The following is a 121,896-nucleotide window of genomic DNA, read 5'->3' as shown; positions in this document are numbered from 1 at the left end:
TCGCTGGCTGCCGTGTAGGCCTGATTTCAGATTTAGTACTGTTCGTGCGATTGCTATTTACGATACCAGAGCCGTCATATTCGAATGAAAGAAGTTATTCGGTGCTTGGGCAACTGAAAACGTATATGAGGGCAACAGTGTTACAAAATCGCTTAAATCACATAAAATGTTTATGTTTATACAGATAAATGGACAAAAATAGATTTAAATACTTTACTAAACCAAATTATGCAAAAATGTTCCGAAAAGAGTGCAGTTTTAATTTTAAAGAAATAATTATCGTTATCATTTTGGGATGAACTACCCACATGAAAAGAACGGCGACTGCCGGGAGTTATCTTGTTAGAACCAAATCGCTTCTCAGGTAGGGAAGGAGTGTGCTAAGAGCTCTGATAGGACGGGACACAATCCATGAGGGCAACGTATGATCACCGTACACTGGGTACATCTCATTTGTTGTACATCTCCTGATGAGAGTAGTTCAGTGCATTTTCTCTGCCGCTTTGCTGCTTTGACAAAAACATAGATGGTACTTTTTTGAAGGGATGTATTGAAAATTAACGAGCTACTTTTTCTTTCCTTAGACAAACTGCAAAGATTCTAAAAACAAATTTAAAAGTTTGCAGAGGATCAATGAATTCCCACCCCATCTGTATCTCCTTATCCATTAAGTGCAATGGGTAATATTGCCGGATTCTAGATGAGTTACCACTTCAGCCAAACATGGAAAACTTCCTGCTATCATAGTTCCATTTTATAACATCTACTGATCGTGATGTGCATCTTAATGTTTCCCTAAAAGTTGATACTTCTGGAAAATGATATTTATGAGAAACTTTACGTAGGAGAAATGTACTTAGAAGTTTGTCATTACCTGAGGAGGGGCAAACCTTATTAGAAAAAACATGTCCTATAATTTAATGTTTCAATTCCAACGTTCGCATTCTACTCGGTTATAGTGCTTAAATTTGAATTTTGTACACAAAAGACCTTCACTGACCTCTCTATTCATAACTTTCCTTCCCTCAATCAGCAAGATTGAAACCTGTGATGTTAGCAAAATTTTACTGCATCATCAATATTCTTTTTTTTTGTGTATTTTAGTGGTAGTAACTGTATGTCTGTAAGTTTAAAATGTGTATACAGCTTTACAAGCTCTCTCTCACGAAGCTCTATTACATCACTTACTCACACTCATGGCACATGCGCAGTGGGCGGAGTGTCAGAGCGCTCCAATGTTGTCCTTGCAAAAATCCTGCGGGAAAAAAGGGATCTCTTTTCAGTGACATACTTCTTCAGAGTTTTAGATAAAAAATATCCAGTTTTATATTTTCAAAATTTCCAACAACAAATTTATCACATAAAATACTTTTCAGGGTATAATAAATAAGAGCCACACAACATGAGGTGAGGAAATTTAAATCGAACATGAAACTTATGTACAAATTTAGATGTGAAATTGCTTATTATTTCATTCATTCTGTAATTCTCAACAAGCTTATGAAATAATTAAATTCCAAAAAAATTCTACAAAGTAGAAAAAAATCTAAGTTATTTTTGACAGGGCTACTTGAAAGTTGACCCATTCTATGAAGCAAGAATTAAAGGTGAAGTAGCTTCGGCCGCCGTAGCCGAATGGGTTGGTGCGTGATTACCATTCGGAATTCACAGAGTGAACGTCGGTTCGAATCTCGGTGAGACACCAAAATTAAGAAAATCATTTTTCTAATAGCGGTCGCCCCTCGGCAGGCAATGGCAAACCTCCGAGTGTATTTCTGCCATGAAAAAGCTCCTCATAAAAATATCTGCCGTTCGGAGTCGGCTTGAAACTGTAGGTCCCTCCATTTGTGAACAACATCAAGACGCACACTACAAATAGGAGGAGGAGCTCAGCCAAATACCCAAAAAGGGTGTACGCGCCAATTATATATATAGTATATATAAGATGTTTAATTTTCTCCTTCTGTCAGCCATCTTGAGCTACTTAATAAATCCGTGATGGGAAAGCTATTTTTTTTTTTTCAAATCAAATTCTAGGGAAAAAGTACTTAAAGGCATAGAAATGTTTGCTAAAACAGTTAGCAGGTGATACACTTTTGTTGCGCCACAAAATGTAGTCAAAAGATGGCGTTAAATTTGTTCATATCCCAAAAGACAAAATGAAAAGAAAAAATTGGATAAAACGTGCGACACTTTATTGAAACGAAAGCGAAAAGAAAAAGTTTGCGTATACCACTTTTCAGCAACAGATTTCGAAATCGGGCCAGATCGGAAGAGGGCGAAGATGTCTGTGATCCACTTCCAGTGTCCATCGAAATTTTGTATTGAGCTCGAGACGGAACGGTTGACGCTTCTACATACGTAAACAGAGTAAATCTTTTTTTTTATTTAAAAAAATGTAGTTTGATTTAAACGAATTTTGATTTAGATCATATACTGATTGTCACCAATATTCACAATTCGAGAAATCTTGGAAAAATCCCGATAGAAAAAAAAAACGACACATGCCACCTCCCTGTCGATTTTAAAAATCCTTTTGACAACTCGAAAGGACTCACCTATTGCCGCCTTGTTTAAATTTTGTATTTCCGCAGAGCTTTGAAGTGTAAAATGCACTAAAATTAAGAAGAACATCTCTGAGCCATTTGAAAGAAACCTTCTTCACCCCAGTAAGGTTTCCTAATTTAAGTGGAGAAGTACTTACTAGGCTTTTCTAACAGCAGTAAGGCTTCCGCATTTAAGATAGGCGTACATTTTTCAGGTCGGCTAAAACCGCTTAGTCGTTTAAAGCAAAGAATATGCTTGGGAATTCAAGACCTTTGAAACAATATTTGTAATATAAAAATTGCCTTTAGTTTTCCTGTAAGATTTTAGCTGGAGCTTTTCTTTCGATTCCTGTTATGTGTATTAAACCTCTTTGAAATGTAAGCCAGTTTTATTTCGCTTCCCAAAGGCTGGAGCTTTCATGAGAAACGTTTTCCCAACAGATGCTCTCCATTTCAATTCAACCGGGCTATTCGGGTCATGTTCTTCGATTTCGATGTAACTTAAATATGTTGCTCTCTGGTCAAAATAATGACACGTATTTTTTTGTTCGCCCGAAAAAATTTTTTTTCAAGCTTTATCGGCAATTTTGTTTTTCGGCTTAAAATCGATTTTTTTTTTAATAATATAAGAAATTTTTTTTTAAATGCTCAGAACTTAGTCAAAAATGAACCGATTTTAATAATTTTGGGTTCAAAATGATCGTCATTACTTACACGAGCGATTTCATGTAGAAACAGTTGCAAAAAAGTAGTTGAAAATTTTTTATTTTGCAAAAACCAAAAAGTGCGAAACAGGTTTTTTACTCAAAAATTCATTACTCAAAATCAACTTATTTTAGCTAGTAGGCATTCAGCTTAATTGAAGTTATAAAAAAAAATACACTTTTTGATATATTGAATTTCGAAAAAATTTCAATTTTTTTTCGTTTTTGCTAAATAAAAAATTTTGAACTACTTTTTTGCAATTGTTTCTACATTAAGTCGCTTCTGTAAGTAATTACGATCATTTTGAACCCAGAATTATTAAAATCGGTTCATTTTTGACTAAGTTATGGACATTTAAAAAAAAATTTTCTTATATAATTAAAAAAAATCGAGTTTGAGCCGAAAAACAAAATTGCCGATAACTCTCGAAAAAATTTTTTTTCGGGGAACAAAAAAATACGTGTCTCATTATTTTGACCAGAGAGCAACATATTTAAGTTACATCGAAATCGAAGAACATGACCCGAATAGCCCGGTTGAATTGAAATGGAAAGCATCAACAGTAAATGCACTCTAATTAGCTTAGCAAAAAGTGAGAGGCAAGATATTTAAATCTTAGTTACGCGAAATCGGGACATGTGAGGAGGAGGTGTTTTAATTAGAGGTTTGTCCTTATCCCACATAAATATTTCAGTTTCTCAGTGAGTCACCATTACACCCATGTCGCGTTTGACTGTTTGATACCGTTCACACGCTGGCTGCATCACCGGTCCGTTTTCTTTCGAAAAGAAGTAAAAGCAGCTGTTACGGTGAAGGGCGAGCACTTTGGTTCCAGCAAGGGACGCAATTTACCATACAATGCGCTTAACAATCGATTTATTCCAAAATCAATTTGGTGGCACCTTGGTCCTCGCTCCCTCGTTCGAGCAAGTTAACGCCTATGGATTACTTTTTATGGGGCTATGTTAAGTCATTGGTTTATGCCGACAAACCAGCAACTCTCAAAGCATTGGAAGCCAATATTCAAACCACCATCAACACCATATGGCCAGATTTGTTGGAAAAAGTAGTCGAAAATTGGACTGATCGAATAGACTAAATAATTCGTAGCTGCGGCGGTCAGAGCCGGTTTTCATATTCCAAAAAAAGGAATGTCATGAAATTATCTACCAGATTATAATAAAAAATGTATTCAAAAAATATTTCTGTTTCATTTTCTGTTATCATTTTAAGTTCTCAAGCTCTTAAAATAAAAACTCGTTATAATATGGTGAAAATACGACCATTGTCCAACGATTATTTTTACCTTTGCAATTGTAGTAACTCAGCATTTTGTCAACCGAATTCATGCCTTCCTTCGCTGAGTTATGAATAGATGTTATTTTGGATAACTTTTTCGAGGCATTGGCAATAGTAGATGCTCATACATTTGTTTTTGTGACTTATATACGAAAAGAGAGTGGGATCAAAAATAAAGGTAGAAGTTTATTCATATCGTGGAATTGCTTTGGAGAAATAGGCCTTTTTTACGTATCTGTAGCTGTATTTATATTCACTTGCAATAGTTTTTGTTCAAGGCAATGTGATGAGAAAAAATTGCCTTTGATGCTCAACGACCAATTCTCCTTGATTCCTCTTAGGAGTACCAGTCACATCTTTTCAGAAATAGGGCTGTATTTTCGATACGTAAGTCACTAAGTAGCCAAAATTTCAAGCCATGCATAGCTCTCCGGTTCCGATGGAATATACTGGCGGAATTTACAGCGACCGTGAAATCCCAATAATAGAACATTAGGGAGTATTTCAAAAAACACTTTTAAATCCAACCGGATGGCAAATAATATTCTCTACGCTTACTTCCATAGTAAAAAATGCCCAATCACTGTAGACGAAACAGTTAAAATGCTTAATAAAACGAAAGCAAATAAGGCGCCTGAGAGGATTTCATATGAATTTTTAAAAATTCAACCAGTCAGTTTTTGGGCCAGTTTGTGGAAATTTACAGTAAGTTATACACAACTGGTAAAGTGGGAGACATTTTTCAAACAAATTTGCATTTTCCGAATTTCGAAAAAGGTGATAGAGGGGAAGTCACAAATTACAGTGACTGCAATTGTCTGAATTGCAGTGCAAAAGTTCTAATGGGTGTTTTAACATAAATTCTCGACTGGCTCAATAGGCTGAAGAAAATATAACCTGCTGAAACAATTTCAAGCAGATTTCCGGCAAAAATATTCAACAATTGACAATGTCTATAGCGTTGCGTCAATAGACGCGCCTAAAATTTCACGAGAAGAAAAAGGTTTATGCATTTTTTGTTGATTTTAAAGCCTTTGCTCAAGAAGGGGATATCTTCCAAATTTCTAACTTCATTGAACAAGTACAGGGTTCGGCACTCGAAGTGTAACCAACTTTACTCTGTTTGCACAGCTGATTCCCCGGCATCAGCGCCCGGGCATCAGCTTGTGCATTTTTCAGTTGGCTAAATGATAGTCCACAGTATTGTTTACAAGCGCGCGCAAGCATTTTGCCGAGAGTAAACGCGAAAAAAGAAAATCAGTAATGGATTTCAAACGTAAAAGAGTGATTGCATTATATTTGATTGTTCGTGAGCTCGAGCACCTTAAAGTAAATAAAGTCTTTGTTTACCGCACCATTACTCGTTACAATGATACGGATAGCAACGCAAAACCTCATGGAGGTGGTCATCAAAAGACTGCAACGTCACGTGAAATGGTGCAAAAAGTGAAGAAGCAACTTGAGCGAAATCCCCGACGAAGTGCCAAGCAAATGGCGAAAGAACTGAAAATATCTCACCGTAGCATCCACCGCATACTGAAAAATGATCTCAAAGTTAAGCCTTACAAGATCCAAAAGGCGCATGATCTCACACCAAAGCAGCAACACTTCAGTCTTGCTTCGCTTGGCCGAAAGCGGTCAATTTCCGAACATTATGTTTTCTGCAGAGAAAATTTTTCAAAGTGAGCAATTCATAAACTCCCAAAGCGATAAGATTTATTTGGCCGACAGTTCATACGAGAATTTGAGTCGTCTATTGGCCACCACGAAGCAGCATCCGCCATAGGTAATGGTTTGGGCCGCTGCAACCGCAGATGGGCGCTCTCTAATCGTTTTCATCGAGCCTGCCGTCAAGGTAAATGCGAAATAATATTGGGAAAGTATCCTGGAGGTTGCTTTAAAGTCGTGGGCAGACAAACATTTCGGTGGCAGTCCATGGACGTTTCAACAGGACTCGGCACCATGGCACTTGGAGTGAACCAAGACTGGGTAAAAAACAACGTTCCGAACTTCATAACGTCAGAATGGCTCTCAAATTCACCAGACGCGAATCCGATGGATTATTCTCTTGGAGCCATTTTGGAGAGCGAGAGCGAGGTCCGAACTAAAAGATGCACCAGTCTCGAGGCGCTGAAAAAATCCATTGTCCGCGAGTGGGCCAAAATACCTGCAAATCACATTCGAGCAGCTTGCGATTCGTTGCTGGACCGTATCAATGCCATAGTCAAGGCAAAAGGTTGTCATATCGAGCAAAAGTAAATTGATTCTTAATTTTGTATTATTTTCACATATTTTTTACTTTGAATTGAATAAAAATAATTTTCCAAACTAAATTTATGGCCTTTTTAATTGGTTACACTTCGAGTGCCGAACTCTGCATATCTAGAGACAAGATCTATAATATGGACAGGTGAAGATTATTCGCATGATTTTGAAACGTTCTCTGCAGCAACGCAAGGGTGTCTGATGCCTGATTTACTTTTTGCGCTACATTTAAATGACTTGCATGAAGATTTGGCTGGTGATCTGAAAGTTGACGATCTAAATATAAGGCTGCTTCTCTATATCGATGATATAGTCATTTTGGTGGATGAAATAAATACACTTCAAAAAGTTGATGAAAATAATCTAGAGGCTTACTGTGCCAAAGGGAACCTGGAGGTTAACTTAGCCAAATTGGCATTAATGGTTTTTCGTCGTGATGGCAAACTATCGAAAAAAGAAAAATGGCAACATAAACGAGAAAATATTACTATAACTTGCACGTACCTGGAGGTGGCTCTTACAACCAAAATGGTTTTCCAGAAACATGTCGAGTTTAAACTTCACATGAAATCATTTTTTTGTTTTGAATAGAAGGGAATAAAATTAGGTGTGAAATGAAAAATATATCAATCGGCGAAACGAAAAACGGTAAAACGAAATTTATCATTTCTGCTACAGTGCTCGCTTAACGGTACCACCTGTACATGCACAAAAGCACCACAATGTGGTTTCCAATAGCAACGATATCACCGAACAGCTGCCCAAAGTGCATAACAAAGTCGAGTACGAGTTTTCGTTTTCACTTTGCAGGCCGCAGTAAATGATACTTAATTTTTTCCAATTCGACTCCTTAGTAATATAAATCTATGAAATGTTTGAAAAACGTGACAACGCACAAGCAGGTGATAAACGTGAAACTATACAAGAAATCGCCATTAAATTGGCCGAGGAGCAATTACGCACTTTACAATCGGAGAGCGGCCCCAAGGAGCGCACGATTTTCGTACTGGGCAGTAAAAGTGTCGTAAGTACAGCTACAGTCAATCCTCACCTTCACTTCTATTTACTTTCCATATCCTCACTGCTGTATAGGGCAAATCCACTGTGCTGCATAAGTTCTTCGATCGCGACGACAATCCACGACCCACACTCGCCTTGGAATATTCGTACGGGCGACGCACGAGTGGTACACAAAAACAAGTGCTAAACGTTTGGGAGCTTGGCGCATTGGACAATGCCGAGCAACTGATTTCAGTGCCACTACAAACACACGGGCTGGAACATTTCTCGGCCATTATAATGTTGGATCTATCGCAGCCGAATCTTGTGTGGCCGGACTTGGAGCGTATCTATCGTGCGCTACATGCCACGAGCAATAAACTATTGAAAGCGGAAGAGGAGCAGGCGTATCGTGAACGTATGGCGGAACGCATCAAGCGGGATCACAATGAATTGGAGAGCTTTGATTTGATGCCATTCCCGCTGATCATCGTCGGTGGCAAATATGATTTATTTAAAGATTTCGGTATGTATCCGACACGCTTCTTGAAATTTAAATAGCGTCCAGGTACGCCTAAAGCTCTCTTTCTTTTCTAGATCACGAACTGAAGCAAAGCATTTGCCATTGTTTGCGTGCAATGGCTCATCTCATTGGCGGCAGTGTGCTTTTCTATTCCAGCAAGATGCCCAAATTGGCCAAAACGCTACGTGACACTATAAGCCATTTGGGTTTTGGCAGTCCAACGAATCCGTTTCGTGCACATGTCACCGACTGCAGTGACGCGCTCTCCATTTGGTTTGGCACCGATAGCTGGGAGTCCATTGGCAATGCTGATGTGATGAGCGTAGAACGAATCGGTGCACTCTTGGCCGTCGAGATGCCGCAGTTAAACGAAGTTGGAAAAAAGCGAAAAACAAAAGCACGTCTAAACGATCCAGCCAAGGATCCCGGTTTCAGTGAGAGTATCATCGATGAGATGCGCGCGCAGAAGGATAAAGAATTGCAGGCAATTATTAAGGAGTCACAGTTGCGGGGACAATTCGAGACGATTATTTGAATTGGCTAAAGCGCAGAAATCCACTACAAGCAAGCAACGAGAAGGTGTAGGAGGAACTCGGGGAAGCAGAGAAAATGTGAAGCAAGGCGAAAGGCTGAAAATGTAAATAGCGCCAGTGAAAAATTAAGGCAGAAAAAGTGGCTCAAATGGTATATGTATATGTATATGTATACGTCTTTGTATTACTAAGGCGATAACTAATAACTAAATAATACATTTTTTAAGGCGATGTCCGGAGACCCAAGCAAATTTTTTTTACTTTGTGAAGGACTAAAATCATTGGTCAGCCCTTTAATCTTGCAAAAGGCTTCTTCGTTCTAAGTGGTTCTCTGTTGTTGTTATTGTTGTTGTAGCAGCTTAAACCTCCCCATCCATATACGGGGAATGCTGTTGAAGTGACAGTCGTTGGCAGGATATAAATCCGGGTCATTCCCGTTACGCAGAACCGAATGTAGTGGTTCTATCGTATTTTTAGGTACGAACGAGCTCAAGCAGATATTCCTTGTAGATCATCCTCCATCACTCCCAAATTTATGGGTCATTAGATCATTGATGTTGGAGACTCGTCCACGTCAAAAAGCAATGACTAAGAAAAATGTCAATGTTATCACGTCGGGAGAAATATTATAAGTAAAAGTTGGGTCCATTGGACGTCCTATAGTCTCTGTAAGCACCTAAGCGCGATAACACGTGACGAGATCATTTAAGTTCCGTCACACAAGTCCTTCTTGCAGTAAAACTGAATACGACAGTCGGCTCTACGTTATCGGAACGACCCAGATCTACATATATCCGGCCAAGGACTGTCACTCCAGCAGCATTACTCGTACATGCATGGGGCATGTTTATGTTGCTATAACAACAACAACATGATTAGTATGGCTCATACAATGGAAATGGCTTTGAGGCTGATCCTGAACGGAGTGCTAGTTTAGATGAGATGGACAACCTTCACAGGGATTTCAAAGGTTCATTAAAACATCCAGAAGGATTCTGTATTTCTCTACTGCACACCACTCCCTTCCTTGCCTGCAGTTTTTAATAATACCTGATAAATCACTGAACGTGGGAGAACAAATAGGCACTGAGACCTTTAAAGCCTTTGTATCCTTATCCCTGATTGTCCAATAGATTCAATGAATGATCACAGTCTCTAGCAGGCAAAGTCCCTACGCTTAGAGGTTCGACTATAAACAAAATGGGATATTGTAATCTCTGCATGACCAAATCCGGACATCTTCCGCAAGACAAAGTATACGGTCTGTCTTAATAGTCCGACAAGTGAAAACACAGCCTATTGTGTAGGATTAGTTAGCCAGTGAGCAACCTATTGCCACTTGTTGTTGTTGTAGAAGTTTACAATACTCCGTCTAGCGGAGCGAAGGATTCGGTTATCGTCATCGGTCAACTCGTAAAACGGGAGGTCCGGGAAACAGTTGCGACAAGATGAACTCAGAGGGAAACGGTCTTATAACCGAGTGAATCTAAGCGGGCGTGTGAAGAGGTTAGTCTTACCATATCTATCGCACATTCCGAATAAACCAACTTCTTCGCAAATCTCCGACATTCGATTCTGCGTTACCAAGATGGCCCGGATTCAAATTCGGAAAAAGACTGCCATCAATTCAGCAGTATTCGCCAAACATTTCTGAAGAATATTTCACCAACTAATTGCTCCGCATGCCTGAGAGCCCTTATCGTTCTTCAGCATATGCTCCGCTCTGGGTCTACGAACTCAGTAATTACACCTCTGGAAAATGACCAGCTAAGGTCGCAAAATGAGTCCGTTTCTATGAAGATGCTTTCCAGCTCGTCGATGACCTATTTGCCTTCGTATCTGCGTCGCCAGTTACCCATAACTGTATTTTTTGCTAGAATCTAAAGGGTACCTTTCAATAACTAGGTAAATAACTTTATATACATATAACCTTTTCTGAGGTTTATGCTGGCCCAGGTCGAGTTTGTCAGCGATGAAAAGTTTCCTCAACCACCTTCGACGAGTCTATATTGGGAATACTTTTGCCCAAATTTTTCTTCCTGACGAAGCAGTTTCTCGTTGTAGAGTTAGAAATCCTACAACTTTTTAATCCAGGAGTCTTCCCTAGATAAATTTTTCGATACTTCTTATTGGGGTAGGTCCCAATCAAATATTCGTGGTTATATCCTCTTCGAGACTATTACACGATATGGAAATGAGAATGAGAAGGAAATTTTCCCCTCGACCTCACGGTCTTTTCGAGTCTCTTTTCATCACGGTACTTCATCCAAAGCCAGAATGAGGTTCCCTTCATAAACCTAAGATAGGGGCGGGTTGGGCTGAGCGCTTTTGCTTTTCTTCTGCCCGAATCCAACCGAGCTATATAATTCTTCTTCTTGCTATAGCATCACAGAGGCATTTGCATAGCGCATGTAGCTCACGGTTGAGCAAAACATACCTACAAAAGCTAGAAGCCCATCCCAAAATCATTTAGAAAATGAAGTTCACACACGATTGAGGAAAAAGACGTCTTCAAGTCTGCACTATCTCAATTATCTCATTTCGCACAATGCTCAGTCCACGGAGGCAACGGAATATCGGCCATTCGGGCTTTCAGTACGACCTCATCGTCATGAGAGATACAGTAAGTTTCAAGGGAGACTGGAAACAATGCCTTTCCGGCTCCCTCCAACCAATGCCATAACATCAAAAGAAAAAATGCACAAAATCGTCGTGAGGAACAACGGAAGCTTAAAGTGAGACTTGAAACTAGACCTTTCTGTCTCCCAGCTACGAAAAATCGGCGACTGAACTCTTCCTTTCCGGCTCTCGCCATCAACATCTATCACTCCCGAAAATATAAGATAGCGGAAGCTTTAAGGGAGACTGAGAACTAGGCTAACATGGGTCCCGCGATAAGTGTGTATCGCAAATAACTGCACCTCTAACACTTAAGCTAGTATGGGATCTGAGGCTAACTTCTTTAGCCCCGGAGACCGTTCTGCCATTCTCTTCTGCAGAAATCAAATCCACGGTTAGCGAACGGGCTAATACAACCCACAAGCGAGTTGGGCAGGCCGAGATAGGCTGTAGATGGGCGAAACTGATGTTACCTGTCCGACCGACTGTCACAGATCCTCCTGTCATTAAGTACAATGCACTGTAGGCAGCTGGTTTGACTGATGACGGACCACTTTCTATGAGTGAAGCACCTGAAAAAGCTACACATCTCAGGCAGTGCACGCTGCCCAGCATGTAGAGAGGAGGATGTGGCGCCGAGCCACTTTTTGTGCGTCTGCCCGGCCTTTGCTCGAATCAGGCTTGAGGTCTTTGGTACTGATGCGTAAAGAACGACAACCTTGGCACTTGACACCACAAATCTACTCAGCTGTCTTCGGAGATCGAGTATATTTAATGGATATTAAAAGGGAACCCGAATGCAGTACAATGGAATTAATGCCATCTGAGGACTGTACTTGCAATTCAGGATAGGTAGGAGTTTAACCTGTTCCAGTATTCAGAATGTAATTGTGCCAAGGTTACGCGGAACTTTCGGGAAAGTAGGAGCCCTTCATCTGCAATGGGTAGGGGTTGGACTCCGATGACGGCATTTGGGGGTCGGGAGCTTAAGAAAGTGGTAAAAGTCTCCCGATGAATGTCGTTAATTGTCTGTGGGTACACTGGCCGATCCAGTAATTATCGGTCTGTTTTGTCTTGGATCTCGTCCGCGTAATTGAGGAGGTGCCTCCTGAGGTGCCTGGGAGGTGGCTCAGGCTCAAGCAGATGTCTGCATAGATGGGAGCTGCGTTAACACTCTAACAGAAACTGATTGTTGAGGAGTTTATTACGCTGCTTCACAGGAAGCATATGGACCTCGTAGTGTACATGTTGAAGTGGGGACATCAAGAGACATCCCGTCGCAGTCCTAAAAGTCAGACAGACGCAGCATAGCTTAAAACCGGCTGGCCTATTGCCTTAAATGTCGATAGCAACATTTCTTTGTCTTTGCCCCAAGTGCTGCCGGCAAGCGATTTGAGGACCTTGTTGCGATTTTCAACTTTAGTGGCAATAGCGGTTGTGTGCGCTGAGAAGGAGAGCAAACTGTCGAAGGTAACTCCCAATATTCTGGGATTGCTTACAATCGGAATTGGTACGTCATCGACTTTCACCTTAAGTTACAACTTGACTTCATTTGTCCACATGGTGAAGAGGGTCGCCGTCGATTTAGTGGGGGAGAGTGGAGGTTGGTGAGGTAGTTGTTCACTTTGGAACACAGGGTATCGATGTCATTGCCCGACGCCATTATCGTACAGTCATCAGCGTATGAAACCGGGGAAACCCCCGTTGGTGGTTGGGGGAGCTTCGAGTTGTAGAAGTTGAACAGCAAGTACACCTTGCTTTATTTTCCTCTGCTTTGATGTTTGATCTCGAAAAATTACTGGCGAGTGACGACCGCTCAGGTAGTTTGCGGACCACCTCTTCCGTCCTGGCGGGAGTGTCGATTGATAAATATCATTTAGTAGCGTGGAATGGCTGACTGTGTCGAAAGCCTTCTTCAGGTCCATGTCAGCCGGTTCTACGTTACCGGAATGACTCGGGTTTTTCTCGACCAAGAGCTGCCGCCCCAGTAAACTAGCCCTGTCTAGTGAACAGCATATTATCTGAGGGCTGTACTCACTTGTTGTCGTCCCGACCAACACAAAAAACCCCAAAAAAAAAGAATTTCTCGATACACTCAAGCACCAGTGCGGATTTGATTTCAATAGCATACTGCACAACAACAACAACTTAATCTCACAGGACGATAGGGCCATGAGTGCCGCCTGACTGCCGCTCAGAGTGACAATTCGCTCATTTCGGAAGTTCCTTATCTGCTCATAGACAGATGACATACATCTCCGCTTGGAAAACTACACATCGGCATAGAGCGCTTGGTTCGGGCGCCGTAGATTCCAGCGCCTATGCCTTCTGGGGTCTTCGAGCCATCTGCGCGCTAGTGCAGCGTACATTCCTGGAGTTTCTTTTCAAATGCAAGTCTAATCCAGTTTAATTTATCGTTTACTTCAATTCTAAACTTCGTCGTCAAAGTTGCCAATCATTTTTCCGTCCAATCTACACTATTTTTACACCATTTTTTGCCATTTTCAATTTTATTTATTTATATAAATGATTGATACTTTTGTTATTCAGAATTATACTAATTTATGTTTTTTATCTTAACAAATTGAATTGCACAGATCAATAACTGCGTACATACATATTTCAAACATATTTATTAATACGCTTGCGTTCGTTTACTTTTCGAGGGTTTTGTATATTTTTTTTTATTCGGAGCCTAAGTACAAAGAGAGAACTACGAGAACTTAAGCAAGTCTTTACTATTGCATTAATTATTATTTTAATTATTGTTCTTAACCGCAGGCGTATGTATGTTTGCATATTGAATCTTAGTTTAAATAAGTGTTTCTGTTTTTCAATTTTTTTCTGTTTGCGTTTGCGTGGTTTTTGCTCCTGGGTAAGACTCCGTCAGAAAATATGAGATTTGCAAGTGGTCTTTCGATTTCTTTGAAACTTTGGGAAATATTAGTTCTAGGTAAGATACATTCAAGCCTAAAAGGATTTTGAAAAATTTTCAAAATTGAGTCATCTACGCCATGTTGAATATCGGGACCGTGTTTTTTCAAAAATCAATATTTCTTGAACCGGTGGATGGATTTCAATGCAATTTACAGACAATATAGAAACAAATAAGTAGTTTAAATTAGTATTATGTAAAAAAAAAATTTCGAAATTTTGACCAAAAAAAAGTCAAAAAATTTTTTTGAATCAATTTTTAGTTGATTTGGCCACTTTTTTAGATTTTCTGTTATACACGTAACGATTCCTTATGATTTAACCTTTATTTTGAAAAAAAAAAATTTTATGGTGTCTATAATAGTTCTCGAGATATTGCGATTTTAGTGGAAGCGAACACCGTGAATTTCGCGGTTACGCAGCGCAGGAGTAGAAAAACGCGCACAGACCTGCAGCAGTCTGCTCCAGTCACTTCATACAGGAACACATAACGCAGCGCGAACCGTGCGTGCGTACGCGAAAGTGCGTGCGCGCTTCCACTAAAATCGCAATATCTCGAGAACTATTACAGACACCATAAAATTTTTTTTTTTCAAAATAAAGGTTAAATCATAAGGAATCGTTACGTGTATAACAGAAAATCTAAAAAAGTGGCCAAATCAACTAAAAATTGATTCAAAAAAATTTTTTGACTTTTTTTTGGTCAAAATTTCGAAATTTTTTTTTTACATAATACTAATTTAAACTACTTATTTGTTTCTATATTGTCTGTAAATTGCATTGAAATCCATCCACCGGTTCAAGAAATATTGATTTTTGAAAAAACACGGTCCCGATATTCAACATGGCGTAGATGACTCAATTTTGAAAATTTTTCAAAATCCTTTTAGGCTTGAATGTATCTTACCTAGAACTAATATTTCCCAAAGTTTCAAAGAAATCGAAAGACCACTTGCAAATCTCATATTTTCTGACGGAGTCTTACCCTCCTGCAACTCCACTAAAAGCTGCCTATGCTTTGCAGTTGCGCTGCCACATGCACGTTTTGCTACAAAAATATATATGTACATACTTATGTTTGGTTGAAACAACTTGAAATGTTTATATGTTGCTGTGCTGCTGCACCCCTTAGGGGAAATAGGGGAATTGGCGAAGGTATTAAAAACAAAAAAAACAAAGACATGGGCTCGTATTGTTTGTGAACAAATACAGCAGTAAAATTAATAATAAAACAATTGCCTTAAAGCATAAAATAACAAAACGGTAATGGCCGACTATGGTGAGCCAGCCAGTTATACAATTAACGATCGCACCACAGTCGAAGCGTACGCGCCAGCATTTAAAATGTCCATATAGTCTCCAGTATGTCGTCGCTCAATTCCGTTGGCGGCAATGCTTTCAACGTACGCAATGTTTCCATATAAAAAGTCAACTCTGACGTCACCACGCCATGCTGTGGTCCGCCATTGTTATTAATATTGAGTTTTAAGAGCTGCTCTCTGAGCTTGTCCTTGAAATTTCGATGCACAATGCCATAGATGGTATGGATTTGCTGTTCGGGCAGTATTGGCGCAATAGCTTCGTGCAACTTCACCAAATGTCGTGAAATATTGCGAAATGATTGCGATGGTATGGGAGGACGGGCATCCCATTGCTCCAGCTGCAACGATACGCGTTCTGTTACAATACTGTAGATTTTGTTTTCGATCTCTTTTATGTGACTGTGAAAATCCTTCTCGATCGAATCGAAACCAGACACTGCATTCGCATCGTAACTCGCAAAATGTGCCTTGATTTTGGGTAAAAGCCAAAGCACGAGTTGTAGTGCGCGCGAAACCAGTGCCAAGTTGGTGCTGGTGATGGTTTTCAAGCCGGCTATGCGCATTGCGCCAGCGCCAATAACCAGCTGGCAGGAGCGTGAATTGAAAGTGCGCAACAGGTCGACAACGTTGCGCGACAAATAGCCTGCCAAGATGGGTAGGCGCGTGGCACAGTGGCAGTAGTCGCTTAACATTTGCACCAGCAACAGTGCGGCGCTGACCAGGCTGAATGGCTTGCCATCGATGAGCAAAACTGGATTGGCCTGCAATTTGATGGTGGTGGTGGTGCTGCTGTTAGCTGTGCTGTGCCCATTTAGTGTGGCACCTAAACCTTCAGCGAAGGATTTGCTCGCCGGTTGCTGGAAGTCTTGCATGCCCATGCGGTCGATAATTTTCTGAAATTCATTGGGTATATCGACTTGACGCCAACGCTCCGAGTCGAGTAGCAAAGCCAATTTTTGCTTACGTTCGGTGTGGAAATGATTGGCAAAGCGCGAAGCCTGCACTTTGGCAGCCACCTGTAGGCATTAAGTGAAATGGAATATTTAGAATACTTAAATAATAGCGCACAATCTTATCGCTCACCTTCAGCGGCACGCTGGCTGTGCCACATATTTCTTCACAACCTACGCTAAACTCATCCACAATCGCCGTCAGCTGCTCCACCTCGTTCGCTGTGGCGACTGAGCGTTGCAAGCTCTGCGTTGACACCAGATTTGCACAGCGCTCATGACAATAATTGCACACTGCTACCAGCAGTTCTTCTAGTCGCTCCGTTACATGCGCATGATCAGCGGAGTTTAGAAATGCTTCCGAGTCTATAAGATTTACTGCTGATTCTTGCGCTACACCGGCGGCGCTGCCACAACGCCCAGCAGCTGCGTCAGCTGTCTGCCGCATTATGCCTGTTACGGCGCGTATGCGTTGCAAAACCGTCGACAGCGCCACCGTTGCTTTCTTCAGCAATGCTATCCACTCGCTGATGGAGAGGCTTTGCGCCTCCTCGCCGGCACCTGTAAGGCAAAGCTCTGCATCGCTGGAGGCTATCACTTCGATGACAAGTTGTTTGATGATGGCGCGTATGGTCACTATTGCCTCTTCTTTGTAGACGGTTACGAAGGAAAAATTCTTTTTGCGCAAAAGTCCCATTACGATGCACACCAATTTGTCTTCTTCCGCGCACACACTTTCGGTTTCATTGAGCACATCACTCAGCGGCCTGTTGAGGTCGCTGGTGGCATACCGCTCGAATTCGGTTGTGAGCATCTTATCAATGAGCTTTTCCATTTCGGTGAGCTGCATAGGCAGGTGTTTGAAGCAGTGTATACCAATCAACTCCTGCGTTAATATTTCCTGTGTGGTGCCTGGGAATTAAAGGCGTGTAAATTGGTTTTCTACGATTAATATAGCAGTAGATAACTCACCTATCAAGTCAAGCGCAGCAACATAATCCTGCGTGCCAAGTAAAAGTTGCAGCATTGGTTGCGTCTTATGAACTGTCGCCATCAGGCTGAGCTTGTCCAGTGTCTCCTCGAAGTTCTGCCTCCTTTGCGCGAAACGCATCACCCGAAACGAGTCGACCACAGCAGATTGATGCAGCGTGCGCAATGAAGCACGCAACTCGCGCACATTGCATGCAGCTTCCTGCATCTCTGCCATGATGGCGTCTTGTGAGGTCATCGCATGGAAAAACGCTGCTGATTTTTGCGACACCTGATGCGCTATTTTCACCTCAACGATATCTAAATAATGCGACAATTGCTCTTGCAATAAGCGACCCGACTGCTTATTCTCCTCGCTGCTAGAAGCGCCAATACTGGGAAATACAAGCGCAAATGTCGCTGGATGATTCAAATTTAATTGCTCTTTGAGAAATATATCTGGAATGGCGCTAAGGCTGACAGTGTGAGTTGGTGATGTTGGCGCGTTAGCTTCGTGCTCCGCCATTGCTGCCGGGGTTTGCTGTGCACACATGCGCTCATGGCGGCGATAACGTTTGCCGATTTTCGCTATGTATTTGTCAAAATCTGTATAGGTGATTTCAGGCAAACGCGGCGTAGATGGTATGTGCGCTTTCTCGACGAAGCTGTCACCCCACTTTTTTGTGAAAAGATTACTTTGCTTGCCACGTGACGGATCATTGAGTACGGCCGGCAAGTTTTGTGCAGCCGAAAAGACCGACCACTCTGGCGGTAGCTCACGCGTCAATTGATTCACGTGATATTTGGCAACGTGCGCATCGTAATCTCGATCCGATACGCCATCCAAGGGCAGTGAGGGACAAACACCGTTGAAGCCATATCGACAAACATAGGAGCCGCCTTCACGTGTGCAATGTCGTTCTCGCAAGTGTCTGAAATGGCGGATAGTTAGTCAGTAGCATGCAAGTATTTTCCGGAAATTTAATTAAACTCACTTGACAAAATCAGTTGAAGTTTTGAAAGATTCGCAGGGGCAGTAGTAGCATGTCTCCCAACAACGCGTATGCAACGCAGAGTTCATGAATGCCGATGCACTTGACATTTGTTTCGTTTTCGTAATAGCAGCCACATCGTCCCCACTGTTCCTTCGGACAGCGCCTGTGTTCTCTGTTGTGGACATCATTTATAAACTGCAGTTTGGATATTATAGAGCACAAGTTTTTATTTATTTTTAGTTTTTTTCTCGGAAATGGCCTACTCTCGGGTGTCTTATTACTAATCAAATTCATTACTTCTGCCGCTCCTCCATCAGTCGTTTTGTGAACAAAGCCTTATGCTGACTAAGACATAATTATTTCGATTCAATATTCTGCGCTAACTTTTGAAGTTTTCAATTAATTGTTGACCGCTGAAAATTGAAAAACACTGCAAAGTAATTTTCGTCATTCGATTCAAAACAGCAGAGACGTGTAGCTGTCAGGTTAATGACAAACGTCACCAGTTTGACATTTAAGCAAATATTTACTCAACACATTAGGTCGGCCCTAAATACAGTGTTGGTAAAAATTTTATTATTTTTAAATAAAAATATAAAATTTATAAAACTAAAAGTACGTTCACATATGCACTAATTACCCTTAAATCCAGAAATTTAATCTACCCGTTCACATATGGCAGATTACCTGCAAAATTGGCAATCAGCAGTCAATACTCTTGTGAAAGGTTTTTCTTCATAGAAATTGCTTTGGTGGAATATTTCGGTGTTTTTGGTTTCTTTAATTATTACGAACGATATGAAGAAAAGACAAGGAGAAAGAATAGCTAATTTAATTGCGCAATTGGCTGCTAATAATAAACATTTGGAGGAAATCTGTAAACGACGTTTACTGAGGTTTCAAAAAATCATTTTATAATAATTAATAAGACGACACAAGTTTATAGACACACGCTTTTTTCTATTAAATGAATGCATAGTTAATATAACCTAACAAACATTTTATTAGAATTATGTCCACAAACCTGTTTTCTTTCCCGGCATCCATTTTATTTAGTTTTACTTTGACGTTTTTCTTTACACGCGTAAAAATAATGATCTCTTACACAGAAAACACAGGGTTGTATATATATCAAAAAGTATGGTTATTATCTAGGATTATTTTATAATTTCACATTTTGGGAGAGAAATTTCGTATGCGAAATCTCGCTTTTTAATTACGTATTAGAAGTTAAGTACGAAAAAGTAGATTATCAACCAGTATGTGAACGTATTATAAGAATAAGTTAGTTATATGCTGGAGTAATATGTTTCCTAATTATTTGTTCAACTGAAATATTTATGTAAATATATGATTAAATCGGATGTGATTGTGACGGAAGTGCATGTATGGAAGGAGCCAGAAAGGACGAGTTTGCAGTTTACGGTTTTTCATAGCTGGGAGGTGGCAAAGCCCAGTTTCCAGTATCGATTAAAGCTGCCGTTGTCGCTCACGACGATTGTGTGTGATTTTGTCTTTTTTTTTACTTGGTGAAATGGGATGTCATGTCGATTTTGCAAGATTTTTTTTAGGTCTAATGGATGTGGAATGAGGGAGCTGAAAAAGACGAGTTTCGGGTCTTCGACTTATCGTAGCTAGGAGCTGGAAAGGCGTAGTTTCCAGTTTCCATTAAAACTTCAGATTTTTTTTTCGGGAGTGATAGATGTGAATGGAAGGAGCTGAAAAGGATGAGTTTCCAATCTACGTTTCTTCATAGCTGGGGACCGGAAAGGCTTAGTTTCTAGCGTCGCTAAGGCTTCTGTTGTCCCTCACGACGATTGTGTGCGATTTTGTTTTTTTTCTTTTTATTTGGTTATCCTCATATTGTTTATGCAAGATTTTTTTTTTCGGGTGTGATAGATGTGAATGGAGCAAGAAAGGCCGAGTTCCCAGTCTCCCTTAAAGTTTTCGTTGTCTCTCACGACGATGTGTGCGTATGTTTTTCTTTGTTCTTATTTTTAACACACTTTTATTAGGACGGGTTGTATGTATGTATGTATGCATGTATGTATGTATGTATGTATGTATGTATGTATGTATGCATGTATGTAATTATGTATGTATGTATGTATGTACCGGAATCTTTGAGCTTAATTTTCACTGGCTTCTAAACATCTGATCGACTTGAAATTTTGCACACCTATCAAGGACCGATGACAATGCAATAATTTGATAAAAATTTTCCATTATCCTTATTGGGATTGCCAGGATTAATATTTTCTTTTTCTACCTGCGGGCAAAAAGTAAGGTGAATTTGGTTGTAAAATGAAAAATCGTCATTTATTCTTGTAAATCAATTTCATCCCCTTCAAAATAATGCCCTCTCGATGAAATACACTTATGCCAACGAGTTTTCCAATCCCCGAAACATGCCAAATAGTCCATTTCCGGTAGTGGTCTCTTGAGTTTTGGGAATAGCCAGAAGTCACACGGAGCCAAACCAGGCGAATACGGTGGTTGCGGAACGATATGCGTGGAATTTTTGGCGAAATAGTCACGAAGAACGAGTGCAGTGTGAGACGTGTGAGATAAATTTTCCATTATCCTTATTAGGATTGCCAGGATTAATATTTTATTTTTTTAACACACTTTTATTAGCTCGGGTTGTATGTATGAATGACTGTAACGGAATCTTTGAGCTTAAATTTCACTGGCTTCTAAAAATCTGATCGACTCGGAACACACAACATAGATGACTAGATGGGAAACTCTTTTTCTCATGAGAGCGCTGAAAAATGTGCATTTTTTATAACATTTGCCAATATTGCCATACCGGTAGAAACATGAATTGGGTATTTTTTTAAACAAAAATTGGGAATTTTTAGTTTCCACACCACCATTGAGGTAAGTATTTAGTGTGCGGTTGTGTAATAGTATATTACTCGTAAACACCTACATATACTAAAAATAAAAAATAGTTAAAAAAAAACTAAAAAACACGCTTTTATTGCTAATCGAACTAAAAAGTAGAAAATAAATTTTAATGACAAAGGGACCTATAATGAAGTAATAGCAAATCGAACGATCAGTCATTTTGCTTCACTTTCATAACCCTCTGTACATAGGTAGTTGCCAATAGAATGATCGTAATATTTACTATATCAAGCATCCCACGCCTTTAACTCTAATTTGAATTATTTTATTTTTATTGTATCTTAATTTTTGTTATAATTCTGTTCTGAGGTAGTTGACTATGACTGATCGTTCGATTTGCTATTACTTCATTATAGGTCCCTTTGTCATTAAAATTTATTTTCTACTTTTTAGTTCGATTAGCAATAAAAGCGTGTTTTTTAGTTTTTTTAAGCTATATTTTATTATGTGGTGGAATTGGATGGAGGCAGCGTGCAAGGGCTGGCATCCAGTTTCCTTTGATACTGCCTTTATCTCTCATGACGATGAGGCGGTACTGAAAGTCGGAATGGCCGAGATTCCGTTGCCTTTGTGGACAGACCTACGTGCGAGATAAGATAATAAGTTTGTGCAGACCTGAAAATGTCTTTTGTTCTTAATCGCTTGTGACCTTCATTTAGAAGTAGATTTCGAGATTTCGTTTATTGGGGTGGTCTTTTATTTTTTGTAGGTAATTTTTGCTCAAACATAGTAAGCATTTGAACAATTTAAACAATTTGGTTGACACTAAATACGTTCTGACATAAATAGTTTTGTCCCGAAGTTATTAAATAAGACACCTATACCAAAACTAGCAAGTGGTTTGCGCTATGAGAAAAACCTAACCTAAGAATGAACTTCGTGTTTTGAAAGAAATATTGTACTTTCTCTTTCGAGCAGAATTTTTGCAAATGGAGATTCTCTTTCCAAAACTGTTTTAGCAAAATATGTTCACAGAGCATTAAGAATTCATTCAGCGAATTGACTTCTAAATAATAAAAAAACACCTACACACTTGTCTACAAGATCGTGTGATTTATCGAATCTTGACTATTTTTTGTGGGCTCTCCATTAACAAACCATTAACTGTTTAGACCTTAGACACCAACATGCCTTAGTGGTTATATATCCGAAATAATTTCCATCGCTGAAATGCTGAAGCTGTATTTCGTGTAAAAAGTCTTTGTTTCACTAATCGTTATATTTTTTACTTGAATTTATAATTCTAAGCCTAAAACCATATTTTATTAACTATATAATTATAAATAATTTATTCAAGATTTGTAGAGTAAAACAGTGCGCCCTGAGACTAGTTTTGACTAGTTTTTAGTAATAGGTAAACGGTAAATATTGGTAGCCTAAAGTAATCAGAAGTTGCCTAAGCAGAAAAGCTGTAGATCGAAATATATTAAGGAATTATAAACAGTTAGAAGACTGAAAAAAGCGAATTTTCCAGATTTTTTCCTGAGAAAACTTTAAATTTATTGATCTAAAAATTTGTACACATATTATGTTATCTTATAACTGTATTTTAAGACTTAGTGTTAGTGAAAATATTTATTTGGAAAGGAGCTACGGCTGATCCCCGGGAGCTCCGCTCAAAAAAACATTTTGTGGTGACCACTATATCGCTCAACTGGATCCTCTGAAATTAAAAAAACCAAACAGATTTCGTTAAAGTAATATTAAATCTAGTAGATAATCGCAGGAATAAGCAAAAAAAAAAAAATCGATTTTTGGCCAAAATTTGGGCCCTAAATTGTTAAAAAAAATATTTATCGGTGAAAAAAAAAATCTTCGATTAATTACTAAAAAAAATATATTTAAGAAGCTCGTGTTAAAATTAGAGACTAATCGGTTGAGCCGTTTTCGAGTAATGTTGGCCACCATTTTGAGAAAAACGAGTAATGCCCTTAAATTTTGAAAAGCACTTTCAAGCATTCTGAAACGCCTTTTTAAATTTACGTGTAACTTCGAAAATATGCACCGGAACGATATTAAATTTTCTGTGAGAATTCTTAAATATATGTACATTAAGGGGACAGATGCCTGTAAGCGGTCATATTTTTTCTGATTTTCATTAAAATTATTTTAAATGAAAAAGTCAATATATTTTTTTGAGAATTGGCATACAGTATATTTATACATTAAAATAATTTTTTTTTTGTTTAAATCATTTAAAATGGCGGATGTACAATGAAGGTCGCAGCGGGGCGGCGTCTCCATCGGCGGGTATTGCAGCATCGGCGTCAGTGACCTGAATATAAAAAACCAACATTTTTTTTGTTTTTTAATGTCATAATTTCTATATGAATTAAACAAAAATGAAAAAAAAAATTAAAAAAATGAATTTTGGATCGAATTTTCCTACTTTGTTTGCTTCGAAAAAATTATTTTTAAAAAAATTTTCGAAAATTTTAAATCCACATAGAAAGTAATATCATAGAAAAGATGTGTGCAGAATTTCAGTGCGATCGATCAATAACTTTTCGAGTTATCGTGTACGCCTATTCGAAAAATATAGTTTTGAGAAAAACGCATCTAAAGTTTGAATACAACGTAACTATACCTCTCCCAGCGCTCGAACGCAAAGAATAGAGTCGTCACGGTTGACGATCTATAGTATAAAAAATACTTAAAATTACGCTCTAAAAATTTTTTGACATATTCTTAAAGGATTATATTAACATTTTGTGAAAAAAAAATTTTTTCGAATTTTTACAAGTATCTGCCCCCTTAAAAAAATTAAATACGAACTTCGTTTTTATTTCAGGTGTATGGCAACACCAACTTTTCGCTAAATTAGAGAACTTTAACATTAAATTACTTAAAAACTAAGCGAGATATCAAAAAATTTCACTCAATCATTTCGTTTTCTTTTATCGAGTTCTATAAGAATTGGCCATAACATTGCGGCGCCACGGAAACAGCAGAATCCCCATTCTAACTGCTCAATCAAAGCAAAGTGGTCTTGTGTTTGTTGCTTTTTTTTTACCCTTGACGACATATCCATGCAGCTGTTTGACAAGCTCAAACCAAAAAAGTTAGCGAAACATTGAAAGCGCCATTTTCTATTTTAACATTCTTATAAATTATTCTCCAGCACAGCTAGAAAATTGCACTACGGTACAACGGACTACCACGGTACAGACATTACCATCACTAGCGGGTATCAAAAGGAAAACAGCTGTTCGCAGAGAGAGAAACAAAAATGTTGTTTTTATTCCGATTTTTTCGCCAGAGCAATTATTCTAACTCATATTAAACAATTTTTGGGTTCAAAGCGCGCTAAAAAATATGTAGTGGATTTCCAAAATTAAGCAAGGAATAATCAAATAGCGTATTAAGTGACAGAGTTTTGCTGCTGGTAGTTGACCGCAAATTAGTTAAGAAAAAAAAAACAAAAAAAATTAACTCACGCCTAATTAAGTCCCGGCACTTTTGTGTTTATTGAATGTATGTTTCGTGTATGTACATGCAAATTTGCGTTATTGAATAATGAAAGCAGAGCCATTGGCACCGGATATTCTCTGGCTTAGCGCGATAAGCCTTGTAGTAAACGGGCCTTTCTCATATCCCAGTATTTATTATATATTTGACTCATAAATGGGGAATGCAGGCACAGTGGCAGTCGGGTATGACTCCAAAGAAAAATATTTTTTTGTATCTTTGCCAAAATTTGTCAAAAGTAAACAAATAAGTGTCAGTAGCTTCTAAAATGAGCTTTTGGAGACCCTTTAGAGGCCGAAATGCCCCTCTTACATTTGGGAAACGGGCGCTTCTTCTACTGGCGCTGCTGGGAGTCGTAGTAATTATTTGGCTTTTAAATGTAAGTAAAATTTGCATTCCTATCAACACAATTAAATGCATTCAATTTAAAACAGGCATCTTCACATCACATCTTGGCGCGCAAGCGATATTCACTAAACGATGACAGCTCGCCATGTTTAGTACTTTGGTGGACGGACAATGGCTTGGGACAATTTGATCCACAACCAAATTTTTGTGGCTATAATAACTGTTTTACAACTGGTGATCGAAGATTCCTATCAAAAGCGAAGGTGATGTCAAAGTATTTGCTATGTTCGCAATAATTTCCTTTCAAAATATATGTAAATAATTTTTTTTATTTAACACAGGCGATACTTTTTTATGCCAGCAGTCTGCAGTGGAATGACTTACCATTGCCACGTAAACCAGATCAGATCTGGGCGTTATTGCACGAAGAATCACCACGCAATGTGCCCGTATTTATGTATGAAGAGATTTTACATTATTTTAATTACACATCGACATTTAGTCGCTACAGCGATTTTCCGTTAACAACAAATGGCCTACCAAATATATCGGGCATTATCGACCCCATGTATGTGGTGCCGGTCGGGCGTAAAAATGTGGCGCGTGCTAATCTAGCGCCGATTGTCTTTCTACAGTCAGACTGCTTCACAATGTCGGCAAGAACAAATTATGTTGAGGAATTGATGAAGTATATTCGCATAGACTCTTACGGGAAGTGCTTGACAAATCGGAAAATACCCGAAAGGTAAGGCAACTAGACATTCTTTGACAAGAACAGTAGAGACGATAATAGGTTGGAGATAGTATACAATTATATAAGCAATTACGGATTAGTTTAGGAAGAGGAAGAAGTATTACTAACGATGCATCTATGTGCTCCCACGAAAGTCGGTTCTACGTCCCTGTCCGTTAACCCAGAATGATACTTTGTCTCTACACAGCAGTGGTTAGGCCAGTTCTTTACTATGGTATTCTAATATGGTGGAATGCCCTTGAGAAGGGTGTGAACATCAAAAGAATTGACAAGAATCAAAGTCTAGCATCTGTTCTTATAACCGGTGCAATGACAACCACACCATCGAAAGCATTATATGCGCCATTAAGCTTCTTCCCGGTAGATCTGCAGGCAAGATATAACGCATGAAGTGCGGCAATAAGGCTGAAGACTCTAAATAAGTGGTCAAACACGAATTATGGTCACGGTAAAATCCTGGCTGGCACTTTGGGGCTTCCCGGACTAGTGGACTATGCACTCCCGCCTATACTCGCCATTACATCGTTTACGACCCTCCTACCGTCAAGGGAAGTGTGGGAACGGGACGATGTAAGACGGAGCGAGTCCATCCATGTATACACAGATGGCTCAAAGCTCGAGGGCAGGGTAATATACAGTTCACTAGACAGGGCTAGTTTACTGGGGCGGCAGCCCTTGGTCGGGAAAAACCCGAGTCATTCCGGTAACGTAGAACCGGCTGCCATGGGAACGCATGTTTCCTGGGCCTACCTTTAGATGAGCCAGGTGAACACGACCGGTGATATACCCTACACTGATGGGGCTTCTATTACTGTTAAAACAACAGCAACAACAACACTCGAGGAGACACTTCCTCAACTACGTGGACGAGATCCAGGACAAAACAGACAGACCACTCCAGGATCAGACAGTGTACAGACAGGCCATTAACGACATTCATCAGGAGACCCTTACCACCTTCTTAAGCTCCCGACCTCCGAATGCCGTTATCGGAGTCCAACCACCACCTATTGCAGACGAAGAGCTCCAGCTTCCCCGAGAGTCCCGCGTAACCTTGGCACAATTACGTTCTGGATACTGTAGCAGGTTAAACTCCTACCAGAATCGACCCCGATGTACTAAACATATGTCCAGTATGTGAAGGCACCCCGCACGACACTAACCACCTTTTCACATGCCCCATCAAACCCACTCATCCAACACCTCTCTCCCTCTGGACCTAACCCGTCGAAACAGCTAGTTTCCTGGGCCTACCGTTAGATGAGCCAGACGAAGACGACCGGTGATATAGCCTACACTGACGGGGCTTAAAACAACAACAAACTCGAGGACAGGCTGGGCGGAGGTGTATACTCTGAGCATCTGGAGATATCCTTCAGTTTTCGTCTTCCCGACTACTGTAGTGTTTTTCAGACTGAACTGATAGCAATAATGAAAGCTGCGACTGCACGGGTACAGTGTAATGCAACATCTCATATCTACATTTTCACTGATAGCCAGGCGGCGATAAAATTCCTCACAAAACAGTCCACAATCTCCTAGATAGCCATGAAATGCCGCACATCTCTTAACCAGATGGCTGAGTAACTTTTCCTAAAGGTAACATGGGTCCCTAGGCGGCCGCCGTAGCCGAATGGGTTGGTGCGTGACTACCATTCGGAATTCACAGAGAGAACGTTGGTTCGAATATCGCCGAAACACCAAAATTAAGAAAAACATTTTTTTAATAGCGGTCGCCCCTCGGCAGGCGATGGCGAACCTCCGAATGTATTTCTGCCATGAAAAAGTTCCTCATAAAAAATATTTGAAGTTCGGAGTCGCCTTGATACTGTAGGTCCCTCGATTTGTGGAACAACATCAAGACGCACACCACAAATATGAGGAGGAGCTCGGCCAAACGCCCAAAAAAGGGTGTACGCGCCAATTATATATATATAACATGGGTCCCTGGCCATTCCGACATTAAGGGTAACTGCAGAGCCGATGAAGTAGCGGGACTCGGCACCAAATTCACCGCTGAGTACATAGACAATGATATAGGTATACCCTTGCGAACATGTAAGCTACTTATCCTTGAGCAAATCGTAAGAACAGCAAGCGAAAGATGGCGTAATGAAACCACCTGTAGAATCGGCCGATAATTGTGACGATTGCTAAATGCACAGAATCTCTGTAAGCCAAAATAAGCGCAGTCTTAGCACACAGATATCAGTCATAACGTCCAAGGCACTGTCCAAAGATGTGTGTGCAAACACATAACTTATGCAGAAGTTGTCTAAATGAGGAGGAGAAAGAGACAATCTCGCACCTTCTGTACAATTGTTTTGGTCTATCCAGACGCAGGTTTGCTATTCTAGGTAGAAATTTTTTTAATAATCAATTGGTAGATCTCAGTTCTGCAGAAACAGAGGATATTCTAAAATTTCTGAAAATCACACACTGGTTTTAGGATAAATAGGGACAAGGTCTCCACGCGGCGTCATAATGGGATATGAAGCCTCACTGTGTCCCACAAGGCCACCGCTTTAACCTAATCTACGGCATTGTCACGTCGGACTGCCAGTTGAGCAGCGGGGGGAGGGGGAAGTTTATGCTGCTACAACAACAACAACAACAACCATCTATTTTCTTACTTATTTCACGTCAAATGCGCTTTGGACCCAATTAAAATTTGAACTAAAGATCCTTGGGAAGCAGTCCAGGGAGCAGTCCTAATATCTATGGAGTTTATAGAACTTACAAAAAAATTAGTTAGTTGTTTTGACACCAAATTTAGGGGCCTATACATTTCTACAACAATAACTTCGTGCACAACGTATATATTTTTATTTCATATGAAATAGGACAATAACAACACATTCGTTTCCGTTAATTACAAAAGCAATATCTGCTTTCGAAACTACGTACATATTTTGCAATCGAATAGTTTCGAAATTTCCATGCGTAACTGTGCCATCTTCATACTAGGCGCACTCATTCTTTCGTTCTGCTGGTTGCGATGCTGCCTGTGTCAAATCTAATAATGCTGTGCGCTCATTCAACATGTTCCCTTCTATTGCGCTCCCAGACGCAACAGTTGCGTCAAAATTTCTCACTGACATCGCGGTATTCAACCCAAGCATGCCGTCTAATTGCACACCCGGTGCCGCTTTCACATTAAAATCGATACCCTCTTCATACGAATTGCTTTCCTCCGTATCGGTTCTGAATTTCTCGCTGCTTGCATCGGAATCTGAAATTGGAGGCGAGTTTAAGCGCTTTATCGACACAGCAGCCGAATCTTTCAAACTGCTACCCTTTTTCGCCGGTACCTCCCTCTCAATATCAGTCTTCTTCGCAGCATCTTGCTTTTCAGTCGTTTTTACGCTCCATTTGCTTTTAACTTGACCCATTTGCGACTTTCGAGCGCGCTTTTCCATTATGCCCGAACGTGTCTTGCCCTCAACATCGAAGAGGGGATTCTGATGCAAGATAACTGTACAATGTTGCGATGTAGATGTATTCGCATTAGCACATGGCTGCTGCGAACCAGCGTCATGATTGCTAGTCATTTGCTTCTCTGCCGTTGGTGACTCAAGCGTGGAGCATGGCATTTGCACCTCGGCAACTGGCATACGAGATGGACTACCAATCTTCGGTTTACTCCTATTGTTGGCGCTGTTCGTACGCTGACTGCGTCGACTATGACTGCGATCGCTTTTGCGTGTGCGCGTGGAATGACGCAGAGGCAACCAATGTAGTAGGGATACGGGTTGGACGAGTGTGTTCCAAACGCCGTTAGCGCCAAGGTCTATGACGGCGTTGCGACTCATGAGCCCGACTGCACGACTTCGACTTTTGTTGGCGCGCAGGTGCGCCTGTGTGGGACGTGAGCAGACAGGGCATAGCCGCCGCCCAATGTAGGGATTTCGTTTTTGGGCGCGGTCAATAAGACTTCCCAGGTCAACACGGGGTTTGTGTGTGCGTCGTTGACGCGGCATTCTCTTCTTATTTTGCTAAGTGTCGCTGTCAGTGACGAAATAGTGAAAGAAAGCGTGGCCGTGCTTATGGTAGCTAAGTCGTTCAATGAGCTCACTAACTTACTGTTGATGAAGTTGCTGCAATTTGTATTTGGTATTTTAGTTATGTTTTGATGCAATATAATTTTTTTGTATTACTTTTCTTAAAATTTAGGAAGTCATACCACAAACAAATTTATTTTTCTGTATGAATTTGAAATCAGTGAATATTAGATTCGAAGCAAAGAGGGAGTTTAACGAATCAAAAAGCGACTGAATAAGCTAAACGAGTGTAACGATAATTTGTTGTCAAATGGGGGTCATATATAACAACCACCTGAGGTAAAAACTAGTCTGAAGAAAAAGCAGCTTCTATAGAGTGACCGGAGTGGAACGATGCGGAAATAAACTTCAACAAAACAGCAACAATGTGAGATTTCAATTTAGACAGATAGATAGGTTTATTGAAGGTTTGAACTTCGACCTCATCGCAACACCTCATCCAGACCCAGTTCTCTTATTAAACTTAGGATAGAGCTGGGTTGGACTGCACGTATGAGCCTTTTTTCCGGCTGCAGTTGGTCGAGATGGAGGATGGTTTCATATGTAGAAGTTCACGCAAGTGGGGAAAGTTACTGATCGCCATTCACTTGGGAGTGGCCAGGACGATTCTTCTACATGTACAGAAGCAGCTTACAACTTTCGGAATTAGCTCAAGTATCCTCTGGGTAGCTCCGAACACCCGTTCGGGAGTGAACTAGTGTGAGAAGGTGAAGCATTCTAGGATAGCTGGTTGTGCGCTGGGTTTGGGACTCGCCACTTAAAAATCCCCCTAATGAAAAGATTAAAAAAGTTTCGGATGAGAAATATTCTGTTGACGACCCGTGCAAACGAACTGAGTACTACGATTTGAGGGCATGCACCTGGAATGTCCGGTCCCTTAATGGGGAAGGTGCCTCTGCCCGGCTGGTTGATGTCCTCGTGAGAGTAAAGGCTGACATCATTGCCATTCAAGAGATGCGATGTACGGGACAAGGCAAGAAAAACTTAGGACCTTGCGACGTCTGCTACTGCTGCCATGTAAGGGAGCGCAAATTCGGTGTCGGATTTGTTGTGCGAGAGAGACTTTGTCGCCAAGTACTGTGGGATACGGTACACTAGACAGGGCTAGTTTACTGGGGCGGCAGCTCTTGGTCGGGAAAACCCGAGTCATTCCGGTAACGTAGAACCGGCTGCCATGGGAATGGCGTCAAGTACTGTCGTTCACTCCGGTGAACGAGCGTCTCGCAATAATCCGCATTAAAGTGCGATTTTTTAACATCTCGCATATTTGCGCCCACACCCCGATGGAAGTGAAGGACGCTACGACCAAAGATTCCTTCTATGACCGCCTGGAACGTTGCTATGGTTCGCTTGGTTCCACAGTCGGAAAATTCAGCCTGCACAACGAAACATTCCGTAACGGACAGAGGTTGATCGACTTCGCCGGGGGCCGAAACATGATAGTCTGCAGCACTAGATTCCAGCATAAAAAGATACACCAAGTCACTTGGCTGCCGCCTGATCGAAAAACGCGAAACTAGATCGATCATGTTGTGATAGATGGAAGACACGCTTCTAGTGTATTAGATGTACGTACGATCCGAGGACCCAACATCGACTCGGATCATTACCTTGTTGCAGCCAAACTGCGCACATGCTCTCTCACTCCTGCTCTCGTAGAGTATTGCCCAACAAACTGGCATGCACGAGCAAATTAGCTCAAGCCATTTCCACGGCAGTCGGTTCTATGTTACCGAAACGACCCGGATTTATATCCGGCCAAGGGTTGCCACTCCAGCAGCATGCTCCGTATGTAAGAATGGGGAATGTTTATGCTGCTACAACAACAACAGCAATGGAGCAACCGAGGTAGGGAAACCTACGTTCTGGATACTGTAGCAGGTTAAACTCCTACATATCCAGAATCGACCCTGACATACCAAACATATGTCCGGCATGTGAAGGTACCCCGCACGACACTAACCACGTCTTCACATGCCCCCTCAAACCGACTCATCTAACACCGCTCTCCCTCTGGACCCAACCTGTCGAAACAGCATGTTTCCTGGGCCTACCCCTAGATGAGCTAGACAAAGACGACCGATGATATACCTACACTGACAGCTACCAATGCTGTTAAAACAACAACAACAGCAATGGAGCAACATTTCTCGTTTTTGTCAAAATCGCGAAAAATAAATTACCAGTTTTTTAATGGCGCAACATAGTACTTAATTCGCCTTGCTGCAACACCTGACTTGTGTTTTTTTTTTGGTTTCCATTTAGTGGGTTAAATGTCAAAATGTTTTTTTTTTTTTGTTTACATTCTGATTGAATTTAGTGGAATTTGTGCGAAGTGATCAACTGATTTTGATATACATAGAAACCACCAAATTGCTACCACTTTGTATGAATTAGCTTTTCTGATAACCAACTCGATGTTTAGGAGTTTATGAAGGACTAGCAAACCCGGCCCCCTTCGCTGGGCACACTAAAATAGAATAGATATGGTTTAGAACAGAAAATATATGGTTTTCATATTATTTATTTCTTTATTCTTTATTCAAGCGCTTTGGCATAAACAATATTTTTTGTTTTTCTATTTGTTTTTGAGTAAATATAAAATATAAATTGAAAATCAGGAAAAAAGAAGATTGTTTTTAAATTTCAAATCAACGCATATGAATAAACAATCGTCTTTTTTCCTGATCATCCATGAATTTTTCGTTTCAATTTATATGTTTTATTAAGCATTGGAGCTTTTTTAACCATTATCCATTTATATTTTTCAAAAAAAAAAAAAACGAAAAAATTGTTTTTTCCACGAACACATAACTTCATTCGGATTTCACATAAAATTCTCAAATTTCGTAAGAAATTATTCACTGTTCCAAAATCCACTCCAAAAAAATTCACAAACAATTTTTACATGTTGCACTTACGTTTTTTCCTTATGGCATTCAAATCAGAAAGAAATATTGACACATTGTAACTCACACTGTCAATTTGACAGTTCAGTTTCGCCCCAAGCGTTAAAAAAGTAAGCGACATTATGGCTGGCTCAAAAGAACGCTGTACCCGTTGCCACTGCTCCGAATTACACCCAAACTTTACGAAACCCATTTTCAATACTTACTTAACAATGTGCATAAATTTGGTTTAATTCGGTGCAAAGACACGGCGGGTCCACGTTTTGGCATATATTTCGAGACCCTAGTCATCAATAGGTATGAAAATTACCCCGTATTAAAGCACTTATCAACAGCTTTCATTTGATACCCATATTGTACATACACAACCAAAGGTTACCCGGGTCCACGTTTTGACCTATATATCGAGACCCCAGTCACGTAGCAGCATGAAAAATAATCTGTACTAAGGCATTCACCAACAGCTTCAATTTGATATCCATATTGTACAAACACATTCTAGGCTCCACGTTTTGGTCTCTATCTCGAGACCCTAGTCACGGAGCGGCATGAAAAATACTCTGAACTAAAGCATTCACCAACAGCTTCCATTTGATACCCATATTGTACATACACGTCCGAAGGTTACCCGGGTCCACGTTTTGACCTATATCTCGAGACCCTATCTACCAATAGGTATCCAAACTATACGAAAACCATCTTTAATACCTCCTTAACAATGTGTGTAAGTTTGGTTTAATTCGGTGCAAAGACACGGCGGGTCCACGTTTTGGCATATATTTCCAGACCCTAGTCATCAATAGGTATGAAAATTACCCCGTATTAAAGCACTTATCAACAGCTTTCATTTGATATCCATATTGTACATACACAACCAAAGGTTACCCGGGTCCACGTTTTGACCTATATCTCGAGACTCCAGTCACGGAGCGGCATGAAAAATACTCTGTACTAAAGCATTCACCAACAGCTTCAATTTGATACCCATATTGTACATACACATCCGAAGGTTATCCGGGTCCACGTTTTGACCTATATCTCGAGCCCTATCCACCAATAGGTATCCAAACTATACGGAAACCATCTTCAATACCTTCTTAACAATGTGTGTAAGTTTGGTTTAATTCGGTGCAGACACGGCCGGTTAGCGAACACACACAAAAAGTTGACTTTATTTTATATATAAGATTTTTTTCAGTTTGTGTCCGAAAAATCCAAATATCTTACGGAACCCTATTTTTTTCCAAAATAAAATGTAATCCATGTTACTCGTGGATAATGTAGTTTTCGAATGGTGAAAGAATTTTTAAAATCGGTCCAGTAGTTTTTGAGCCTATTCGTTACAAACAAACAAACAAACAAACAAACAAACAAACAAACAAACAAACAAACAAAGTTTTCCTCTTTATAATATTAGTATAGACAAAGACAAAAAAACCGACCAACTAACATTGATTTCTACACATTACAAGTATATTAAAATTTATTCTTCTTCTCATTTTTAGTTTACAAACGAATATTCTGAACAATTTGTATTCGGAGAATATAACTCGTTTCATCAGTCAGTATAAATTCATGATCAGTATTGAAAATGGCATCTGTGAAGACTATATAACCGAAAAGTATTGGCGACCTCTGATAGCTGGTGTTGTACCGATTTACTTTGGATCGCCAACGATACGGGTGACCTACAAGCATGCGTAGTGCTTAATAGCCTAGACAGACGGTGGCGTTAATCGAGATTAACGACTTGATTCGGCATTATCTCCGGAATTAAGTGCAACTGATGCGAATTGACAACTAGATTTAATTCTCATAATTTAAACAGGTTAGGGAAATTTTCGATGGCAACATTACCGAAAAATGACAGTTAATATCTAAAGTGAATGAAAAATAATGAAACTTTTAAAGAGAAGAACAAGAAAGACTGCATGAAATGCTACTTTTAGAAATTACGGTAATTGTTTTGGTATTTCAGAGCAGTTTGAGGAATTGCAATTTAACATTTTTTTAAATAAATTTTTTTTTTCTTAGTATCAGGGCTGCTAATATCCGTATTTGTTACCTCCGGCCCCTCTTTTACTGACTAAACTATTCAATAAACAAATCAGCTGTTCACCAGTCCGCGTAACAACCGTCTGTTACACTACAATTTTAATCAGAGTTAATTGCGCCGGTAGTCCCGATTAACGTTGCCGTCTGTTTAGACTGTATGAGACTTCCACTTACTTTCCTTGTTGCCAGTAAATGCCAGTAGTTGCATTTCTGTTTATAATTACATTTGCCGAACAGAGTCCAGTATCTGGACTATCTGCGTTCATATTACATCCATATATTGCGGTCGCCGTAGCTCTGTTCAAATCTCCGAGCACAAAGATCAAATAATAGAAAAAGTTTTTCGAAAACCGGCCGTCACTTAGCAGGCAATGGAAAACCATCGAGTGTACTTCTGCCTTGAAAAAGTTCCTCATAAAAAACATCTGCCACTCAGAGTCGGCTTAAATCTGTGCATTAAACGAAGCGTAAAATGGTGCGAATCTGATGTTGAGATTCTTATATAATGAGGGCCCCGCTTGCCTGGAAAGAAAGCTGAATCTTTGGAATGAAATATTGACTAACAACAGAATGCCCATAAATATGAAGAAACCCGAATACCTGCACCTACCGTTTGGCGCAGAGGAAACAGACGAACGAGAGGCGCCCCAGTACAAATGGGCAACCAATAACAGTAACAACAAGATTCACTTACCTCGGATCGGTCCTAAGAGAGCATGAAAACATAGACGAAGATATGACACACAGAGTTAATGCGGCGTGGTTAAAGTGTCGCAGCCTGACGGGCGTCTTATGCGACAAGAAAATGCTATTCACGATTAAGGCAAAGGTGTACAAAACCTGCGTTATACCAGTAATGTTGTACGGATCGGAATGTTGGGTGACGCAAGCTAAACACAACGAAATGATGCAATGAAAATGCTTCGCTGGACAACAGGAATAACGCGCGTGGACAAAGTGAAAAACATCAGGGTACGAGAAGATATGGAAATTTCACCAATATCGGATAAAATGAGGGAAGGTAGGTTAAGATGGTATGGGCACGTAATGCGTAGAGACGAAGACCACATCGTTAAACCCGCCATAAACATAACAGAGCCAACAAGAACTAGAGGAAGACCACAATCGATCTGGCTAAATACGATACAAAGGGACATAAGAGTGCAGCACTTTGATGATGTGACGACGCAGGACGGAAGGAAACTGGCGCGTGAGAACGAGGGGAGACGATCCCAAATAGGGACAAAGCGAAGAGAGAGGGAGCGAGAGAGAGGGAGAGAGAGAGAGGGAGAGAGAAAGGGAGAGAGAGAGAGGGAGAGAGAGGGAGCGAGAGAGGGAGAGAGAGGGAGAGAGAGCGAGCGAGAGAGAGAGAGAGAGAGATGGAAAGAGAGAGAGAGAGAGAAAGAGAGAGAGAGAGAGATCGGCAACACAATCTCAGCTTTTTTGTGAACAAACCGATGTCATAACCCCGATTACTACAGTAATCAAATAAGTCCTTCAAAATCGCTGAGAGCAGGTTAGCGGTTTGATATTAGCCACACCTCTGCATTCTATAGATCGTGAATACGTTGAATAAAAAATTACTGCAATGCGATTGCATTGTTTTAAATGAGCACTCGCGACACAGATTCGCAATGCCAGTTAGCGGTAGAGTCATCAGATTCGCAGCAATGTGCGCTTCATTTTATTTGGGATGAGTTCTTCATGTATTTATTTGAGTGGTGCCGCTAATTATTTTAATAAAGAGGAGCTCTTGGAATGAGTTGCTATTTTTGAGAAGAACCTCCCTCCTGCTGCGATAAGGAGCAGAGCTGCAGTATGAACGCTTTCACTCCATCATTCCATAAGTCCTTTGAGAGGCAGTGAGTGATCTGTTTAGCAAATGAAATCTTAAATAAAAATGCAACTTGTTGCATACTTACAGGCGGGAAAGAAATAAGGTGGAGGATGCGTGAATCCAAACGTGCTTTCATACATTTGTTTGTATGTATTTGTATATATAAAAAAATAATGAAAAATTTTATTTACAGGACTGGGAGCCACATAATCGCTCTGCAATTTATATTTATGACTACAAAAGCCCAAAAGAATTAGCCAAATATATAACAGAACTGGATCGCAATGACACTGAATATGTAAAATATTTGCATCACAAATACAATCAAATCCAACCAGTGACCAATGAACGTTTAATAGACGAAATCTATTTACGTCCTGATATGGAAAATATATTTTCAAATTTTGCTTGCCAAGTACTGCAGGCAATATGGGCACAAAGTCCAAAATCGAAAATGGCCAATCGAATGCACTATAACTGTCCGCTACCAATACCCCATCCGACGATGGAAAGCGAACCGGCTGAAATCAGCTCATGGAAGCAACTTTTATCAAAAGCCTCTTGCTTGTCGAAAGCCTTAGACGAGTTGCTGCAAATAAATCGTAATTTCACGCAAAAGGAGTTGGATGATTTGACCAATTACAAAGCGTCAAATGAGCTGTGCTGATGCGGATTTAGTAGCTTGCAGAAGGGTGAGCGACTCTCATTGCTTCGTTGTTGTAGGCACAATTTTAAAAGCCAATGCCAAATCTATGTATTTTATGTATGTAAATATTCTTCAGAAACTGTATTGATTTAATTTTTACAAATTACAGTAATATTTAGTTTCGAGTGACAAATGTATTTCGAAACTAATGTAAATATTTAAAAAGTATTTTCTGTTATATTATAGAGCATAAATTAATGTACATATATATGTATATACTTATGTAATATTTTGTTAAATTAGTTTAGAAGGCAACACTTGAAGTGTAGCTTAGTAGAAATACACAACCAAGCTGTATGTGTCCAAGCTGCATATGTTTAATTAAAAAAAGAGAAAATATTTATATCTGTATGTAATTTCACCTCACTTCTTCTTCTTCTTCTTTTTGATAGGCGCGATAATCGCTTACACGATGTTTGCCGAGCTTAACAAAGCGCGGCAGTCGTTGCTTTCTCCCGCTAACCGGCGCCAGTTGGAAACACCAAGTCAAGCCAAGTCCTTCTCCAGCTGATCTAACCAACGCAGAGGAGGCCAGTTGGAAACACCAAGTCAAGCCAAGTCCTTCTCCACCTGATCTTACCAACGCAGAGGAGGCCTTCCTCTTCCTCTGCTACCACCAGGTTTTTCCTTGCTCACTCCTCTCGGGAGCATAGGGCCTCTACAAGACTCTTCCATCGTACACGGTTTTGTGCTTTGTTTTTGCACCGTCCAATGAGATGTCGGCATCAGCTAGATCGCGCAGCACCGACCTTCTCCAAGTGTTTTTTGATCGACCACGACCTCTGCTCCTTGCGGGTTCCAGTCCAGTGCTATTCTCGTGATGCTGTCTGGTGGTTTTCTCAATGTGTGACCTATCCCATCGCCACTTTCTGCGTTTGATTTGCCAAAGGATGGGTTCCTCCTTTGTCAATCTCCACAGTGCGTCGTTGGTGTTTGGCCAGAATATTCTGCAGATGATGCGGAGGCATTTGTTGATGAAGGATTGTAACCTCTGTGTGATGGTGTTAGAGACCAGCCATGTTTCGCTTCCGTATAACAATACTGCTTGTACACATGAATCGAATATTCATTGTTTATTGCGCCTGAAGATTTGCGAACTCCCCCATACCGTATGCATTCGCCCGAATGCCGTCCTTGCTTTGTTTAGCCAGCAGTTGACATCTTCATCTGCTCCACCATCTGCCGTGATGATGCAACCGAGTTAGCAGAAGCGTTCAACGAATTCCAACGGGCATCCGTCAACCAATAGCTCCCTTGTGTTATTGTGGTTAACTCTCATGGCCTTGGTCTTGGCGATGTTGACCTCCAGTCCGACAGTGCGTGCCAGCGTTACAAGTTTGTCCGCCTTCGTTTGCATGCCAAAGAGTTTGTGAGAGAGGAGGTAGATGTCTTCGGCGACGTTCAGGTCCTCAAGATGTCTGGTGAAACTCCATACGATACCTTTTTTGTGCAGGGTTAGTTGGCTCATGACATCATTAAGGACGATGGCGAAGAGAAAGGGCGAGAGGGGACAATCTTGCCTTACGCCTGCGTTGCTAGTGAATGGATCACGAGCAGGTACCGCATTCATTCGGATGACCTGACCCAGCCAACGTAGCCGCTGGATCTTTATTCGCTGCGCTATGTCTACGGTCGTCGTAAAGCTCATACAGCTCATCGTCCCATCGCCTGCGATATTCGCCGTTGCTAACGTGCAAAGGTCCAAAAATCTTACGCAAAATCTTTCTCTCGAACACTCCAAGCAACGCTTCATTGGATATTGTCATCATCCAAGCTTGTGCGCCATACGTTTGGACGGGCATGATGAGAGCTTTGAAGAGTGTTAGTTTTGTTCGTCAAGAGAGGACTTTACTACTCAATTGCCTACTTAGTCGAAGGTAGCACTTGTTGGCAAAGTAGCACTCCGTTGGTTTGGAAGGCTGACATTGTCATCGTTGGTTGGTCGACTGGTTGCTAGATAAACGAAGTCTCCTACACATTACACCACCTCAAAGATCACTATGTAGAGTGAAAGCTGTGACAAACATTTGAAAAAGGTGGTGGCGCCAGACCAGCAAGAACGTTTTGTCCATAAAGAAATAACGAAGAAAAGAGAAGAAAAAACTAAGGGGTTGGAGAATAGGTTGGGTTAGGTTGGAATGGCTGCCCAAGTAATGAGCACATTTGGGCGAAGACAATCCGATTCGTTCTTTGTGATACCGTTAGAAGGAGGTGAGGTGATGTGATGAAAGGAGAAGGCGGGGAGAGGTGATGGTGGGATGGTTAGGAGGATGGGTTTAGAGTGTGTGGATTACGAACGATGACTGTGCTACGTATGCGTCAACCGTTTAGAGCTGCTGATGAAATTCATCAGATTTTTAATGTCAAAGCAGACTTAGCAAAGAAGTAAGAACCAAGATGCCTGGATCTTAACCCCGCCAGAGCAGGGCCGCTAAGGAGAAGGTGCTGAGATGATTCCACCTCATCCTCCATACATCAAGCGCGCAAAAAGGACTCGAGGTAATTCCAAGTCTCACAGAATGCATTCCTCGCGCATAGTGTCCTGTGAAAAAACCCACGAGATTTGAGGAAACCCAAACACTTTGCTTTAACACAAACCCAAGAGATTTAAGGGGTTACATGGGTTTCTTCGGGTAAAAAAAAGACCTAATATATTTTCAATATTCTTTTCTCTATGTAAAAAAATAATTATTTAATTCCAACTTTTTTCTGTTTTATAGATACATATTTAAAAAATAATTTCTGAAATTAAAAAAAAAAAATTAAAACTCCTCCATTGTAACGTCATTTCCCGTGACCCCTCGAAAAAAAGGTGCGTCCGCGTTGTCAGCATAACTCCTGACAGGATCATCGAAAATGAAAAAACAAAAATAAGTGTTTTAGTTAAGACCATAAACTCGTGCTTGAAAGAAGGAAAGAAAAAAAAGTAAAATTTGGAATTTTGGCAGACATTTTTCCAAAAAAATGAAAATTTCGTTCAAGCACGAGTAAATTGTATCTCGAACACCTGAGTAAAATATCATCAAGATCGGTTGAGTAGTTTTCGAGAACATTTGACAATCGACTTTGAAAACGCGTTTAAAGTTTTGAGTAACAATAAAAGTGGCTTGGAGCGCCCACCTTTCAAAGGCTGTATCTCCGAAACTATTATTCGGATCGACTTGAAAATTAAGGATAATTTTCTTGAGATGTTGTAGAAATTAATAAGCCAAAAAAATTGATTTTTTGAACCCATGAAACCCATGTAACCCCTTAATGTGATCTCCAACAGTTGTGTGATGAATGAAAAACTCCTCTGCAATTTGTGGACTTTTTAAACGTGGATTAGTTTCCAACATGGATCGCAAAACACTATTATCGAGCTTGGATGATCGTTCAGATCGAGCACTTTCTTAGAGGCTTAGATCTTCGGAACGCCATTTGCTAAACTATCTATGGCAAGTACGTACAATATCTTTTCCCAATACCGCACAGAAAATTTTTACATGCAACTGATGCGTTACTTTCTTTTTGGAATCCATACAAAATGTAGTGTCGTAATTGCACTTTATCTACTGACATGTTTTTCACTTTAAATATCACACGTAAATGTTTTTTATTTACAAGAAAAAGTACCTCCCTATTTAAATTATGACAGAACCGCCGACATGAAGGTGGAGGAGCTAGAAGCATACGACGATATTGCGAATGGAACGGGTTTCCGCCATTTCATATTAAGCTGACATCCGGATGTACACGCCGAATGAATACCGATACCCCCTTTAATAGATTCACCTTGGCTCTCAGCGAATTTGAAGCGATCAGCTGATTGGCTGACGTAACAAGTGACATGACGCGGTTTGGTCTGTGTTGGTCATATCAGAAAAAATCAACGCCAATGATGATAGATTACCTTAAACCTTCAGCTATGGTGGAAAACGAAATTGAGCGAGTAACTTCGGCTGCCACGTCACCGGGAACTCGGCAGCAGAATTCTGCCCGCTCATTTCACACGCATTCACACACTCGTCCAATCAATCGTTGTTCAGACGAAAACAATGTAATCGATCTGTTGATTTTTTTCACATGTCACCAACACAACCTCAGTTATTTTTGTGAAAACAAACCGTTGTCTTTACCCTGTTTAAGTCAGCCAATCGCCTGATTCCTTCAAATTCTCTGTGAGTCGGTTAACGGTCTGTCGTTCCAACGACAGTTGGTTCTACGTTACGGGAATAGAATGGAATTTATGTATATCTGGCCAAGTAATGTCACTGCAGCTGTTTTGGCTATCACAACAAAAACAGAATATACAGAAACTGTATAACATAAGTCTGAAGTTTTTTCTTATATTGTTGTGGCCTTCTAAGAGCTAGCGCCATTCCAGAACCTTTCCCTTCGGGATTGTTTTGATGGGTTAACTGGTTCTTAGACCGCAGAGTCTCTCTTGCTGCTTGAATTCGCTTCGAAGAGGAAGACAGAAAAATTCTTACAAAAATCCGAGTATGATAGATTACCTCACGGTTGATAGAACACCAAGTTTGGGCAATCTGCAATGGGCAAAAACTAAATTGTGCGTGCAACTTCGGCTGCCATGCCAATTGGGAAAACCCGTCGTTGGGCCAATTAGTCGTTGTTTAGATAGCAACAAAGCAGGAATGAGCGAAAACTGTATTTTTTGTATTTGTATATCACTAACAGTATCTTATCGCCAGCCGAAATTTGCACAATCATTTCGCGTACATATAAAGGGTCCGCCATATAACTTTACGGAATTAAAAATGCTATAAAAAAGAAACTACTCAATATTTTTCCAAACTGTTTTTTTTTATTTTGAAGTACAATCCTTCCGGTTAATGATGGAATACAACTTCATTCATATGGCTGCCTCGGCTAGACTTTGTACGGCGTCATACCAAGGTCGTTAGGCAAAATTCGTCTCAACGATGTCTCCGAAATGTCCAATTGTTGAGAACGACGGTGAACTGATGTTCCTGGTGATTCACGAACACTCTCGGCCACAGCAGCAATATTTTCGGGTGTACGCATGGTATTTGGTCGGTCACGCGTTGGTTTGTCAATAAGCAACCCAGTTTCTCTTACTTTTTTCGCAAAGTAACGCACATATGCTTCATTCGGTGCTTTTCTTCTTCCCATTGCCGTACGTAATTTTCGTACGCATTCTGCAACATTACCATGATTTTCAAAGTAATGTCGCAATATTTCCCAGCGTTCCTTGAGCGTATACACAACCATTTTCGTTTAGCGGAAAAATAAAACTAATTTTCTGTAAAATCAGATGACAGCTAAGTGTTACCATTCTTCAAATAATACCTAGTTCAAATCCGTAACGATAGATGGTGGGCCCTGTATTCACACACTCGTCCGATCAGTCGTTGTTCTGACGGCAACGCAGTGTCATTGGTTGATTTTTTTCGTATACCACTAACACCAAGGCGAATCTATTAAAGGTGGTGTTGGTAAATCAGCTGATTTGTTTTTGGAAGTGAAACTTCTTAGGCGTCGATGGACGAGTGAGAATGGAAAGTCAAATTTCAAGGCTATGCAACGTTTTTGGCATTTTCGTTCCGCGAGAGAGAAAAAAGATATAACGTAGAGGAAAAGGAGAGAGAAAGAGCTATATATATATAATATATCTAGATACTTTTTAGGCTATTTTTCCTGAGTTTTTCCTTGTGGTTGCTACTTTCTAGTGAGAAATAACACTGTCTACTTTTTGGCGCTTGTTTGTTGGTGCAAACTTGTTGGAAGTATATTTTTGGTGCCTACTTTTTGTGGCGTTTTTTGATCCCAATTTTTTTAGGCGTTTTTTTTTTTGTTTGGTTTTTGATACCTACTTTTTGGCACTTATTTCCGTTTCCTGGCTAGTGCTTGTGCGTACTATAAAGTGCTATCCATTCTGGCGTCGGATTTATTGGTATTGCCTTGCGGTAATTTAAGCCGTTGCTGCGGTTTTGGAATCGCTGCGTTTGTGCGGGTGATAAACGCTCGGGGTGGTGTGCGTTGTTGCCACGGTTTGTGTCCGGCGTTCACCTACATCGGTCGACCCTTCTCCGTTTTTTGTAAATTTTGTCTATTTGTATTCTCTGCAAATGTTGTGAATTTATTTAGATATTATTCTTTCTCTCTCTCTATTCTCTCTCGGGTCTCTCCCTCTTTCTTTGTCTACCTTGAAAGTTTCATTTCTGTTATGTCTACTACGCTACACACACTTTTTTCTTTCGCCGTGCCCATGTGGCTGTCAGCTTAGAATGGAACAAGGCGAATTCATTATTTGTTTTCGAATTTCCCAATACTTTACTTTGACAATCAAACGTACAGCACGTTGTTGTTGGTCTAGTGATACCACCTTTAATGAATACTCCTTGACTAACACAACCTAAAGTTTGTTAAACACATCTCAAGTGATGTCAGCTCATCAACGGATTGTGTCAAATTCACTCAGAGCCGAATAGCGGTTACTGTGGGTATTCGGCAATAGAATTCTACCAGCTCATTTCATACGTATTCTTGCGCTCAACCAACCAGGCACATAGCAACGAGGTAACTATGAGCACTAGCTGTGTTGACTTTTTTCGTATATCCCCAACGAAATCTCGGATTTTTTTGCAAACAAACCGCCGTCATAACCTCAATTACGTCAGCTAATCAGCTGATTCCTAGAAAATCGCTGAGAGCCGGTTAACGGTATTTAATACAGCTGTGGTAACTTTTATTTTAGTGCATTTTATTGAAACAAAAATTGTCGTTGTCATAAAAACCAAGTTACATATGTACATTATTTCATATTTAAATATACACAATCAGCGTGTCTTCTATTTACAATCAAACCTATTAATAAACTATTTTACTTTACTAATTAATCACAGTTATTCTTGAAAGCCTTTCTACCTTAAAAATAAATACTGTTACCAGCTTCGCACAAACTAATCGGACAAATAAATTAAATCATTTCAGTGCTCCCTTGGTAAATATTTATCACTGGTGGGATCTATTGAAGTGTTATGTACTCATAGCTTCAGTGAAAAAAAAAAAATCAATAAATATATCCGCCAGCATCCATTAAGCTCTAAAATCACTAACTCTTTTAGTAAACCATCATAAAATCAACGGATTCCCACTGCCGCACTGAAGAGTCCAAAGCACGAAGAGCCCCACATCAACAGACCAAAGAGTAGGCTGTACCACCGCGCACTCAGCGCTGCGCTACTACCGGTGTAAGGTGTTGTTGTGGTGAAGGACTCGGTTGTGTTGGTATTGGTCGCAGTGGTGTTATCATCCACGGGATCATCGGCATCACTGTTCATGAAATTGTGGCACGTGGGGAAGTTTTTGGGCGCTGACATCATTTGATCATTATCGCCGACTTTGAAGATCAGCGCCATGCCGATTTCAGCATGGAATTCGATGTGACAATGAAATAGCCAAAAGCCGGGATTGTAGGCCTCGAAGCGGAGAATAGTGTAACCACCATCCGGCACGGTAACGGTGTCCTTGACTGGCGGGTTATCAAGATTGCGTTTGATTAAATTGTAGCGATCGAGTTGTTTCACCTGTGTGGAGGAAGGGCACAAATATTAATTGTGATTTATTAAAATAAAATGTTGCACTCACCATCTCGACTGTTACATTGACGCCCAAACGCTCGAGTGCAACTACCCGAAAAGCGTTGCCATGCAAATGAAAGGGATGATTTGCATCGTAAGTGAAACCCTCATCGACCAGAATCAATTCCACAACTGAGTTGAGTGGTACCTGCAGCACATGATAACATTGGCAGAATTCTTCGCGACAATCGATGCCCTGCTGTTGGAGGCTCGTTTCGTTGCAGAAGAGTGAGTCATCCACATCGTTGCGGTCGGCCAGCAATGAAATTGGTGGGAACTCGAGCGAAATGTGATTCAGTTGCGGTGTGTATACCCTGTTGTTGGCGCCCATAGTTTTGTTGAAAGCATAGTAATCAACTGGATGGAAATTGGGATTGTCCTTGGCATAGAAATCGTAGTAGATGAAAAATTTGTAGTCCGGCACGGTCTTGAGCGCATCACGATCCACGCCTGGTGTCGAATTATAAATTGGTAACGCTGTCATTTCTGCTGCAGTCAACGAATCCGCATATCCTGAACCCCGATTCATCGCATTCAACTCAATGCCCTCTGCCTTATGCGCCCAACCTAAAACACCGTTTGGTTCATCATTGGCTGCACCCTCGTAGCGCAGTATGCCCACCTGGAAGGCGGATGTGAATTCTTCGCTGCAGTCCATGAGACCCTTGAAGCGTATCCAGTAGTTACCGATGGATTGATTTGCACTTAGTACGAAGTCAAAGCGTTCCCCCGCATAGGTGACGAGCGAGCCAACTTCGAGTGGTTCAATTTCATAACCATCAGAACTTATTACCGTGAGTGTGTGATTATCAATCGATACAGCTATAGGGCAGTTGAGAAACTCGGCATTAATAATGCGGAAACGATAGCGGAAGCCATGGCGCACATGATAGGTTTGCAGTGGCATTTTCTCTAAAGGGATCTCGCCCACTGCGCGTTTCGCGCGATGCGCGTCGGAGGAATCAGCTGATGTGTCGATGCTGGATCTAACTTCAGAGTTATTGATCAACTGCGGACGCTCTTCTGGGGCCACACGAGCTAAGCGTAAAATCTCATTAGATTCTCTTAAACGCATGATATTTAAACCGGAATTATTTGATGGTTGCAGTTGGTCAATCTGGTATTTGGGGAAATCAATGCTCGGCTGGTTTACTACATCAGTTACTACTGGTGTCGTAACAGTTGGCGTAGTCATCGGCATGGGCGTAGTTGTGGGCAATGCTGTTGACTTGAGCTTTGATCTAACGTCCTTCATACTTTGTTCAGCTGCTAAATCGGTTCTCGCTGCCTCCTTAATTTCTTTCCAAATGCCATAATAATAACGACCACGTCCGTTCACCAGCAAATTGACTGGTTTATTATCAGCGCGCGAATGATGATGCCCTACAAAGATGCTTGCGCCAGCCTCGTGCACCCAGTCTTGTAGTATCATCTTATGTTCGGACAAATCAAAATCGTAAAGTTGTCCGTGCGGATCGCTAGCGCGTGGTTGGCGTATAATTAGCCCACCGAAGACGCCATCACCCCGTTGCATGCCAGTGTGCGAGTGCCAAAAGTGGGTGCCGGTATTATCTGCGCGAAAACGATAACGGAAAGTGGAATGCGGTGAGATGGGGCATTGCGTAATGTGCGGAGTCCCATCCATATAAGGAGAGTCGCGCTGATGAATGCCATGCCAATGGATGGTGGTACTATCACCAAGTAGTTTATTTGTTACATCAACTACGATCGTGTCGCCCTCGCATACCTCTATTGCCGGTCCGGGCATCATGCGATTCACCACTATGACACTACGTTCGATACCATCGGCCAGCACACAGTGCGGACGTTCGCAGTCTGTGGTATTTTGTGGGCATTCATAGCAAGCCTTCGATAGAGTTTGATACCACTCAACAACAAAAGTGTAAGAGCATGTCATCGGCGCGGCATCCGCTTGGCATTCACGCACACACGGATGATTGCGATAGAATTCCTCGTTCCACACCTCAGCCTTCTCGGCACGCATACTATCTGAATTGGACATGCTGCGCTCCATATTCCCGTCACTGCCACGACACTGCATACAACAGTCTTTAACATAGACCTGCTCGCGTGGACAATCTAATGGTAGAGGCGGACAGGTCTTTTCAAATACATTTATCAAAGGTGTAACATCGGTAGCGCCTGATAGCGGCGCACATTCGTACATGGTGCAGCCATCGGAACTATGCCACATCTGACCCACATCGTAGACGGTGTCGTTGAAGCGACATTTGGTGCGTACACATTCTCCACAACAGCTACCCGGTTGCGGGCGCACTTCCGAATCCTGTTGAGAGAGAGCGTAATGAAATGGCCGGTGTTGCATTGACTAGGGTCACACAGTACTTACCACATCACAGTAGAACTGACCGCAATCCACCTTAGTGACGACCTCCTGGGGGGCACCGCTTGCATCGAATTCGCAAGTGTGTACAGCGCAAGAGTCATTTGAGGAAACCCAAACTGTGCCAACTTCACGCATGTCTTGGACGCCGTCTATGATTACAAAACACTTCGTATTTCGGAACACTGCAAATACAGAAAAGAAAAATGGAATTCGTTTTATTGGTTGAGGAAAATATGTATGTATGTGCGTTGGCTGTGTTGAAAATACAGATAATGATGATAAAAAAAGTAGAAGAAGATAGCGATAGTTCGGACAAGTCTAATGCTTTTTTTACGAGGTGTAAAGTCGAAAGTCTTACGATGCATACAGTGGGATCTTGACACCACTAAAAGCGCTTCAACTCCGACGGTTCATCCTACAGGGATACCGATTTGGTAATTACGTCTGGAGGCCGTCGTGAGCAATAAGCTCAATCATCACCTACATTCGGCATCAAAAAATCGAAGAAAAACAAGATAGCACAATTAAATTAATTAAGGCATTACTGTACCTTCTACTCAAATATGAACGAGACGGTATCAATAAAACGGTCCGCGGATGACATATGGCAAAAATAAATTTTTTGTTTTTTGGTAGGACTGTTATAAGCTTACATGGCAAATTTCAGTGTGATATGTCACATAGTTTGTTTTCTGTGCTACTGTAAACAAGTCAAGCTCGAGTGTGTTCTTAGAATTCTCTGTTATGACTTCAATTGTCTCAAAATGTTTTCCACGGAGCGGCAACTTGAGCTTGGGAAACAGGAAAAAGTCACATGGAGCCATATCAGGCGAATACGGTGCTTGCGGAACGATATTAACATTATTTTTGTTCAAATAATCGCGAACAAGACGTGATGTATGAGCTGGTGCATTATCGTGATGCAAGAACCATGACTTGTTGTCCCACAATTCCTTCCTTTTAAGACGAATGTTCTCGCGCAAACGCTTTAAAACGTCTAAATAATATTCAGCGTTAACCGATTTTGCGATTTGTGCGATTTTCAAGCACAATTTCCTTTACTTTTCCGATGTTTTCGTCGTTTACTGATGTTGCTGGACGACGTTCATGAGGCAAGTTTTCAACCGATGTACGGCCCTCTTTGAACGATTTGTACCACTGGAAAACACGTGCACGCGATAGAGCAGAGTCCCCATAGGTTGTCTGCAACATTTTTAAGGCGTATGAAGCCGAAATTTTGTTGGAATAACAAAATTTCAAACAAATTCTTTGTTCAACTTGAATTTCCATCGTTAAATTCGAAGAACACACTCGAGCTTGACTTGTTTACAGTAGCACAGAAAACAAAGTATGTGACATATCACGCTGAAATTTGCCATGTAAGCTTATAACAGTCCTACCAAAAAACAAAAAAATTATTTTTGCCATATGTCATCCGCGGACCGTTTTATTGATACCGTCTCGTTCATATTTGAGTAGAAGGTATTGTTAGTTTCAAAATGATCCCAGTTTGGCTGAGAAAACTCAGAAGGATTGACGCACGTTCTCGAGATAGTCTTAGGTATAAATTGAAAAAGAAAAAAAAGTTTGGTTTTCCGGCATCAAGATCTACGACGAGCTATCAAGTTTAGCTGAATGCACTTTTGAAGCGTCAGCTTCCTATATATAAAGCCATAGAGAATAACCATAGCGTTCTCCAGAAGTCCTCCCGTTACTAATTGTCCCAGATTTTTCATAGTTTGTGAATGCAGGAAACCCCAGAAGGCCTCTGAATATTTAGGTTGGCAGGATTCATCTCGTTGATTTCTTTATTCGCGTTTTTTGTTGGTTCCTCTTACAATTAAATCTACCATTTCTGGAGTTATGAGAACTTTAAAAATTTCACGTAAACTTAGCCAGCTTAAATGACGGCTTGCGCTAGTACTAGTTTCCCCAAAAATGTTGGGCGTATGTACTCGCGCAGATGTTTGGAGCTTTTTGCTTCCATCTAATACCTTCTTCTCGGCAAACGTAATAGTCAGAGCCGAGTACAACTTCACCTATAGGTGTTATGTAATGCTATGTCGCAAGTGATTGTCGCGAAGCCAATTCAGCTATACAGAAGACAGTTTGACATGGATGTTGTAGTGGATTGTTGCAAATTTTATTCCAGTAAAAGTTGAGCGCTACAGAACCATGATTTTCGACTGAGTTTTTAGACTGAGTGTACTAGCGATGTTCTTTTATATCGTTGTGAGACATGGCTAGTTAGCGACAGCCTTACAAGCTTTATAAATAGAGGACTGCGTCGCAATCTCAAAAATTTGGTGGCCCAACCCTATAAGCAACTCGTCATTATACCAAGAGAAGAGGAGGGAGGGATATTGGTAGTTGAGTCACCACACACGTAGTAGCGACGGTTACCACACCACCAAAAACAAAAAAGTATTATTTCAAGTAAATATATGAAAGCGTAGGCTTCAGAACCTACTTCTGATGCAGCGCTTCGCAAACTTTAATCGCGTTCTTCAATGAGAGGAGTGACGCAGAATCAAAGCAGCTTACGCGTATACGCGATCTGCAATACGGTGGGCAATGTCACGGAATGTGACCCAAAATAGACTTGCAAGCTATTTGCACTAGCAAGCTGTCACCAAAGAAATTTCATTGAAATATTCGCTCTTAAAAAAGATTACTAGCCAAAAAATGCTACTATTATGGTACGCGGGATTTTATCGCCCACACCTTTTTTTGCAATTTTCGCAAAATCATAAATCAAAGCCGTGGTTTTACTGCGGTTTTATTAGCGCGAGGTGTAGAAGTATCTAATGGAAGCGTAAAGACCGATGTATCGACAAGCTGACTAACAAGCGGGCGAAATGAACTAGAATAGCTGGGCAAGCGCAATTAAAAAAACTGAAATCATATTCATGAAACCAGTTTTGCGTTGTCATCAGCTGTGCGGATGTCCATTTGACACCTATACAAGCGTATGTGCAAAGTTCCGGGAGCAATCCGGGATTACATGCATCGTTTCTGCTGTTGACGTCAACACCCTCACAGCGCGGGCTACGTGCTCGCATTCACCGTTTACCATTCTACTAATTTGTTTTTGCTTTTTTACATTTTTAATTTTTTTTTTATTATTATTATTTTTTTATTTTTTTGTTTAGTTTTGCCATCCTCGCACTTTCCCCGCCAACTATTAGCTGAAGTTGCGTATAGTCGCTCAGCCGGGTAGTATGGAATGCTCGCTAAGCAAAAATATTTGTAAAAATACAACAAACGTCACGTAAAGATTATAAAGCAATAGAGGATTTATGACCCTTCGTTTATAGACATTCACAAACTCACAATCCAGCAACAATGAATTGTGAGTTCGCGTTTTATTGTGGCTATTAGTAAATTAGATTCTTTAGAAGCCGGAATGGTTTGCAGCCAAGCAGTGAATGTTGTTAATGAGATGCAAAAGTGCATAAAATGCATTTTGCTAATTTGCCGAATATTTATTCAAACTTATCGTGACTAACCTGTCACAAGTAGATTGAATTGTGTTGCTTGGCTCGGTTGTTTGTTTTGTTTTGTTTTTTGTTTTGTTTTGCTTTTCTTTTTTGCTTTTAATGGGAGGAATACATTTTATAATAAAATGTCTTGGTTGATTTTTTAAAAGATGTTTTATAGAATTTGCATTTTTGCGCCGCTTTTGTGATATTTTTCGTGTTTCGTTTGCAGCCATCGAACCTGAAAAAATCACGCCTCAATTTAGTTGCGCACGAAGTAGACTGCCGGTCATGTGGGCACACAAATTTCTTTGCCTCTTAGCTCTTATAATTTATTATATCAATCAATAAATATTTATGAAGTGAAATTTGCATGGCCTTAATCCACATAACTGAATAGGTACTCGTATTATTTTATTGCTTTTTTTACCGCTCATTCTACATAACATCACGATTTTTGTAATGTCAAAAATTAAACAAGTCACTGCAACTTTTTTGTTTACGGCGGCTGTAGGTCCGCTTCAGGGATAAGAAGTGAGCACCTAATATGAATGGGGTAATACACCCTGACAGGTGGATCAAGTATTTACTTGACCTAACCACTACCCGATGTAAAATTATAAACACTCCACAATGTTTTTATAAAAATATGGATCATACTACAACAAAAACCAGGTAAGCCAAGTCTTAAATCTTGCACATAAATTTCATCAAAACTTTCAACTTTCTACCTAGAATTTTCCGCTTTTTTCAGGTATGCTGTTTTTTAACCTGTTGAATTTTAGTATACGCTTCGCGAGAAGCGTCTGCCAAGCGATCCACCGAATCGGCTGCTGGGGGAAAATGATTGTTCTTCCACTAGAAACCGGTCCCAGTTCGCTGGCAACAGCGGTGCAGTCAACATCGCTCCGCGCGTGAAAGCTGTTTTAAAAGTGTGTTAGGATTTTGCAGTGGCGAAAATGCAGCGATCGTTGGAGCAACGTTACTCGATCAAATTTTGCGTAAAGCTAAACGAACAGAATAATACTTTAGACAATTGTATCACAGGAGATGGAACCTGGTGCTTTGAGTACGATCCTGAGGGCAAGAGAGAGAGCGCGGAGTGGCACACGAGCCAGTCGCCACGACCCAAGAAGGCGCACATGTCGAAATCCAAGGTCAAAACCATGATGATCATCTTTTTCGACTCTCGAGGCATCGTCCACAAGGAGTTTGTACCTCCAGGAAGCACTATAAACGCGGCATTTTACAAAGAAGTGCTCCTTCGGCTGAAAAACCGCGTCGTCCGGGTTCGGCCCGACCTCGTCAACAATTGGACCCTTCATCACTACAATGCGCCAGAGCACACCGCCTTCCTCTGCACCTCAGCATTGGTCAAGATGGGGTTCCGGTGCTTCCCCACCCTCCCTTCAGCCCAGACCTGTCCCCTCCGGACTTCTTTTTGTTCCCGCGCCTGAAAGGAAAGCTGAAAGGGAGGCGTTTCGACTCCATCGAGGCGATCCACTTTTATAAACTGTGACAGCCGAATTGAACGCGATTCCGGCGGATGAGTTTAAAAAATGTTTCCTGCAGTGGAAGGACCGCTACCAGCGGTGTATTGACGCTCAAGGGTCCTATTTTGAAGAATATTAGTTGTAAAGCCAAAAGATTTAATAAAACTGCTTAAAAAAAACAAATGTAAGTTTCACGCAACTTCAAATTAATTTATGACAATTTTTTTTCGCTAACGTGTCGTGCATTTTCTTCCATACAAAGTATAGTACCTTTCCACATTTCTGCAGGATATACTGCTACTTCATCATAGGCCTTCATCACAAATATCATACATGCGTATATATTATACATATATTCCGATTAATGCCCATCTTTTCACGGAACAATTTTATTTGATCTCTTGCTTCTAATTTAATAAAATTTATGTATGTATATTTAGGAGCCCATTTATGCATTTTAGTCCCAGTCCCAAGTTTTCTCTCGACACTACTGACCACAAATACGAAACGTATATCGGTGTATGCATCTATATATAATACATTGAGACCATTTTTGAGTAATTTCTGAAAGTGTAAACTATTTTTAACTCCAGCTGTACTGGTTTTGTAAACTAGAAGCACTTTACAACTTTAATTATCGTTCTTAGTGATAAGAACGATGGCGCTATTTTAGTGTTAAATAAGCAGTCTATATAACATATTGCGCATCAAGTTGGATGTAATTAAAGTTCGCTCTAAGGGAGAGAGAGAGAGAGATATAGAGAAAATAATACATTAAAAGCCTAAAAGCATTAAAAAAACCTTTATATTACAGCGCCATATTGCAAGCTTCATTTTGTTTTTTGTTATTTCGATTTTAGATTCGAATTTAGCGAACCCAACAACTTTGGAAAAATAAGCTATTTTTATCATTTTTTTACATAATATATTATTTTTAAGATTTTAGATGCCATATTGGAAAGGTTGTTTTGGTTTTTTTTGTTAGTTTGCCATCAGAATCGAGCGCAGCGACTTCACAAATCGCTGTGGGTCTGAGTTCTTGTTTTACATTAGGGGCACAAATATCACTGCGCCGAACTTGATTTAGCTAGCAAAGTCTTTTGAATATTTCTCTTTAATCAATTTGTGTCAAAAAATTTTCATCAAAATTTAAAACTTTTAATCAGAGTTCTTAGAAATTCTGGGTATGCAGTTTTCTAGCCCATTCAAGTTGGGCTTAATATTTTAAAGTGGCTCAAAATTTGCGTTGATTTTTAATTATTTGTTTTTTTTTTTTTGTTGACGGTGTTACATATAAGTATTTTCTTCCATATAACGAATGCCCGAAATTTTTTTATATGGCGGAAATGCACGGATCGCCCGCAAAAAAAAAAAAAATTGTCAAAAATCAAACCAATTTTTGAGTTACTTCAGACCTGCACTTTATTATACCAAAATGCCAAAATGGACTATAAAGCTGCAAGCTCTAAATTTTTCTAGAAATTCAGATGAAATTTCTTTTTCTTTCTTTTCTTGTACTAAGTTTGAAACTTTAAGGCACATGATTTTTGTCGTAGTAGTAAAGGAAAAACAAACAAAGAAGCAAAACTTTCCAAGGCAAATCTATTAAAGGTGGTGTTGGTAAATCAGCTGAGTTGTTTTTTTTTCTTTCGCCGTGTCCATTTGGCTGTCAGCTCAGAGTAAAACAATGCGAATTCATTATTTGTATTCTAGTTTCTCAATACTTTGCTTTGACAATCAAACGTACAGCACATTGTCGTTGGTCTAGTGCCACCACCTTTAATGAATGCGCCTTGAAACTTTCCAATATCTGTTGCTATTATTGTGAACACAGCTGTAGGCATTTAAGAAGTGCGGACGTGCAGGTAGCAGGCAAATTAACTAAGTAGTCACTTAGCGCTCGATCTTTTATTAATGCATTAGGGGCGGATCTTGGTGGCTCTGCTTTGGAAACTTTTAATGGCTTATATTCAATTTATTTAAGCTTCATTAACGCTTCGATATGCATGTTTGCCATATAATCGCAGTGAATGAATCCCATCGATATTAATACCTCCACGTGTCGCATTCGAGCATTTAATATAAAAATTAATAAAAATAACCCGTAAAAGATTCAACGTGACCTTTTTCATTGCCATTTTGATATTCAATGCCATTCAGTGATTTTTTTTTGCTTTCAATAAAAAAATATTTTATTATAAGTTGGAGGCGGATTTGCATTAAACGTAACTACTTTGACTTTGGGAGAGAGGGTGGGATTGTGTGTGGTTCTCGAAAGCAAATTTTGCTTGCTGTTAAAACAGCGCGGCGCATATATCCCTGATAGGTGTTTACCAGATATATATCTATGAAATTTTCTTTTTTTTTTTTTTGTAAATACTCCTTCCTCTATTACTTGAAAGTCATAAAATAGACTTTTTCAGGGAATGCCCTATCTCTCAAGTAATTAAAACGGTTGGGGGAAAAATCAGTCACCAAACCATTTTTTTATATTTTCATAAACTGGCGTCGAAGAAAACAAATGGGGAATCAGATGGGACTAAGCCCGTGAATAGGTGGACAAGACGAGTTTTTCTTTGATTTTATAAATAAATAATATATCCACTTCTTGTTAGCGCTAACGATTGTATGCGATAGTATCTTGCGGATTTCTCGTTCAATCCTCAGTGGTTTTACTTTACCCGTCATGAGCAGTTTCCACAAACTCTGAATTTAACTCCGGAATTGCCTTTTTTTGTGAGCGTACGGGCAGTAGAGTATTTAGATCTTGCAGAGAGCAGCATTTGAGTACAGTGAGAGAAAGTGAGGTGAGATGAGATGAATTGATATGAGATCAGATAAGATGAGATGAGATGGGATGAGATGAGATGAGATGAGATGAGATGAGATGAGATGAGATGAGATGAGATGAGATGAGATGAGATGAGATGAATTGATATGAGATCAGATAAGATGAGATGAGATGAATTGATATGAGATCAGATAAGATGAGATGAGATGAGATGAGATGAGATGAGATGAGATGAGATGACTTGAGACGTCTGGAAAGAATGAGACACGGCAGCGACAGCAAATCTTCTTCGCTCCCTCCCGATGTAATATTCGACGGTAGTCTCGCGGGGAGAGGATACAGAAATATACAAGTTTAGCCTAGTTTCGGATGTCGACTTGAGGGTGACGCTCAGATACAACGCCTATGAGATGATAACCTTTTTATATGTTATTAAAAATCTAGTTATTAGGCGCTTACTGCTTTAAAAAAATGATATCTTTCCTCTTTTTTAACCGCTTGAAAATCTTGAGATGATTTTATAAAGAGAAAAGTTGCAGCGAAGTTATCTCCTCTGCCAACTTAAAAGTGTGTGAAATATTTCTTTATTTTTCGGCACTGTGGAATTATTGTTGTTGCACGCCTGTCTCACTTAATTCGTTTGTGTTTGGTTTGCTTGCGTTTTTTGAATATTAACTATGCATTTTATTTACAACAACTTTGTTTGCAATCTCTTCAAAAATGCTAAAATTAACTCAAGCCTGAAGGTATGCGCATGTGCCAACGCGTGTGGGAAGCCATGTGATTCCCCATTACCGTACGATACGCAAACATTTAAAATGCATACGAATTTTTCACTAGTTTCTTTACTTATCCGATTACAATCGTCATGTCTTTGGCCGGTTATCCGCCAATCGATCAGCCATGTATAAATAACAAAGTGTATATTAATAAAAAAAATTGAGTTAAAATTAAAAGAGCGCCACGTCACAGACTTTGTCTTTGCGGAATCTGTATTCGCAGCGTAAAAAATTGCTGAAAATGTTGCGCGCAGTCGTAGTGTCATTTCGTGCGGCAATTACTAAATAATCACGTGAGACCGATTTGTAAGTATGACTTTGTATTTAACTACCCAGTAAGCAGTATGAGAACTGTGGTTCGACGCATTCACTGCGCCACTAACGAGTTGGCGGACTCTCAGTAGTGAATACTCAAGCGCTGGACAAACACACATTCGTCAGTAGGTATAAGGACTACCTGACCGCTGAGTGTCGCATTAGGATTCGCCTGACGATCGGTAATGCCGCAAATCGTTAGCCCATGATCGTCTTTTGCCACCAGCAAAACTACAGGGAACTGAAAAAATGCTTACCAGGCTTAAATGAATTTGTAACTACAGTCACATAAATCGCCTGTTTTTATGATTCTGACCATGGCAACCAATATTCAGTAGATTGCAATTCAAGTTTCACAAAATAATATTTTCGTTTTTAGGAATTAGGAATGCAACTTCGGTGCAATGGGTCAATATATTTTGGACTCCCATCTGATTGCAATCAAGTAAAATATATTCTCGGGTGTTGTTTATCAAATTCAATTTCACTGCATAAGAAGTGAACCTGATTCCCATACCTCTGCATCTTAAAAAACGCCAAAACAAGTGATCTTTACTTAAAAATGAAGCTCATTTCGCGTTACCAACTAACCCAACTTAATCTTACCCACCCTAGTGAATTCGATCTCGACACCTCCGCACCTTTCTAAACAACAAGAAGTGCCTTTTAAAAATAATATGAAGCTTTTTTCGCGTTAGAAACCAGCCCAACTTTATTTAACCTACCCTAGTGAATGCGGTTCATGTCACAGAGAATGTGAAGATCCCGATACCCCAATCGTTGATGACGGAATTGTCGTTCCGCTACCCGACCATGACGAGATGAGAATAGCGGTAATGCGCCTAAAGAACAACAAAGCCGCGGGCGCCAACGGACTGCCGGCTGAGCTATTCAAATATGGCGGCGAGGAGCTGATAAGGTGCATGCATCAGCTCCTATGCAAAATATGGACGGATGAAAGCATGATTGCCGATTGGAATTTAAGTGTGCTCTGCACAATCCGTAAGAAGGGTGATCCTGCATCCTGTGCCAATTACCGCGGGATTAGCCTTCTGAAGCTTTTAGCGAGCGTATTGTGTGAAAGGCTGAAGCCCACCGTCAACCAACTGATTGGACCTTATCAGTGTGTCTTTAGACCTGGAAAGTCTACCATCGACCAAATATTTACAATACGCCAAATCTTGGAAAAGACCCATGAAAGGAGAATCGACACACACCATCTTTTCGTCTACTTCAAAGCTGCATTCGACAGTACGGAAAGGAGTTACCTGTATGCCGCGATGTCTGAATTTGGTATCCGCGCAAAGCTAATACGGCTATGCAAGATGACGTTGCTCAACACCAGCAGCGCCGTCAGAATTGGGAAGGACCTCTCCGAGCTGTTTGATACCAAACGAGGTTTCAGACAGGGTGACTCGCTGTCGTCTGACTTCCTTAACGTGATGTTGGAGAGCATCGTACGAGCCGCTCAGGTACTTAATGGCTCAGGCACAATATTTTATAAGAGCGTACAATTGTTGGCGTATGCCGATGATATCGACATCATCGGCCTTAACAACCGCGCTGTTAGTTCTGCCTTTTCCAAACTGACTAAAGAGGCAAAGCGAATGGGTCTGGTGGTGAACGAGGACAAAACAAAGTACCTCCTGTCTTCAAACAAACAGTCGGCGCACTCGCGTATCGGCACCCACGTCACTGTAGACAGTTATAACTTTGAGGTTGTAAAAGACTTCGTGTATTTAGGAACCAGCATTAACACCGAAAACAATGTCAGCCTTGAAATCCTACGCAGAATCTCTCTTGCCAACAAGTGCCTCTTTGGACTAAGTAGGCAACTGAGCAGTAAAGTCCTCTCTCGACGAACAAAACTAACACTCTACAAGGCTCTCATCATGCCTGTCCTAACGTATGGCGCAAAAGCGTGGACGCTGACAACATCCGATGAAGCGACGCTTGGAGTGTTTGAGAGAAAGATTCTGCGCAAGATTTTTGGACCTTTGCACGTGGACAGCGGCGCATATCGCAGGCGATGAAACGAAGAGCTGTATGAGCTTTACGACGACATTGACATGGCACAGCGAATAAAGATCCAGAATGGATACAAACGCTCTGGCTCTGAAAGTATTTAATGTGGTACCAGCTGGTGGTAGCAGAGGAAGAGGAAGGCCTCCTCTGCGTTGGAAAGATCAGGTGGAGAAGTACTTGTCTTCACTTAGTGTCCAACTGGCGCCGGTTAGCGCGAGAAAGAAACGACTGGCGCGCTTTGTTAAACTCGGCCAAAATCGCGTCAGCGGTTATAGAGACAATTAAGAAGAAGAAGAAGTGAATACGGCTTCCACACATCCGCACCTGTTTAAACATCAAAAAGTCTCTTCTAAGTAAAAATGAAGCTCCCTTTACATAGCAATCGCTTCAACGCAACCTAATGTGACTTAAATCCAAAAATTTCGGTGCTCATTTGCTCACTTTAATCGGCATGTAGTCGGAAGACGTCTTAAACTGAAAGCTTCGTTAGATGGGTCGTGTCGTCCGCATGGATACAAATGCTCCGGCTCTGAAAGTATTCGATGCGGTACCAACGGGTGGTAGCAGAGGAAGAGGAAGGCCTCCTCTGCGTTGAAAAGATCAGGTGGAGAAGGACTTGGCTTCACTTCGGCTTTCCAACTGGCGCGCTTTGTTAAACTCGGCTAAAATCGCTTAAGGGATTATCGCGCCAATCAAGGGGAAGAAATCAGAAGCCCATTCATGTGGAGAAGTTTTGAATTAGCTGTCGACTTAATCATCATTACATCAATTATTCTATTACAGCCTCGGAACTAGAAACGATCAGGTAAGTGGTTGTAAGTTTTCATCAGAAAATAAATAATTATTACTAATTTCTAAATTGCCCCTAGGGTTAATTTTAGTAGTGACCGGACATGTAGTACAGCTCATTGATAGACAATCAAGCCAAGTCTAACAAAATTGAACAGCAATCACTTGTTAGCATCTATTCGTAGATATGGATATCTAAACACATGCACTTAAATAATAAGAATGATGCTCTGATACTCTGCAGGAAATCCACTACTGAACTGTTACTCTTCTACATAGAGAAATTAGAGCCATGACTAGCTCACCTTTTGTTTTGCAGAAAAGCAAGCGACTGTCCTACATCATAGCCGGAAATTGATACTAATCGTGATAGATGAGATCTATTTGTCAATTTTTCGATACTTTCTAAACAGTAAAAAGTAATATTTATATTCTTATATTTTATTTCTAAAATGAAGCTTCTGCCTGAGTCACTCATTATAAATTATTTAGAAAGAGCAATTATTTCCAGTCCGCTCTACGGAATGATTCTTGCCGAGTAGAGCTACTTTCGACTGAGTATTCGATTGAGTAGTAGAGTTTTCTCTCGATGATCAAAAACAACAATTTATGAGGCTCTCCATGGCCGCCCACTGTTCTGCGTAGAAGCTAGGAAGATGACCAAATCCCATAAGACGGCCTTTGGAGTATTTGAGTATTCATTATATGGAAGGTTTAAAGCTTTACAGCAGCTAAAATGTTGGGTGTACGTAGAAGCTTATAAATATTTTCATACTTTGATGTTCGCACGAGCTCAAGAGCTAGGCATACGTACTTTACGGTGACATACATAAGCGACGAAAGATCCAGCGGCTCCATTGTGTAGGTCATGTCTTACGAGAGAACAAAAAAAACGCTCCACTTCTGAAAGTATGCAGTGCAGTATCTGCTGGTGGCAGCAGACGAAGAGAAACGCCTACTTCGCGTTGGAAAGATCAAGTAGAGAAGCACTTAACTTTACTAGGTGCTTCTAACTCAGCCAAAATCGCTTGAGAGTTTATCGCGCCATTTTAGGAGGAAAACAATTACTTCCACTTATTTTGAAATATAAGTTTCACAGCAAGGCATCCTCTCAATTGAATTTTCCAGTTTGTGGCTCGATCACAACCATTTCACCTACCTCACCCGATCATGTAATCATATCAATCTCCAGGCATAAACTATTTCCAAATCGTCTGAACCGAGCCCCACCGAAAAGTCTAACGCTATTAAATCATTCCTGCCAAGTCATCAGAGTTTAGTTATTCTGCAGTCTGACGCGATGTGCCAGTTGAAAAGAAATACTCCGCTTTATCAATACCATTGTGGCTGGGATCTAATCTCGATTTGAGCTCATCAAATGTACCCTCTCTGACTAACATATCGGCGACCTCGTTTCTGGAGATCTAAAACTAAGTTTATATTAGAGCCAAAAATGCTATTCAGAAGTGTTTTGCATTACTTAATAAGCCTCGATTTGGTTGTGAAAGTCTCCAGAATCACAATAGCTGCATGATTGTTTGAACAAATGGTGACGAGCTCATCTAGTAGGTGAGGAGGAGATGCATTATGCTCCATGTGGAGGCAGCTTTCAGCGATAACAAATATGCGGTATTAAGGAAAAAACTTATAAAATCAAGTAAGTGGAATGATCTTCTTATTCCCAGTTAGCTAGAGATAATCTCAGCTCGCTTCAATACCACGATGCATCATAGAGCTATCGGTGTAGGACTGGTAAACCCAGGTTTCATCGTAAAAACCACAAACGCTCGGTTAAAGCTAATACCAGCCAGCTCCAATACCACGATGCATCATAGAGCTATCGGTGTAGGAGTGTTAAACTTAGTTTTCGACGTAAAAACAGCAAATGCTGAGCCAAAGATAGTCCCAGACCACCACAATACCACCATCCATCACAAACGTTCGGTCAAATATAATCCCAGCCCGCTCCAATACTACAAACCATCATAGAACCGTCGGTGTAGAGTGGTAAACTTAGTTTTCGACGTAAAAACAGCAAATGCTGGGCCAAAGATAGTCCCAGCCTACCCCAATGCCACCATCCATCACAAACGATCGGTTAAAGATAGTCACAGCCCCTTCCAATACCACGATCCATCATAGAGCCGTCGGTGTAGGAGTGGTAAACTCAGGTTTCAACGTAAAAACCACAAACGCTCGATCAAAGATAATCCCATTCCGCTTCAGTACTGCGATGCATCATAGAGCCATCGGTGGTTGAGTGGTAAACTTAGTAAAAACGACGTAAAAACCGCAAATGCTGGGCAAAGCTAATCCCAGCCAGCTCCAAAACCACGATCCATCACAAACGTTCGGTTAAAGATAGTCACAGCCCGTTCCAATACCACCATCCATCATAGAACCGTCGGTGGTTGAGTGTTAAACTTAGTTTTCGACGTAAAAACCGCAAATGCTGGGCCATAGATAGTACCAGCCCACACCAATACAACCATCCATCACAAACGTTCGGTTAAAGATAGTTCCAGCCCGTTCCAATACCAAGATCCATCATTGAGCCGTCGCTGTATGAGTGGTAAACTCAGGTTTCAACGTAAAAAACACAAATGCTGGGTTGAATTATATTTCAGGCAGTATGCATTCTGTATCATGTCTGATGGTGGCGGGCAAAAGAGAGAGAGATGCTCTTGAATTAGCACAGAACTAGTGACTTTTGAACTAGTTCAATTTAGGTCAAATAGTAACCAGTGGTGCGCAGGTCATTTGTTTCATCAGTTAGGATCTGTTTTTCTTACAGGGATACTCGTATAACTGTGTGCATCTTTGCAAGTGCGAATACACCTGTAATTATTCGAAGCAATGAAGTACACACACAATTGTTAATTTTTTGCTTTATGGCCATTCGTACGTCCATTACTTGTGAATAATTGCGCATAATTTCTGTGCTTCCATTACAAAGATTTTCAATGTTTCTGCCTTTTCGGTTTCGTTTACTTTTTCTCTTGCCGCAAACATAGTACGTGCCTTTGTACTCGTACAAACAATCGCATGCGTATGTCGGTGTGTGTTTGTTTATATTTTTTACACTTTTATTTTTTTCTTGTAACTACTGCAAAAATGGCAATTATTTTCATTCATTTAAGAGTCATTCTGCGTGAATAACCTACATAATTGGTTGATTGTGGTTGATAGGCGCTGGGATGGGATGGGGTGTGGTGTGGTTTAGTGCGGTAGTGACAGCATAGGGCGAAGTTGTGATTGCAGTCCACACTATATTTTCTATTGTTAGCTGCTTTCGGACGCAAACACACAAATTTTTCATCACTAAAATATTCCCGACCTTCATAGAATGCTGTCATTGCCAGCTGTCAGCTGTCAGCTCGTTTGCATAAGCGACTACATTGTAAATATTACCGATATTAATTGGCAGTATCGCGTTGCCTAGACACGAGACTGACTGACTACCTAATTGCGAAAGGTACTACTACTTGTACGAATAGCTTCTACCAAATAGACACGTTTCCCATGGTAATCGCATTTTAGCTTGCCTTCAATGGTTAGAAACTCTATGTAAATACGAGCGTTTGTATGGGTGTGTGTGTGTAAATAATTTCATTATGTGTAATAAATAAATTTGAAATTAATTTAATTGTTGCCGCCAGATGTGCTGTGACGTGCGCTTTAAGAGTTCTCACGATGTTTGTCTGCCATACCTGCCAAGGGAGTTCAAAAAGTTTGCGAAATTAAGAGGAAGGGGTGTGAAAATAAATGTGAATAGGGAATTGTTTTGCAATATATTCTACTTTGAGCTTAAAATGCATACTTCTTCGATATTGTATTGAGCCTATTCTCTTCTTCTTCTTAATTGGCGCGATAACCGCTTACGCGACTTTGGCTGAGTTTAAAAAGCGCGCCAGTCGTTTCTTTCTCGTGCTAACCGGCGTCAGTTGGACACACTAAGTGAAGCCAAGTCCTTCTGCACCTGATCTTATCAACGCTGAGGAGGCCAGTTGGACACACCAAGTCAAGCCAAGTCCTTCTCCACCTGATCTTTCCAACGCAGGGCAGGCCTTCCTCTTCTTCTACTACTACCAGCGGGTACCGCATCAAATACTTTCAGAGCCGAATCGTTTTTATCTATTCGAACGACATGACCCAGCCAACGTAGCCGCTGGATCTTTATTCGCTGCGCTATGTCTATGTCGTCGTAAAGCTCATACAGCTCATCGTTCCATCGTCTGCGATATTCGCCATTGCCAACGTGCAAAGGTCCAAAAATCGTCCACAGAATCTTTCTCTCAAACACTCCAAGCGTCACTTCTTCGGATGTTGTCATCGTCCAAGCTTCTGCGCCATACGTTTGGACGGGCATGATGAGAGTCTTGTAGAGTGTTAGTTTTGTTCGTCGAGAGAGGATTTTACTGCTCAGTTGCCTACTTAGTCCAAAGTAGCACTTGTTGGCAAGAGAGATTCTACGTTGGATTTTCAGTGAAATTGTTATACTAGGTGTTCGGCCTTCAAAATAGGCAGAAATATGCTCCACCTCAGTTAGTTAATTAGTTTTTACTGTATCATAATGCACTGCCACCTCTAATATGATATAGGGTGCTTAATTAAAAATAGTGTTTGGCAGAGCTCCTCCTCCTATTTGTGGCGTGCGTCTTGATGTCGGTCCGCAAATTGAGAGGCCTACAGTTTTAAGCCGACTCCGAACGGCAAATGGTTTATACTCGGAGGATTGCCATTGCCTATTAGAAAAATCTTATTCTACCATTTTAAGGTGCTTTATTGCGAGCTTCTAAATGGAGATTTCTAGTTCAATATTCTCTGTGTTCTGTGCGAATTGAATAGCAAATCCTTCCTATTCAACTTCATGCAATACAAGTCGCACCTGCGCCTGCTGTAAGAGTTTACGAACTGGGTTTATGGTAGGAAAGGAAGGTGGAGTACGGAAAGTTCCACTCTCTTTTGACCGCCACCATTAGACAGGACACAGATTGCGTACTGCCTGAAATATAATATAATTCATCCCAGAATTTGCGGTTTTTACGTTGAAATCTGAGTTTACCATTCATACACCGACGGCTCCTTGATGGAACGTGGTATTGGGGCGGACTGGGACTATCTTTCACCAAGCGTTTGTGGCTTTTATGTTGAAGCCTGGGCTTACTATTCATACACCGGCGCCTGTAGGATGGATCGTGGTATTGGGCAGCCTGGGGTTATCCATCGTTTGACACCTGAATTTCCTCAAACTTTTCGTTCCACATCACTAATGGAATTAGAGACACTGTACTTAGATGAGTGACTTCGTTTTTTACTGGAAGGAAGGATAACTTATTTCGCCTACCTCTACCCTGGACGTTTCATCCGTATCTTCCCTGCCAATGATAACTTCCTTTATTTAGGCTTTGGTGAGCCCGCACGTGGATTCTGGTATGTGAAAATTAGATGTAGCCTTGGGTTATCTTTGATTTGTTGTCAAGCGCTTGAATTTCGTCAAGCTTTTCATTTCATTTTGACTAATGAATTAAGAATCATTCCAACTAGATGAGTGAGCCTTTGCCTTGCAAGATCTGCACATTTGTAGAAGATGTGCTCTGATGTTTCAGCGCCCAGCCCGCAAAAACAACAGACGTTTGATTCTATGCGTATTCGTTTCCTGAAATGCTAGAAACACTACAAGGCTCCTTATAGTATCCAGTGCGAGTTCGTAAGTCCTCTTTATCCAGGCTTAGGAGCATACTTGATGTTTTTCTGAAAGGAAGGTTACATAGTTTTGACTGTATCTCTCCCAAACTTTCAACCAGTGTCGTATTTATTACGTATCTTCCCAGCCGTTGATAACTTCTTTTAGTTGGGCTTTGGCACGCCTGTCAAAAGATTCTTGCGCGTATAACTTTGATGTAGCGTCTAGTTTCGCTAGGAAGTCTTCTCATAACGAATTTTAGAGTAGTTTTGTTATATTCTGTATAATCGTTCATTAAGTTGCCTCTCGAACACCAAGAAACTGTCGCATCTACTTTGCATCTGAGAGATGAGATCTTAAACTCTGTGTTGCAGCTATTTTGTGCCTCTGCGTTGTTTTTTGCTTCGACTCAAACTCATGAAATTTTTTTTTTTTTTGTGTAAATATTTTATTTGCAATCTATCTTAATACAATGATATTCAGCAAATTAGGTCTTATAATCTAATAACAGCGGTAGATGCAATCAAGTTTTGTCTGCAGTAAGATTCCGGTTCATAAAATTATCCCTGTTCACATTAAATTAATTCAAAAACTTGTCTGAGTACTCGATGCGATCTGATGTGAGTAGTCTTGGCACTCCCCTTGCGCTGACCTTAGACATGCCAAGATGATCAGGAGCATTTTTACAATGGTTGTTAATACTACTCAAATCATTTTTCTATTTTTCAAACGTCCATCTTCCAGAAATTTCGATAGAAAAATGAATAGAGCGGCGAGAATATGAGATTATCACTTAATACAGACAAGACGAAGGCACTGGTGTTATCACCACAGGGACAATCAGTGCAGAGCATAGGCCAAAGTCGTAAAATTGGTCCCTAAATTTTCAAAATTGTTCATAAATTCCAAATTGGTGTCAAAATTGGCCATAAAAAAACATAACGACTGAAAATGATTCAAGAATACTTACCGCAAACCGATGCCCCTTTGCACATTCGACGCATTCTTGGAAGACCAGCGCAAATAATAATTTATCGTACTCTTATCGTACCAGTAATTTCATACGTTAGTGAAACTGGGACACTAAACAAGGCCGATGACTAAAAAACGATAAACGTTTTTGAGCGAAAAATGCTACAACAAATATTTGGTGCTGTTTGCGAAAACAGAATTTGGAGAATACGATTCAATCACGACCTTCAAAGACTATATAAACACCCGAATATTGTCACGACAATAAAGCTTAACTGTCCACAATGGGTTGAACAAATAATAAGGGCAGAGGAAGCATACTCTCCGAAGGAAATACTACTGGGTAGAGGCACAGGAAGATCAAAACTCCGATGGTTGCATGGTGAAGAACGGGACGCTGCGCTATTTGGTATACGAGGGGTGCCTTTTATATGTCGGGATTATAGAAAAAAATCAAATTTTAATCATCGAAAATCGCTTTATTGTTTTTCAAAATATTCTCCGTGAAGATCTATACACTTTTGCATGCGTTTGAACCAAGTGTCGAAGCACTTTTGCCACTCTGAATGAGGTACATCCAAAACATGCATTCTGAATGCCGCAACCGTTTCTTCAGGTGTCGAAAAACGTTGACCTCTCAGTTTGTTTTTTACGTACGGGAATAAAAAGAAGTCATTCGGTGCCAAGTCAGAACTATACGGCGGATGGCCCAATAATTCGATGTTTTGGGTGCTCAAAAATGCAGTTGCTTGAGCCGATGTGTGAGAGCTCGCATTGTCCTGGTGAAGAGTGATCCGTCTTTGGCGATTGGTTTTCTTAATTTCTTGGAAGACAACTGGCAAACAAATGGTTGCATACCACTCAGAATTTACTGTTCTGCGTTGTTCTAGTGGTACGGTTGCGACGTGTCCAGTTTTTCCGAAAAAACAGGCGACCATTTGCTTGGAAGTGCTTCGTGCGCGAAAAACTTTTGTTGGATTTGGTTCATCTTGAAACACCCATACAGTCGACTGCTGTTTACTTTCGGGCTCATACGCGTAAATCCATGGTTCATCACCTGTCACGATGTCATAGACGTGTTTCGAAGCCCCGCGATCGTATTTTTTGAGCATTTCCTTTGACCAATCGACACGAGCCTTTTTTTTTGAGCGATTGACAAATTGTGTGGGATCCAACGCGAACAAATTTTTTTGGCAGTCAAATGTTTATGCAATATTGAATGTATGCTGGCCCCACTAATGCCTAAGATTGTCTCAATCTCACTATAGGTCACATGACGATCTTGCAATATCAATTCGCGCACAGCATCAATGGTTTTCGGAACAACAACTGATTTTGGACGACCTTCACGAAATTCGTCTTGGAGTGAACTACGACCACGATTGAATTCACCATACCATCGATAAACACTGGTCCTTGATGGAGCTTCATTGCCAAAAAATGAATTAAGTTCATCCATGCAATGTTGCTGAGTTAATCCACGTTGAAAGTTGTAAAAAATAATCGCACGAAAATGTTCACGATTTAATTCCATTTTTGCACCGAGATGAATCTTTTAAGTTACTGTAAACAACACAAATAGCGCTGGTATTTCAAAACGTTCTGAGTACGTAAAAACCAAAAAATGTCAAACTTTGCGATACAGCTGTCAGTTGCCAGATTGCAACACCAGGGTTGCCAAATCCCGACATATAAAGGGCACCCCTCGTACGTTGGTGCAGAGCTCAAGTGAGGAATAAATCGAACTGGAGACAAATGTGAGCTAACAATGTTGATGATGATACATCTTCCAGAACAAGTTTTGTTATCTTTTGACTATCCCAGATTTTCTGTAATATCTGAGGACATGGTCTCAGGCAGCCAACCTGAGTGCTGTTCCTTTGCAATTTGCTCGCTACCTTGCTGAAGTAGGATATGCCATTTTTAATAATGATTACAGGTGGTGCGTTTCCTTGCTTAGTGAGGAGCTTAGGTGGGTAGGTAGGTAGAGTGGTTGTCATAAAGACACATTTAGACCATTCGCAGGTCCATTGTGATACCACTGGAGCTTATCCTTACCCTACGTGTTCCTTTTCAAACCATCCGGTAACTTTAATAAGCGAGCAAAGCTTCGTTAGTTTTAGATAATCTATGTCCGCTACATCAGTTAAAAATGCTGTATCAAGAGTGGGCAGTAGGGCGGGTCGATTTAAAAACCGCTCCTTGCTCTCCGAAAATCGTATTCTGGGGATCAAAATAAGAAACTTTGCCGAAGGAACCATACCTCTAAAACGAATTCTGATGTCCTCCAATTTGGGTCGAACGAAAAATCCCACTTTGACCCATTTAGAGTGCTCCACTCGAGTCCAAATGTATGACCGACCCCCACTAACTTTGGACGGCCGATCCACCGATGCCAGTGGCACACCCCCTGGAACTCCCCTAGGGGGTTCCCCATACAATCATTTCAAAATATCACCATTTTTGGCCTTTACATGAGAAAAGAAACTAAAAAGTTCGACCCAAATTGGGGGACATCAGAATTCGTTTTAGAGGTATGGTTCCTTCGGCAAAGTTTCTTATTTTGATCCCTAGAATACGATTTTTGCAGAGCAAGGAGCGATTTTTTTGCCTCCCCACAAATCGACCCGGCCTAGTGCGCAGCCTTCACATAGCTAGGCTTTCACAATCACATAAAAGGTGTCTGACTGTTTCCTCTTCTTCTGTATTAAGACAGTTTCTAGAGAAATCGAAGTATGGGAGTCCTAACCTTCTAGCGTGGCTGCCTCTTAAACAATGACCAGTTAATACACCTATAATTTTTCTTATAGCTTCTCTGTTAAATCTTAGCAAGATCTTCGATCGACCGCTGTTCCAGTTCGGCCATGTCTGTCTGCTTAGTTCGCATGTTGTGAGGTTTTGCCAGCTTGTACTTTACCTTTTTGTTGGTTTCCCTGTCTATAAGTAATTTACAAGTGGCTATAGGCATTGGTATTAGCGCCTAGTGAGGAGCTTAACCACGACATAAAACAAAATTTCCTCGACAGCCGGCAGCCGCCAGCCGGTTCCACGTTACCGGCGAATGACTCGGGGTTTTCCCGGCCAAGAGCTGCCGCCCCAGTAAAGTAGCCCTGTCTAGTGTACCATACCTCACAAAATTCCCCCCCTCGTTTGCTTATCGAGTTATTTATTTATCTTGGTATTCTATTCGAATTTATTGCTGTATATCAGTTGCCAAGTACTTCTAAGTAAAAACAACCTCCCTTCACTTCTTCAACCCCATCATTCCACAAGCTTTGATCTCCCCACGTACATACCGCCTATACAAACATTTATCTACATATTTAATAGCTTGAAAATTATAACAAACACTGAATAATTGGCAACTCAGTAAATCAGTCAATCGAAAGCAATGCGGCCACAGACGATATGTAAATGAAAGTGAACGTCGATTAATGAATTAATTTAAGGGAATGTTTGAGAATTGCACTTAATCGTACATAATTACTTATACAAACATACATATATGTATATTATAAATTGATGGCATACACATTACTTTATGCATGCAGGTAGATTGCAATTTTTTGCTATGTGTCAGAGATTTAATATTCAGAATTCTATAAATAGTCAATGAGTAGACAGAACTTAATTGGAAAATATGTGGTTTTATAATTTGGTTTGTTTCTCGTACAAGTCGTGCACTAACCTACTTCACTTTATGCATTTAAGATGCATAATCTAGTCAATATTAGAGACGAAAAACAAAAAGTGGTTTAATTTCAACTGCTTCCTTTGCTTACTGCATCCATTTATTTATGCGATTTGCGATTTTTACTTATTATTTCATTCACGTGTCGGCAATTTCCAACCGGCTTAAGAAATAATTTATTGAAGGCTTGCACTGTTTGCATCCTGTTACTTAGTACGTTTTAATAAATGGCAATTATTTTACTGAACTAATAGTTAACTTGACCATAAGGGCTCACCTACGAGCTCAACCTGGTAGTCAGAATGCTTAGCAGACTTTGTTTTATGGCTGCAAGAGCGCTCCTGAGCTGTCAAGCTCAAAAAATGCCTTGGCCATGCAAAGCTTCAGTGTTCAAGAAATAAAATCTTTTATTAAAAAAAAATAAATAAATAATTGGCGCGTACACTTCAGTTAGGTGTTTGGCCGAGCTCCTCCTCCTATTTGTGGTGTGCGTCTTGATGTTGTTCCACAAATGGTTACCATTCGGAATTCACAGAGAGAACGTTGGTTCGAATCTCGGTGAAAGCAAAATTAATAAAAACATTTTTCTAATAGCGGTCGCCCCTCGGCAGGCAATGGCAAACCTCCGAGTGTGTTTCTGCCATGAAAAAGCTCCTCATAAAAAATCTTTTATTACCTCCTCAGCTTATCAGAATTATTAATATCTTTATTTGTTTCGGTTTCAGTAATCCATAAGTTTAAGATGAGTAGGAAATTAGTCTTCTGCATCTGATTCTGGATCTGGGACTGTCGGCTTTGCAACCAGGCAAGCAAGGCGTAGGAATTTCTTCCGCGTTGATGAAAAGGTTATACCACCTTCGACAGAGACTCGGTGGGGAGAGGATCTAAAACCGAAGGATGATAGATTACCAGACTTGCGCAATCTGCTATGGTGGGGAAAAAAATTGTGCAAGCAACTTTTTCGTCCAATCAGTCGTTGTTCAAGCGGCAACGAAACAACATGAGCGGGGAGTGTGTTGATTTTTCGTATATCACCAACACAATGTCAATATTGTTAAACATGAAACGACGGGACGCTTGGAGACTAACGGCAGACATAACTGGCTTTTGGTCTGTGGGAGAACAAGCAGCCAAAATGGGCATCCCTCACAACACATACTGTCACAGTTGTATACAACCGAAGAAAAAAGAAACAATATTCCATTTCCTCTGCGAATGCCCTGCTCTATGGAAGGACAGAATGTTAACCCTGGGTAAACCGCTGTTCGAGAGTCTGGAACAGCGTCTGGCTTAGTTGTCAACAACCTGATAAGGTTCCTGAACCGCACAGACTGGATATAGTCATGCTGAAAATAACTGGTAAACAAGTTGGTAACGAGGATGTGGCAAAAAAATGGTGCGGAAGCGCTAGTTGGATTCTGGAAGAATCACCACTTAAACCAGCCAACCAATGTCAGGCTTTTTTTGTAAACAAACCGCTGTTATGACCCCGCTGACGTTAGCCAATCAGCTGATTCCTTCACATTCGCTGAGAGCCGCCCAACGGTCTGATCTTGGTCAAACGTTCTGAATTCTGTCTAGGACTGTGGGTGAAGGTTGCCATTTGGAGATGAGTGGCTGTGTTATTAGCATCACTTTCCAATTTCCACCTAGGAACCATTTACATACCTATTACCTCCACAATTGTCTCTACAGTCGATCAGCACTTCATCCTAGAAAAAGCTTTTATGTACACACACACCTACTCGTAAGTATATAACTGTGTACTGGGATCTAGTTCAAGTTCAATTGGGATCTAGATCAAGTTGATTCGGAATCAAGCCAGGAGAATTCTAGACTAGTCCTTTTGGGACTAGTTCAGGATCAATTCGATACTAGTTTGGTATCAATGCAGGATAAGTTCGGAATTAACTCGGGTGCAATTTCGGAACTAATACAGGATGAGTGCTTGCCATTTCCGAGATCCGAGTCAATTTAGTAGTACCTGTAAACTCAATTGTGAAGAGACCACATTCCTATTTTTAGGATTTTCCCAAAACATATTCAAATCTAAAACCATCGCACATATTTTCTTGAGTTCATTCCGCTTTCTTAAACTCCATTTTGCGGGAGAATAAGTCTCCATATTCTTAGCCTATGTATGCAATCCTTTAGGCCACATTTTGAAGTAAAGATGGTAAAGTATGAGCTTTAGCGTGCAGTGGAGTTGCACATAAGGCATTAGTCAGTACTTGAACTCCTTAAAAATTTGCTAGACAATCCAAGTCACGGCTTAACTACCTGCATTGGCAATCATCTCGATTGGGTTTTATGGTAGTAGCCCGGTGTGATGGGTTCAAAAAATCGATTTTTTTTTTACATTTTTCGGAAGAAAAACATCTTAAAAATATACTATAAAAATTTCAGACAGAAATTATTTTTTATTCTTAAAGTTATAGCTAAAATAAGAGAGCGTGTGTATGAAAGCGTGTGACACGCCAGCAGCAGCTGCTCTGAAACTTTAAACGCGTTTTTCTCAAAACCATGTTTTCGAAATTTCGGGAATCACTGACTCAAAACCGATTTGGCTAAAAATTTAACCCGTTATTCTAGACACACATATCTAGACCCCGACCCTTAAAACATTTAATTTTTTAATAATAAACTATTTAATTTAAACAATTTATGAAGAAAACAAATTACATTTTGAAAACTTTTTTCACAAGTCCGCCATTTTGTTTTTGTTTTTTTATTTATATGTATATTTTAGGTTCGGGACCTAAAATAGAGTCTACAGAACAATAATCTCTTTGAATTTTTATTTCAGATGACTTTGGAAGGCTGTGTGTTTCCCCGAACCAACTCATCTTTTTTTTAAGGACTCCACTTTGACGTCAAAAATTTTAAATAAATTAATATAAAATTAATATAAAAATTTTTTTTATTGTATATACTTCAAAACACCAATAAAAACATGTAAAAACTTTAAAACGATCGCATCTTATTTTCTTTTTAAAAAAGATTCATGAAAAAACGTCGAAATTTCGGTCGTTACACCGGACTACTACCTTATATGGAAATGAGACAACTGACCATTTTTTAAAAATGGCCGCTTTGGCCGAAGTATTAAAAATAAAATTATTGGAAGAAGGTGAGCGCAGGGGCACCGAATCCAAGGCGGTAAATTGCAGCGAGCAACAGGCATTCCATGCAAATACAAAGGCGTTACGGAAAAAGAGAGGGGAAAAGAAAGATGTCGAATGCTACAGGTGCGGGCAGCGCGCTCATAATAGAAATCAGTGCACAAATAAAATCAATGAAGAATCAACAAAAACGCAACAACAACAACATCGATCATTTACAGTTTTAGCAGAGGCAGATGTAAGTAAGTTAGAAGGTTCGAGTTGGTGTCAGTGATGGTAAATGTAGGGAAAATTCCCTACATGTAGGGATTTTTGTCGAAAGAGAAGGACAGATTTTTTTAAATTCTGTAAATGTAGGGAATTTCCAAAAAGGACAGAAAAAATTTTAAAATAGCGGGAAAAATTAAAAAAGTTCATTTAAAATAAAAAGCCGCAGTAAGATTTCATGCCAGTATTTTTTTCCTTATGGCAGCATACTTTTAATGACGCACACAATTCCGACCCAGTAGAAGATGACCCGACACCGCCAATCGACGATAATTTGGACGTTCCACCAGCTAGTCATGCCGAAGTCAGAGTTGCCATTCAGCGGCTCAAGAATAACAAAGCGGTTGGCGCTGACGGCTTGCCCGCTGAATTGTTCAAGACTGGCGGCGATGTGCTGATAGGGAGCATGCATCAGCTCATCTGCAAAATATGGCTAGCAGAAAGCATGCCCGACGATTGGAATCTCAGTGTCCTTTGTCCTGTACTGAAGAAGGGTGACCCGACGATCTGCACCAACTACCGGGGCATCAGTCTTCTAACCATCTCCTACAAGGTCCTGTCTAGCGTTCTATGTGGAAGACTTAAGCCGTTTGCCAACACACTGATCGGGCCTTATTAGTACAGCATCAGAAGTGGTAAGTCCACCATCGTCCAGATTTTCACATCACGCCAAATCCTGGAAAAGACCCATGAAAAGCAAGTCGACACCCATCATCTCTTTGTCGACTATAAAGCTGCGTTCGATAGCCCGATAAGGGATTGCCTGTACGCCACCATGTCTGAGTTCGGTATACCAGCGAAGCTCATACGGCTTTGCAGAATGACGTTGAGCAACACAACCAGCTCCGTCAAGGTAGGAAATAACCTCTCCGAGCCATTCAGTACCGTTCGAGGTTTCAGACAAGGCGATCAACTGTCATGCAACCTCTTCAACTTCGTGATGGAAGGGGTGCTCCGAAAAGCAGGTGTGCATCGTAATGGCACTATTTTTTACAAATGTGTCCAGCTCCTTGTGTACGCCGATGACATTGACATTATCGGCCGCTGTAAGCGAGATGTCACGGCTGCGTTTTCTGCTATCGAGAAGGAATCATCACGAGTGGGTCTGGCAGTGAACGAGGGTAAAACGAAGTATATGTTGTCTACAACGCGGAACACACGGCGTGTAGGAACGCACGTCATTGCGGACAACTATACTTTCGAAGTTGTGCCAGAGTTTGTTTATTTGGCACCGCCGTTAACAGCAACAACGATATCAGCCTGGAGATCAAACGGAGAATCACTCTTGCTAATAGGTGTTACTATGGGCTAAGTAAGCAATTGAGTAGTCGAGCCCTCTCTCGCATGACCAAACTGACACTTTACAAGAAGCTCATCATACCCGTGTTGCTTTATGGCGCAGAGGCATGGGTAGTGTCACAAAGCGATGCAGCCGCTCTTGGGGTGTTCGAGAGAAAAGTTCTTCGTAAGATCTTCGGTCCTGTGCGCGTTGGTGAAGACTACCGTTCAAGAATGAACCACGAGCTGTATGAGCTCTACGCCGACATTGACGTAGTTCAACGCATCGCCATCCAACGCCTGCGTTGGCTAGGGCATGTCGTGCGTATGGATGAAGAAGCTCCAGCAAAGAAGGTGTTCGAGGGCGAAGTCCAAGGGAGCCGACGAAGAGGAAGACCATTGCTCCGGTGGAAAGACCAAGTGGAGGAAACCCTATGCTCGCTTGGTATACAGAATTGGAGAAGGCGCGCGCGGAGCAGAGGCGCCTGGAGAGAGCTAGTGAGGTCGGCCGTAACTCGGTAACGGGTTGTTATGGCCACCTAAGTAAGTAAGTAAGTAAGCATACTTTTAAAGCTTAGCGTTAACGCTAACGCGATTTTTTCTTGGCGCGAAAATTGTTAGTTGTCCCGCGTTACCTGATGCTTTTGGCTTTTGAATTAAGTTTGCAATTATTTTATAATAGTTTTAGCTTTTTTTATTTTTATTTTTTATTTTTTTTATTTTTAGCTTTTTTTAAAATTTATATATTTTACAGAAATGAGCTCCTCCTCTTCGACTGACTCTTCGGAGGAGCACCAGGAGAAAAATTCAAGTATCGGAAACAAAAGTTCAATAACAAGTGGCTTGACGACGACAATTTTAGTGGCTGGTTGAAAGCTGTGGCTAACGATCCATTCAAATGCAAATGCGCTGAGTGCGACAAAGTTTTGAACTGCGGCAATTCTGATTTACAGAAGCACGCTGAAGCAAACCGTACCAAAAAAATATGAAGGCAATAAAAAAGACACCTAAAATAAACATTTTTTTTTTAAGAAAAAGCCGAGTAAACCAAATGGTTCCAGAAACTTCGAAATAAGATTTAGCATGTTCTTCGGCTGAGCATAATGTCGCGCTGCAAGTGGTGGACCACTTTATCACAATCTTAAAAGTAAAATAGAAACTCTGTCTTGTTTTAAACAGAACTGAATGTAATGAAAAAGTGTAATTTTTAGCCTTTTTGCTGAATTTTTCTTCATATATGTGTTTATAATATAATAAATATATGTATTTATATATATTTTTGAAATAAAATTTCTTATTAACACGTTCCCTGTCCGCTGAGCCATATATGGTTCAGTAAACGTGCGCCTGATAAGCACTGATACGTTCCTGAGCCATATGTGCGTCAGGGGGTATATGAACCACATGTGTTTCATGAACGTGCAGAAGCAAAAATGTCCCTCTACGCTCATGGACCATATGTATTTCAGGTAGAAATACTCTACATCCGTTTTTTTTTAATTATTATTATTACTAAAGCTATAGGATACTCGACTACAAAAAAACAAATTATTCAAAAAACCCTGTTGGACTTGTCGGTCAATTTTGCAGTTTTGTATTGGGACAGGGAACGTGTTAAAGTGTCTTATAAACTGTGAAAACAGCACCAAGCCCAAAACTTAAGCAAATAATTCAAGTGCCTCATTATAGTGTAAACACATGAGAAAAATATGTGGGGAATTTTTTAGGGAAAATTTTTTGAAGCGTAGGGAAAAGTAGGGAATTTTTTTGGGCTGTGTAGGGATTTTTCAAAAAATCATTTACCATCACTGGTTGGTGTCTAGACAGCGGGGCGACAGCGCACATGAGTTGCGCGCGTAGTCTTTTGACGAATTATGTTTTCCCAGAAGAGAATGTGGCGTTGGCTGATAATAATGTTATGCGTGCAGTAGGCAGAGGCGACGTTATTTTTCGAACTGAATTCTGTGAACTCAAATTACAGAATGTTTTGCATCTACCGCAAATTAAGGGGAATTTCGTGCCGGTTAGTCGAGCCGTCGAACATGGGTGTACAGTTAACTTCAACAACAAGTGCGCGGTTGTAAGTCAGCAAGGCCAGCCAATTTTGAGGGCTGTGAAGAAAAACAAACTTTTTGTAATCGAAAGTAATGGTGACGTATGCTTTAGCACAGTACAGTGCAGTGCGGCAATGTGGCATTTTCGATATGGCCATTTGAATTATGGCAGCCTCATGAAGCTCACCAAAAATATGATGGTGCTTGGCATAGATAACGTAGATTTTTCAGACAAGTCACAGTGTAGGACGTGTATGAAGTGTAAAATACACACTCAACCATTTTCGACAGCGTCAGAAAATCGAGCAACGCAACTACTTGGAATTCGTGCATACTGATGTTTGTGGTTCGTTTGAGAAGCGTTCTCTTGGTGGGTCAGCTTATTTTTTAACTTTCATCGACGATATGTCTCGTCGCATATGTATTTACATTTTTTCTCAATTCAAAGGACGAGGTCTTTGAAAAATATGGTAGACCGTCAGACTGGACGAAAAATTAAAGTGATACGTAGCGATAACGGACGAGAATACGTCAATAAGCGTTTTGACGATTTTTTGAAGCAGCATGGCATAACGCGTCAACTAACTGTGCCGTATAGCCCCCAACAGAATGGCGTAGCAGAACGAGCAAATCGCACTCTTGTTGAGATGGCGAGAAGTTTGCTAGTGCATTCTAATATGCCCGAGTTTCTGTGGGTAGAGGCAGTACAGACAGCGGGTTATATTAGAAACAGATCGCCAACTACAGCCTCAGTTGGTATGATACCGTTCAAAGCGTGGAGTGGCAGAAAGCCGAATGTGCAGAATATGCGTATATTCGGGTCAGTGGTTGTTGGTTTGGACAAGACGCATCACAGCAAATTTCAGGCGAAAGGAAAAGAGTACCGTCTGGTAGGATATTCGTTAGTATCAAAAGCGTACAGGCTCTACGATAAAGAAAAACACCAAATCGTAGAAAAACGTGATGTTTTGTTTGATGAGCCTCTACACGCAGCCCAAAATGATGACCAGATTGTATTCAATTTTCCAGCAGAAAATTCAACAGCTGATACACTAGGCCATGATAGAGTGAAGCTACTTCCATATAGTGATGACGATGATCAGCAGGCAGATTCGTTCAGTGATAGTATGGGTAGTGATGAATACGCCAGCGCCGAAGAGTCAGAACTGGTACACAAGCAAGGCGTGAAGATCGGACCGGGCAGACCGAAATTAATTCGAACTGGTATGCCAGGACGTCCAAAGAAGGATTGCAATATCATCCACGCAGTACAAGCTAAAGAGATACAGTTGCCGCAAACATTTGGTGAAGCATGTGGCAGTAAGCACGGTTCATATTGGCAGGCAGCCATGGACGCAGAATATGAGGCACTGGTTGCGAATGGTACGTGGACGCTGACAGACTTACCCAAAGGCCAGAAGGCGATTGGCTGTAAATGGGTTTACACAGTCAAGAGAAGCGAAGTTGGTGATGTTAAAAGCCATAAAGCACGTTTGGTAGCTAAAGGGTGGTCGCAAAAGTTCGGCTTGAACTATGATGAAACATTCTCACCGGTGTGTCGGTATGAAACAATACGCTTAATTCTTGCGCTTTCTGTTGAACTGAAACTGCACCTGCATCAAATGGACGTTTGTACAGCAGGACATTTGTAATAGCGAGTTAAAAGACGTATGTAGTCTATATGAATCAGCCGGAGGGGTATGCAGACAAGACCTGTCCCGGAAGAGTATTGAGGTTGAACAAGGGGATTTATGGTTTAAAACAAGCAGGAAGGGAGTGGAACTCCGAGCTGAATGCAGCGCTAGTTGAAATTGGGTTCACTCAGTGCCAAAACGAGCCATGCTTGTATAAGCAGGACATGAAAGGTAGTCTTTGTTTAATTCTAATTTATGTAGATGATTTGTAGCGTGCCAGAAGAAGACAGATTTGATACAAATCAAGTCGATGATTTCAACAAAGTTTGAATGCGTCGACAAGGGTCAATTGCAGATGTTCTAGGGGTATGCAGATACAGCGCGATGGCGATTTAGGCGACATATCGATGAACCAATCACTTTATATCAAAGATATGCTACAGCGTCACAGCATGCAGCAATGTAGGGTCGCAGCAACGCCATTAGATGCAGGGTATCAAGTAGCATGTGACAGCGAAAGATGCGAGGTAGAAGATCCAACGGCATATCAATCAGCGATCGGCGAGTTAATGTGGCTAGCTTTGACTTCCAGACCAGATATTTATCATTCAGCTGTACAGTTGGCACAGAGGAACAAGAACCCACATAGGGAACATGTCGCAGGTGTGAAGCATGTAATGTGGTACCTAGCAGCCACAATAGATCTGAAGTTGAATTATCGCGCATGTGGGCAGGCGCTTGAAGGATTCGTAGATGCGGACTGGAGCGGTGATATAAGCAATCGCAGATCATACACCGGATATGTGTTTTTTCTGGCCGGTGGACCAATTTCGTGGAAGTCCGAGAAACAGGGAGTAGCACGGAGGCTGAGTACATGGCATTGTCGTCAGCTGCGAAGAAAGCGTTGTATTTGAGACGCTTAATAATTGAGATTGGCTGTGGTAAAGCTAATACACCAATTGTTATATATGGTGACAATCTCAGCGCCCAAAGCTTAGCTAAAAATCCATCCAGTATACCATGCAAGATCAAAGCACATCAACATCAGAAAACACTTCGTCCGAGAGCTTGTTCAGAATGGCGATATAGAATTAAGATACATTTCAACTGAGAACATGATAGCTGATGTACTAACTAAGAATTTGTCGAAAACAAAGCACTCTAACTTTGTAAAATTATTAAATTTATATTAATTACTGTAAAATTTTAATCTAAACAGATTCACATTGAGGAAGGGTGTTGAAAATAAATCCGATTGCAATGCGACTCTGTAGTACATACATATTAACATGTGTGTATACAAATTCATATTGTCATGTCATTTTCTATGTTCAAAATTGAAGTCAGTTACTAAAATAAAGCGGAGTGAACAGGTTTCAACAGGACGGTGCCACTTGCCACACAGCTAACGAAACAATGGCTCTTTTGCGCGAAAAATTTGATGGCCGAATAATCTCACGACGCGGCGATGCCAATTGACCGCCAAGATAATGTGATTTGACACCGTTGGACTTCTTTATTTGGGGTTATTTGAAAGAAAAGGTGTAAATCGATAAGCCATCAACAATTCAAAAGCTAAAGGATGAGATAATTTGGCACATTAACGGCATAGAACTCAATTATGTCTCAGCGTCATCGAAAATTTGGACCATCGGATGGAGGTGTGTCGCCGAGGCCGTGGTAGCCATTTGGCCGATATTTTATTTTATACGTAATTGAGCCATACCAATATTATCATAATAAAGAGAAATGACAATAATTCCTAAAAAAATTTTATTCAAAATCAACACCGACCCTTGAAACTTAACCACCCTTTATTATAGCACTTAATCATTATTATTTTAGTGAACAAAATGTCCTGTTAACTAAGTAAAGATGTACAGGGTGGGCTATATAGCGTTTGCTTTTTACTTATACGCTTAAACAAAATTGGGAAATATTGAAAACCTATTTCCAAAGTGGTCAGTCTTCTTCTTCTTTTCTGATTTTCACATCGGTGGCTACGTCAATAAGCAAAATTGTCGGATTTGGGGCTCAGAAAATACACACGTTACTGTAGAGAAGCAAACGCATCCACAACGAGTCACTGTTTGGTGCGGTTTTTGGTCTGGCGGCATCATCGGGCCATTCTTTTCGAAAATGAGGGAGGAGCCGCGGTTACAGTAAATGGTGAGCGTTACCGTGACATGCTCAACGTGTTGTTTCCAAAAATTGAAGAGGATGACATGGACGACATTTGGTTTCAACAGGACGGTGCAACTTGTCACACTGCCAAAGTTACACTTAAACCGAATAATCAGCCGAAATTCCGATATCAATTGGCCGCCTCGGAGCTGTGATTTAAGCCCGTTGGACTAGTTTTTGTGGTGAGCCGTTAAGGACAAATGCTATGCGAACCATCCAGAGACGATTGATGCTTTAAAACACAAAATCGAAGTTGCCATTCATGAAATTGAAGTCCAAACAATCGAAAATGTGCTTAAAAATTGGGTTGATCGAATGGTCTACTGTAAAGCCAGTCGTGGCAGTCATTTGAACGATATTATTTTTCATTCATAAATGACAATGCTCAATCTTCAAAATAAAAAATAAAAAAAATAAAAAAGTTTAAAAAAATATTGATTAGTTTTTTTTTATAGCCGATTCAAAAAGCAAATTTTACATGGCCTACCCTATATCATTAACCTTCAGTTCCCTAATCCCCAAGAAATATATTACTTAGTCATAATATTTTTTAGTGATTCAGTATTAGAAACACTTTTATTATTTTGAAACACAATATAATTATTTGATGATGGATATTAGTTACAACTAATTATTACAAATATGCCATTCAATTTCGGTATTGCGAAACATTCTTTAAGTGTTATTCTAAACTTCCCTCGAGATATGACCACGGAATAATTGTCAGTATTAAAATAATAAGCGGTTTATTAAAAAGCCAATTAATGTCACACCCTTTAGATTGATTTATATTATTATATTATATAAAAAATTAGCATACATTTTTACTTCTACAAATCTTCTTCTACCCTTGAGGCTTGTTTATAAATAGATACATACATACATATACATATGCGAATATCTGCTGGTTATTTTGTCTCGCTAACTTAATTGCTTTCGGACAAATTATCTTCACAAAAAGACCCAGAGAATGGCGAAACCTTTCAAAAAATCACTCGTACCCAAAACACTTTGAAAAACCCAAACAAAACACAGAATTTACAACTTTCATTGTTCTTACATACATACATACATATGTATTTAGCAGAAATCTTTGTATGTTAATGACAAAGCACAAAATCGAGCGTTAAGCGTAGCGATAATATAGTAAGTCAAACATACATGCATATGCACATACGCATGTATATGTATAATGGCAGGGGGGAAGTTTCAAGATAGGCCCCATTGATGTGATGGTCTCGCAAAGAATGCGTATTAGTGAATTGATGAGCCAGATTCTTCAAAATGTAAACAAAACAAAAATACACTCACCACTTGTTGTTGTTATTGTTGTTGTTTCCGCAGCTGTGACATTTGCAGCTTTTTCATATACGCTGCTGTTGCTGATAGATTCGCGCGCACCTTTGTTGTTAGCACTAGCCATTGTGGCGACTGCATTAGCCGGTTTTGGAGCGCACAGCAATACAGAGGCGGCGATTAGTAGCAGCGGGAGCAGCAGCAGCGAAGTTGACCGCGACGACGATGACGGCAGCGATGAGTGGGCAGCGGAGCGTGTTGTGGCAGTGAACTCATAGCGCCGACGGTGGCAGCGCCTGCTGGCAAGCATGTGACTGTTATTGTTGCTGTTGTCCATGACGTCACAGCTGGCTGTGTTAATGACTGTTTTGTTTTTGTTGCTGCTGCTAACGCATTCGGTGTTAATTTGATTTATGACACTGGCACACATTTTTGTATGCCCTATTGTCTTTTTTGTTAGTTTGCTTGTTTGTTTGTGCTGTGTGTGTTCGTGAGTTTGTTTATAAAATATTTTAATTCTCAATAATTTGTTAAATGTGCAATAAACGGCTGCACGCTTGCTCTGTAATTAATGAAAGAATAAATACATACATATATTTAATAAGTTAAGGGATTATAGGAGTCAAATATTTTTAAATTCAATATTTACATGCATACATTATATGGGTGTGTGTAGGTATGTGCACGCATTGTTTTGATGAAACAATTGTCTAAATAATTCTGAAAATAATTGCACTCAACTGTACAAACAGCAAGAATGAGAGCTGCTGGATTTTTCAAAATTTATTTCTATATACACATACATACATACACAAATACATACATAAAACTATATGTGAATTTCTGTGTGCAATTAAAATAAGTTGCTGGCTTTTGTCATTTGACACATGTGATTTTGTTAATTTTACGCTTGTCAAAGCTATGAAATCAGTAATTAAGTAATAAACCAGCTATAAACAAATTTGCAAACAAGTTGTGCGAAAGGCAAAGTAAATAAAACTAAAAATAAAAAGCGGAAAAAATGAGCATTCAAAATTAAAAGAGAAAGGTAAATATACAGGATGGCACATTTAGTGGGTTTTTATATACATACATACATATTTAAAATTATATGCTATTTTATTTATGCGTGACCGCGCTTTGCTGACAGTTCGCAAAGCTCAAGGCCGCACTTTAGAGTTCGTTGCAGTGGTCTTTAAATCATCAACTTTTATGAATAATAATTTTACACACACATACTTACATGTATAAGGTAGATACATACATACATAAGTATGCCATATTCTGGGATAAAATATGCAGTGTGGGCACACACACACACGCACACACACACATTCATATCAACATTTATACGGCTTAATTATTTGGCTTTGCTTTTATTCTTTTACTGTTGCAAGTTGGCGAGTTTCAAGGGTTTATTAAAAAACTTCAATAACAGAATATGTAATGGGTGTCTTAATTTTCTTATTCATATACATTTTGGTAATAAAAAAGGAGCGCAACCCTTTCCTACCGTATCTTATCTGTATATATATTTTTTTCCGTGGTTCCTCGGACAAACCAAGGGCTCCTACAAAGAAGTTAAAGTTAGGTTTATTTAATGCAAGAAATTTGATTTGTCGCCATGAATGTTCTGTTGAAGCGCTTCTTTTTGATGTTTATATACATAAGTATATACATATGTATGTACACGATGGCGCAAAATTAATCATCCAATTTTGTTTTTGTATAACTTTTTTACTAAATACAATAAAAAAAATTATTTTGAATGTTGGAAATCTTTATTTTGACTTTTACGCGATCTATTGCGTGCCTGTTTGTATACTGCAGCTGTTTAATTCCGATAGGGTGATTAATTTTGTGCCACCTTATATATGTGTTAAGATGAATATTTGTTTGTTTGCATGCCTACCTATAGATATCGATACGAGTGTTTCATATTTAAAAACACTAATTATTCTGAAAGCAAAACTAATAAAAACATTTTTCTAATAGCGGTCGCCCCTCGGCAGGCAATGGCAAACCTCCGAGTGTATTTCTGCCATGAAAAAGCTCCTCATAAATAAAATATCTGCCGTTCGGAGTCGGCTTGAAACTGTAGGTCCCTCCATTTGTGGAACAACATCAAGACGCACACCACAAATAGGAGGAGGAGCTCGGCCAAACACCTAACAGAGGTGTACGCGCCAATTATTTATTTTTTTTTTTTTAATTATTCTGAAGAGAGAAATCTGTGCAGTTGTATGAGTTCTTTATTTTTTCAACAACAAAAACTTCACAATATGTCCGTGTTTTATTTTTGCTCGCCTGAGTAAATCCGCGTGTGCACGAAATGTCCCACTTTGTGTTGCTTTTGTTGATTTTCAGGCTGGTGAGAGCCTTTTTGAGAGAGTAATTGACAACGAGTTACATGATTTTAGCACCATTTTCGTAACTTGATTTAGCGCTTTTTTTTGTTATTTATTCTCAGAGTTTTAGTTCTTTCTTCATGCATTTTTCTAGCCTGTTCTAATTAAAAGTAATGCTTATAATTTTGTAAAATATAATATAAATTTTTTTAAAATAAGTTCAATAATTCACTCAGTTTTATTTAGCTTTACTTTTTTTAACATCTGGTGGCATTGCCCGCGATTGCAGGTGTTGTTGGTGTTCTTCTGCTTTTTGCAGTCAAATCTCTCTCTCGCTACTGCAGTGTTGCCTGGCTTTGGATATAAAAACGCAGTAAAATGCCCATTTAAAGAAAATAAAACACCAAATTTTTATTGATATTGTCTTTAGAATGTGCGTTTATTTTTTTAATAAATGTGTTATGCTGTACATAAGCATTTAATTTATGAGTTTTTTTTGTTAAGCGAAACTCTTTTGTTAAGAGAACGACTTTTTTGCTATATTTGAGGTTATGTAATTAGATAAGGTTCTCTTTTTGTAAAATGTCGTTATGGTTTTTTTAGTATTTTCTGGTAATTGTTTGCTTATTTTTGCAATGAATACACCTCTTGATGAACTATGCCCCACTAAGGATTGATGGCCGGACGAAACGATTACACCTCTATGGTTTTAATCCGCATTCAGTAAATTCAAACGCCTTTTAAAAAATGTAAAAAGGTGTTCAATCTTAAGAAGGGTTGAGAGAGGGACATTTAATATTCTTGCATAACCTTTAGAGGAGCAAAAAATTTAATTCACACTTTCGAAATATCAAATTTTATAAGAACCAACTAATTTTCATTAGCACTAAAATCTGCTCAGTTTTTTTAACTTAAAGTTTCGTTAGCTTTAAATTAAAAAAAAAAAGAAACAAACATGAAACCTCAAAATTTTAGCATTTTCGGTATAAAAAAGCACTACATTTATTGCGAAAAGCAAATGGTTGGCAATACTGCACAACGCGGAAAAACGAGACGTCACGCACTCTCTGATGGGCGCAATCATCTTTCTATCATTCTTGGGTAAAAACTGTAAAAACTCTCAAATTGAGTGTTCAATTGTTGTAAGAAGAAGAGGAATAAAAAATTACATTTAACAACAAAAACTAACTCTGACTTTTTGTTTTGAGCAAGAGTTAGTGTTGTTGTATTCCAGTGTTTTTTGCGCTCTATTGAGAGGACATTTCGTTCATGTGCGCAATTGCCTAAAACTTGCTCGGAAATTAAAAAATAAAAAAATAGTCCTAATAATAACCGGAAATATTTATTCGCGAAATGCAGTATTTTAAGGTCCATTAGTTTCGTAGTTGATTTCAATTATTTTAGTGCGAAATCGAACTCATTTTACTACATTGAAGATTTTCTACGCACTGAGCACCTATCAAAGTAGACGCCATTGACCTGTGATAGCTGTCAAAACAAATCACTGCTGTACATACTCATACTCATATATACATACATACTTGCATATAATATTGAAATTTGTGATTATGTTTGCTTATTATTATTATACGCGTGAAGTTTGTTTACAAATAAAGGGTGGTTAAGTTTCAAGGGCCGGTGTTGATCTTGAATAAAATGCAAATTATTTAGGAAATTATTGTCATTTCTCTTTATTATGATAATATTGATATGGCTCAATGAATTATGGAACAAAATATCGGCCAAATGGCCACCACGGCCTCGGCGGCACACCTCCATCCGATGGTCCAAATTTTCGATGACGGTGAGACATAATTGAGGTTCTATGCCGTTAATGTGCCGAATTATCTCATTCTTTAGCTCTTGAATTGTTGCTGGCTTATCGACGTACACCTTTTCTTTCAAATAACCCCAAATAAAGAAGTCCAACGGTGTCAAATCACATAATCTTGGCGGACAATTGACATCGCCGCGTCGTGAGATTATTCGGCCATCAAAATTTTCGCGCAAAAGAGCCATTGTTTCGTTAACCACCCTTTACATATTTCAAATTCGACAAATATATGCAACAATTATTTATAGGACTATTTTTCCGTCAGCCAACAACGTCGGTTTCGACGCGTGCTACAAGATACGGTGCAGCCGTCATATGAGCTTACATACATACTATGCACATACAGTAGCTCACAAAAGTATTTTCAAAGTTCTTTGTTTTTTACAAATTTAAAATTTCCGTAGTTAATGGGTAAATAAATAGCTAGAGCTGAAAAATAATTTTTTTATATCTTCATAATGAAGGAAAATCTACGAAATACATTTGTATCACAAATGATGGGCGATGCAAGTTGTTGGTAATCAGAGATGAATGCCAAATATTAAAATAATATTGCGAAAATTACATACATATAGATTGACCCCAAAAACTAACGACAAACTAAAGCCCAACACCCAAGTAACCGATGGGTCAGTGCGCAGAGTGCTCAGGAGTAACAAGGATGAGAGATTACCAGGTTTGGCCATCCGTAGCAAAATTGTCAGAGTATATTCGACTGCCTTGACACTGGGTATACGCAAGGATGATAGCGTACCAGATTTTTTGTTTAGCTATGAGAGGAAAAAAATTGTGAGAGTAACTGCGGCTGCCTCGTCACCGGGTATTCGCCAGCAGAATTTTATTTTCATTTCACACGCATTCACGCACTCGTCCAATTAGTCGTTGTTCAGGCGGCAACGAATTGGCATTGGGGGTGAGTACAACTCCAACAGCGGCAATAGAAAGCCTTCTCGACTGGCATCCAATCAAATTATAAAATAAATAATTGGCGCGTACACTTCTGTTAGGTGTTTGGCCGAGCTCCTCCTCCTATTTGTGGTGTGCGTCTTGATGTTGTTCCACAAATGGAGGGACCTACAGTTTCAAGCCGACTCCGAACGGCAGATATTTTTATGAGATTTTTCATGGCAGAAATACACTCGGAGGTTTGCCATTGCCTGCCGAGGGGCGACCGCTATTAGAAAAATGTTTTTATTAATTTTGCTTTCACCGAGATTCGAACCAACGACCTCTCTGTGAATTCCGAATGGTAATCACGCACCAACCCATTCGGCTACGGCGGCCAATCAAATTAGTAGTAAGAAATTTAGCCAGAACGTCTGTACTAAGACTGAGGATGACTGGACAATTCCCACAAAGGCTTTTTCGTCACAGTAACATACAGGAAAGAAACGAAAGGTCAGACTGCGTTATTCCAAAAGTAAACTTTGGCAAGAAGCCATGATTTTGTAATAGATCAGAATGACTGGCAATAAGGCTTAGAATCTGATCCTCACGCATACAGTTTCTTTACAGATGGATCTAAAATGACGGAAGGAGTAGCGCCGGCTGACCCTTGCACGCAGTTTGATCTCCAAAAGTCTTTCATTCTTCGTAATCGCTGTAGCGTATTTAAAGCTGAGGTCTATGCTCTAACCAAAGCAGCTGAGTTAGTGTTGGAATTTGCTCCCCTCGAAACTCGCACAAACATCTTCTTTGATAGTCAAGTTGCTACTCAAACAATAATTATTATAATGGTTGTAGTGACTAGCTTGGAATGCGTGCAATACTGTAGTTCCAAAATGGACGCGCTCTGCGAGAATACACAGGTCACAATTTATTGGGTACCAGGGAATAGAGGGAAATGAGAGAGTTGACGAGCTTGCTAAGATGGGCACCCGCTTGCCTAGGATGAGTACGTCGCACATATATTCCGCACTCGTAGTTTTGAAGACTGAACTAGACGAGGAACTAACTCTGGAAGCCCAGTCTATATGGGAAGCCTCGACCTCTCGTGAAAATAACCAACTTTATTTTATCAATCCCAATGAAGGCATGTAAAATATTGGTTGGTGTACTGACGGGACATTGTCTCACTCCATATCACGCAGTTAAAATGGGATTGGCCCAGGTCGACGCGTGTCACTTATGTGAAGAGGAAAGGGGTACGATAGAACACTTCCTTCGCCACTGACCTGCTCTAAGCAGAACTCATTATAACTGCCTGGGATCGGTATACTTTTCATTTATGAAGGGTATTGCTGACAAAAGTTTAAGCTGTTTATTAGAACTCGCCAAGACATGTATCACGAACTGTGTAACCATACGGACCCTTGTAGTCTACAGTCTCAAATGGCCGCCTTGAGCCTGTATGGCGTATTGTGCCCGTTTTGCAGCATGTTCCATAGTTTTAGCTAACATTTCGGCTGGAATAGCGGCTATTTCCTCACGGATGTTGTTCTTGAGCTCTTCTATGGTCTTTGGCTTATTTATATAAACCTTTGATTTTAAATATCCCCACAAGAAGAAGCGTTAAATCGGGCGAACGCGGCTAGTCAAAATCGCCATTTTCGACATCAAACGACGAGGAAACAATTTCTTCAAAAAATCGATTGTGGTGCGAGCTGTGTGTGGTGGAGCGCCGTCTTGTTGAAAACAGAACTGCCTTATACGCTTTCCACGAATAATTGGCATCACAAAAGTGGTTATCATATCGCGATAACGCTCCTGATTGACGGTAACAGCTTGACCATCTTCATTTTCGAAGAAAAACGGCCCAATAATCGTTTTCGCACTAACGCCGCACCAAACAGTGACTTTTTCGTCGTAAAGAGGTACCTCTTGAATTTCGTGAGGATTTTCAGTGGCGTAAATACGCAATTTTGCTTGTTTACCGTCCCATTCAGTAAGAAATGAGCCTCATCGGACATGATGATTTTGTTCTTCTTCTTCTTCTTTTGACTTCTTTTGTTGAATGTACATTTCAACAATTTGGGAGCGCTCGCGTGGCGTCTACTGTTTCATGACAAAAATCTGCTTGGACTGACGCTTCCAACGCGGTATGTCATTAAGCGATCTGACGTCTCTGTCAAAAGATACAGGGTTGCCAGATGGGTCCGTCGAATATGGGCAACCCTGCATGTGAGATATATTCAAATCAGCCAGATTTACCCAACCTAACCTAATATGACTGTTAACTTGTGAAATAATGCATAAATTAATTGAAAAAAATTATAAAAATTTAAAAATTTACTTAATCGTCTTCAAATGTAAAATACTTATGTGAGCCACTGTAAATACATTGTATATGTAGGTGTATATTTAGATCAGGAAGACTGCCTAACATTAGCCGTTGCTTATCGCGTGCTCGAAATGCTCGTGAAATGTTTGTAAACAAACGCGAGACGCTGATAATACTAAGCAAACATATACACACACACATATAAGCACATACATGCAGGTGTTCTTGAGCTTAGTGTATTTTCTAAATATTTTCTAATTCGATTTTTTTTCACTATCTGTATTTTCCCAGGCACCGTACATTCCGATGGCATCATTACAATAAAAAAAATCTCTAAGTATCAATTTGTTTGTAATCTAATCGGAAGTAAATCCCCGACCTCATAGGTCGCCGATGAGTACCAAAGTCAAGCAGAGCGATGCAAAGTGATGACGCGCCAAATTCCGTTGATCAACTCAGTGCGCGTACTCATAGTGAGAGTGGCAACCGGTAAACGAGCAACTACTGCATGGAATTGTTTTTTCACTACACACATACAAACATATGTGCATAATTAAGAGAAAAATTATAATAAACAAATGCATAGGTGGCGAAGCTAACTAATGCGTTTTTCTATTACATTTGTTTTTTTTTTGTCTTGATATAACTTGCATGTGTTTGTTTGTGTTTTTGTTAGACAAATTAGCAAACTTATCATTTACACTGTCGTAAAGATTGCAGGAGTTCATGGGAAAATAGCAAAGGGGGCAATTTCACGTTTGTCACGTTGTTGAGCGTAAATCTTTTTATATAATTTTTTCTACGTATATACGAATGTTTGTATGTATGTATGTATGTATGTAGATAATATATTTTATACTGTGAAGTACTGAGAAAGACAGCATTCACATATCCAACTTGCGGCTGCCGTTCTTGGAAGCCGATCACTGGCGAAACAGTGAATTTTTAAGCTCACTCAACCAGCTACTAATTTTAGAATGTATTTTTTTGCGCTTTTTTCAGAATTGCACAAGTTTTGCAATTTCCCATTAAACGCCGCTAGTTAGTCAGACACGCGCATTCACAGCTTGTGTGCTCGCACCACATGCCACATACCACCACATGCCACATATGGGCAAAACTCACTTACGCAACAAGTATGTAATTGAAGTCGCAGAACCGAAGATCCGTAACTGGGGCACAGCCGCAAGCGACCACTTTACAACGCTGTTAACGGCCTGCTGCCGCCTCTGGCGCGTACGTACATACATACATAGTTGTTGTTGCTAACTGCTCTTGCCTGACCAGCTCAACGCTCTTTATGTTGGCCAAGATGCAAATGCCGATTTTTAATAGCTGGCGCTGGCGCTAACGTAGGCACCTTTGGCGTGTGGCAGTGGCGCGCACAGTGGAGTTGACCCATTCAAGGTTTGGGTGAAATTATATGGCTTATGTTTTGCGAGTGAAAGTCATGGAAACAGCGTTTGAAGTATTGAAGCAAACTTTATAGTAGGTATTCTGAGATTTTAGTTGCCAATCGCTTTTGTGCTTATCTGATTTATGAGCACATTCTGGCACCGCATTTTTTGTTGTTGTAAAAATGTAAAAAAAATGTAAAAGTAAAAGTTATCCAGAAAAAATTATAGATGTTATATATGTATGTATCTAGGCATGCTACATACTCAGTTTCTCATTTTGTAATCGATTTAATATTTTGAACGGCTTAAAAGTTTCAGAAAACGAAATTTTCAAAAAATTATTTTAAATACTTCTATGCACTCTGGGATATTAGGAGGCATATCCAACGAAAGGAGATTTATCATGCTATTTTTAAAAAATATTTTTTTTAACCTTTCGCCAAGCCAAAAAATTATTTTAAATACTTCTATGCACTCTGGGATATTAGGAGGCATATCCAACGAAAGGGGATTTATCATGCTATTTTTAAAAAATATGTTTTTAAACCTTTCGCCAAGACAAATGTATTACAATACTGTCCTTTGAAAAATGCATCCTTAAATATCCTTGAAATTTCCTAATGTCTTGAAAAAAAATGTTTTGAAAAAAAAAAAAATATTTTAAAGGTATATGTATGTATGTAGTAAAACTTAACCTAACTTTGTTCTGCTTGTTGCTTTCTAAAAATGTAAAAAAAAAATAGTTCAACTCTCCTCCTAAGAAATGAATTATAGGCAATGGATACCTCTCGTTCCGATTTCCCCATTGAAACTCTTCCTTTAAAATTCTAATTTTATGAGAAAATCTTAAACTGAGTATGCAATATTACCGGATAAAATCTATAATTTCACGTGCATACGAGTATAAATACAATTTTTCCTGGATAACAAAAAAAGTGAATTTTTGTTGCACAGTGTAATAAATGATTTTTGTATTAAGATATGAAAAATTTATATTTAAGTATAAATGCATCCTTACATATGTTTTTTTTTATGGATCTGGCAACCATCGTGGATTACTCCAGGTTTACATTTGGATCCCTGTGAAGTTCAGGAACCAGCCGCATATGGGATTTGTTAAAAAATTTATAAAAAATAAAATCTGCATAAAATCTCTAATTTCACGTGCATACGGGTATACATACAATTTTTCCTGGATAACAAAAAAAGTGAATTTTTGTTGCACAGTGTAATAAACGATTTTTCAATGGAGATATAACAAATTTGTATTTAAGTATAAATGCATCCTCACATATATTTCATATGTTTTTTTTATGGATCTGGCAACGATCGTGGATTACTCCAGGTTTACATTTGGATCCCTGTGAAGTTCAAAAACCAGTCGCATATGGAATTTGTTAAAAATTACTACTAAAATTCTAATTCGATAGTCGCAATTCAAGTCGGTCATAATAATTCATCCACAGTCGAGTGCAACTCTGCATGAAGCCGCTTCTCATAAAAACAATCTCCCGTTCGGAAGTGGCAAGGAACTCTACTCCCACCATCAGCGAGAGCCAGTGCTAAAACAGCGCGGCGGCCATTATAAAATCTGATGAGGACATTTTGTATAAATGACTGGGAAAAATAAGTTACGTTCATCAACAGACTTGCTACGTGACTTGCATTGCAGCAGCTTTGAAATAGTAAGAAAATGCGATCAATAACTTTAGATAAGCCTGCATTTTGAGCTTCTGCCTCTCCACCTATTCTTTTCTAATGAGTCTATGGCCTTAAACGTTGTTTATGCCCTGACGTGAAGCACCGACTCATTAGAGTTTGGTGAGTAGTTGCCCTACTCTTTTTATTGAGAGTTTGCTCCCCGAAACCCGATGGTACAGCAGGCCATTTATCTGATCATATGAGTATTTGATTCCGTCAGGTGCGGTTAAGACTTTACATAGATCACTGTGAGAAACCTTCGTGAATTTAAATATGGAAATTTAAATAAAATGTGAATTTATACCAAAATACTTTACTTTTGTGAAATAAATCAAAAGTGTGACTCCATTGAGAGACAGTGGAACCAATCTCTCAAACTTCTTGTTTGTTAAATGAATAGTCATGAAAAGCTATCAACAGAGATAAGTGGAAAATCAATTATCTGCTACCGGAGCAAGTTAGAAGGTCTTTCCCAACGAGCTCGGACAAAAAGCTTCAAAATTTATAGAAATATCTTCTATTTTCTCATAGAAACCATTTTTGAAGTGAAATTTCTTAGGCGTCGATGGACGAGCGAGAATGGAGAGTAAAATTTCAAGGCCATGCAACGTTTTGGGCATTTTAGTTCCGCGAGAGAGAAAAAAGATATAACGTAGCGATAAAGGAGAGAGAGAGCTATACCTCATACATATATATCTGATATATACTTAAGGCTTTTTTCCTTAGTTTTTTCTTTTGGTTGCTAATTTCTAGTGAGAAATAACACTGCTTACTTTTTGGCGCTTGTTTGTTGGTGCAAAGTTGTTGGAAATATATTTTTGGCGCCTACTTTTGGAGTTATATTTCCTTGGTGCCTATCTTTTGTGGCGTTTTTTGGTTCCAATTTTTTTGGAATTTCTTTTTCGTGCCTACTTTTTGACGCTTATTTCCGTTTCCTGGCTAGTGGATGTGCGTACTATATAGAGCTATTCCTTCCGGCGTCGGATTTATTGGTATTGCCTTGCGGTAATTTGTGCCGTTGCTGCGGTCCTGGAATCGCTACCTTTGTGCCGGTGATAAACGCTCGGAGTAGTGCGCGTTGTTGCCACGGTTTGTGTCCGGCGTTTACCTACACCGGTCGACCTTTCTCCGTGCTTTGTCAATTTTGTCTATTTGTATTCTCTGCAAATGTTGTGAATTTATTTAGATATTTATTCTTTCTCTCTCTCTCTCTCTCTCTCCCTCATTCTCTCTCGGGTCTCTCCCTCTTTCTTTGTCTTCCTTGAAAGTTTCACTTCTGTTATGTGTACTACGCTACACGCCCTGTTTTTATATTTCTTTATGTATTTCCAGTTCTCATAGAAACAATTTAGCGCAAAGAGAACAATTTGGAAATAGGCCTAAATGCCTCCAAGGCATCTTATCTACATTTGTTTCTAAAAATACCAATTTTTTCTGGAAAAGAGCGTCACACAAAAAAATATAAAGAGACGATATCTGAGCTGGAAGCGTCCATGCGATAAATCATAACTACTCATGCGACTTGGGTCTTTAGGGCCCAAAATATTCAACCAGTGGAAGACATCTCGTGATACAGGACGCAAAGACCACAAAATTCACACTAAATTTTCTCAAACACCAACTTCGATCTTTGATTCACTTCTATTGAAGAGGCTCAATGAGAATCGGTGGCTGAAAGCTAACTCGGCAATTGAGTTTTACAACTATATCGAAGGTTGGCGCTTTAAAAAAACAAAAATCATTTTCTAGAAGCAATGTTCCATACAGGAAACGTAATGGATTTAAATGAATAAATCAGGTCTTAAAAGTTGATTGCAATAGTATGCACGGAGCGAAAAAATTGAAAGTTGAAAGAAAAGCCACGCAGAAAAGTTGAAGATGAATTTACCAATGATCAGAAAGTACTGGGGATGTTTAAATAACACAGAACAGAGTTACATTTCTGGAAAATTTATTTTATCTCCTTCAAAATATGACCCGTCTGAAGCAATATACATGCGCCAACGTTTAACGCAGTCCTCCATGAACCCCTGTTAGGCCTACGTAGGGATGGGCTTCAGCTTTTTCGTCGCATTCTCTTTGATCTCGGCTATCGACTCAAATCTCCTTTTACGAAGTGGTGACTTCAACTTGGGAAACAAAAAGAAGGCGCATATGGCCCCTATCAGGTGAATACGGTGCTTGGTGTTTGGTCAAATAATCCAGCACAATTTGACCTCGTCAAGCAAAATCCAAGAATTGTTTGCCCACATTTGCGGCCGTTTACGACGTACAGCATCTCTCAAATGGTTCAAAACGGATAAAAAAATATTATTTATTGATTACCTGGCCCCATTTCAAGGTACTCATGGTGCACTACGCTTTGGCAATCGAACAAAAAAGTCAACATCACCTTCCCGGTACTTTTTGATCATAGGGTATGACTCAAAATTTCACGGTGTCCGAGAACTCTCTGAAGGGTGAGTTGTATAACTTGACAGCGGGAAAAGTTGAAAGTTGAAAGGAAGTCGCACAGAAAAGTTGAAGATGAAATTATGACTCGAATTTCACCTACGTCTTAGCCTAAAAAAAAAACGCGCAGTTTTGGAACACCGTGCGTGCTTCTCTAGGAAAAACTTCTCTGGGAAAAATTAAAAAAAAAACAACTTTAAAATACTAAATAAAAAAATCGCAGCTCTTTAACCAACTCTCATATCAAAATTGAAAAACACTCATACTTCAGGGTGAAGCTTCTGCAGTTACGTGCCGAAATTTCAGGCGAATCAGAGCAAAGTTGAGGGAGTTACAGCACTTTTTCCGAGGAGATTTTACAGTTTTATTATTTGACAACCGATTTTCATGGTTTTTGCGTTTTTGGAAAGGGTGAAGCTTCTGCAATTACGTGTCGAAATTTTAAGCCAATCAGAGCAAAACCGAGCGAGTTATAGCACTTTTACAGGGAGGTAATATGTCAAAGTTTCAGGCCAATCAGAGCAAAGTTGAGGGAGTTACAGCACTTTTTCCGAGGAGATTTTACAGTTTTATTATTTGACAACCGATTTTCATGGTTTTTGCGTTTTTGGAAAGGGTGAAGCTTCTGCAATTACGTGTCGAAATTTTAAGCCAATCAGAGCAAAACCGAGCGAGTTATAGCACTTTTACAGGGAGGTAATATGTCAAAGTTTCAGGCCAATCAGAGCAAAATTGAGGGAGTTACAGCAATTCTTTCAAGGAGATTTGACAGTCGGTTCTACGACAGTCGGTTCTACGCTACCGGAACGGCCTGGATTTATATCCGGCCAAAGACTGTCACTTCAGCAGCCATATATGTATGGGGAATGATTATGCTGCTACAACAACAACAACAACAGGAGATTTCACAGCTTTTATATTTCACAACCGATTTTCATGATTTTTGCATTTCCACCATTTTTGACCATCTGCATCCCACTGTGCACCATCGTCAACTCGGTATTGGCAGTCAATTGTGTTAACGTGACTAATTAATCAGCTGACAAACCAAGCGGGGCAGCCTTATAATAATATGCACATAAAAAATAAAAGTAGCAGATCATAAATAAAAAACAAAAAAAAAAAAAATGATCAAAAATGAAAACACAAATTATTTGAGATTGCTTTGTGTTGATTTTGCTTGTTTATTTAATTTGAGCTATGCAGGTATTTATGTTTTATGTGACTTTTGGCCATGCACACACACACACACCTATGTTTGTATGTGTGTGTGTGTGCATAAGTATGCAAGTTACGAGTTGCCGACAAAGCTTATGTAATATGTCCGGAATTTGCCGACATTAAAAGTCACAACGATTTCCACCAAATAGCTTTGCTTTTGTATACGAAATTGCTGGCTCGCATTAGCAATTTGGTGGTTTCGATTGTTTGACTTGATGGATGCTTAAAAAGTAATTTTTATTTTGTTAATTGCTGGTTGTTCAGTGCTGCTTCAAGATGATGTTTAAGTGGAGATATCGGCAAATTAAAAATAAAATAGGAGGTCGAAAAAAAAACACAACAATCACTACAAAAACATACATCTATTGTGCGGTGCTCATTAATTTCGGCTGTCGGCTGTCTTTGGTAGTTTTGTTTGTCACATTACTTTGAAATTTACTTCCGGGAAGCCGAAGTATAAACAAAATTCTAAGGCTTTGGTTCGACAATGTCTACGTGATGAAATCAGTGATTTTTGTAGATATTTTCTACTCAAGGCGGATTTTTCTTTTCAGAGTTGTAGGGAAATTTAGTAAAAAGATAAAGAAAAAATTTAAGGCGAAGTTTTGGCCATTTCTTTATTTTTTTTTTAATTCTAATTTTTTTGTATCTTACATTTTTTTTTATAATAAATGTAGTTCATTCTATAAAAATACCATACAAATTCGAGTTTAAAATTTACTAAAAGACTTATAAAAATTCGACAAATTTTCATCAAAATTTCATATTTTTTAATCAGAAATTAAACAAAAAAAATTTGGGTTCACAGTTTTATAGTCTATTCGATTTATTATAATAAAATACAAATTTGAAGTTTTTTAAAATTCTCATTAATTTCTGTTATTTTTTTTTTGTTGTCGGTCTTGCGCATTTTCTCTATAAAATGAATGCACGAACGAATTTTTTGGCTATGAAACTCAACTTTATGTTATGTATGGAGCTCGGCCAAGCACCTAACTGGAGTGCACGCGCCAATTATTATTATTTTTATTTATACAATACATCCTTGACAGATATTTACTCTTGTAATTTTTTTTTGAAATTTGAAAGGTCGAGCCAAGAAGCATTGAGAGATTTGGTAACTCCTAACAATCAGGCTAAAAAGCCCACTGGATTTAAAGCTCTGGAGAGGAGGAAAAATATAAGATAGAATAGAGGAATAGAGGAGTTAGTTCTGTGAGAGTTTTCCTATCCTCCAGTTTGGGAGAACGAATTTTACTTGCTCTCATGACATCGGAAACTAAAATTCGTAGCTTTGCTCTAGCAAATGCGGGAAACTCACTCTCTAAGCAAGTCAGGCGAATCGGATCCTCATGCTCATTGCTCTTAGTTTATAACCAAATTTGAGTTATGTGACTTCAAGTTAATCTACAAATGAAGAGATTTGCACGAGCTCATACCAGTTGGTTTGAACAGAAATACACACAGGGATTTGCCGCTGCTTGTCGCGAGGAGGGTTTTGTAAAAAAAATGTCTGTTCTCATTGATGATCAGAGGCCTATTATTGTTATGACTTAATCTTGATTAATTCATAATAGACAATTTTGTTTCTCAGCTGAACTATGGTCTTCTTCTTACGGTATGTCTGTACCTAAGCTAACCTAACTTAACCTACCCCAACCGGCGTTTGCTTTTGTTTTGTGGTCACGCGCACATTTTACAAAAACAATTTTAATGGCTATTATAAAAATGTTAAATAGAAATTATAAAAACATAAAAGCAATCTTTTTCATATGAATTATTTTCCAGGCTAATAAACAAATAAATTTGTGCGAAATGCGTTATCGATTATTAAATGATTAGGAAAGTTCGCGTGATTTATTATCGGCGGCCAGATTTTATGATTATTGTTTTTTTATCAAACTACAGGTATGTTGCAGTATGTCCATAAAATTTTTCATTGATTCCAATAGTGCCAGTGACCTTTTTGAATGAATTTTTCTTGAGCTTTTATTGGTTTAAGGAGTTAATCGATTATATGAAACTCACAGATAAAAATTGCTGTCACGTGTTTTTAAATGTCGTAAATTTGACTTTTTAGAAGAATTCTGGATGTCATTTCTAGTGCTAACTAAGCGCGCGTGTAATTTCTTTCTCGTGCTAAACGGCGTCAGTTCGACACTCCGAAGGAAGCGAAATCCCTCCCCACCTGATCTTTCCAACTGAGCTCATTCACAATCGATAAATAGGTTCTTGAATTGAAATATGCGCTTATGATTTATCCGAGTGATCTGTGCTAATAGCACCCGCAGTCGCCCACAATGCTAGATCTTAGCTGGTTTATACCTTGGCGCCTATTACATGAACGGATTCAGCTCAGAGCGCATCACTCAATCAGTACTGGAATGCATTGTGACAATCAGGTAAGAAGACATTTCCGGATACCCTGTTAGCAGGATTGACTCATGCTGTTTTTGTTTCTATGAAGATATGTTGGCCTTCCACGGTTCGCAAATACTGCCACTCAACTCTGTAAAAAGGCATATGTTTTGTCTACTCAGAAAAGAATACTGCGACTACTGACACACGTTTTACTATTCGCATCTCGCTTTTAATATTCGCATCTCAGGTAGTTAGCTGATTTTCAGGGTAACCAACTCCCTTGACAAAGCTTCTCACTGCTCTCATACGCTGACGACTGCGCGATAATGGCGACGGGCAATGACATTGATGGCCTGTACGCCAAAGGGAATGTCTACTTCACCGACTTTTCTCGCTTTTTCACTGCGAGGAGTCTCCAACTTTCCTCCACAATGTCCACGGCGACCCTCTTTGCCACCTGGACAAAGGAGGTCAAACTGCAACTCAAGGTTAAAGTCAATGACACACCAATTCCGACTGTTAACAATTCCAAAGTTTTGGATGTAACCTTTGACAGTTTGCTCTCCTTCTCTCCTTCTCTGCGCACACAACCGCAATTGCCACTAAAGTCCAAAATCGCAACAAGCTACTCAAATCGCTTGCCGGCAGCATTTGGATCAAAGACAAAGGAATGTTGCTATCGACATTTAAGGCAATTGACCGGCCGGTTCCAAACTACGCTCCGCTTGTCTGGTTGTCTGGAACCAGTGACGCGCAGTGGACAAAGCTTTAGACTGGCCAAAACACTGCCATTTGGGCAGCTACGGGTTGCCTTCTGATGCCCCCTCCTCAACACCTTCACCACGAGACACAGGTACTCCCAGTAAAGGAGCATAATAAACTACTCAGCAAATAGTTTCTGCTTGGGTGCTACAGCAGGTTTCACCTTTGCAGACACTTGTTTGAGCCAGAGCCGCCTCCCGGGCACGTCAGGAGATGCCTCCTCAATTACGCCAACGAGATCCAGGACAAAACGACCGACATCTACTGGACCACACAGTCTTTAGACAGACAATAAACGACATTCATCGGGAGACCATCACCACCTTCTTAAGCTCCCGACCACCGAATGCCGTAATCGGAGTCCAACCACCACCTACAGCAGGTGAACAGCTTCAGCCCGTGAGACCCGCCTAACACTGGCACATTTACGTTCTGAATATTGTAGCAGGTTAAGCTCCTACATATCCATATGACTTCGACATACTTAACATATGTCCTGCATGTGAAGGCACCCCGCCCTACGGTAACCACCTTTTCACATTCCCCTCTAACCCTACTCATCTAACATCCCCCTCCCTCTGACCACAATCTGTCGAAAGAACATGATTCCTGGGCCTACCCCTAAATGAGTTAGGCGAAGACGACCAGTAGGGCTTGTATTGCTGCTACAACAACAGCAACAACAAAGCTGCTCAAGGCAGACAATTTGCCTTCTTTAAATGTGTAATTCTTAGAATCGGACACATAATTTTGTAGCGGGATTGCACTTATTTTAGAATTGGACTGGATGGGTTACGCCATACTCGACCCAAAGTGTAACTGATGCATTAAGTAAAAGATGAGCTCAACTTCAAAGCCCTGTTCAAGATTACAAAAGAACTAAGTGGACAACGAAAATATTAATGAGAATAGTGCAGAAGAACGAGGAAGTAAAAGTGTGGCAAAAATATTACAAATAAATCCTGAGTATCCTTTCAGATGAAAATGCTGAGCTCCCTGTAACAAGTAGACGTAGGCCGATAAGCAGGCGCATCAGCTCCGAATGTCTGAATGCAGACGAAATATGCACCGCTGTTAAACTATTAAAACCAGGCAAAGCCGTCGGAAATCGATGGAACTCACGACGAACTTCTTAGAGTCCAACTTCAGCATATAGCCGTTATACTCCTTCCACTATTTCAATGAATTCGGGAAGAGGAAAACCTGCGAACAGAGTGGAAAGAATCAACCGTTGTAAAGATTCCTAAAAAGGTAACAACAGAAATGCTCCAAATGGCTTGGAATATCGACCTTACCAGCTGTAACTAAAGTTCTTAAGCTCCTATTACTTACTCGAGTAGTAGACACATTTGATGCCACTCTTGCCAAAAATCAAGCCAGCTTGGTTGAGAGGCTTGGAAGCTTAGCTCACGCGGACGACGTAGTTCTGTTGTCCACTAAGCAAAACGAAATGCAAAGCATGTGAAACACCACATCCTCTGTTTCCCACAAAGTTGGATTAAAAATTAATATAAAAAAATTGAAAACAATGCGCTTTAACGCTCAAAATGTGCAACCTTTGCATATTGAGAACGACACTCTTGATGATGTGGAGGACTTCGGGTATCTGGGGTACGTTTTTACGCCAGAAGGGTGTACCTCGATTGATGTAAATAACCATCTGAGCAAAGCAAAGCGGGCTTACTCTTCTCTTTCGCAAGTATAGAAATCATCGACCAATCAATTGAAGGACAAAATTGAACATTTTTAACGCTTGTGTGACAGCAGTGCTCCTTTACGTTAGCGAGACGTGGCAAATAACGATGTTTCGTCAATCCTTGCCTACGGCGAATAATGAGAATTTTTTGGCCGAGAAAATTTTTAATCGAAGACTATGGGAAATCACTAAGCAAAAGGGCAGAGATGACGAATTAAGCGCAATAAATGCGGATGGATCGGCCACACGTTAAGAAAGGACGCAAACGACATTATGCATTCAGCTTTGGAATGAAACCCGATCGGTAGTAGAAGCCGAGGCCGACTAAAAACTACGCGGAGGTGTACAGTTAATGGTGAAACATCCAAATCGTTTAATGACTGACAATTCAAGGCTCGTAGCAGGGCTACTATCTCGGCCATAATCCACTGTATTCGCATCCGTGCGCACCGAAAACGTTTATCTACTGAGAGAGCCTGCCGCCTATGTGAGGAAAGTGCCAGGATGTCTCATGACATTATTAAGTATAAGTTTTGATGGGAGTTTTCGATCTTGGCTGGGTCTTGATGAATATTTTCCGTTTGTCTACTGAGAGAACCAGCCGCCTATGTAAGGAAAGTGCCAGGATGTCTCATGACATTATTAAGTATAAGTTTTTATTGGGAGTTTCCGATCTTGGCTGGGTCTTGATGAATATTTTCCATTTGTCTACTGAGAGAGCCCGCCGCCTATGTGAGGAAAGTGCCAGGATGTCTCATGTCATTATTAAGTATAAGTTTTTACGGGAGTTTTCGATCTTGGCTGGATCTTGATGAATATTTTCTGTTTCTCTACTGAGAGAGCCTGTCGCCTATGTGAGGAAAGTGCCAGGATGTCTCATGACATTATTAAGTATAAGTTTTTATTGGGAATTCTCGATATTGGCTCGGTCTTGATGAATATTTTCCGTTTGTCTACTGAGAGAGCCTGCCTACTATGTGAGGAAAGTGCCAGGATGTCTCATGACATTATTATGTATAAGTTTTTATGAGAGTTTTCGATCTTGGCTGGGTCTTGATGAATGTTTTCCTTTATGTTTTTCGAGAAAATTATAGCTGATACCATAACTGGATTGAAATGAGCCTATCAAAGTCTCTTAACCTAGATAAAGAATCTTTCGCCTTACAACCTGAAGGCTCCTTGGTTATTGTGGATTAAGGAGCTGATATCGAAGTACAAAATATTTTCAAGGTTGCAGTTTAACGTTATAACCTAATAGAGGAAGTCGACGGCGTCCTTGCATACCTGCTCGTTGACCGTTGGGTCTACGTAATCAATTGGATTTACATTTAGTAAGCAGTCGCCGTAGCCGAATGCGTTGATGCGTGACTACTATTCCGGAGTGCGTCGGGTCGAATCTCCGTGTATGCAACAGCAAAATGAAAGAAAACGTTTTTTTCTAGTAGCGTTCGCCCCTGCGGGTGTATTTCTGCTACTAATAAAAAACATTCGCCGTTCGGAGTCGGCTTAAACCTGTAAGTCCTTCCAGTTGTGCAACAACATCCAGACGCACAGCACAAATGGGAGGAGGAGGAGCTCGGCCAAACACCTAACAGAAGTGTTAGCGTCAGTAACTAATTTTTTTTTCAAGACACTAATATTTTTCTAGTAAACTATGGATATTGAAAAAAAAATGAAAACTGCAAATTGAGCCCAAACTGTGTTGGACCTACCAACCCACCTAACCAACTTGCTTTAAAGGACTACTATTCTGTTAGTAATCTGTTGATATTGGGGAAAAAATAAAAAGCGTGAATTACCTTATTTTTTCCATGTCATTATATCCAGACTAATAAAATTTACTATGGATGTTATAAAAAAAAAAAACTATCAATCACCCAATAAATAAGTTTTACCGATAAATACATTTTTTGGATATATCACAGTCCCCTTTTTCTTATCAAATAAAGTCTTTCGCGAAAACTGATCTGATTTCTTACAGGTGCCTAGATTTTACGATTATTGGTTATTTGTTTTTTTTTTTAATTATTATATTTTACTACAACCGTGACTACCAATATCACATCTTTATGAGCCGCTATACCTATGGTGTTCATGAGCGTACTTTGGCTGTAAACTTATGCAAGCTTTATCCGATCTTATCTTTATTCGACTCTGCTTATCTTTAACTGATTTTGATCATAAACTATTTATTATTATAATGTGCTTACACTTTCAATGTAAGTGCTGCTTCGGGCACTTCCAGTTCTGGTTTGGTTTTGTTTAGCGAAAAATTTCACAATTTCCGAAATTTGCGCGTGATTGCCATTAAAATCTTTGCGGTTACAAGAAATACTACTATATAATTTTACACGTCTCACGTTTCTTGTTTTTTTTTCACAATTTCAAAATCATACGCACACTTCCTTACTGATCCTTTTTCCGCACGCTTGGCGTAATGTATGTATTGCCCGTTAAAGTCTCACTTGGTATAACTTGTTGTTGTTTCTCTTTCGTTTTATTTCGTTTGACCCGCGAACCGTGTTTGTGGCCGTTTGACAGGCGACTAAGTTTCGCTTAAAGCAGGTTGGTTGTATTTGAGGCAAAACAGCCGCCGTGTGTGCATCGCTGCGATTTTTGTTTTTCTACTTGTTTTGCTGCTTTTCGTCTTTTAGGCGTTTTCTACCACTACTTGATTGCCGATTGTGTTTTGTGTGGTTTTTTTTTTTGTTTTGTTTTGCTTTTTTGTTTGAGGTTTTACTGTGTCAAATGCCGATCGCGATTGGCATAAAGCAGCCGCGCAGCGCATACGCAGTCACAGTCGCTGTTGGCATTGATCGGCAGCGCTGTTGCCGGCATTGTTCGCCGTGCTGCTTAAGAGCTATCACTAAATAACAGCGTATACTAGTAGATCGTCGTAGAGCGTCGTGGCTGCATGAGAGCGTGTTTGACGATTGGCGCTGTGTTCACAATGGCGGGCAGCGCTGCTTAAAAACCGCTAACAACAACCTTATTGCCGATGATAAGGGTGTTCGCTTTTTCGAGCGCAGTCCACTGATCGTCGTCGTGGCTGCATGAGAGCGCGTTTGACGATTGGCGCTGTGTTCACAATGGCGGGCAGCGCTGCTTAAACACCGCTAACAACAACCTTATAGCCGATAAGAGTGTTCGCTTTTTCGAGCGCAGTCCACTGATCGTCGTCGTGGCTGCACGAGAGAGCGCGCTGCTGATTATCGTAGTGATATGCATAATTATCATGAGATAAACGGCGATAAGCCGTAAGTGAGCTGCGTCCAACACATACCAGTAGTAACAGCACTCAGCACCTCGTTGATTGAGTAGTTAGCAGCCGAACGAAACAGTTAGCACCACCGCCATTATGGCAGAATTTTAATTACAAAGAAAAAACAAAAGCAGGTGTAGGTGCCGTGCGCTTTAGCGCGTCTGCGTCATTACATTCTACTAGTATGGGTAAATAGCGTTTTCCAGTTGTCTTGTTGAACAAGTTTCTGATAAGTATTCGGCAGCGCTGGCAATGGCGGAAGATGTTTGCGTCTAATGAAACGGCAAATTAATCAAATAGTTTGTCTTCTCCGCCAAAGCGATTTCTAGGTATTTCTTCTAGCCGATATTTACACGTGGAGCTTCATTGCAATCAAGCATAAAATCAGCATAGCCATGACAATGCGAAATTAAACTCAGTACCAAATTAATAATTTTCAATACTTCATTGGCGGCCTCATTGTCGCATTTGATCTCTGTGTCTGTGGGGAAGGTTAGTCAATGATAAAAGTACAAATAGTATCTATGGCGCGTAGTTGAATACAGTTACGAACATGGCAATGACAATTAAGTTGGAATATTCTGCAACAAATCACGCGGCTATTTGTTCTTACTCGTGTCATAGGGGACTTTTTACATGAAAATATTGAAAATACTTGTACTTTCTAATTAAAATTTCCTGCGAAAAATTTCAAATGCAAATATGAATATTTACCTACTTGAATAAAATCAATATTCGCAAGTTTAGTCAGTTTGTTTATTTAGTGCAAAAATAACAGACATTAATTCAAACTGTTGTTAACACAGAAATATTCTCTTACCTTGGCATTCGAAGTATTTCTTAGTCATATCAGAAAATTCCACACTGGCGGTTAACAAAGCAAATAAGTTCTTTTTTGACGGTGATTCCATTAAAATGTCATAGAAATGGGAAATATAATTTTTATTAGCTGGTTTTGAAAACTGTAATTCATGCAGATCTGTGTATGTAGCGCATTTTTTCATAGGGGTATTTTTTCGCTATACAAGGCTCTGGGCTCCTCGAATCCTTCTAAGCAACCGCAGCTGAAACTCTTTAAAACAATAATTAAATAAATTAAAACACTTATGCTTCAGGAACCTGGCGGATGCGTAAGGCGGATAAAGAAAACCTTAAAATAATTGAACGAAAAATCCTACGTCGCATCCTGGACCGGCGCGTTTAGCTGAGCTAACCCACTTCCACAGCGCTGCTACATCAAGCTTCAAGGCCACGTTCTGTGGAATAACCCAAACGAAATTGCAAAAAGTATCTACCATAGTAAGCTGTAAGTGCCTTATAAAAGGGGTGGCTCAAGAAAAAGCTATATTGACACAGTTAATGGCGACGCTAAGATCTTTGCCCTGAAAAACTGGAGAATGTCTGTAAAGGATCGAAATTATTAAGTGAAGTTATAAAGCGAGGCTAAGGTTCAACCCGGATCGTAACGCCAACAATGATGATGATGATGTACGAGTACATGGCGCTGCGCTCAGTCATAAGTAATTCTCAAAAGGTTTATTAGAAAATCTATTGACTAGGTAGTGTGGTATCTGTTCTTATCAGCTTAACATCTGATAGATCCTCCATCGGAGGACAACAAATGTTAAACTGATTTTTGGAAATGGGCGGAGTGTTTTAGGGACTTGCTCTCCACCTCTGCCACGGGTTGGCCCGGTATTGCAGTACCGCTGGGATTTCGGCCTTGAATAAATACAAGAAGAAATATACTAATACATTTAGCTTTGGTGGGAAGAGGCATAAATTTTTATATGAATAAAAGTAGACGAAAATGGAATTTTTTTTTTTTTTTGAAATTTGCATTGTAGGACATTTCTGATTATTTATTGAAAACAGTTTTTTGGTTTAGATACTGAAAGTCAGTTTAAGTGAATCGGTATAAATTTTTATATGAATACAAGTAGACGAAAATGGAATTTTTTTTTTTAATTTGCATTGCAGGACATTTCTGATTATTTATTGAAAACAGTTTTTTTTTATTAAAATTAATTATAGAAGAAAATTGAATTTTTTCCAAGGTGAATTCATACACTAAGCTAAGTAAAACGTTTCGTAATTCAATTTTATGTTGACATCCAAATGTACACGGCGGAAGAAAAAAATAACAAATCAGCTGTGTTATTGCTACCACCTCCAAAAGATTCGCCTTGATTTTTCATATAAAAATTATAAATATCATCACTTGTGACAACTGTACCCAGTCGGTCGACAGTGTGTGAATCATCTTTAAATTCTGCAAGAATACCCTAACCTGCGCAGCGCACAGTAAAATCGACACAAAGCTGAGCGCAGAGCACAATCGTACAAACACACTAACGTACATACATACATATATACGCTCGAATACATTTTCTTACTGTGCTCAGCCAAGGCTGGTAGTCATGCACTGTGGCGATATGAACGCACAAATGCACATACACAGGCACGAACATGAAATCAAACAGCTCGCCGTGTTTAAGTGAATCGGTATAAATATTTCGTACATTAATTTTTGTGAGCGTGTAATTCTCAAAAGGTTTATTAGAAAATGTAATGACAAGGTAGTTTGTTGGTTGTGTATGGTTATCGCTTCTCGGCCTTATGGCTAAGATCAAAGTGATCAAATGGGCGGAGTGTTTTAGGAGCTTGCTCCACCTCTGCCACGGGTTGGCCCGGTATTGCAGTACCGCCGGGATTTCGGCCTTGAATAAATACAAGAAGAAATATACAAATACATTTAGCTTTGGTGGGAAGAGACATAAATTTTTATATGAATACAAGTAGACGAAAATGGAAGAAATTTGTAAGTCTGTTTCTTCGGTCCGTTTGGGTATTTTTTTTGACAACATCGAAACCAAAGCATTTGTATCATATTTTATCTATCATAAGCCACTCGTACATTTGTTGAAATTGAAAACATTGAGGACGAATAATGATAAAATGAAGAAAATAAAATATAAACTTTATAGCAATATTATAATGAACCTATAATTATCCCGCTCCTAATGCTGCTTTCATCTTATTCTCTCTCAGTTTGTTTTACGGAAGGTTTCACTTCTATCGAGTCTAACCGTTAGACTGGTATTTTTTTCATCTAATGAGATATCGCAAATTGATATCGCTATGCATTTTTTAAACAGTTTCAAAAGAAGAGCTTGTGGTAATTTCTACACATTTATCTAAAGGGTGGTTAAGTTTTAAGGGCCGGTGTTGATTTTGAATAAAATACAATTTTTTTAAGAAATTATTGCCATTTCTCTTATTATGATAATATTGGTACAGCTCAATTACGTCTAGAACAAAATATCGGCCAAATGCCCGCCGCGACCTCGGCGGCACACCTCCATCCGATAGTCCAAATTTTCGATGACGCTGAGGCATAATTGAGGTTCTCTGCCGTTAATGTGCCGAATTATCTCATCCTTGAGCTCTTGAATTGTTGCTGGCTTATCGACGTACACCTTTTCTTTCAAATAATCCCAAAGGAAGAAGTCCAAAGGTGTCAAATCACATGATCTTGGCGGCCAATTGACATCGCCGCGACGTGAGATTATTCGGTCATCAAATTTTTCGCGCAAAAGCGCCATTGTTTCGTTAGCTGTGTGACAAGTGGCACCGTCCTGTTAAAACCACATATCGTCCACCTCCATATCTTCCAATTCGGGCCATAAAAAGTTCGATATCATCTCACGATAGCGAACACTATTCACAGTAACTGCCTGACCGGCCTCATTTTGGAAAAAGCACGGCCGAATGATGCCGCCGGCCCATAAATCGCACCAAACAGTCAGCCACTCTTTGTCGGTGCATTGGTTTTTCGGCAATCACTCATGGATAATCATTCGCCCAAATGCGGCAATTCTGCTTATTGACGAATCCACTGAGGTAAAAATGTGTCTCATCACTGAAGATGATTTTCCTCGAAAGTGCGCGATATGCATTTTGATTTGAACGCCCGTTTGGGGATTCTGCTGTTTCTGTGGCGCCGCAATCTTATGGCGGATTCTTATAGAACTCGACAAAAGAAAATGAAATGAAGGAGTAAAATTTTTTGATATCTCGCTTAGTTTTCGAGATATTGAATAAAAAAGGCAGGAATTTAGAATAATGTATATTGGGCAATTTTTGGCAAACTATTATGTCTTTATTAATGAAACTTAGTGGAGATGTTAGTGAGGTGTTAAGGAACACTCTTTATAACTCCAAACTATTCGGGAAATAATAATTTCATAATTATTTGCCTTCAAAATGCCCTTTGGAACTTCACTATAATTTGCCACATTACACTATATATAATATTTTTTAACACTTCACTAAAATTCACGAAATATACACTCACACGCCTGTTTTTACTGCCCACGCGAAAAGAAGTACTACGCAAAAATACGGTAGATTGCGTAGCCGGAGTTGGACTGATGAGGGTTATTTTTTTGAAGCGCGGCCAAAGGCCGCCCACGCGATAAGGAGTTCTATGCAAAAATACTGTGTTAATTAATTTAATTTAATTTTAATTACTTTTATTAAATTATAAAAACTAAACCAGACATCGAAACATTTTATTCCTATATTTTGTCTTATCTCGCCGAATTCTATCGAAACTGAAGAAAAAATTATTATTATTATTTTTTTTTATTTAATATCTCGAAAACTAAGCGAGATATCAAACAATTTTACTCGTTCATTTCGTTTTCTTTTGTCGAGTTCTATAAGAATCCGCCATAAAATTGCGACGCCACGGAAACAGCAGTATTGCCGCCCGTTTTCTTATAAGCCTGAATAACTTTAACGCATTGCTCGATTATGTATCTTTCCATGGTTCAAATTGAGTTAGTCTGGAATTAAAAAATGTCAAATGAAATGCAGAAAATAACTTGACGTTTAGGTGTGGTTCCCATTCAATATCGGCCCTTAAAATTTAATCACCCTTTATAAAGAGAAATATTTGCTAGGTGTTATGTAATCTCTGAACCACTGATCCAGTTCTGAAAATTCGTGTACTTATGCAAAGCTACGGCAATCCCAAGTGTCATTGGATATACTCATATAAGCATGCACCCACTACCAACAACACGCCCGTCCTTACTTACTCTCTCCTTACTTCTCCTACTTATTGCTCCCTTACTAACTGATCTTTTCTTTAATGAGATTATCTAAATCAATCTATCTCTCTTTGTTACATAACGACAACAATTTACATTTTGATTCTCACTATTACTATTTATTTATTAGTTTTTAAGCTCATATTTGCTAACTTAGTTGTAAGAATTATGTAACCTTGGAATGATTAATAAAACTACCTTCGAAAGAAACGGATTATTATTATATAATTTATTTTATATGCTATATAAGTATGTGGGTATATGATTTCGACTGATATACCTACACATCTACTATATATCTACAATGTGTTGTAATATTGCTACTATTTCACTTCAATAGTCACACGAACTTTGCTGTATTTACTTCTCACTCAATCTCAGATTTTATACCACGTAATAGCTAGAAGTTCTCATACCCTTACACTCTCAAATTACCGTTAACTTCCTTTGTGCACTCTAGATTAGAATACATATGCAATATTTATCTGGAGGCCTTGCCCTCTATTTGTAATTGAGTGAATTGAAGTTGTATTAAAGGTGTTGCTTAAATATGCTCTCTGCTCGTTAAAACTCTCAAATCATATTCCTTCCTATAATTCCCGTTTGATTTTAATTAGCTAAAGTCTCTAGAGAGTAGAAGGTCTGTACTCTCACTGTCTTTTGTTTTTAGTGTAATTAAAGGAGAAATTGATTGTTCATCTCTATTACGTAGCAATCACTTTCATATTCCTGCTAGATCTCTACCCAATAGTTACCCCTTTCAACTTAAATTGAGAATTCCCGCACTAGAGAATTCACTGATATCTGGAATTCAATTCCGTGTTCAATTTTCAGTGTTGGACCTACGACACCAATTTTATTTCAATTTGGTAAAGGACTGAAGTAATATTATCCCGACTAATAAAATGTGTTATGGTTGTTATAAAAAAAACAAAAACTATCCAATAAATCAACCTAATTTCAATTTGGTAAAGGACTATTAGTAATCTGTGGATATTAAAGAGAAAACAGAAACCTTCAATTACTTAATTGTTTTCAAGTAATATCCAAACTAATAAAATTTTTTATGGTCGTTATAAAAAAAAAAAAAAAAAAAAAAAAAAAAACTATCAATCACCCAATAAATCAATTTCAGATAAGTAAAATTTGTTCGAGTATAGTAGCATTAGTCCCCTTTTTCTTATCAAAAACGGACCTGATTTCTTGCAGGTGACTAGATTTTATGATTATTGTTTTTTGATTTTTTTTTTTAATTATTTTACTAGAACCGTGACTACCAATATCACATCTTTATGAGCTGCCTATATTAGCGCTGTACATTGCCAGCGCACTAACAGAATTCAATGAGATCTCGATTTCTATTCCGCTTGACTTTTCAGTGTCAAAGACAGAATTTTATGACATTCGAAACACTTTTTTTTAATTTTTTTAATTTATTTCTTGAACTTTTTATATTTAAGTGGTCAGCCTTCGGCAGGCAATGCAAACCTCCAAGTGTTTTTCTGCACTGAAAAAAATTCTTATAAAAACCATCTGTCGTTTGAAGGCGGCGTAAAGTTGTAGCGCGTAAGGCAACCCCATTTGTGGAAAACATCACTCCAAATACCCAAAAATGTGTAACCGTCAATGTACATAAATAAATATATATTAATATAATTTATTTTTATTAATTTAAGTTACATATCTATATTTATGAGAGCAAAAAAAACACAAAAGGCACAATTTTTACAAATTTTGTTGTCTTTACGAAATTTGCTTAGCTTTTGTTATCTTAGATCAGGGGTCTTCAAACTTTGAAGCCTTAGGGCCAGAGGTCTCGCAACTTTGAAACCCTAGGACCATATAAATTTTTTCGGAATGCTCCAACGGCCGCAACAATTTTAATTTTTCTGCACACCTAGGCAAACAGGCATCTAGTGGAAAGTAGTGCTACTATGTACTATACTACGTCATATCTATTTCAGCTATCCACAACAGGTAACCTATTTAGGAAATTTTTTATTGTTTTTTTTTCTTCTGAAGACAACAGAAATAAATTTGTGAATGGAGGATGTCAAGAAATTTGGCAACGAAGTTCTGAAACAATTTTAGGCAAAATATTTCTATTTTTCTGCCATCCAAAATCCGACAATGGGACAGGATTACTGGGGGTAGGCATAAAGGAATAATCAGTCCGTTAGTCGGTCTGACAGACAAGTTGAGAGACGAAACGCCAGCAAAATCGGTTTATTCAAATTTACCACACTAGGCGCACATAAAAATTAACAAGCATTCGCTTCTTGTAAAAATTTGCCAACTATCGCGCCAAGTGGCAGTGATTGAATTCTATCAATTACTTTTAAATTTCCTATAATTCCTGTATTGTTGAAGCTATGAAGTGTATGAAGAACTTCTTGACATATACCGTATTCACGACACGACAACTGGGGCAGATATTTTTAAGGGAGTTGAAGATGCCATTAATAAAAATAACCTTCAATGGAAAAACTTGAAATCCATCACCACCGCTGGAGGCAAAAATATGTGTGGTAAAAATAAAGGAGTGGTCGAACTTGTGTCAAAGGCTGTAGAAAATGATGGTGGTTCAAAACCATTAGTTTTACATTGTCTAATTCAACAACAGTTTTTGTGCGGAAAATGTTTGGATTTGTTTGAAGTTCTAAAACCAGTCATATCAGTTGTCAACTTCATCAGATCCACAGGGCTGAATCATCGACAATTCCGGGAGTTTATTGAAGAGATTGGAGAAAATGACTTGCCATATCATATTGCTATACGCTGGCTTAGTTACGGAAAAGTCCTTAAGCGCTTTTTTGAACTTCGAGCAGAGATCGACATTTTTTTGAAAGAGGAGCATCGCCCTTGTGTCGAATTGGGAAATAGTGAATGGCTTTGGAACCTAGCATTCTATGTCGATTTGACAAATTATATGAATGAACTGAGTTTGAGATTGCAAGGAGAAAATCAGCTTCTCCGTGATTAATACGAGGGGTGCCTTTTATATGTCGGGATTTGGCAACCCTGGTGTTGCAATCTGGCAACTGACAGCTGTATCGCAAAGTTTGACATTTTTTGGCTTTTACGTAGTCAGAACGTTTTGAAATACCAGCGCTATTTGTGTTGTTTACAGTAACTTAAAAGATTCATCTCGGTCCAAAAATGGAATTAAATCGTGAACATTTTCGTGCGATTATTTTTTACAACTGTCGACGTGGATTAACTCAGCAACATTGCATGGATGAACTTAATTCATTTTTGGCGATGAAGCTCCATCAAGGACCAGTGTTTATCGATGGTATGGTGAATTCAATCGTGGTCGTAGTTCACTCCAAGACGAATTTCGTGAAGGTCGTCCAAAATCAGTTGTTGTTCCGAAAACCACTGATGCTGTGCGCGAACTGATATTGCCAGATCGTCATGTGACCTATCGTGAGATTGAGACAATCTTGGGCATTAGTGGGACCAGCATACATTCAATATTGCATACACATTTGACTGTCAAAAAAAATTTGTTCGCGTTGGATCCCACACAATTTTTCAATCGCTCAAAAAAAGGCTCGTGTCGATTGGTCGAAGGAAATGCTCAAAATATACGATCGCGCTTCGAAACACGTCTATGACATCGTGACAGGTGATGAATCATGGATTTACGCGTATGAGCCCGAAAGTAAACAGCAGTCGACTGTATGGGTGTTTCAAGATGAGCCAAATCCAACAAAAGTTGTTCGCGCACGAAGCACTTCCAACCAAATGGTCGCCTGTTTTTTCGGAAAAACTGGACATGTCGCAACCGTACCACTAGAACAATGCAGAACAGTAAATGCTGAGTGGTACACAACCATTTGTTTGCCAGTTGTCTTCCAAGAAATTAGGAAAACCAATCGCCAAAGTTGGATCACTCTTCACCAGGACAATGCAAGCTCTCACACATCGGCTCAAGCAACTGCATTTTTGAGCACCCAAAACATCGAATTAATGGGTCATCCGCCGTATAGTTATGACTTGGCACCGAATGACTTATTTTTATTCCCGTACGTAAAAAACAAACTGAGAGGTCAACGTTTTTCGACACCTGAAGAAGCGGTTGCGGCATTCAGAATGCATGTTTTGGAGGTACCTCATTCAGAGTGGCAAAAGTGCTTCGACAATTGGTTCAAACGCATGCAAATCATGGAGAATATTTTGAAAAACAATAAAGTGATTTTCGATGATTAAAATTTGGTTTTGTTCTCTAATCCAGACATATAAAAGGCACCCCTCGCACACCAATATCAAATCATTCAGGCAGAAAATAATACTATTTCAATCGCAATTACGTAAAAAATGTTTCACACAATTTAAAACATGTCAAATATTCAGCCACACTGCAGAGACAGAATTTCCCGTCGATTTTGAAGTCGAAACTTTAAGCACTTTGAACAATAATTTCGATAGCCGTTTCTCAGACTTTCATGCCATTGCGAATGAAATTAAGCTTTTTCAAAATCCTTTTGATTCTGACATTGAAACCCTGGCTCCGGAAATCCAAATGGAAATTATTGATTTACAGTGCAGTGATATTTTTAAGAACAAATATCAAAATTCATCTTTGTTGGAATAAGAGTCTTCCACTGGCACAGTTTGATAATTTGCATAAGTTTGCTCGTGGATTGTTTCCTGTTTTTGGTACTACCTACTTGTGTGAGAAAACGTTTTCCAAGATGAAATACACAAAGAATGCTTACAGATCTGAATTAACCGATTAGCATCTTAAATCTCTTTTAATATTTGCTACAAGTAAAATTAATCCACAACTACAAACAATGGTAGGAGGAAAATCACAACTACATAAATCTCGTTAGTATTTTTTTCTTTTATTACTAGTATTATTTATTTTTTAGTTATTAATATGCTTAGGTACTTCATATTTCTGTCGTAAAGTTTTACCGTGCAAGTAAATAAAATCGAGTAATCATCATTGTGTTTTCATTCTCCTCCACCAAAATTATAACAGCAATAGTAACAACAATAAAACATTTGCTGTCGTGTGCCATATTGATGACACTTAAGCTGTTGCGGGCCGGATTTGGCCCGCGGGCCGTAATATGGAGACCCCTGTCTTAGAATAATTAATTTCTAAGTGTAAGCCTTCCATATCTTTTTATGTTTGTTTTTTATGTTTGAATTGCAGTGCGTGAAACTTTATCGGATGTACTGAGTCGTCAGAGTAAACCAGGTATAATGTATTTTATTTGGAATAGGCATCTGACAAGAAACTTCACAATCCATGGCTGCGATTTGCTAGTTATATACCGCCTGCAAAAAAAAATCAAAATTCAGCGCGATTTTTGAGACACTTGAAATTTTCAGTTTATTGTCACAAAAATCAAACAGCCATAAAACTGCATATTCCAAGTCTTTCTAAGAAAATTCCGATTGAAAAATTTGAAATTTTGATGAAAATTTGTTAACTTTTTTTTTAATTTGCATACGGTTTTAAACTTGGTTTTATAAAGATTTTGTGGAAAATTGAGCTATATTTTTATAAAAGAAAATTTTTTAAAATTAAAAAAAAAAGATTGAGTGAAGCTGAAAAACATGCGTATTTGCAACAGCTACTAGGCGAGGACGATGACGATAGTTCGGATCCTTCGGACAATGAAGACGAGGCACATAGGAGTATTTCAGTCCAAAAAGCGGTAAAAATTATTAAGTGTTTTTTTTCTTCAAATTCATTTATTAATAAAACACGTTTATGAATCATAATGGCAATATATTTCACAATAATTAAAAAATAATAATAAATAAAATAATAAAAAAAATTAACTAGAAATGGGCGTTTACATAAACAATATATCTATTTCACACTTACTTTGTAAGGTATTGATAAACGGCACATAATTAATGGCTTATGATTTTTTTTCTAGTACTTGAAGCTGTGACTTAATCTTCGTCCATTGACGGTGTTCTTTCGGATTCTTGTCGGCTTTTCTTTTCTTTTATTTTTCTTTTTGCTAGTGCAGCTCAAGAATGGGTCAGATGTTAGTAATAGCCAGTTCAGAATATCTCTGTTGCGCTCTACTCTAGAAAATTTTGGGGAAAATCCAGGCGGTATTTTCGGAAGTGTTTATTTCTATCCTCGGCTGCCTCTTCTGATAGCTGTCCAATTGGTAAAATGGCATGAGTGATCACTATGGCACTGTATATAAATACTTTATGGAGTGAAGGAGACATTGGGCGCCAGTCATACAAGTCTGTGTAAAGTTTTGCTGTAATTTGTGCATATCTATCAAACTTAACAGGATTTACATCGTAGCCGCTTGAAATAATTCCAGTGATCCGAGAAGAGGTTTCTGAGTCTTCAAAAAATCTTCTTGACGTATTGTCATTGTTCGTGTCATGTCAATGTCATTCTAGCATGGATGACCGAGCGGCCAAATTTGAGTGTCTCGTTATTTATCTGAGTTGTTTTCTTCAGCTTATTAAAATCTTTCAAAGTTTGGTTACATATGTAGCACTTTATAGTGGATCTAGTATCTGTAGCTGCGTTGCAGACTTTTCCGTCTACCATAGTAAGCAGTAAAGTGTGTTTTAATTTAGTAGCTCAATTAGGAGAATTTACTATCTTTTCTTCGAGTTCTTGGCACTGTTCTTCAATGTAGATGATTTCTTTTGTCACATCTTTTGCTTCATGGATAAGTCTTGCTCGGATAGGTCGACAAAACCTTACTGAACTTGGTTTTGGATTTTGCCAAACAATCTTATTGAATTCAATTGGGTTTCGTGGGTTCAAAAAACCGATTTTTTGGCTTAATTTTTTCTACAACATCTCAAGAATATTATCCTAAATTTTCAAGTTGATCCGAATAATAATATAGTTTCGGAGATACAGCCTTTGGAAGGAGTGCGCTCCAAGCCACTTGTATTGTTACTCAAAACTTTAAACGCGTTTTTCTCGGAACCGTGTTTTCAAAGTCGGTTATCAAATGTTCTCGAAATCTACTCAACCGATGTTGATGAAATTTTACGCAGGTGTTCGAGATACAATTTACTCGTGCTTGATCGAAGAATTTTGTTTTTTTTTTTTCAATTACAACTATTAAAAAAAAAACAAAATGTCAAGGAAATTTGACCGAAATTTTAATTTTTTTGGAAAAATGTCTCCCAAAATTCGAATTTTTACTTTTTTTTCTTTCCTTCGTTCAAGAACGAGTTTATGGTTAACTAAAATACTTATTTTTGTTTTTTCATTCTTGATGATCCTGTCAGGAGTTATGCTGACAACGCGGGCGCACCTTTTTTTCGAGGGGTCACTGGAAATGACGTCACAATGGATGAGTTTTAATTTTTTTTTTTTTAAATTTCAGAAATTATTCTCTAAATATGTATCTATAAGGCAGAAAAAAGTTTGAATTAAATAAATAATTTTTTACATAGAAAAAAAAAAAAATGAAAATAGGCCTTTTTTTACGCGACGAAACCCATATAACCCCTTAATTGACACAATCAATCTCACAGGTGCGAGTGAACTCAAGTGAACAAGTGATTTTCGCCAAGAAACCTGTTTTTGCAGTGCATACTTTTAGAACTGAGGAAGAAAAATTGTGTACATGCGGGGACAATTTTATTACCGTTTATATTTAACAAGGGTCCAAATATTATGACCACACTAACAATTTTACTTGACAAGGTCTGGCACCTATTTAAAAATAATATTGTTTGCTAAATTTTAGTAAAAAAGAAATACTTTTTACTAAGACTTAAAAATCCTCACTTGGAGTGCAATCCTGTCATGAAACTACAAAACATATTGTTATCATAAAGTACATACCTTGCCCTTCCATACCAAAAAAGATTTCTTCGTTCACTTCACAAAACAAAAGCACAGTTAACCATTACACATTATGGAAATAGAAGATTGACGAGATCAAAGATGTATGGTTAAAACAATGACTAGGCTTCAATGAACAATGCTCAGGCACCAAACTGTGAAAATTCTGGCATCTGTCTGTTATTTGATAAACCGATTATCTACATTCAAGAAGATAGTTTCTGTGATGAGATTAGACATATTTTTTTCGACTTATGACCATACAAATACTCCTATGTGCAATGAGTGGTTTCCAAGCGGCAATAGAACGCATAATTTGCGTGATACTGAAGCGTCAGATAATGAAGAATTTGACAATGAAGAAAGTGAAAAATGTCGACGAGGAACAACAGCAACAAGAGAAGAAGAAGACGGCGACGATGACGCCGAAAGAGAAGGTGACGCTGAGGAGGGGAGCGAAGATGAAGCAGCCGCACTCACAGGTAATTTTTGTTTTCTAATATTGTGTATACCGAGTATATAATATTTCGAAGGTCGTGGCTTGTTTAACCGGTCATTGGCTATTTGGTAGGCATTCGTCGAGACTAGGAATTTTCTCCCATGAATATTGCAGAAGTTGCAGAGATGAGGAAGAGGAAGAAACAGTGGAGCACTTATTTTGCAATTGTCCAGCCCTAGCTTAAATCAGAGCAGGTTGTCTAGGTAAATACTTTTTTAATTCTCTTACAGAGCTGTGTGCCGTGGTGCTGGGATCAATTCTACGTTTCAGAAGAGCCACAAAATGGTTCCACGAAGGAGGGTAAATGGGGTTCCCGTGCAGCACAGTGATATCACAACGGACCTGCAAGGTCTGAGTGAGTTGGTCGCGCAGATCGACTATCACTATAACCTAACCTAATCTACTTCTATTTCTTGCACTTACGAAAAGTTTATTACGGGCCATTTAAATTTGGTTCGTTCAGAATTTTTCCAGTTTTCAGTTTTAAATCCTATTTGCGCATTTCTGTTAACTTTGGAGCGCTTGTTGCTGGGGTTTTCCTCACTCGACGCCTTAACCCCTAACGCTTTCTGCATGTCGTCCTTTAGTTACCACACGATTTTTAGGCATAAGGCGTTCAATAATGTGTTTCGTATATTTATATAAAATATTTGTAAATTAATGCAAAGTTCAATAAGAAAAAGTTTTAATGTGACATACAGACAAATTAATAAATCTTCCCGTCATGACTGACACTTTATGGATAGATAGATTACGAATAAAGCAGGGTTTTTCATCGCATGATGCTAAACTAAATCCATTTCCTTGCATGAGATCACTTCGCTTACGGTTTAAAAAAAGTTAAAAATTTGTACTTTTTCTGTGGGTTTCTTACAGGTATAAAAGTCCAGGTTGGAAGTGTAACTATTTTTTTTTTCAATTTATTATCAATCTAATTCCGTCATATGTAATTGCAAAATCCCCATCCAATGATCTTCTATTTTTCTGAGGTCAACACTCCTTATTAGCAGGCAAATGTTCCTTATGAGTAATTCCTATAATTGGAATAGATTTTAGTGATAAACTCTTTGTGCGTAATTTCCCATTATGCTTTACATCACAGAAACTATTTACAAACATGCATAAGTAAGTAAATCAATACGTAGCTGGGTTTTTTTGTGTTAGCAAAATACCTATATATGTGTGTGTTTGTGTACGTATATCCAGTGCTTAGGCAGCAGCGAATAAAATTATTGAATCTGTCTCATCTAATTAGGTGATTTTATTAGGTTTGCGCTTAGGTGGCATATGTGCATGTATGTACATATGTGTGTATGACGCGTATGTGAGAAGCTTAAGTCAGGAAAACAGATCGATTAAATTGAATGTATGTACTTCAATGTAGGCTTTTTCTGATTTTACACACCTACAAATAAAAGTTTATAGGCCCGCTTTCCAGACGCAGTTTTTCTAAATTCCTGTAATTTCATTGAATATATTGAAGCATTTTTCTATAGAGCCACTCAGAATGTATTTGATGCTCATCCGATTTTTTCGTAAAGTGTTATTTTTTTCGTCGGGACAACTAGCAAGTGCAGCACTCACACACTAACTAAGTCCATTGTACTACACTCGGGTTCCCTTTTTAATTTTCTTTAAATCTACTCGACCTCCGAAGAAATCTGAGTAGATCTGGTGATGCCAAGGAGCCAATGAAGTTGGCCTCAGAAGACATTCTGGCTAAAAAGTCAGAGATCTCGTTACCCGCGATAACCACGTGTCCCGGGACCAATGTTACCATCAGGATATTATGTCTAGCGACATAGTTCAGCCTGGATTTATAGGACTCGACTACCCAAATATGTTACTCAACAGGAAGAAACGCTAATTATGAAAGAGGATGTCTTCGGGACCAACTTCGGGACCAACAAAGACACTATTGGTCCAAAAAGTGGGAAATATTTTTTCACGGGGAGTTAAAGTTTTAACATTTTTTCGGAGATCGCAATTAATTTAACGAAGATATTTATACGAGGGGGGGTTCAATAAGTACCTGTGTTAGAAATGAAGACACAATTTTTTGAAAAAATTTTTTTTTTTAATTTTCAACATAGTTCGCTTTTAAAAAGATACACTTCTTCCAACGCTTAGGCCATTTTTCTAATCCCTACAAGAAATAGGATTTGTCGAACTCTCCAAAATACGCCTGTGTGGCGGCGATGATTTCCTCCTTTGAACAAAATTTTTTTCCCACGAGCCATTTCTTCATGCTAGGTAACAAGAAAAGGTCGCAGGGAGCCAGTTCGGGTGAATACGGGATTTGTGAATACGCAGTTTGCCGGTGACAACTCCGGATGAATGTATTGGTGCGTTATCGTCGTGAAACAGCATATTCTTTTTCACCAAATACGGCCGTGTTTCCTTAATTTTTTTGTGAAAGCGGTCCAATAACTCATTGCCAGTGATGCCCAGTGCTCGTTTTTCCTCATTTTAAAAAATCCATGAGGATGACGCTGTTTGCATCCCTAAAAATCGTCGCCATGACCTTTTCGGCCGATGGGACTATCTTCGGCTTCTTTGGAACAGATTCACGGGGAGAAATCCATTGTTTTGATTGTTGCTTAGTTTCTGTGGGTAATAATGAATCCAGGCTTTATCAACAGTGACAACTCGACGCAAAAATTTCTTCGGACCTCACTTAAATTGCTCCAAAAACTGTTTCGAAGTTAATAGCTGCATCCGCTTGTTGTTGCTAGTGAGCAATTGTGATAATATTTTTATCGCCAACTTACCATGTAAATTATTAATTGCCATTCCGATCGGCTCCCCTATGTCCTCTGTTACTTCGCGCACTTTCGTTCGTCGATTAGCGAGAATCATGTCGTGGACTTTTTGAATGATTTCCTCGGTAACCACTTCTGCCGGGCGTCCTGGTCGCTCTACATCAGAAACGGATGTTCGTCCTCGTTTAAATTCGTTGAACCAATATCTACCTGTGGTCACAGACAGCGTAGCGTCTCCATAGTCAACATCCAACTTTGCTTTTATCTCTTCGCGTTTTTCCCATCCAAAAACAAAAAGCGAATTAGCGAACCGATACTGCTCTTTTTTCATTTTAGCGAAAATCATGAGACAAGTCTTACTCGAATAGCAGTCAAATCCAAACTAACCTATCAATCAGTCTGAAATTTGTTTTGCCGTCGTTTGATAGATGCCAGCTCACGATGCTAACACCAACTTTCCTCAGGAAATACCCTCTGTCATCAAACACGGGTACTTATTGAATCGCCCCTCGTATATAAAAGGACTTCAAATAAAATTTGTGTTCTCAGACTTTTGCGGTAGTTTCGAATAAGGAGTTTTTTTGTAGTAAATTCTAACCCTCTAACTCCTATCTAAATTGACATTTTTGAGCCGTTCTCAAAGCAGCTATAATGAAAGATGATTTAAAGTGGCAATTAGAGGGGTAAAATGTTTGACGAAAATTTTAAGCAGACAATTTCATGGGAGGTCAGCTGAGATGAAAAACTTTTACGGCGTTAAGATGAGTGCGTACGAAGGATTAGTTAAAGGTAATGTCACATAATTGGCATTTCAACTGTGAATTCTCGAGCATTAGGGCAGATATATATACCTATATAGAAAGGGTTTTCCAATAGCAGGTGTTATTTTAAATATGATTGCGCTATCGAGAGATAATTAACGATTTTTTATGGCCGGAATTGGGTGGTATTGATCTGGACAACGTTCATTTTCAACAAGACGACGGTACGTGCCGCACAAGCAACGAAACCATTGAGCTTTTACGGGAAAAGTTTCCGGACCGTGTTATCTCTCGAAGAGGTGATCACAATTGGCCACCGATATCTTGTGATTTAACACCTTGTGACTTTTTTCTTTGGGGCCACGTAAAAGAGAAAGTCTACGCCAACAGTCCAGGGTCGATTCAAGACCTCAAAGATGGAATTCGTGAGGCTATCGAGGACATAGGGCAGCCACTTTGCAATGGAAAATTTCATGAAAAGAATACTATCCTGTAAGCCTGGTCATGGTGGTCACTTGCCTGATGTTATTTTCCACTATTAACGGCATAACTTCCACTTTCTAATGAAATAAACATCCGATCATTTATATTAAAAAATAGCATTTTTCTTTGAATATCAAAATAACACCTCTTATTGGAAAACCCTATATATATATATAATTGGCGTATACACCCCTTTTTGGCTGTTTTGTCGAGCTCCTCCTCCTATTTGTGGTGCGCGTCTTGATGTTGTTCCCCAAATGGAGGGACTTACAGTTTCAAGCCTACTCTGAACGGCAGATATTTTTATGAGGAGCTTTTTCATGGCAGAAATACACTCGGAGGTTTGCCATTGTCTGCCGAGGGGCGACCGCTATTAGAAAAAACGTTTTCTTTAGTTTTCTGTTTCACCGAGATGCGAACCCACGTTCTCTCTGTGAATTCCGAATGGTAGTCACGCACTAACCCATTCGGCTGGGTGACCGCCATTATTTATAGGGAATGAAATTTTTAGACCCTTGTACTTCATAGGGTGAATTTCATATTTTATACATAAGAATTTCGCCCCTTTCCCTGTGTAACTCTACCCTCTCTCAAATACTTTTTGAAATGGTTTCGACAAAAAAAAATGCTTCCCGATTTTAAATATGGAAAAGGCTCTGTTGCAAAGTGTA

General features: G+C 39.5%; 5 protein-coding genes, 1 non-coding gene and 1 pseudogene across 9 annotated transcripts; 4 read left to right on the top strand and 3 right to left on the bottom strand.

The window, feature by feature from the left end:
* The first annotated feature begins 7,683 nt into the window (after positions 1-7,683).
* Positions 7,684-8,994, top strand: LOC129248172 (cytoplasmic dynein 2 light intermediate chain 1). The gene is made up of 3 exons (XM_054887630.1): positions 7,684-7,839; positions 7,908-8,340; positions 8,412-8,994. Exons 1-3 carry the CDS (start codon positions 7,687-7,689, stop codon positions 8,870-8,872), a joined length of 1,047 nt encoding a protein of 348 aa, XP_054743605.1. The 5' UTR covers positions 7,684-7,686; the 3' UTR covers positions 8,873-8,994.
* Positions 8,995-15,589: 6,595 nt separating this feature from the next.
* LOC129248178 (vacuolar protein sorting-associated protein 54) lies at positions 15,590-19,128 on the bottom strand. 3 transcript variants are annotated; one of them, XM_054887640.1, is made up of 5 exons: positions 18,923-19,128; positions 18,660-18,854; positions 17,668-18,596; positions 16,829-17,607; positions 15,590-16,761 (listed from the first exon to the last, which is right to left on the bottom strand). In XM_054887640.1, the coding sequence occupies exons 2-5, from the start codon at positions 18,845-18,847 to the stop codon at positions 15,763-15,765; spliced, it is 2,895 nt and encodes a 964-aa protein (XP_054743615.1). In that variant the 5' UTR covers positions 18,848-18,854; positions 18,923-19,128; the 3' UTR covers positions 15,590-15,762. The 3 variants fall into 3 exon arrangements, with proteins under 3 accessions (XP_054743615.1, XP_054743616.1, XP_054743614.1); XM_054887641.1 differs by having other exon boundaries at positions 18,957-19,128; XM_054887639.1 differs by having other exon boundaries at positions 18,660-19,128.
* A 5,653-nt stretch (positions 19,129-24,781) lies between these two features.
* LOC129248007 (alpha-(1,3)-fucosyltransferase B) lies at positions 24,782-37,848 on the top strand. Its single transcript, XM_054887404.1, has 5 exons — positions 24,782-25,419; positions 25,475-25,651; positions 25,730-26,133; positions 34,618-34,795; positions 37,198-37,848. Exons 1-5 carry the CDS (start codon positions 25,309-25,311, stop codon positions 37,669-37,671), a joined length of 1,344 nt encoding a protein of 447 aa, XP_054743379.1. The 5' UTR covers positions 24,782-25,308; the 3' UTR covers positions 37,672-37,848.
* LOC129248008 (uncharacterized) lies at positions 28,946-30,388 on the bottom strand. Of its 2 annotated transcripts, none has more exons than XM_054887406.1 (2): positions 30,300-30,388; positions 28,946-30,239 (listed from the first exon to the last, which is right to left on the bottom strand). In XM_054887406.1, the coding sequence occupies exon 2, from the start codon at positions 30,120-30,122 to the stop codon at positions 29,106-29,108; it is 1,017 nt and encodes a 338-aa protein (XP_054743381.1). In that variant the 5' UTR covers positions 30,123-30,239; positions 30,300-30,388; the 3' UTR covers positions 28,946-29,105. The 2 variants fall into 2 exon arrangements, with proteins under 2 accessions (XP_054743381.1, XP_054743382.1); XM_054887407.1 differs by having other exon boundaries at positions 28,946-29,374; positions 29,438-30,375.
* Positions 37,849-44,460: 6,612 nt separating the features above from the next.
* LOC129247689 (uncharacterized) lies at positions 44,461-103,060 on the bottom strand. Its single transcript, XM_054886928.1, has 5 exons — positions 102,742-103,060; positions 81,556-82,102; positions 47,689-47,867; positions 45,325-47,625; positions 44,461-45,263 (listed from the first exon to the last, which is right to left on the bottom strand). The coding sequence occupies exons 2-5, from the start codon at positions 81,968-81,970 to the stop codon at positions 44,817-44,819; spliced, it is 3,342 nt and encodes a 1,113-aa protein (XP_054742903.1). The 5' UTR covers positions 81,971-82,102; positions 102,742-103,060; the 3' UTR covers positions 44,461-44,816.
* Positions 103,061-105,328: 2,268 nt separating this feature from the next.
* LOC129249656 (U2 spliceosomal RNA) lies at positions 105,329-105,524 on the top strand. The gene has a single exon (XR_008582697.1). It is a non-coding gene; the product is annotated as a U2 spliceosomal RNA (small nuclear RNA).
* Positions 105,525-106,396: 872 nt separating this feature from the next.
* Positions 106,397-106,522, top strand: LOC129249606 (U2 spliceosomal RNA; annotated as a pseudogene).
* The last annotated feature ends 15,374 nt before the right edge of the window (positions 106,523-121,896 follow it).

The sequence above is a fragment of the Anastrepha obliqua genome, chromosome 5 (assembly GCF_027943255.1).
Source record: "Anastrepha obliqua isolate idAnaObli1 chromosome 5, idAnaObli1_1.0, whole genome shotgun sequence".
NCBI classification, from domain to species: Eukaryota; Metazoa; Arthropoda; class Insecta; order Diptera; family Tephritidae; genus Anastrepha; species Anastrepha obliqua.
This window is presented reverse-complemented; position numbering and strand designations above follow the sequence as displayed.

What these genes read in the sequence shown, in the direction of transcription:
- LOC129248172 (XM_054887630.1), top strand. Translation starts at nt 7,687, where the DNA reads ATGTTTGAAAAACGTGACAACGCACAAGCAGGTGATAAACGTGAAACT. An exon ending in TACTGGGCAGTAAAAGTGTC is followed by an intron (nt 7,840 to 7,907) that starts GTAAGTACAGCT and finishes ACTGCTGTATAG; the next exon opens with GGCAAATCCACTGTGCTGCA. An exon ending in TGATTTATTTAAAGATTTCG is followed by an intron (nt 8,341 to 8,411) that starts GTATGTATCCGA and finishes TTTCTTTTCTAG; the next exon opens with ATCACGAACTGAAGCAAAGC.
- LOC129248178 (XM_054887639.1), bottom strand. Translation starts at nt 18,847, where the DNA reads ATGATGTCCACAACAGAGAACACAGGCGCTGTCCGAAGGAACAGTGGG. An exon ending in TGCTGCGCTTGACTTGATAG is followed by an intron (nt 17,608 to 17,667) that starts GTGAGTTATCTA and finishes TTTAATTCCCAG; the next exon opens with GCACCACACAGGAAATATTA. An exon ending in CAGCCAGCGTGCCGCTGAAG is followed by an intron (nt 16,762 to 16,828) that starts GTGAGCGATAAG and finishes TAATGCCTACAG; the next exon opens with GTGGCTGCCAAAGTGCAGGC.
- LOC129248007 (XM_054887404.1), top strand. Translation starts at nt 25,309, where the DNA reads ATGAGCTTTTGGAGACCCTTTAGAGGCCGAAATGCCCCTCTTACATTT. An exon ending in TAATTATTTGGCTTTTAAAT is followed by an intron (nt 25,420 to 25,474) that starts GTAAGTAAAATT and finishes AATTTAAAACAG; the next exon opens with GCATCTTCACATCACATCTT. An exon ending in GATTCCTATCAAAAGCGAAG is followed by an intron (nt 25,652 to 25,729) that starts GTGATGTCAAAG and finishes TATTTAACACAG; the next exon opens with GCGATACTTTTTTATGCCAG.
- LOC129248008 (XM_054887406.1), bottom strand. Translation starts at nt 30,122, where the DNA reads ATGCCGCGTCAACGACGCACACACAAACCCCGTGTTGACCTGGGAAGT.
- LOC129247689 (XM_054886928.1), bottom strand. Translation starts at nt 81,970, where the DNA reads ATGTGTGCCAGTGTCATAAATCAAATTAACACCGAATGCGTTAGCAGC. An exon ending in AACAATAACAACAACAAGTG is followed by an intron (nt 47,868 to 81,555) that starts GTGAGTGTATTT and finishes CTGTATTTGCAG; the next exon opens with TGTTCCGAAATACGAAGTGT. An exon ending in GTCAGTTCTACTGTGATGTG is followed by an intron (nt 47,626 to 47,688) that starts GTAAGTACTGTG and finishes CTCTCTCAACAG; the next exon opens with GATTCGGAAGTGCGCCCGCA.